General features: G+C 34.0%; 1 protein-coding gene across 10 annotated transcripts; it reads right to left on the bottom strand.

Moving 5' to 3' along the window:
• Nucleotides 1–4,338: 4,338 nt before the first annotated feature.
• On the bottom strand, nt 4,339–75,508 carry LOC143255259 (uncharacterized). 10 transcript variants are annotated; one of them, XM_076510654.1, is made up of 5 exons: nt 75,005–75,487; nt 42,020–42,060; nt 35,759–36,046; nt 20,419–20,534; nt 11,043–13,088 (listed from the first exon to the last, which is right to left on the bottom strand). In XM_076510654.1, the coding sequence occupies exons 1-4, from the start codon at nt 75,323–75,325 to the stop codon at nt 20,498–20,500; spliced, it is 687 nt and encodes a 228-aa protein (XP_076366769.1). In that variant the 5' UTR covers nt 75,326–75,487; the 3' UTR covers nt 11,043–13,088; nt 20,419–20,497. The 10 variants fall into 10 exon arrangements, with proteins under 10 accessions (XP_076366775.1, XP_076366776.1, XP_076366773.1 ...); XM_076510660.1 differs by lacking the exons at nt 11,043–13,088; nt 20,419–20,534 and adding an exon at nt 4,339–5,653 and having other exon boundaries at nt 75,259–75,508; XM_076510661.1 differs by lacking the exons at nt 11,043–13,088; nt 20,419–20,534 and adding an exon at nt 4,339–5,653 and having other exon boundaries at nt 35,759–36,043; nt 75,259–75,506.
• Between the last annotated feature and the right edge of the window lie 27,844 nt (nt 75,509–103,352).

The following is a 103,352-nucleotide window of genomic DNA, read 5'->3' as shown; positions in this document are numbered from 1 at the left end:
CGCGACCCTCGGATTACGAGTCGCCCGCCTTACGCGCTAGGCCATGCCGGGCCCGGTCCTTTAGAAATCACACTTAATTCGGTATAAGTTTGGTTTGTTTTGAATTTCGCGCAAAGCTACTCGAGGGCTATCTGCGCAAGCCGTCCTTAATTTAGCAGTATAAGACTAGAGATAGGCAAATGGTCATCACCACCTACCGCCAACTCTTGGGCTACTCTTTTATCAACGAATATTGGGATTGACCGTGACATTATAACGCCCACATGGCTGAAAGGGCGAGCATGTTTGGTGTGACAGGGATTCGAACCCACGGCCCTCAGATTAGGAGTCGAGTGCCTTAACCACCTGGCCATGCAGGGCCTACACTAGAGGAAGGCAGCTAATCAATACCATTCACCACCAACTCTTGGGTTGCTCGTCTTCCAACAAATAGCGGGATTATCGTAATATCATAACATTTCCACGGCTTAAGGGGGCGAGCATGTTTGGTGATGGGAATTTGAACCCGCGACTCCCAGTGTGAAAGTCAAGTGCTATAACTATAAGGTTTTTGCAGTCTTTTTGTAAATAGTTTAGTTTGAAACAAATAATTTATGTTTAATATATCATAATCAAAGATACGATTTGAAGAATTAGAAAAGTCAGATAGTGTTGAATATTTCATTCCGAATATAAGTGTTTTTTATAATAAGTGTTTAGTAATGTCGTTTTGTTTAAACACAAAATAGGAATCAATTAGCTAAATTGTTGTCATTTCATTCAATAAGATTCCGATTTTTTACTGAGATCCCTTGTTTTATTCTAAACGAATTAACGTTTTTACACTGAAGTTTCGAAGCTAAGCTTACTACGATTGTCAATATAATCAAAGTTTTGACAGTCATTTTTCCCTCTCGGTGGACACAGCAGATAGCTTTATGTGGCTTTGCTTATAAAAATAATAATAAAAAAAAACACGATCATTTTCCTTAATTGAAGAAAACGAATTTTTGTAATGACTCGCCTTTGTCAGGCGAGAGACAATTTGAATAAACATTTTCACCACAGTAAATCAATTATATAACAAAATTATTTAATTCGTATAAGGGTTGTCCGAAAAATCTTTATTTTGTGTGTAACAATACGTAACATAATTTAAAGAACTTGCTTTGTGTGTTGTGGATTCTTGAAGAAAAGAAGTGAGAAAATCGAATTTCATGCCGTGATAAAATATTTTGTTAGAAAGAATATGACATTACAAAAAATATTCACCAAGTCATAGAAGCAACATTAGTAGACGGTACTCTGGCATATCAACAGTGAGAAATGAAAGTGTTGTGCTGGGTATAAGGAATCATGTGAAGATATTTGTAGATCAGGTTGGCCTCCGAAACACCTCCCAGAATAGAAATTGCAGATAAAGTTCATGTTTTGGTTATATATGATAAAAGAATTATCATAAACAAGTTAGCAGAGGAAGTGGGAATAGTTAAAAGTACTGCAACAAGCATTTTAGTGATAGGTTGTGTATGAATAAGGTTAGTGGTAAATTGGTTCCAAAAATTTTGTCATCCGAGTAGAAACAAATCCGAGTTGTCGAAAGCCAACCCCTATTCTAATGGTTTCAATAGATTCGAAATTATGAACAAAGCGCGAGTTCCTCTTTTCAACCAAGAGATAAAAATCCAAAGTTACAAATGGAAACACCAAGGTCCCCCACCAAAGAAATCCAAATCCCTGGGAAGTTCATGGCATCATTTTTTTTTGGATGCTAAGAACGTTTTACTAGTTGATTATTTAAACAAAAGTCCGATTGTTACAACAGATTACTATTGATCATAAATCAACAAGTTGCGTAAGTAATCATAGACAGGAGAAAATAACTGTTCAAAAACGTATGCTTGTCTATCAGAACAATGCTCTGTCTTACAAATCAAGTGTTGCTTTTAACGCTATTCCTAATGCTGGCTTTGAATTATTCAGTTACCTCTTTACTTAATGAAGTTAGCTACAAGTGATATTTTTCTCCTCCCTAACCATTAAATCTTTGACTAGTCGAAAATTTCAGAGTAATGATAAATTCAGATATACCATCCACTCATGGACTGAGGCCGAAAAAAAAAATTCAGAAAGGTATAAGGACCTTAAACCACCACTGACACAAGTGTTTAAACTCAGGAAGAGATTATGCACGTTTGTAGTTAAGCACAAAGCTACACAATGAGTTACCTCTGTTCTGCTCACCACAGGTATCTAAACCCGGTTTATAGCGTTGTAAGTCCACAAATATACTGCTGTGCCACTGATGGGCTGTTATATTGAATACAAAATAATTGTTGAACCAGTGTTTCTCTTATTCATAAGTCGGGCCACGAACTTTTCGAACATTCCTACTGTCGTTCGTATTTGTGCTAATAACACAATTTGTAATATTAAGAACGAATGTAACAAATTATTAGTTGAAATAAAAAGTTTTAATCTGCTGATAGACAAACACGCAGGTTCAAGGAGTATTGTATAAAGAGTTTTATACTATCAGTTGGAGAATTGAAATCCATTCTTTTGACTTTTTGTCGAAGCCTTAAAAGACGAAAAATGTAGCTCCTAGAACCAACAGAACATTAGTGACAAGTCTCATTATAATTTATGAAACCGCTAACCTATACAAAAATTTCAAGGAAATCCAATTGGCATGAGAAGTTCTCTGGTTAATTTTCTTGAAATGCAACATTTTCTACTCTCTATGCAGCTAAAACTTCAACAATTAGGAAGCTTATATCCCCCAGCTGCTTCAGTTCGAATGTTAACTTACTTTAATAACTTTATGTCCTCCAGCTGCTACAGTTCTGATTCCAGTCCAGTCTAAAAAACTAATGCCCTCTATCTTCTATAGTTCTAATGTTAACTCAGTCTAATAAGTTTGTGTCCATTAGGTTCTGAATATATACACTGCTCAGTAAGAAAAATAACACACGCACACACAGAAGACACAACTATTACTAGTATTAAAGAAGAGGCAGCAGATACATCATATTTTATATCTGTTGCTTGATATTATAAATACTCTGACCCATCTAAACTTTCCATTCCAAAATAAAATTAACCAAATTTTTATCCGACAGAGAACATTTTGAGATTGTTCAGCTTACTGCCTTCTGGAATCCAAATCTGGCTTAAATATCTCATAAAAACAAAACTAATAACCATGGATTCCCTGGTTAAATCTCACCTTCATCAAAACAAAATGATTCGTGTTAGTGCTGACATTATTCATGATGTTATTATGACACTGAAGATGCGTGTGTGTTTTCTTATAGCAAAGCCACATCAGGATATCTGCTCTGTCCACCAAAGGGAATCGAACCTCCAATTCTAGTGTTGTAAATCCATAGACTTACTGCTGTTCCAGCACTTTTCCACTTGCTCAGATATAACACCAGACCACAGCCTTCAAGACCAACTTTCTTTTGTTATCGGATAAGTCGATGAAAATAGAGAAGTAAATGTATCTTTATAATTGTGTTGCGATAATAAGGCAAATTAAATGTTCAGTCAGCTAAGAACTGCTTGAAAAACGTGATATTTCGTTTAACAATCTTTGTTGCCAACGGAATGATAACTCTTCCACTATGTCTTCCAACGACACCAGATTATAATTATAGGCAAGAGTGAAAGATTTGGTTCCAAAGATGTATTATATACACTGCTTAAATTTATTGGTTGTGGCATAAAATAACAAAACATATTTAACGTAATACAGAACATTTTCAATTAATGAAAGAAACACAAAAATACATGGTCTCTACACGGGCATTTAATAGTAATTGAACACCTCCTTTCACTCCATTCTATTCTATATTCTCAATCTTTATTCTTACGACGTAGTTTAGGTGACATTATATTGAAAACAGAAAGCTTAACATTTTTTTTCCTTCTCGTGATTATCCTGAACCTATCTTTAATAAAGTTTTTAGTAAACTCCATGTTTACGCACTTCAAAATTCTCCGAAAAATTGGTTTTTAGTTTAAATTTAGCGCAAAGTTACACGCAATCACACATCTTTTTTCTGATTTTATTAGGCCTGGCATGGCCTAGCGCGTTAAGACGTGCACTTCGCAATCTGAGGGTCGCGGGTTCGCGCCCGAGTCGCGCCAAAACATGCTCGCCCTCCCAGCCGTGGGGGCGTTATAATGTGACGGTCAATCCCACTTTTCGTTGGTAAAAGAGTAGCCCAAGAGTTGGCGGTGGGTGGTGATGACTAGCTGCCTTCCCTCTAGTCTTACACTGCTAAATTAGGGACGGCTAGCACAGATAGCCCTCGAGTAGCTTTGTGCGAAATTCCAAAACAAACAAACAAACTGATTTTATTATTCTATAAATAAATACGGTATCCTTGCCGAATTCAATTTAAACGTTTTCATAATATCAAATCATGTTTAATAATACCACTGAAACTCACATAACCAACTTTCAAACGTTATGTTCAGCGATGTGTTTCACGAAGTAGATTTACCCAAGAAAGTCTTGATTCACTGTGACATTTAAATTTGAGAAACTGATGTTTTACTACGAAATTATGCCTGAGAGTGGTTATTCATTCATGAATCATGATGCTTACATAACTTAAAGCACGCCCGTGACAAATGACGATTAACACTGAATACTATTGATACAAAACAAAAACAAAACTGTTTTAAAGAAAAATAATATTACTCTATCCTTAATTTCTTTTAAACGCTGTTAAGAAATTTGTTGAGGCTTCATTCCTCAAACTTTAAAATAAGTGCATATATAATAAACTAATTGTATTGACTTTTGTATTTAGGTCCAGCATGGCCAGGTGGCTAAAGCACTCTATCTGTAATCTGAGGATCGCAGGTTCGAATCCCCGTCACATCAAACATGCTCGCCCTTTCAGTCGTGGGGACGATATAATGTTATGGTCAATCCCACTACTCGTTGGCGGTGATGACTTATTGCTTTATCTCAAGTCTTACACTGCTAAATTAGGGACGACTAGTGCAGATAGCCCTCGTCTAGCATTACGTGAAATGAAAAAAACAACAAAACCAAACTTTTATATTCACTTTCAACTTTAAGGTTATTTATTATTTAAATCTGTATTATCGTGCTGCAAAAACTGTTATATTTTTTTTTCATGACGATAAAAATAATAATCTTTATTAATATATATTCAAAAATGTCAAAATTATTTGTACACTTAACATCTTTGTGAAATGGATGTTAACAGTTGTAAACTTGCATCAACCCTTTCCTTAAACTTAGGTTTATAACACAGTAATTCTTCCACAAAATTTATACTTGCTTGTATATTCTTTTAAGTCACTGCTCCTTTGTGATGTGGGCTATATATAGGTGAAGTGGAGGTACGGTAGTTTATACGACTTAGTGGAAGTGGTGAATTATCGCCGACATAGGTAATCTAGGATGGTAGAATAGACTGTTTGATTTTTAATTTTGCGCAAAGCAACACAAGGGCTATCTGCACTAGCCATCCCTAATTTAGCAGCGTAAGACTAGTCACTAGAGGGAAAGCAGCTAGTCATCACCACCCAGAAGACGAAAGGCGGAAGACTTTTGAAACGTCGTCTCCACAACAGGCAGTTGTCGTCCATTCTACAAAGTTTCATCATGAATACTCTGCCTAAAAATCTATAAAAGATTAAGATTAGTTATTTATAACAGTAAAAACAGACAAATAAAAAAGACATTAACAGAGGAGATGGAATCAGTGAAGTAATAGTGGCACCAAGTTCTAGAACATATTCTCCCATAGGTAGTGATGAAGTAGTTGGTTCAGTAAATAGTGGTAATTATTCAGGAATACTGGAAGAATTGACCGAACATGATAATTTCTTGCTGAACATTCAAAAACATGGAAAAACTTGTTTCATATTTCTCTGTCGTTGTGAAGAATTCATAGAAGGCCTACACAAATTAAGTTCTCACTGTTATTATCCAGGTAATCGAAACATCCAAATGTTACTGAGTGTCTGTTGATTCTACTTTAGACATATAAAAGAGAGACCAATTAACAAATAATCTTAAGATATGTTTCTAGAGTATATTCCTCAAAAAGAGATTTTTCACATCCTTACTGAAAAGTATTCACACGAGTAGAACTAGTTAGAAGTGATTTGTTGGCAATAAATTTGAGTAATAAACGAACAGCACACAATCCACTTTTTTAAAAATAATATATTATAAACATGTTAGATGCATGTACAGCAATTCTTCACAATATAAGAAATTACAGTTTTATCTAAAATTCTAAATAATTATATTTTCTTATTAAAGTCCACTCAGGTTGATTCAATTATTTTCAAATCCAAGTGGCAAGATGAATTATTTTTTCTACTCCTATCCATGAATAATTCACTTATGTTACCCCATAGGTTACCACAGCTGTAACTTGAACTTTAAATAATTGTTTCCTTTTTATCAAAGTCCACACACATGGGCTCAATTACTTAAAAAAAACAACTTGCAAGACAAATTATTTTCCTTATCTCTGTTAAACTGTGAAACTCAATGTAAAATACTGTCCATTATAGTAAACTTACAGTTATGCAGTCTAATTTTACTTTAACTAACTTAAAGTTTTCTGACTTAATTTCACTCATTGGTTACCACAGTTGTATCCAGAGCTTTAGGTAATTATTTTTGATGTTTTTTTTTTTTGTCAAGAGTCCACACAGGCTTGTTCAGTTGTTTCAGAACACAACTGACAAAGATGAATTATTATTTTTTATCTCTTTTGTTACAATACAGCTGTGAAACACACTGCAGAAATCATTTCTTATGGCTAATCACTTACACAACAGCTAACTTCATGTTTTCTTCTACTTACAATAATTTTTTTTCCTGACTGAACTTTTCTTTTACTTTTTCTCTGCTTCACTTGTGCTTGTGAGTAATCTGTTTTGTTCACTGATACTTTGAACTTTCTATAAACTATTGAGTGGCAATATAACAACAAAACTCAGTTGAGGAAGTGAGGAAAATACCAAAGATTCAAGTAATGTGACACCAACAATATTAATAATGCCTAGACAGCAATATAATTACAAACACAATAAGTGACTCACACAGTTACATGACAAAAAGTTGTCACAACTGACACTTTTGAATTTTCAATACTCCTGTAATGAAATTAAATGCTCATTAGATATTAAGTCACAAAATAAACTGAATAATAAAAATTACACAGCCTTCTATGTTCAACACAGGTGCAAATTAGGGTTTTTATAATACAGAGAGCCCATATCTACAGAACGTATGTGCAATGCAATAAAAAAGCTGATTAGTACATATTTTATAGAGTTGGAAAAACTGTTCACTTTGCCACCCTCTGCAAGGCAGGGTTCATTGTAAAACCATCAGTATTCAAGGAACAAAGTTTGCTGAGAATGATATGCAACTAATCTCTTAAATCAATTACCCCAAAACATCCCAGTTATCTTAAGGATGTACCTATGTGTTATGTCAAGCAGCTGCTCAGAAAAGAGATCATGCTATATTATAAAGAACAGCCTTAGATCAACAACATGCCAAGACAGGATACATGCACTAGCACTTTTGTACATGGAAAATCACTTGATACCAAGCAGATCATATACATCTTTGTTACAAAAAAAAAAAAAAAAAAGAGAGAGAGAGCCAGGATAACAATAGTTTAACAAAGTGAAGATGATATGATTAGTGTGATCTACACATTTGTGTGCTTGAGCATGTTTGTGTATGTGCATATGAATGTGAGAGTTACTGAGTTTGTGTGTATGTGGTATCTTTTTATCTGTGTTTTTTTATTTAAATGCAAATTTTATGTGTGTTAACACATCACTTTTTATATTCAAGAAATATCTAATATTGTTCATTACTTTGCAGGTGAGTCTTGCAAATCTGTAGGTATTCTTTTACAGTTGTCCCTAAAAGTAAAACATATTGTGAGATTTTTTTTTACCTTAGTTTACAGTCATGATCATAACTAGCCTGAAAAAAAAAATAGCCCCAGCCCTGTCTGACTCTTAATCCATTCCTGCGCACAATCACATATTCAATATGCGGATATGGAGAAAGGTCTTTTGGAGTACTGCAATGATTGTTATTCTGAACTAAAAAGAGTTGAATTTATTTTTGTACAAATTTTTTTAGGAGAAGTAATTTTTTAACTGCATTATATAAATTTTTGGTTCTTTACCTTGTGTTATTGTAGTTCTATTGCAAGTTATTACATCTGTATAATATTTCAGTGGCTGTTTCAAAGGAATACATTAAAGCCTAACAAGATACACAAGGAAAAAAAACTTCTTATGGTTCAGAATGTTCTTCAAAGAATGCAACTTAACAAACACTAAAGCAAATAAATATAGTAGCTTTCATATGGGTACTTTCTGCCTTCTTCAGGTGCTTTTGCACTAGAAATTGCTACTTTTTATTCATGCATGCCTGTATCTATTGATGCATCATAAATTCCACTATTTTCCATTTGCACACAGACTGATAACCTTTGGCATAGAACTGAGTAAAATTTGTCTATTTGGGAACAAAATTTTTCTTGCACTTTTCTGAAGTGTTTCCAGCTTTCCAACCTTCTAACAAAGGGTTCTGGGTTGTGATAGTTTTTCTCTGAGGCCTAGTTACTTTAACCCCTTAAGTCTGATTCAAAATAGTTATTGTTTGCCAGATTTTTTATTTAGTTAGTTAGTGTGTGTTTTCTTATAGCAAAGCTACATTGGACTATTTAGTTAGTAATGGTCACAAAGTACTAGTGGATTTACTTCTGTAAAAACTTACAAACTCCTTGGTTCATGCACTGTGAAACATTTAGTTTTGATAAAGCAATACCATCTTCTTCTTGAGATTATCTTTAATAAAGTGTATGTTAATTTATGCAGTGTCATAGTATTCATAAGCAATTTCCAATTTTTTTAGTGAGTGATCTATTTTTTTATATTACATGTCTTAATATTAAGTAGTGAAATATGATGCATCTTTCTTTAGATTTAAGCTGAAAGTATCTGATAGGTTAGATAATGCAGAACTTTCTGTTCATAGAAAGCAGTGAAGTATAACATGTGCTTCCCAACAGATAAAAATTTGCTGAAGCATGAATTATTAATAATAATGTAGATAAATCTAATCTTATGAGTGATGGTATAACATAAACAACTTATAGACTTCCACTCAATAAAAAATTGGTTAATTTCTTGAGAACTTACCAAATAATTAAACTTATGCAAACGCTTAACTTGAAATTTGTTTTGTAGCCAGGTGAATGCAATTTCTAAACATAGCACCTTAGCATTTTAATTACAGTTAGATAATCCAACCTCAACCTTTCTTGATATGTAAGAAATTTGTCTTTTAGACTTGATGGCATACATTATATTCATGGCAATATTTTGCACAGACTTATTTACCAACTCTTTTCTGTCTTCAGATGTAAGTGTGTAAATCAATCCTGTAAATTATTCAGTTTTTCCACAGGATTGGAAGATTTGAAAAAATCTATATAACTGTGCTCTAATCAGTCTTTTAATTGCTCTAAGTATTAAGAAATGGAAAATCAAAACTCAGCATTAGGCCATTATGTCAGCTGCTACTGATTTCTTAGCATTTATTTGCCTAAGATACTTTAGCTTACTAACCAGTGATGGAAATTGGTACTGTTGTTTAATTGACCATTCCAAAGTCCAACAAAAATTACAGTATTTAGTCTAAGGATGTCTTCATCATGAGTGTATCTTCTCCTAAACTTAAGGTAAGAATGGTAGGTTTCTACAGTTCTGGAAAGCACTGGTTTACATTATTCTCTTCTGTGTACATTATGAATAGTCACATCATGCACTTCTTCAAAGTTTGAAAGTAAAGAAACATAAAGAACTTTGGTAATAGAATGTAACTTCAATTTATTTTTGCTACAGTTCATCTTTTATAATTCTTTTTCAAATTTCTCAGCCGGAACTGTAGAAGTGTGTGTATATGACATATCTAGTAATCACCTGTGAATATTTAAGTGTATCTCTGGGCAAGGGTCAGTGTGTAAAATCTTTCAAGTGAAGCTGGACAAAGACTTTTAAAATTGTTGTATGACACAGATGAAGAACACAAGGATCATAAAAATGTCAATATAAGGGTATTCCACTTTGAACAGCCCTAGCTAGCTGTTCTTAGATCATGGAATTGCTTGTTTCCAGAATCTCTGGTCGCCTATGACTGTCATGCCAATTAATTTTCATACTGATTAGTTTTTGTTTTATCCACTATGCTATTGTACTTCATACAGTAAATCAAACTTATCATAAAAAGCAGTTACTTTTCATCCTAGAATGTATCTTATTTCTCACAAGATTCATTTTTGGAGTTTCATCGACTAAATAACTTGTGTTTTTATCTTTAAGCATTTACATTATTACCTACTATATTTTTAGTATGTGTACTGTAACTCTGATATTACATGTGCTTAAACTCCTTGGTAGTTTATAATTTAAATATTCAAGGGTAACAAAATGTTTCTAACCATGTTATTTATTAAAAGTTGGTTAAATTTATTAATCTCTTTTGTAATTTTGTTATGCTCTAAATATACTAATTTCTCTAATAAGAGTTCATAACTGCTACAAATGAGCTGTTAAGATCAACAACAATAAAAAAAAACAAAAAACATATGGCATATAAACATTGGTAGCCAACACCATTCAAACTAAAACATTATCAAAATAATTTTTAAATATATTTTGAGTAATTACATAATGAAAAATTTTAAATTATATGTCAACATCTGCAGTAAAAGAATATTATAAAATGTACATATTTTCTAAACATAACAATAATTCAATATTTTAAAAATAGTGTTAAGTTAGAATATGTATGTATGTTAAAAGATAACTACGTTCAAATTAACTAATACCTTAATGTTTATAGCTACCAAAATGTAACCATTATCACCATACAACTACTTAAAAGCATGAATTAATTGAAACATTAAGTGTGTATTAAAAAAAATAGCTAACTATCAAAAGTCAACAATAAATAGGTAATTTTATCCCTCTGTTTATTAGATATAAAAGGAAATTACAGCCATTTTTATGCATATTGTGGAACTTAACGTCAACATTACAATGCTTTCATACTTATAAGTGCATAACGCGTTCAATATGTGTACTGTGGCACACTTGGTCATGTCCACTCTTCTGATCACTCGCAACAAAACTGTGGTTTTTTTAAAATGACTGTGGAAATACTTCTGAAGTTGTAACAATAACATTTTTCTTTTCATTATTCAAAGTCTTACTGTAGCTTGAATTAACAAAATAGCCTCTCAGCATTGTTGATTACAATTATAAATCATTATTAAATAAATTTAAATTTATTTAAATATATTATTATTGAATAATAAATTATAAATTACTATGAATTTTTAATGTCGTCTTTTGGATATTAAATAATACTTCTATAAAATAATTTGAAAGCAGATTTACTACTACATTTTCAATAGGCATTCATTCTTGAATGAAATTAAGAGTATAAACAATTATTGATGTCATTCAGTACAATAAAGTTATCTTCTTTGACAAATATTTATTAACACAAATTACAGTAGTTAAAATGCCCAATTAAAACAAAAACCTTTACAAACATGTGCTTTTATTACTTTGTAAAATTACGTACAAGATTTACATTTGTTTTATTGGATGGGCCTCACAAAAATAGCAATTCTTTTTATGGCAATAAGTACATTACAGTAAGTGTGTTGAGATTTGTCAATTCCTATATATATTTTTATGAATACTTATAGAAGTGGGTCACAAAGGAAGCAATGCCAATTCCTTGTTAAATTTTCTTGTGGTCTCTCCAAACCGTTTTATGACATTTTACAAAAATTACCATCTCTCACCAAATCATGGCTTACATTAAGAAATATTTTGCAAATTATGCTTAGTCCTTTACACTCAGTTATCTTTAAAAAATGATAATTTTCTCCTCCTAATAATTCTCACTTCAATTATAACTCCAATTTCTAGCTTGTGTTATAGAACTTGATTCTTTGATACTTTCAAAGGTATATGTAATGTAATAATGACAGAAATATTGCCATAATACAGTAAATTATGTAATGGTTAGGAAATCAGAACAAAATCTTCAAAATAACAAGTCAATAAAATGCCAGTATAAATGAAAATATATAATATTAACTGCAACACTACATATTGCTCTACAAAAGCAGGGTTAGTAAAAGATTTCATAAATATTTAGAAAATTATTTTAAAAGGCCCTTGTGACAAAACAGTATTAGCAAAGTATAGAAGAAAGTTACACTCCAACACTTTTTCAGTTGCATTAACATTACTATATAAACATATTTTACTTCAATGATTACTCAACATAAAACAAATAAAACATGCAATACTTCTGAATCCTTAAGAACAGTAGTATTTTTGTGTTTTTTCCTATACATTTTCTAGTAAACATAAAAATAATAAGTGATAAAGCTTATCAACATGTAATAAGAAAGACACTGATGCAAAACAGGTGAAAAAATACATTCTCTTTCATTAGTCTGTTTAATTTGTGGCATTTTAAAGTTTTACTGTTTATCAACAGTGTGAAAGCTGTTTGACAAAACTGTCGACATTTCTTTTCTCTTAGTGTATTTTAATAGTATCTCTCTATTCACAAATTTTATTAGATTGCAGTTCAAGTTCTTTATCATGAATGAGTTGCAAATCCTTCATTGAAAAACAGCAAAGAAAACCAATACATGAAAGGTTGGGGTAAAATACAAAATTCATTAGAAGCCCAGGTAAAATCTTTTACACAAACAGTTAGTTAAGAAACTGTGTACAGGGAAATCCTACAGATGCTAAGTAGGATAACTTAGATGTCTTAACTAAATAACTGGGAATCCAAAAATGGAAATGAAGAATGGTTGCAAGTAAACAATGAGAAAGAAGCATGCGAGTCAAGGTGCAGAATTTTTCAAAAGATGAGTCTACAAGGACCTTCATATAAGGCAGAGGAATGAAAACAAAGTCATCTTGAGTATGAGCTTCATGTCATAAAGAATGAGAGGAATTGAAATACACTGGAGACAGAGAAATAGATTAATATACCTGTGAAACAATGTCAATAAAGACACAAGAAGGATAATAATTTTCTTACACAGATAAAACAGAATCTACAATAAACTCTAGTGCGTGCATGGGTGTGTGTGTGTGAGGTAATCATCATCAATTTGGTCATGTTCAAACTGAGAAGGAATGTCTACCAAATAAAAATGACAAGGCCCCGTATGTAGGAGGGAATCCACAACTCAGTAAACTATGGCTATCACATCCTCAAAAGAGAACCAGACTCCAATAGCCATAGGTCTCATATTAGTACCATTACCATAATCACAAGAGAAAGTAAACATTAGTCGCTTATGGGTTCAGAATGTGGATGGATAAAAAATACCTTTTTTCTTTAGTAATAACATAAAGTAATTAAATTTGAATTCAATTCAAGTTTTGTAAACTATCACAAGTATCACATTATTGATTACTAGTTTTAAACATACAATGAGACACTGATGAAAAAAAAAGTGAAGTTACCTCTGGTGCAAGTGCTTAGGGGAAGTTACTGTACAATGAGAAGGTTGTGTTGCGCCATACTGGTGAAGGGCATCATTGCATTATGATGTCAGCATGCACTAGTGCAGTTCATGTTGAACATGTCTTTTAAGTGTTATTTAGCTCAAGAGCCATGCAAATATCACAGGCAGATGTGTAATAGATCAAGCTATCCTATATGTAGAAGTGAGGTATCATCAGAAACATACTTGCTCCTAAAATTGTGTTAGTGCATAAAAATTTAAATACAAGCACCGAATAATATGTAGAGACAATGAGGAAACTAGTGGTTTATTTAGGTTGCTCCATCCAATAAATCAAACCATAAGAAAAACAGAAATTCAGCCCTTACCATTCAATCATTCACATATTTACCAATCTTTCTCTTAAGTTCCTTTAAATATACTGCTTCCACTGCATCTAAAGGCAGGCCATTAAAAAGGCAAACTACCCTATTAGAAAAGTAAAGCTGTCTTAGCCAAATGTTTTTTATACCCTGTTAAAAGTTAACATTTTCCAATACTGCAAATGTATTTCTGATAGATACTTACCTACACTCACATATTAGCTTTCTCTGATTTTGTGATTGTTCTCTGTACATGCAATATGTATTTCTTCCACATAGTGAGTACTATATATTAGAATCTTTTTCTTGTTAATTTCATAGAAAAATTGAAGCAGATGAGTCTGGACAAGATAAAGATGTCAAATTGAAAGCTCCAGTTTCCAGATGGGTGTATACATCATTTTCTTCAAAAGGCAAACTACTCCAAGTGAGTTGCAGCTGGAGCACCTATTTACCTCACCACTATCTTGGAATGCATGACAGCTGAAGTTTTGGAGTCAGCAGGTAATGTTGCCCATGATAACAAAAAGACTGGGATCATTTCACATCATTTGCAACTTGCCATTAACGACAAAGAACTCAACAAGTTGATACAGCTATTGACTTACTTATTCTCAGCCTTCTTGGGCAGTAAGACAGCCTGATTGTTTGGTAGAATGTTTTCCTCCATGACAGTAATACTCTGTATCAACTTCTTGAGTTCTTCACCACTCAAGTTATGAGTAATGATCATAATCTTCAGGTGCTTCAACTCTTATTTTCTCAGTTTAGTATACATCTTATGCATATGTCTGACTGGAAAGTGGAGTCTAGTTCTGCTCAAACAGGACTTAACCTTGACCTTCACTTTGCCACCTTTGCTACGACCAAGCATATTTGCTTCATTTTTTCTCTGAAACCAATAAGTAAAAAAGAAGAGGGAAGATAATGGGAATATGAGACAATGGAGAAGAAAAGGAAAAAAATAATGGTAAGGTTCATTGACAGAACTCCCAACAACTGGCCACAAACAGGTTGAAAAACTGAATTAAATTAATTCTACTCTCCCTGAGCTTATAAGACAGACAGCACTGAAGCCAACAAGCAGCAGGAAAACAGATGAGAATAAAAGAATAGAAAGTGGGAAAAGGTGGGAAAATAGCACATAGAAAGAGTTAATGAAAAAGCACAAAAGAGATGAGAAACTAGCAAGGAAAAGGAAGAACACCAGTGTGAACTCCCAACATATGAATCTGGGAAAACCACACTTGCAGATGAAAGGAGCCAGACAAAGGTATACAAGATAAAAGGGAGGCAAAAGAACTTGAATAACAAGGACATTCAACAAAAACAAAAACTCTAGTGACAGATCAACCAAATGTGAAGTGTTAAGGCTTAGGAAAATAAATATGCCATGCAAGAAAATATAAGTGAGTGAGCATTCATCAAAACACTTCAAGGAAGTGGGTTACCACAGAAAAAATATAAATGGAGGAAAAATAATATAAAAAGGTAGAGTACATGAAGAAAGTGGAAAAATTAAGCCTAAGAAAGACAAAGGATCTGTTTCAAATTCTGAAGAAAATCTTGAGTTTAGGAGTCAAAGAAAGGTGATACAGCATGATGTTAGTTCTTGTCATAGGAGGTAAAAGAGGAAGGAGGATGAGGCATACATGCACTAAAGTTGTGTTAAAAGCAACTGAATATGGACTTGCATATCTAGAGAGAAATTGAAAAACATGAAAGTAAGAAATCCTCTTCTGAAAATACAAAAAAGGCTTAAGTAGAATCAAGACAGTATAAGATTAAGCAAAGTTAGGTCTGAGAAAAACTGGCAAAATACATTTTGTCCCAAATGAGAGATGTTGTCAGAAGTATTTCAGGTGAAAAAGAAAATCCAGGTCCCATGAAAGACTTCACCATTCACTGCAAAACTCCATCACTTCCCTCACAGACTAGGCCAAACCTAATGCCAGTTCCGTTACGAGATTCATGTGAACAATGCCTTATTGTCTTAAACTAGGCAAAGTCGAAGCTACTAACACTTAGAAAATAACAAAATGTAAATAAAAGAATGCAAATTCTACAAGTTCAGGAAATGTTGGAAAAATAAAATCCAACAATAAAAACTAAATAAATAATAAATATTTGCACAACAGATAATGTCCTTGTAGATACTTCCACAAAAAATGTGGAAACACTCATGAATAAAAGAAAGAAATGTTCTTAACAAATGCTATATCAAGAAGTTATAACAGAATAATCAGTACAGAAAAAGTAAGCTGCACAAAGTGGGTTTGCGTGCAACAGTGGAAACATGAGTTTACATGGGATCCTCAAGGCTAATGTTAAGTGAAAAATTGTGCATGTAGAGGGCAGTACAAACTCAGGAAAAGCTAATATGTTAGAGAGGTGAGGTATCATATCAGAAAGTGTATTTGTGTCCTTTAGTTCTACCATTCTCATGATTAAGTAAGAAACAAGAGATGATGCACTAACACTGTTGATTCTCTTGATAACCTTGAACAATTCAACCAGATCTCCTGTAATCTTTTAATTTTATTTCATCGATACTGCCTATAATTACTATGCATGAAGAACTGCATTTTGCATGAAAATTTTAAATACAGTGATTATATATCGATGTATTTCTGCATAAAGGCTTAGGAAATTAATTATACTGCCTTTATATAACACTGAATGCAAATAGGTATTTTTACAACCCTGAAATTACTTATAAATTGATTTATCACATCCTACTTTTAAGTTTTTGTTTAAACTGCTTTTGTCAGTTACTCTTATGGCATCAAAATGAATAAATAGAGAGCATAAAATATGTACAACAATAATAGCTTTTCAACTGTAGATATGGGTTATAAGAACATTATGGTTTAATAATAATAATCATGAATAACCTATGAACTATGTGTTGACAGTTAAAATAATTTATGTGCTTCATTATTCAAAATTTAATTTAATAATTCATTGTAACATTTACTACTGTAAATAAATATTACTTTAAAGATGATATGTAAATATATATAGGGTTAGAAATGTGGCATGTAGAATGTAAAAAAATCATTATTAGGTTTTAATTTGAAGCTGCATTAAATAATACATTAAACATTTTCTAAAGTACTTCCTAAGAGCTTATAAGTTAAAACAAATATTTTTAATGATTTCTATCTGTTTGAACACCACACTTTCAGAATAGAAAATACATAAACAGAAATGAAAAGAAAAACTGTTTGACCTTATGACTAACCAGACATACTTCTTAGATATCAAAATTATATCCAAGAAGTGTAAAATATTTTTTCCATATTCAAACCCTTCCAAGCAATCACTGTTCCCCCTGAAGACATCTTTATCAGGTTATGCCACTATTCTTCCAATGTTCCAGTATGGTATCAACAGAAGTTGTCTAGGTAAACTGTCTAAATAGGCACAATGAGAAGGGTAAAGGTAAAATGCAAGAAGTGACTACTTTTTTTTTTTTAATGTTATTCAGATAACAAAAAAAAAACTTACCTACCCTACCCTTATTTTTTTTTTTGGCACATCACTAGAAGCACACATTTTTTGTTATGGCATCAGAGGGTAATAGGCATAATAGCCACTTGAATACAACAGAAAACAATATAAATTTACCAGTTCAGAACTCAAGTAAGTACAAACTGTAGAAACCAAAGCTTTAAAGGAGCCAACATGCTAAAAGTTATAATTTCTAATTCTTTTTTAAGCATTCATAACAAAAATTACATAACAAAATGGAAATTTGAGTTGTTACAAAGTGTCTTATGACCATGCATTAGCTGGATAAATTTAAAACAAAAAAAATGTTGAAAACTTATACCCCAGAAAAATGGATAATGTTAAATAGATTGTTAATGCTCATAACATTTCGGGATGTGATGCCCTTCCTTTAGTGGTTTTAAAATTTATTGGATTAATATCAACCAAAATGGATTTACCCCTAAAGTATATTATATCAAGTAGAGCATCTGATGGGCTAACTATACTGAATCTCAACTGAAATTTAGTTCATTCCAATCTTCTGCTATCAACAGTAAATAAAGAAGTTCTACTTAATTCTTAAACCAGCAATATCTCAATTTTGTGTTACAAATGCTTATGACACTACACTACAACAACATAGAATGTCTCAGAAAGAGCACATACTATATCATTTAGAAAATATTTTATCAAAAGAATAAGAAAACTGTCAGGGTTTTATGCACACAAACAGCGAAAATGTAACAAGTACAAGTAACTTAATGTGGTCGAGATGATAAATTCACAATAGTGTTACAATTTTCTTTAACACGCAGAATAAAAATATTTTTACACATGTCAGAAATTAAGAGTGTAACTAGAAAAATAAACAATTATCTAAACATACAGGAAGGGTAGTCTACTAATTCAAATAAGAAGGTTTAACTTTCTGATAAAGTGCAAAGTTGGTTCTTCTCCACTCACTTCTCTCAAGTAAGGTTAAAATAAAAGTAACTGATCATAACTACATACACTGACAAGCAATATGTGTTCAAAATGTGTACTTTTGAGAAAGAAAATGTAAGAAAAATTGTGAAAAATGAAGAACAAAATGCAAAAATTTAACATACTTTTGATTTGTTTTTTTGTATACTAAAAATTAAATTGATTACAAAAGAACAAAATAAGAAAAGCAAACTTTTCTCTCCTAAGAAATATCGTCAATACAAATAATGAGAATCATGTGAGGAGTAATGCTTTAAAATTTCATTAAAAGTACATGAAGGTAGACTATTTCAAATTAACTTATTTCAAACAACCCTAGAATGGCAAACAAGAATATTCTAATACTAAAGTAACTAATTGCAACATAATTGCAAACTTATTTACCAGCTAGAAGTAGGTTGGATCCTAGACATACTGTATTACAGTAAATTGGATTACGCTATAAATAGTTTTTTTAATGAGGCCTTATCCGTTTTGTGTAAAATTGAGCTGAAGATAACAAATGATGCTCTTGAGACAAAAAAAAAATATTTTAGTAAAATAAAATTGCCTTAACTGCTTGAAACTATTCCAGTTAATGAATGAAAAAGACAATCATGGTTGTAAAGCATTTGAATTCAAAAGTCATTCTGTCCTTGCTAGTCTAAGGCTTATGGTACTAACAACTTCAGCATCTCAGTTAGTTCAAGCAACTTTTCAATGGGATAAACAACAGATTTCAAATAGATAAGACAGTATTAACTTTACAAGATAGTGTAAAAGGAAAAGGAAATCTTTCCGGAACAAAAGTGGGAATAACAGTATCAAAACAAACTGGAATACCAATAAATACCAGAAAATAATGACTACACAACTTCAACTTTGCATAACATTAATTACAACTTAAACAGGGTAAAAATCAAAATACAATCTGTATTAGAATCTCTTCCATGAAGTACTCATATTCCAGGACCAAATTTCACAATGCTGGAGGGTGTAGTGTGACTGAACCTAACTCTGGAAACTCAGTCATCCTCTAGATGTCAAAGGAATAGTGATTAAGTGCAGTTTACCACAGAATTACTCTTTATACAGCTACAATATGATTTATCTACATCATTTCACTTGTTAAACAAACTAACAGGTTTTGATGTAATTATACACTACAAACAAAGAACACAGATTAGAACTGGTTAAAAAAAAAAGACTTTTCATAGTAGCCAGTTTTGTACAATACTTTTAAGATACATTCAATTTTTATGAAAGAATTGAAATTGTCCTTGAAAATATAGCCTGATATAATATAGTTGCCTTAATAAGGCTGTAAAATAAAAAGTGATCTACAACAGGAGTTAATAAACATATTGTAGCTTTTAAAGTTCCACATCACAGTATTAATACCTCAAACAAATAAGCACTTTTATTCATTTTAGAAAAAAAGTGATTGCTTTTCATATTCCATACTTCTAAATATTATATACATTAGACTTTTTACCACACAAATGAACAAATTGTGTATCTTATAATAATAGGATATGTTATAGGTTAACCAACTGGTGTTAATAACAGATATTTAAAAAAAACAAAAAACATTTAATATTAAACAAATGTAGTTAACACCTTGTGGTCTTTAGTGAATTTGACTACAACACACTCCTTGTTTTTCCTTTTTCAACAATCACCATGTGCAATTTCATACACAGTTTTTTTATATTATATTGTATATAAGTTGAGATTCAAATCTAGCTTATCCCACAAATCCATGTTTGTATAAATATTCCGCTATCCCTGACACAAAGAAATGTTAGACATATGTAAAGTGAACACCATTACAGAAGCTGGATATACTAGGAAATCCTTCATCTTGAGTTTTAAAAAATGTACATCTATACATTTAAGAAGAAAAACTTATTGAAACTAAAAATGTTTCAATTTGACCTTATTTTACATTTTTTTAGATTGTAGAACTAGTTTATGGGGTATAAAAAACAATAAAATACCTTTGCATAAAAAATTAAAAAGACATTACTAATTATACAACTGTGCTTCCAAAACAGAATTCAGAAGAAACAGATATTCTCAAGATGTTTTCTGGCTCTGCAGGGTGTTACATTCACTGAAATAATGAAAACACTTGAAATTTTCAAAACAACACTAATTAACTAATGCATTAACTAATTATGCAAACATCTGATATTACTATAGTTCATAATAAAAATTACAATAAAGTAAATACATTACATACTAGCATTCATGCAAGTTAAATTACATTCATCTAGTTCTTATCAATTATAAAAAAAAATGTTATTTACCTGTCTAGTATGTAGTTTATTTAATTTACACTCTTAGTTTCAGATTTATCCCCTCATTCATTAATATTTGCTAGATTGGTTGGTTGGTTGATTTAGTGTTTTATGGCACAAAGCAGCTAGGCTATCTGCACCAAACATCCAGTAAAAAGTTAAAAGTAAATTTAGTAAAATTCATATGAGAAAATTAAGGTAAAACAAAATGAACTTAAAAAAACAACATAAATAGCATAAAACTAATGTTTACATCTAGTCTACAATGCTAAGAGAAAAACTACAGTGATTCAAGTTGTAAAGGACTTTCTGTAGCATAACTGTAATTATCATAACCCACCAGGAAGACAAGCAGGTAAGTACAAAAACCACCATCAGTCACCTGAAGTTAGCCTTTCCAGTCCTTGTTTTGAGTTATTTAATGTTACGGCTAGTTTCTAATTTCAAATTGAACTAGATGAACTGTGATTTTTAAAAGAAAGCCACATTAAAAAGGTGTAATGTATAAATTAAAAAACATAAATGGCATTAAAAAGATCAATGGCCTTTAAAAACTAAAAACATTACCAAGGTGGACAGTGTCACCATCACCAATAACACTGTCTAATGTTATGGACAAACCTTGGGATAAAACATGTTTAAAATGGTGCCGTCGTTGAAAGTCATAATGACGACAAGAAAGTAAAATGTGCTTATTGTGATCTGAGTGTTACACAAACTACACACTGGTGCATCAGTTCCAGATAAAAGAAAATGATGAGTTAAAAAACTGTGACCAATGCATAGTCAAGTTAGAACAACTTCCTCTTTCTGATCCTTATGGAAGCAAGATGACCAAAGTCCAATATAGGGTTTTATTTGGAAAAGCTTGTTTTCACGTTGCTCACTCCAAGTCAACTGCCAGCTGGCATGGAGCTGATCTTTGAATACAGGACCATAGTCCAAATATGGAACAGTCATAGCGGTGATAGTGCCAGAGCAGATAGACTTTGTTGAGGTGTCGGCGAGCTCGTTACTGCAAATACCAACATGGCCCAGTATCCAGAAAAACTGGATAGAAGTAGATGTTAAAGAGAGATGGGCCAGTCAGGTTTGGATATTAGCAAGAACAGGGTGTAAACCAATTTGAAGCAATTCCAGGGCTAGTAGAGAACTAAGCGAGTCGGTATAAATAGTGTAGTTTGAGTACTGCTTAGCATCTATGTGATCCAGGGTAAAAAAAAATGGCGTACAGTTCAGCAGTGAACATAGAAGCTGTAGAGGTGATTCTGCACGCAACCACCAAACCACAACAAACCATGGCAGAGCCCACACAGTCACCTGATTTTGAACCATCTGTATAAATAGGAATAGAAGGATGGTTCAAAAGATGTTTGGCAAATAGCAGACAATATTTTCAATCAGGAGTGTCTACTTTTCTCATATGACTTAAAGACAGGTCACAATTGGGGACTGTAAGAAGCCATGGTGGGATGGGCTAACCAGTGGATACAACAATGTTATACAAGGACAGACCCAGTTCATCCAACTGCACCTGGATTTGAAAGCCAAAAGAAACAATGGCAGACTGTCTGTTCTGAAAAAACATGGTCCACCAAGGAAGAAAAACACAACCCCAGGTGGGATACTTTGGTAAGGAATGGAGTTTCGAAGCCTATAGTAAAAACAGTTGCAAACAGCACAGGTGCAAAGAAGGTTCATGAGACTCTATGTATAAGCTCAGAACTGGAGAAATGCAGAAAGCCCCAGTGCAGAGCCAAATTCCTTGATGATGAATAGGGTCTAGCATCTTTTAGGCTGATGGTCTGACAGAGCCATAGACCAGTGATCTATAATCGAGTTTCAATCAAATATGAGCACGATATATCTTTAGCACAGAGGAAGTTCAGTGCTCTTGTACATTTGACCCGTAGCTGCTTGATGTGTTATATAAAGGTCAGCTTACGGTCAAAGATAAGCTCCAAAAACTTTGTCTCAGGGACCACAGGAAGCACAACTTCACCAATATGGAGTTCAGGATCAGGGTGAATACCCCATTGGTGGCAAAAGTGCATGCAAATGGTTTTAGAGAGAGAGAAGTTAAAGCCATTTGCTGTGGCCCACTTCAGTAAACAATTGAGGGCAGTCTGTAGCTGCTGCTCAATATACCTCATGTTCGACGACTGACATGAGATGTGAAAGTCGTTGACACAGAGCCTGTTTCCAACAGTAAGAGGGAGTTGTTCAGTGATGGCATTAATCCTTATACTGAAAAGTGTGACACTCAAAACACAGCCCTGAAGGACTCCAAGTTCCTGAAGAAAAGAACAGGAAAGTGTTGAACCCACATAGACTTGGAATTGCCTCTCCATTAAAAAAGTTTTAATAAAAATGGGCAAATGGCCATGTAACCCACATATATATATGGAGGTCTTCCAAAATGTCATATCTCCATGTTGTATCATAAGCCTTCTCAATGTTACAGAATATTGATACAGAAAGGCTTCTCTGATTGACGTTTCAAGTCAAATCAGATGGTCCATGGTGGAGTGCTGTTGTTAGAACTCACACTGGGTGGGCAAGAGGAGGTTGTTTGATTCAAGAAACCAAACAAGACGAGCATTAACCATCCTCTCTAAAGTCTTACAGAGACAGCTCGTGAAAGCAATTGGACAGTAGTTGGAAGAAATCTTGGGATCTTTCCCAGGCTTAGAGAAAGGTAGGACAATAGCCTGGTGCAAGGCATCAGGAGAAACATTCTCCTGCCAGTTTGGGTTAAAAACAATCAGAAGAACAGCAGGAGAGCAGGAGATGGATGATGCAGCATGTAATAGTGTATATCATCAGGTACAACCGATGTACTGCCAGACCGATGAAAAGTCAGTTTGAGTTTCACCAGTGTAAAGGGAAGATTATAGTCATTGAGACAGTCAGCTTGAAAGGAAAGAGGTGATTGCTCTGCCTGAGTCTTGATGGCTTAGAAAATGGAAGAAGAAGCAGAATTGTTAGATACCTGGCAAAAGCTTTCACCTAGAGTATCGGCAATGCTCTGGGTACCAGCTACTTCCTCGCCTTCAGAGAGCAAGATCAAGAGAGGGACAGAGTTATATTGCCCACTGACCTTACGAACCTTGTCCGACATGACTTTGGAACTGGTGGTAGAAGATATGATGGTTGTAAACTTAATCCAAGATTCCTTGAAGCAGTGAAAGAAGGCCAGTTTGCCTGACCCAGCTTCCACCAGGACACATGGGTGTGTGGAGTGGCAAAGACAGGATGGGCACATGCTGATCAACTATCATGCAAACCCCCTCTAGAGGGGTTTATCAACCTCTATTGATCCTGCCCTGGGTCGATTGGGCAGGCCTTTGTTGTTGGAAGGGAATTCCAGAGACTGAGGACATGAATGAATAATTGTTTTGCATCTTGGGAAGAAGAAGACATATCCGAGGAAATGCCTGTACCTGGAACCAAAGGATGTGGACCTTGGAGTTTGGTGGAATGTATATGAGGGACAGAGATAGGTGTTGAAGTTGATTCATCAACTTTTTTAACCATGGAGGTCGAGAAACTTTTCATTGGTTTGGAGAAGGATTCTTTTGGAGGCACAGAGAGATGTGTCTGCACTCCCACTGTAGTTGTGGAACGAAGTGCAGCAGCATACATCCAAGATGTATTTTTGAGCCTCAGGATAAGTAATGTTATGAATTGTTTTTAAATGCTGCACCTCTTTTTCTTCCATCCATTTAGGGCAAGAACAAAAGTAGGATGGGTGAGAGTCATTGCAATTGATGCAATGAGTGTCTGTTTCACACTTGTAGGCATCATGATCCTTGCCACTGCAACAAGCACACGTCAAGGAACCATGACATGATGTCTTTGAGTGACCGAACTGCTGACACTGGAATCATCAAAGAGGGTTTGGAACGTATGACCATATTCTGCAATTAAGATAACCTGCCTTGATGGTGGCAGACGAACGTGGTGATGTAAATGTAAGAATGGGGATATTGGTCGGCACCATAATTCCATCTTTGCAAGTGGATATACGCCTCACTGCAGAAACTTTTTGGGTGGAGAAACCAATGAGAATCTCCGACTCTGGTATGTTCTTCAAATCCTTCTGAACAATAACTCCTTATGATAAATTTAAAGTAGCATGAGGTGTAACCTCAATAGGTATATCCCCAATGGCCTTTGAATGCAAGAGGAGTTCACTGTGTTGAGATGTCACCAATATGTCACCAGATTGAAGCTTCTTTACTGACTTTGGAGAGCCAGCAAGTCCCTCTAGTCCCTTCTGAATGAAAAAGGGAGACATTTTCCCTAAAGGTTTGCCTCAAAGTGAATGCAATATAAGAAAATGTGGTACAACAGATGATACAGATAGTGATGTTTGTTGCTCGGGATCTTCAAGACATGGTCATTTACCTATAGACTGTTTTTTCACTAGGGGATGCACTACAATGTCAAATGAGGACACTGCAGCAATGCCAGGGTTTCATGAGCACTATTCTCAATCACCAACATCAGGTAAAATGTCCATAACACCTGTTGAGAACATCCAACACTGGTACTTGGTTGACCCTAGCCTGAGTGGACCAGTCGATTGACCCAAGGGGGCCACCACAAGGCCGCCCGTCTACAGACACTCAAGGCCAAAGTGGTGTGTTAGGGTTGGACCCCTCAACCACCAGGATCCTCTCCTCCCCTTCACAGGTTGTTATGCACAGCAAATATGTGGGGATGTTTAGATCCCAGAGGAGGTAAACTGAAAGAATAGAACCTTCCCTTGGAGGTCCCCTCACCATATACAGGAATCCACACCGGGGAATATTTGCTAGAAAGTACTTCAGTAAGTTATTATTCTTTTATGTAATTTAGATCTTTAAGTTATTTTGTAAAAACAATTAAGTAAATATTCGGACTGAAAATTTCAGAAATTCCATGAGATTTTTAAGCATATGTGAGTGGTTACTAAATCTTTCAGTCTTTCCTTGTTGCAAACGTTTTCACAATTGTAATTTCATTGAAAGTGTTTATTATGTGTTGTGTGCATACTGATTATACTTTTGTATTTAACTTTTGCAATACCTACTTTTGTAACTAATTTAAAAGTAACTGGAAAGTTTTAATGAGGCTGACATCATTCCTATACACCTAGTAGAAGACTTCAATGCCAGAATCCAAGTTGGGATGCAGATAAAAATGTTAATGATAAATGTTTACATTCTGGTAAGCTCATGTGAAATTGAAGATATACACTAAATATACCTAATTTTACTAACTTCAATAGTTAGATGAAGATACAATATGGTATAAAATGATCTAAACACCCATAGAAGGATATTAAACTATACCAATAAGAACATCTCTACCATTAAGCAAAATCAGAATAATAAGCTTTAAAAAAGCAAAAACTTTGTGTACTACTTGAACAGTCATGAAGCTGTGTTCAGGCTTAGTTCATGTGATTTCTGTCATTTTTGATTATATTGGTACCCCAGTCCATTCAAATGAAGATCAAGGTCTTCCTGTACAAAAGAATCAACTAAAATAACCATAGTGGCATGCAAAAAAGTACCAAGTTATAGCAGTTCCTCTCTCAGCTACAAATATGTGAAAGTAATCTTTAGCTTGGATGAGATGTATAGGGCCATAAATACAAAACAAAGATCAAAGTAATGTGAAACTATCCACCATTTAGAAGTTTCCAGAAGCCACGCTGTTGAAACTGTGTCAGAGTATCAACACAGCTTAGTTACAGGTAGCATCTATAAAATATGGACTGATGGCTTTATCAGGTCATTATCCAAACCCATAAAGAACCATTCTTATCTAAAATGTCACTGAATTATTGTCTTACACAACATCATTTAGTGCTCAACTCAATTTTAACAAGTTTTTACTTTCTGTTCAAACAATATGTGAATTATAAAGAGAATAAAAAGTCCAAGAATGACATTATTATGAATTGCTCTCATAGCTGAAGATACTGCTTTAAAGAAAACCCAGTTCATTTCTTGACTTTGTTTTTAAATAAAATTAATTAATGTTTGCATTATAAGAATATTTTAGTGGTGGTAACTCTATCAACACAAGTTCAGTCAAAATCATCAGCTTTCCAACCATCATGTAACCAACAATAATTACATACATATATCCAGACAATTTAAGGACAAAGGGGGCCTAATTATACCATGTTAACACTGGCAAAACATTGTTTTATTTGATATTTTTTCATTCCCACTTTAATTTTTTTCTGAAATTTTATGAGGGATCTGTTGGTCCATCTTGGCTGTCATATCTACTATACTAAGCTCTACACTAAAAGTAAAAGACTGAAAACCATACCTCATCATTCAAACATTTGTGAAGACTTCCCTTAAATTTAATGTATCTACCACAACTGAAGGCAACCCATTTCAAAATCCCAACCAGCCTATAAAATAAAGCTGTCTTAGCTGAAGATCACTCCGACTCTGTCAAAATTTATACTTGTGCCTTCTAGTCTTACCAATCTTACGACTGAGTATCAACACTATCAATTCCATTTACAATCTTAAACACTTTAGTCAGATCCCTTCTAATTGATTTTTCAAGAGAAAACTATTTCAGAATCTTAACCTAACCTTGCATGATATATTTTCTATTTCCATCCTAGTAGTTCTCCTCTGACCCTTTTCCAATAATTAAATGTCCTTTCTAAGATAAGTAGTTCAAGGCTGAATACAGTTCTCCAAATATGGCTTAACAAATGAAGTATACATTGATATTATAACAACTTCAGATTTGTATTCACTATTTATATAAATACAATTTAAACTCCTATTTGCCCTGCCACTGGCAAAAACATATTGCATGGAAGGCCTAACATACTGATCAATCAGAAAATCAAATTCTTCACCTTTCCATAACACTGTTAAGGTTATTCCCATCAAAACCACATTCATAATTCAGAGTGGGATATCCCACATGCATTACTTTGCATTTATTATAATTAAAAGCCATCTGCTTTTTTTTTCATTCAACTCACCAAATAATTGAAATCCTTTTATATAACAAGCTTCTTCCAAAACTTTAATGCTATCAGCAGATTCCTCTAGCCTATTGATCATTACTTCATCTGTATCATTCATGTAAATTAAAAGGAACAAAGGTCCCAGTAATTAGCCCAAATGTATCTTACTTGTAACATAAAGCTATCTTGACTGATCCCCCACTTATAACAACCTTCTGTTTTCTTACATCCCAATCTATCTTCCACACTTACAGAAATAACTTTTTAACAGGTCTTTTATGTAACACCTTACAAAATGCATTATTTTATCAGACTTCTAGAAACTTTACTTACCACTGTTGCTAAACTAATAGGCCTACAAAATTAACTAATAAGAATTTTTTTGTTTATCCCCTTTCTTGCAATAAGAAATAATATTAGCCAACTTTCACTCTTCTGGCATTTTCCCACTACTCAAGGGCTCAGAAGAATTAGTAGCAAGTACCTCAAGCATCCAGTCTTTAACTTTCTTCAAAATGCTTGATTAAATATTATCTAGCCCATGAGCTTTGTTATTCTTTAAAAATTCTAATTTTTGTTTAATAAGTCCAGATATAATGGTGAACATTTTATTTAGTCTTGTTTTCATCTACAAACTATTCAGGGTAAACAAATGTGATTGAATTTTCTTTTATAAAATGGAAGACAATGTAAAAGTTAACAATCTAACCATCTAATAATCACCAACTATGAGGCTTTTTATGATCTCTCAAGGGCCTTACTCCTATCCTAATATATTGCTTACCCTAAATATATTCAAAGACTTTTGTCTGATTGTTGTTAAGCAAAAAGCTAACAAAATAGTCTGTCTGTGCTGCATCAACAATGGGTATTGAAATCCAATACCACTGAGCCATATGCTGAAGGGGTAAAGAAATCCTTCCTATTAATTTCCACATTTTCATCCATCCTTTCTTCATACATCTTTTTGTTCTGTCTGACTAACTACTGATGTTCTACAATCCTCTAAATATTCTGTCATAGCAGTCAATTTAAAGTTCTTAAATTGATTATGATTTTCTTTAATTTTATCTCTTATATCCCTGCATCAGCCAACACTTTTTTTTGTTTTACTTTGAGCCAATCTTCATTTTCTATAAGGAATGTATTACATGAATATTTAAAATGTATTATTAAAAATTTCCCACATTTGATCTGTTTCTTATATTGATTTAGCTGCCCAATTACACAAGATTATTTTTGTTGCATCTCTTTAAAATTTGCTTTTTTGAAATTTGGATTCAAAACCTCATTATTCCTTATCTCCATATGCAGCAAGACATTAAATCTACAATAAAAATAAAATAGCATTTTTGTGGTAGGTTCCCAGAGTTTCTGACCAATTTGTGAATAAACCAATTCCAAAGAATTTATAAAAACCTGTCTCCCTCATGGTCTGACCCTTACATTTCTAATTTTTTACACCTGAAATCAAACTTTTCATGATTGTGACCTCACTGACAACTAAATTTTTTATCTCACAGTAGAAATTCTCATTAATTTAATCATATTTATCTGGTGGCCTGTAACACATTCCAACTGAAAGCCTTTTCCTTTTATAATTGCTAACAGGAACACAAATATATTCAATTATCTTGCCAGTAGCTTTGATATCCTCAACTTAAACAAGATTCAATTTATATTTTAAATCCTAAAGTCACTTCCCCTCATTTGAGTACTTTATCCCCATTAAAAACCTATAACCCTGTATTTAAAACAAATTTATTTCAACAAAATTGTTCACAGGTAACCATGTTTCAGTTGTTCCCATTACAATTCTCTGTTCCTACTGGTGCTCTAAAAACTTCTATTTTATTTCTCATATTTTAGCCTTATAACAGTTTAGACAACCTTAAAACAACTTTTGTACTTTATTCCTACACTATACCTTTCTCTACATAGTATATTTTTTCATTTAGTTCATTTTGACTCATAATACTTTCTAGTCCTTATTTAAAATGCCCTTACAATTAAGCTTATAAATAACTCTTAGAAACAAGACATCTCCCATCCTATTTAGATGCAAATTATCTGTTCCATAAGTTCACATCTTCCTGTGCAAAAAACGTATTTATAATAATACTTACCTTCTCTCACACTTTAGCTTTATCCCAACAAAAGTTTCTCATTTCTACCCAGCTATGCATTGAATCCTACTTTGCTTCCTCCAGTCTTTATACCCCAATATATTGCCAATAGCAATATAAATCTTGTGATTCTCTCCACTTGCCTCAGTGCACTTCACCCTATACCAGATCCGTATTTAATATCCCATTTATTACCTCCTATTACTTTTTGAGATGGTCCAAATTAGTAGATCTGAAACCAGTCATACTGTAGGGAGGAAGAACAGGAAAGGATAAGAAGAAGTAAGTACAATTGGAAATACATTTTTGGTAAAGAAAAATGGTTACTTCCAAAACACTTATATTAACAAGATTGAGATCCACACAGAAAACATCCGCATAGAGAAGAGGTGTGCAAGAATGAAATGTAGTAATAGCACACCAGTTGGCTTCACACTGTCTTTGGAATAGGTATTCTCTTTGTCTGGAAAATGTGAAATCTAATTCCTGGACTTTAAAGACTTATTAGTAACAGATGCAAAATCTGAGCCTCATTGTTAGAACAGGAATTTGTCCAGTCACCATCCACACGTGTCAGAAATTGAGAAACATGTGGCATAGTGGGGATGAGAAGGATAAAACCATGTATGACAATACACTGACTATAAGTAAACAATTTCCATTGAAAAAAATCCAATAAAGAATGCATAAGGAATTATGTAAATGAAATAACACCCAAGTGGTCAATTCCTGAAAATAATAAAGGAGTGGAAAGCAAGAATTACCTGGCCAATATAAAGCCACCAGAAGAATGAGACAGGATAAGAAACAAATCAGTGCAATAACCTTGGATAACAGACAAACCAGAGGGTGTGCATAAAAATGAAAACCTGTCTAATCCTGGCTGAGAGGATCTATGCCCAAAGCCCGAGAGTGAGGGGCAGAAGAGCATAAGGATTGGAGCTGGGCATTCCAGCATGTGGCCAAAGCACTAATCTTAGGCATTAAAAATAAGAACAAATCCAATGAAAAACTTGTGGGTGAAGCATAAGTGTGAAGAACTCTGCTGGGACTAGATAAATTATCAGCCACTAAATTTTGAACACCTGGACCATGACAAGCACAAGGAGAACAATCTGATGACTGTGTTCCCAAAGGAGAAAGTACAATGTCTGAAGATAGAGAGACCTAGAGTGAGTGTCCACTTGCTTGAAGATGTAGAAGACTACAATGGAACTATCTAACTGAAGCATTACTGCCTTTCCTTGCAACAATTTGAGAGTCCAAGATATAGCTCAGTGAAATGCTAGAAGCTCTAAAAGACTGATGTGGAGAGAAATTCCTCTTCTGTCCAGAGGCCCTTGAATTCCATATCCTATACACAAAGTTTCCATCCCTAGAAAGAAACATCCATGGAAAGATGTTCCTCTGGAGGTAGTTGTGGGAGAGAGACACCTACTGTCTCATTGACTCTGTTTAACCACAAGCTGATCAAGCTGGCTGGAAGCCAACAGGGTCAGCAGAAAATTCAGTGCATCTGTGTAAATGATCAACTGTTTTCATAATGCCCATTGAGAGAAATGAATATGGGCACAACCCAAAGGAATGAGTAAGTCTAACAATGCCTACAACCCCCTCCAAAAATAGAACTGTATGTGCCAGTGGAGATGTGAATTGAAAACTACATGTAAATGGACAAAGTACTATGTAGTAGTAAAAATAGATTTGTCCTTTTTGATGAGAAACACAGCACTTGCAGCTTTAAATAGAGGATAGAAGAGCTTAAGCATGAAGATTTGTCAAGTGGTAGGAAGGAGTGAGAAGTCTGTCATCCATATAATGGTAAGTCATTTGTCATCCATAGACAAGATGCAGAATGCTACTGGAAGGAAATAAATTACTCTATGATACTACAAACAAATGTGAATAAAAAACCCTCAAGAGAGGAGTCAGCACACTCTACAACCTCTTAGTTTAGAAGATCCTGAATGGCATGTGCTTGAAAACTGAGTATAAGACGATCCTTTGATAACAGAGAAAGAGATGTAAAATGAAGGGCCAATCTACTCAAAAGAACTTGAATGATACTCTGATTGGTAATGAAGATCTTCTATACAGACATGAATCATCTGGGATGAGAATCTATAGGACTGGACCCCATAGGGTGGTTACTAATGTTGTTGTTGGTACTGCACTAAAACAGAGGATGTCTGCTGGTAAGGATGGTATCTCCTTTGTGATATGATTTAATGTGAAGCCAAAGTACGAGTTCTGGAAACCCAAACAGAATATGTAGAAAATTGTCCAGTAGAAGATCAGAAAAAGTAAGAGGCCAGTGTTAAAGATAAGAATGGATTAACTGCAAAAATCAAATGTCTAAGAAAAGGAGTTCTTCTGAGATCTCTAATGGCTAAAGGAGGAAGATGAACATCTTCAAGCAAGACACCGCTCCCTAAAAGATCCCCAGCAAAAAAATAAAAGGTTAAGGAGAGAGTAGAAGCTGACAATCATACCAAAGTAGAAGTCAATAAATGACTAAGATCCTCTGAAAATTGAGGAGGAGACATGTGATAGGAGACAACAGTTATAAAAAGATGAATCCAGGAAAACTGTGTGAGTTTAGGACAAACAGTGGCATCATGCCTGGACCTCAAACATGGAGAAAAGGAGATAACCTCTAACAATCTAAATGTATGTCTTCCAAGCAATTGAAATCTAAGGCATGTTGATTTAGCAAACAAATGGGAAGGACAAGGATGGTAGGACTCTCTCTCAGTTGGTCAGCTAATCTCTGAGCATGCATAGCAATGTGTGGTGAAAGACGAAAGTTTAGGTAATAAGCCAGATGACTTCCCACAACAAAGGAGAAGAGTCATAAACTACAGAAAAATATGCTCAAGACATTATAAACCTGATGTGCTAGGTACAAAAATGGTGAAGGAGGCAGATTTTTAAGGCTCATGATTAGCTTTCAGAGGAAAGAAAGTAGCTAGAATAATTGAGTCCATATTCTTTCTAGTCTTTCTCTGGTTCCCTACAACTCAGCTTCAGAGCCAACAGAAGTAACATCAGACCTTATTTAAGACTCTACCCCTATGTGCATGAGTGATAGGATATCCTCTATTGAAAGGGGCTTTTCCCTGATGCCCAGACAATGCTAGATACCAGAAGTAGCAGATTAAGAATACTAAGAGACTCTGTGTCAGAAACATGAATGTGAAAATTCATAACCAAAACATTTCAGAATTTTGTTTAAAATAAATAATAAATTCAATATCCAATAAAATGGATTTAAAAAATCCAAACCATAGGTATAACTATAGTTGTATCACACGTAAGAGGATTCTACAGTAAGAACACAAAACCATTTGCCATAATGTTCTGACATTAAGATAAGAGAAGAGAAAATATCAAAGATGAGCTTATATGCAAACCTGATAAATAGGTGAACTGAAATAGGTGGAGAGAATCACTAGATTTAAACTGTTATGGACAAAGACTGGAGCAAGGAAGATAAGATTCATATGAATGCCTAGATGGAAAGAGAAGAGAAACCTCCTGGATACAGCTAAAGTGTGAAAGGAAGGACGTGTGTTTTTCAAAGCTCACTTTTGGTATTGGCCTAATCCCACAAGTTCATCCAATCAGTATCCTCATCCATACCTTTTTACTTAATCTAAATATATGTTAGTTCTAGTGACGTATTTATCATTTTCTCCTTACTGTTAAGTCTTGACATTACCAGTGACAGAATAGAACTGTGGCTCTTTTCCTTATATGCCTTTATTAATCCCTTCTATATGTCATTAGCAGATATTTGTGCAACAAAGACTGCATCCTTGCTAGCACCCTTTACTCTTGCACTTGTCGTGTCAGTTATATTCTCTATCCCTGTCCTTAGATAGCATAAACTAAATCTTTTCTCCCAATACACCCTACAGATTATCCTATCAAAGAATCTCCTACCACTACAACCTCAAGTTTTGCAGTTCCTTCCTTCTTTGTCCCTTTTGTTCTCCCTCCTTCCTATACAGATCTTCATTTACACAAGTCTGAGAAATATTAAAAATTATTGAAGAAAAATATTCTTATTATGAGATTGTTAATAAGATAACAAAGAAGGAATTGTTGTCCAAGAAGGCTTACAAGTTTCTAGTTATATTAAATTAATGACAGTACAAAACATTAAACTGGAATTAAAGGGTAAAGGGACGAGGCAACCTTCTTGTTGAAGTAACTACGTAAGCACATTTAAACCACAAAAAAATTTCACGGAAACTCCAAAAAATGCCTACCACATAAATCTTACCATCCTATTATTTAGTGGGACAAAACTGTTACTTAAGACTCAGTTGAATGACAGAACAACTAGAAATATTAGAGCATATATAATAATTATTATAGTATTTTGAATATGAATGAGGGTCGACAGGTTAGAAAGTCTACAGATAACAACTTTCTTTATATTCTGTTGTATATAATGATGTAGTAATAGGTTACATATCTAATTCTAAAGGTGTAAACTGTTTGTAACTGTGTCTTGTATTCTGCAATTGTAAGAATGATGTTGATAAAACAAAACATATCTTTTCTGAGATCATTCAAACTGTGTTTTAATCTAAGAAACAATGTTTTTCAGCTGACTCATAAAAACAACAGGAAACAAATTACTCTACTGAAAAGAATTCCTGGTAAAAATTAATGAGAACATCACATAGGAGAAGAGGAAAAAAATAATAAAAATGCCCAATATACTGGTTACAACTTCATAGACTGATATGAAAAACAGTTGGCAGAAACCTATCAATGTCTGAATTCACCCTCTAATTTTACAATACCAGAGGGAAGAAAAGATAATTTAATGATGTTAAGTTGGAAAATGAAGGAACTGTTTGTGCATGAAAGATGAATTTGGGTTGACAAACTGTATATATATATATATATATATACACACACACACATAAAAGACCACTGCAATGAGAAGAAAGGGTTTTTGCCTTAATAAAACATGCCTTGAACAAAATTGAATATCCTCACAAATGCAATCAATGGGTTGAAATACAGATGACTAAGAATTAGATCTGCATTATTAATTCCACTAAGAAACACAAACACTTAGCTAGCTATGAGCATCAATTACATTGACCAGTGTCACATAAAATAAATTATTAATCAAATCTATTACAATACAGATAAATTTTATGAAATCAGTTAACCATCTTAAATAAGTGTTAAATAAGTTTTTGATCATTCCAACAATCCAAATAATTAAAACACTGCCATTGTGATTTTTCATTAGTATTTTAATTAATTCAAGGTTGATCAGCTTGATTAGTTAGTGTCACAATTCATGAAAATAATCAAATAACTCAAATTAGTTTCTAATTATTCAAAATATCCAATGTCTCAAATGAGGATAATTGATTAGTTTAATGTAACTGATTAACAAACCTTATGATTAATTAATTATCAAATCCCACAAATTACCCATCTATATTTGGAACCATCATAACTCAAAACACAGGGTAATTTATAATAAAAGAAATAACAGATTAACTCTCTGGAGATGTTTTAAGCATGAACAAGAAAGTCTGCTTTAAAAGCAACTTAATAAACAGCAGAAATGGATCCACCCAAAACACCATCTGCATGGTGTGCTTTGGAAGAATAAGTCCAACAAGTAGATTTTCAAGAAGTGCTAAAATAATTTGCACAAGCACAAATATCTGGAGAAGGAAGTGAATGGAATACTGTTAATGTAATTATTATGGTTTTATATTCTGAACAGCCTTTCAAGATATATTGTTTGTGCATTGTATTGTGGATTTAATTTCCTAATTTGGTAGGAAAAAAATCCAAAACATTCAATGTTTAAGTCAGTTTTACATTAATTAAAATCCAAAATAAATTAGACTAAAGATGGATGACCTACTTCATTTCTTGTTCTGATAAAGAACTGCCTGTGTTTTGAGAATTGGAAATATTCTCCTGCTCTTCTATGGCAATGAAAGATCTGCTTAGTGGTACAACAGTGCCAGACTCTGGCTGTCCCCCAATAAGTAAAACTGCTTCTTCATAATTTGGTGGAGGCTCTTCTTCAGGGTGATTATCTTGTGATGCATTGGGCTGTAAGTTCAAGAGATGAGATGCATCTCTGTTGTTTCCCATTGTAGAAACAGATTCATATGGAGGTGGAAGTGTAGTAACACTGGCACTTCTACTAGATTAAAAAAGTATTTCAAAGTTAACATTTTCCTACACTGAAGATGTATTTTCAAGAGATACCTACCTAGACTCACGTAATACTTTTTCTCAACTTGGACTGCCCTATATTTTGACAATGTTGTTCACCACTATCTTTGGTGCTCCTACCTACACTCACATGATTTCTCACAGCTGCACTGTTGTATGCAAATAATCAGGAAGCAGCCCTCTACCAATGGGGTTTGATACACCCTCCCATTACAGATGATTCCTTGTGTACTGTAGATTACTCTCATAAATTTGAGATTAGGCAAGAAAAGATGCACCACAAGTGTGTGTAAGGAGGTAAGTATTTACCAAAAATACATTTTCAGTGTAGGAAAACGATAACTTCTGTCATAATACCTAACCATTTTTCACACATACAGCTAGGATACAACATTATAATAGTGGAGGAACTAATGCAAAAGTTACTCAGATGACCACACTTTGGAAGGCACCTGCAGAGAAACCATGTAGTGTGAAACTCTAATGTGTAGGGCCACACATGTGGAAGATTACATGCTATCTGTGCCAGGTACACACAGGCAGAAAAGATGCATGTCTAACCTGTAATTGGATATGCCAGATGGTATAGAGTGGCTAGGGTGCATCAGACTGTATTCAGTGGGCCAAATCCATTACAAAAGTGGGTGTGACTGGCTATTTGTCTTTTGGTCCACAGTAAGAGGAAGGTCCCAAACATCTTCACCTCAAAACCAGGAAGCAGAATGGATAAACAACTGCCATTCTGCCAAACCAGTTATAGCATGTATGCATATCCTGTACATAACTAATGTTAAGCCACCCAGGAACCTAACATCCACGCAAGTGTGGGAAGGGGGAATGCAAACATGGTGGGTCAGCTCCAGTTCAAAACCAGGCAGTGTCTGGAATTTTTTGTCATTTTGTAGTAGGAGGGTCCCTACTAATCACACATGTAAGGAGTCATATTGGCTGGTCCTACAATGATCCAACATCAGACCACCTGGGATTTGACATCCAGGCAGAGGTAAGATAAGGAAAATCCAGCCATATAGGTGAACTGTATGTGGTGGAGTTATCCAGCTAAAAAACAGAGAGCTTCAAGTATTTTATTTTCAGAATGAGTGTACTCACCATCTACATCAACACAACATCCTTACCCTACTCTTGACTGAATGGAGTTGGTCACAATCAGAGATATTCATGGTCCACCACAATAGTGGAAAGGACTGCAATACTCCAATGGGAGAAGAAGTAATATTGTGGTGGGAAGTCCATATGACAGTACAATGACTGACCACAAAACCATATTTTGAAAATCAAGCTAAACCCACCTTATTCAACTAGAACTTAAAGGATGGGTGGTTACCCTTGCACTGTTTTGCTCATGACAGTCAAGGAGTTGGTATGATGATGTGTAGACATTATTTGTGAAAGCCTCCAATGATTTTGGAGAACACCCATCTCTTCAGTGACAATTTAAACACATACAGCTATATGGTGAAGATTTACATTTACGTACACCTGGACAGCATCACTCACCACAGAGTGCAATTCAGGAAAGGAGAAGGCAACACTGTAAAGGGAAGAAATAAAAAAAGTAAGAACTTAGCCTTACAGAGTCTAAATGTGGTATAGAGAATAGTGATGTGTAGCAAGAGATAGTCAGATGAGGAGGAAATAGCTCAATGATGCAAGCAGTGGTCAATAAATATGAAAAGCACAGTCCATATGCCAGTCTGAAAAATCTCATTTAATGAACGAAGGTGGGCAGCCAGGGCAACAACGATGAGAATCCTTGGATATTATTGCATATGCAAGAAAAATAAGCTTGTGAATTTATCTGGTAAAAGTAACAGGAGAAAGATTACTAGCAGAAGAGGAATTCCATGATATAAGAGAGGAATGAGAGCCATGAAAGGGAACTGTGCAGGCAATATAACAATGCAAAGCCTGTACTGAACAAAGAAGACAATCTGGATTATACATGGAATACAAATAAGAGATGAAGGGTGGAAAAATAGGAGAGAAGGTGACATTCCTTTCATATACTGCTAACATCTTGGGGAAAAAAACTATGATCATTATAAAGGAGAACACAGATATGATAATAAAGAATATGGGAGATGACTATAGCGAAGATATCAGACCTATAGTATCCACACTCAAAGAGTAGTAAGAAATATGTCTTGAGAGAGAGACTGCATAAAAAAGAAAGGGACTAAGGGACAGAGATTCAAAGTGAGGAAGTATAAAGACATAAAGAACAACACTGAAATTCTAATTGAATAGGGGAATTGAGTAGAGTGAACAAATTCAATGAATGGAGCAAAAGAAGGTATTAAATAATGTGACGGAAGTGGAAACAATAAAAGATATTGGACAAATTTGAAATGATAGAAACAGATAAGCCACTGTTCAAAAGCCAAGTAAAAAAAATTGGAGAGGTAGGGAACACTTGCTTGGGAAGGCAAAAAGGCATGGCATAAAGCCCAACAATGGAAAATGCACTATTTATGCTGGTAAACCAAAGACAAATTGTGGACTGAGTGAGAAGGAAGGAAGGTTACTCATGTAGAAAGTCTGGATCATCACACAAGAGACCAAACAAAATCCACTTCTAAAGATGAAGTATAGCTAGGGTATAATTAAAGACAGAGGACTCAGGTTGCTGAAGAAGGGACTGGGAAAGTGGAAGATTTATTTGAGGTTGAAGAAAGAAAACCATGGCTGTGCAGGTCAGAATGGAGTGATAAGAAGTACTTGACAGAGAGAGAACACAGGGAAGAAGATTGACAGGAGAATAATCATACAGATAAAGAAAGATCCAATCCTGACTGAAGATATTCACTGCAAAAGTTGAAGATGTGGAACCAGAGACCTAAAGAGAGGAAGCTTTATATTGAGCTGAGTGGCAATTGTAATCACAAGGGGAAGGTACCAAGTAGGAGCATAACCACTGAAAATCTTAAGAAACAAGAGACCACTCCATTGACAGGATGTTATCAGGATGCAATAGCTGATCCACCACAAGATTCACATCACTGGGATGTAACAACCAAGAAGATGGACCTGCTAAGATTGGATTCAAAAAGAGAAGATTTAGCATTCAAAAACCAAGTGATTGAGATCGGATACCCACTTGACAGTTTATGTAAGGAATAACAGTTGAATTGTTGGAATGGATTATGACTAGATGGCTATATATAACCAGCAAAAAATGATCCAAAGCTCAATGTACAGCCAGGAGTTAGAAAAGGTTGATATTTAGGGCAGATTTGATCATGGACCAATGATGGGATACCTTTTTAGAATCCAAATACACTCCCTATTCCATACAAAAAGTAGTTGTAAAAAGATGCAAATCAGAATGAAGAGGATATAAAGAAATGCTCGTCAAGTTACCACACAAAGTTAGCTTATAGGAAAGGAGGAAGGAAAATGATTAGAGTCCAAGGGATCCTGAACAAGATTCCTTTGATTGCACAGTGCTAACTGAAGGCAACACATGTGGGTATGACCCCAAGGAGCAAGGGTAAGCCCAGATTCCCAAAATGAAAAGAATCTCATGTACAGGAAGGGAAGGAGAAGACTTGGATTTGGAAATCAAGAGCTTCGTTACCCTCAAATGAAGAGGAGACAGCTGAATTCTGCTGATGTAGATGTTGTGAAACACCTTTATTTGAGTAACATTTTGTGTGAGGCTGAGATAAGACATCTCCAGTTTGACAAGCTGTCTCCTGCAGGAGGAAATGATAGAATTGTAAAAGGTTTGTTCGGAAGGAGTTAAAAGGAGCCAGTGATCCATATGATAATGAAACTGAAACTTTTTCTTGTGAATATAGTTGGCACTAATGCCAGATTGTATGGTAGATTGTGGAACTAAAACATTCCACCCCCATGAATAAACCAAAGGTAACATCTTGATGTTGTAGAAATCAGAATATGAAGATAAGCACTTGAGATGTCAACCATGCTCATCCATAGACATGAAGTGAATAACCACAAGAAGTTGAAGTGATTGAGGTCAGAGAAATTGAGAACAGGATGCTAGTTCCTGATCTTATTAAGAACAATGAATAGTTGAGAATTAAAACCCAGAGACAGGTGAAACACTTCTTCTATAGTATACTTGTTCAAGGGATTTTAAACCATCCTAGAAGGATGCTGGCAAGTAGATGAATCCTGAGAAGGGGGAAAGAAACAGAACCTGTGGATAATGGGGGAGGAGCAGAAAATGAAGGAACAATTCTTCTGTTAGAACCTAAAGAACCCTGGTGTTTGAGGTGAAAAGGCACCACAGATGAACAAGTCTAGCCATCCGTGGCTCAACAATGTAAGAACTCATGGGATAGTCATTGATAAAATTGGCATCACAAAATGCAATGATGGGTGATTTGGAGACTTGCCACAGAAAATCAGGAAGGCAGTATCAGTAGAAGTGAAAATGCAGAGGGACTAGACACAGGAACAGAAGAGGGGGCTGGAAAAGATAAGAAACAAGGGAGGAATGTTTATTTTCAGCCTCAACTCAAGATACTAAGGATAAGGGAGATTCCCAAAATCGAGTAGTGCAAGAAAGAAGTCATATGGAGATAATATTAACAGGAAGCAGGCAGATGCACATGCATAAACAGGGCATCCCTGCTAAGGAGATCTCAGCAACATAGGAGCCATGTAAAAAGTGGAAAGATTGAAAAAGATAAGAATACCAACATAGAAAAGAAAAGAGTATTGTTATCTATTAAAACATCTTAGGGAAGTAGATAGCCTTGTAAAAATGTTGAAGGGATGAGAGATAATGGTAGAGATTAGTGAGGGTGACATACATATGAAAGAATTGGGCCAAAGGAAGTCATAGTTTAGTGGAAAGATTTGATCCCCATGCCTGAATAAAAAACTCTAAGATCTGAAAACCCAAAAACCAAAATTTTCAACCTATTATATGCCACAACATGGGAATTAGTCAAATGTTGGGACAAAGATGTGCTGGCAACCAAATATAATTGGATTAGAAACCATTCAACGTGGACTAGAATATTGGGTGAAAGAGGAAACCTAAATAATCTGATGTCATGGCAAAACAAAGAAGGAAAATATAAGGCAAAGGGGAAAGACCCAAGAGGTAACATGCTTGGAAATTCATGTGAAAAATGTAGATGAAAGACAAGGTGGATTGACACAGGTAAAACAGGAAGGCAAAAGATGGAAAAGGGCTGTTCAAACCTTTCTCTTTGGGAATATATTCTTCAAGAGAAGGGAAATCCAATCAAGGTTCTGGAGACATAGCTAGCCATATGATATTCTATTACTCCCAATGCATCAAAATCAATACCTCCCCAACTGAAAGTGTGGAATCTGAAGCCAAGAATGTTGTAAATAATATTAGATCAGTAGCAGCAGGATTCATACCAGAAAGAAGCCATTGTATCAATATTAAATTACAAGTTCATTATGTGGAAAATAAAAGAAACTTTCCACAAAAAATGTTAAAAAAAAAGAGAAATGACAACAAATTTAATTTGTTAATACAGTAGTATTTGGTAGACTTATGTACAAAAACATGAAACAAGCAGCAAAAATTGAGAACAAATTCACACTTGAATGTTAAATTGAGAAGTGATGAAAGTGTTATACACTATAAAGGGATTCAGCAATGCAAGGAAGATGTGTTGTACTCCTATTGGTGGATGGTCATTTGCTATACTATGTGAATGTAGATGGGAACATTAACGCTAGTGGCAAGTGAAACTGTGTACACAGAGGGCAGCACAAGCTAAAAAAAGCTATTGTGAGTGAATATGAATATTACAGTTTTTGCACACAATGCTTTTTTTTTTCCTAAATAATAAGAACCTAACAAATATAGGTCAAACACATTAAGCTGCTAAAACAAGAATATTATTTAAGTCACTTTACAAATTAGATATACAGGTTCAAATGAATTACAGGAAACTAAACTTACCTCGGTAATCCATCAATTTCTAAGGATGGGTACTGCCAATCCTGTTGGAAGAATATTAGAAACAACAATAATAAAAATCTGTTTTTTATTATATAACATGTTCACAGAAATATCAGTAAGGCAAGACATATGCAATTTTTATAAGTTATACATAAGAAGACTTTTTCAGAAAAACCTACTTATGTCATAACTCTATCATCATACATAATTATCCTATCATAAAAAGCTTTTATTAAATACACAAGTAATTACCTACCAAATGATCTAAAACTCTTTTTTTGCTTTTCAATATAAACTTTCATATTAAAATTACTATGTGCAAGCTTAATTAATCTGTAAACTTTCTCATACCCAAGATTTGCAATTTGGTGTTAGTTGGTTAATCCAATTTTGCTTCCTAACTACTTCATTATGTTGTAATCAAATTTTATCTCACAATTTTGAACATACAGATTGATATATTAATGCATAAAAATCAGAAAATAGTTCATAAAACATACTTTTAGAAAGGAAACTTAATTTGAAACTACAAATATCTATTGAGTTTACTGTTACTTTCATAGTACACATATACAAATATCAGCCTGTTAAATTCAAAATTTTAAGCAAGTCTGTCATACATGTGAATATATCTCACAAAAACAACTTGGCATATATATATACAGGGTGAGCCAAAAGTAGGTGGACAGTAAAAAAACATTTATTTAAAGATCACGTATACATACAACTATATGTAATAAGACAATTATATTAATGAAAATAAAATGTTATTTATTAACGCAAATGCTCAAATTGTTTTCCTTCTTGATTTACACAGCTTTGAAGTCTACCTCTTACGCTTCGACAACCATTTTTGCACAAGTCACTCTGGGCATTAATTTCTTGAAATGCATCTCTTATGTAATTTTTTAAATCACTGACACTTCTTGGTTTTTGACTATAAACTTTTTCCTTGAGTACTCCCCAAAAGAAAAAAATCCATAGGGGTCAAGTCCGGTGAACGTGTGGCCAATCGATTGGACCTCTTGACCAATCCATTTCAATGGAAATGTTTCATCAAGATACTCACAAACTCCTTTGGAATAATGTGGAGGGGCCCCATCTTGTTGAAAATAAAAGTCATGTAAATTAGGTTGTTGCTGTAACTGGGGAACAACTTGATTCCTTAGAATTTCGAGATACTTATCTCCTGTAATTGTTCCATCCAAAAAAAATGGTCCATAAACACCAGAACTTGAAATACCACCCCAAACATTGACACCAGGCTGATTTAGCTGTTGTTCTAATGTTAAATGCATGTTCTCACTATACCAGTAAACACAATTATGTCTATTGACATGACCGGATAATTTAAAAGAAGCTTCATCACTCCACACAATGTTATCTAAAATTCCTGGGTTTTCTTCAATCTTGTTCAGCATAATTTCACTAAATTGCAGTCGCCTGTCTGGATCATCCTCCAATAAGCCATGAATTAGTTGTGGTCGATAGGGTTTCAACCCAATTTGCGTTATAATTCGCCTAATAGAGGTTTGTGGTATGTTCAATTCCATAGAAGCTCTTCTGGTGGATTTGTTTGGACTTTGAACAAATGCATCAGCAACACGTTTCTTATTATTCTCTGTACAGACTGTTTTGGGTCGACCAGTTTTAGCAGCATTAAGGATTGAGCCAGTGGCGTCAAATTTGTCACGGATACGGTAAATGGTTTGTCTTTTTGGAGCTGGAGTATCAAATGTTTCAACCCACTTTCTCATTACAGTTTCAGTATTTTGAGATTTCCAATACTCTTTTAACACCCATATTCTTTTATCTGTATTTAAAGTATTTGACATTATGGGTTCTATTAACAATCTAAAAAAAAAAGAAAACAGATTAAATTAAAACAAATGTAATTATAAAATTGTAATTATATAACACAAATAATATAGTTGCAATATAGTTATAATATACAATTGCATTAATATAACCAATACATAAACCTATTCCAAATGCTGTCCACCTACTTTTGGCTCACCCTGTATATATATGCTTTTTACAAAATGTACTTCAACCTTTATGCATTTCATGGGAGTAAAATAATCATTCTTTCTATTCAATCTTCTTCAAAAGTATTTTCAAATTGGTAGCAAATAGAGATAATTTCATTAACTGTAACAATAATGCTGTTATTTATTTCAAAATTGTATATATATATTACACATTTTCTCAGTCTTAAACCCCTTATACAGATTTTACACAGAGATGTGCAGTCTCAAACTTTCTCAAAACTCAGTTACAATAATGAGAATGCAGTTTAACTTCCAATATATTTTCTATTCAAACCTCTTGTTATTTGAGATTTCTCCCAAATTATTTGAGAAAACAGTTTATCTGTAAGTACCTCAGAGTAAGACAGACGAGAGATATTTTGGTGCCAAGATCATAAGGTTTTTTATTGTAGATTGTTTTATTAACAAGTGCATTTTGCTATGTTTGTTTTCAATCCAATTTTTAAATGTATTTTAAGTTCAAGTATCTTCATGAAAAGAAAATGACCTGTTCCAAAAGTAGGAGTACTTAAGAACCAAAAAGGAAGTTTGTCATTGAAGCTAGACATTATTTATAAAAAGTGGTTAGCTAGAGGAATGTACATAGATCAAGGATCAGTTAGTTGTTAGCAAAGCTGCATTATTTATCAGGCAGATCAAAAATACCACCTCCATCATATTCTTCTTGATTTGATGACTTCACTCAAAAAGCTATCAAAACTGTCAAGCACACATAGCTGCCTAACACATGTAAAGGGGCATGTTCCCCTCTTTGTGTGTATACATTATTATTCTAATATTTAGTTTTGTCTTTAATCATACGTATATGGGCTTGGTCACTCAACAACTTCAACCATCATATTACCATGAAATTATACATACTGGAATATTTAATGTTATAAATGTATCTCAAAAAATATGGAAAGCTTTTAGTAAACATTCCAAGTCTTTTGTACACAAAACATAAGATATTTTATTTTAATATTTTTACTGAAGATTTGTCTGCAAATTTATGAAGTCAGAGTCTGACCCACTCTTAGTGACCTGTCTGCAAGGTGTTTTTCATATTAAAATAAAAAATATATTTTCATCTTAGTTTACAAATTTATGTAACTGCTAGAAGTTGCTACATTAATATTAATTTTTTTCTTTAGTAAACCTATGTATTTTATCTGTTATTTTCTCTAACCTAACACTATAAGGACTCAGTCCATTTGACTGACCTTGTAACAACCACAAAAATACAAAATAAATATAAATTACCTTTTTTTGATAGAATGGCTGCAGATCATGAGAGCAAATTATAACTAATTATACTAAAAATCCTCAGACTCATAACAGTTGTTGGTCTAACAGATTTTTGGTGCTTACACCATGGTGACAAAAGAACTTTCTCCCAGTTTCTTTTAGTGGAATAAAAGAAGTACCCTTGCTTCCTCAGTCCCAAACCACTAGAGAGGTCACTATGGATGTTCCCCTTTAGATTAGTATAATGTCATTGGTACAAGAATGAATGGACATACCTTTCAATCAGAAGTATGGCTAGGACATTACCTGGAAATGTAGTATAAGCCACTACATTACACTATGAACCCAGTCATTTCTAGTGGTTATGCCAAAGGGATGTCTTTTGCATTCTTTTCAGGATGCAGATCTGAGGTAATTCCTCTGTCCATCTGCTAATTATGATAAGTATTTCTTCAGTACTCTATAGTTTGACTTACACCATAGCAACAATACAATCCCTGTCTATTACCTGAGGTATAATGGCAGTGTCTTTTGCTTTACCACAGAACACTAGGTACATTACCATTAGTAAGTGATACAAGTTTTCCCTTTCTTATTCTCAATTTTTAATTCAAGAAAACTGGTTTCCTTGTTCTGTATTTAACCACAAAATAAGTACTTACTTTTAGCACAGAACAGACAAACCAAACCTGTTAAATGTCATCTATGTCTTGAGCATTCTAAGGTATATGTATATGATCTGCTACATGAAGACTAGCAGATAAAAAGCATATATATATATATATATATATATATATACACACACACTGATATATGTAGAAGCATCAAACATTCTGAAACATGTGCTAGTTTGTATTGACAATCCTGTAACCACTCGGCAGTTTCAAATTATTGGCGCTGCTGAAAAGAATTATTTATTATGAATTAAAGAAACACTAACTATTAGAAGCCTAAACCTAAAACCAAACAGACAGTTTAATACTGATGAACTTTTATTGAGTGTAATTAAACTCCTACTAAGTATGGAATAAGTTATTCTATGGGTATTGTTTATTCTTATAAAAGTAACTAAATTGTAAAATTAGAAATTTATTAGGACAGGTAAGAAAGCATAAAAATGTAATTATACAAAAACAGTTATCAGTGATGTATCCATGCAAGTTACTCTTTATATTGTGTAATTCACTGCTATGTTTAATGTTACTTCAGCTATGCATTTGTTAGGTTATTTATAGCTTTGTTATACAGGCTTTCTAGTTTAACACTATTCAAAGAGCAATAAAACAATTCAGTAAAAAATGGTGTAAAGTATTAGAAGCTTGAATGTGTTTAGGATAAATAATTATAAAATTATTTTAAAATTTAAAGTAATTCTATAAGAAGAATATGATAATTTAGATTTTGTATTTTTCTGTTAAAGGTCAATCAAATGGATCAAGTCTCTATAGTGTTAGGGTAAAAAAAATAACAGATAAATTACAGAGCTTTACAAAAAAAACTGCTGATATTCATTTAGGACATTTTAGTGGTTGTGTACATAAAATATTAAAACTGAAAGATGAAAAAATAGTTCTATTCTTAACATTAAAATCACCTTGCACTCAGTCTAGCCAGATATAAACTGACATGTAAAAAAATAGTAGACAAACCATTTCAAAAAAATAATTAGAAAAATCTGTTTCTCTATTTATTTTTGTGTATATGTATGTACAAAAGACTTGTAACATTTGCTAAAAGCATGCCAAACTTCATGATTGCCAAAATGTTTTTCAAAATGACCAATCCGATGTAGAAAGAGCTAAGAAAGACACACAAGTGATTGATATATTGAGTATTAGTAAACACTATATTAAAGAGCCAAACCAACTGCTGTGAATAATATTACTCCACATGACAAAGGGAAATCTTGACTGTCAATGCCATATTTTATTCAGCAAGTAGATGCCAAACATCTACAGAGCAGTGGAACAGTAGATGTAAGGAATGTAACTTCTAAGCAGAAGCCTAATGGATGACAATGAAACCAGCTGGGGTCATACCCAACATGAATGAAAGAGATGTGAATATAATACCTAAATATTGTGAAATGTTGACAAACCAAAGGAACTAAAAGGGGGTGGATAAACTGGGGAGTGAAGAAAGAATCTGGGACATCAACCAAAATCATCTTCCTAGAAAGGTACCCATCTCAGAGTGAGAAAACTGTCCATTTTGAACTAGAGAGTGACCAAAGCTGGTTGAAGTAGAACAGATCTATGACTGGTTAACAATCTCCCATCTTTATAGGAACAATAAAAGGATGGGAAAAGAACCCTGGAGTATGACTAAAGAATTGTTTCATGGCATTTTAATCAGATGAAGTGAAGAGTGGAAAAACAGGGAAAGAAAATATTCATGTGGCATAGTAATTTGTAACAAAAGGAGTTCACAGGTAGACAAAACTGGACTAAAACCAAAGGGCAGCTCTAGGAATAAGTCAACACCAAGACCCAACCTCTAGACAGGAGGGATAGACAGTATCAATAGGACTAGGAATAGGAGAAGGAGAGAACTCCAATGTTGTACAGGACAATGTTTAGTGGGAACTCCCGGTCCAGTAAAAGCAAGGAATCAAAGTGATCAGAGGTGATTACTGATAAGCTGAATCAACTTGAGATTGCAAAGTATAATGAGCCCCAAAATTCTTATCAGAAACAGAGAGAGTGTTACATGGAGATCCTGAAAAAAGATTGATGGAGACAGGCAAAGGTCATAAAATGAAGAACCCAATGAAGTACATCCCTGTAACAAAGAAACTAAAGTGCCTCATGTAATTGCAGAAGAAAGCTGAAGCTAAAATGGAAAATAGGTATGTGGAAGTTTTTCTATTAAAGAAGCAGGTTAATGATGTAAAGCTTCTGACAAAAAAACCTTATCACAGACACTGAAATGTTCCCCAACACTGCAAGTTTGATTAAAATACGAAATGTAATTTAAGATAAATTTGAAACAAATGTTAAAGGAAATATTTAAAAATCACCTTCCTTCTTTCTCATTATAAAAAATAGGTGGAAAAATAATATGCTATAAATAATAATGAAAATTTAAGCCTTTAAACACTGACCTGAATGCATCACAATGTTTTAATGTTTCACAATTACATTCAGAATTTAACCAAACAATTTTATTATTATATCAATAAAACTAGCATAATACTGTAGTTTACAATTCAAGTACATACATATAAACTTTAATTTCTTATTTTCAAAACAAATTATTCAACAAAATTCTCAATCTTTGCTTTATGTCATGTGACAGTGACTGCTTTCTAAATTATCTTTTACTCCTATAATAATGCATCTGCACAGAGTAATTTAGACACAATCTACAAATAATTCCAAAGTTTAATACACAGTTAAATGTCCTAACTTGTATGTTTAGTGAGAAATCAATAACTTTTTCCAACTCACAACAGAAGCCACATTCATCTGTTTAAATTTAACTTTCAAACCAGTTTCAAAACTATGTCATCTTATTTTGCATATATGCTTGAAAAGAATTTATTTTCAGTTTCAAGCTTGCAGTAGTATTTTAGAAATTCATGCCAACAGACATCAAATTAAAGATCTTGATTGTGTGATGTGCTGGTAAGTAAAAAAAGTTGAAGCTCATAACACTTTGTAATCTTTTTTAACTTATTTATAGCTTAATTAAAAAAAAACAGTTCAATTATAGTTGGTTATGAATATTCAGTTTTAGTGAATTATGTATTATTTATGTGTTAAAAGTTCATTTTTTTCATGAAAAAATTAGAATAAGTTTAAACAAGGTCTTAATTCATTAGGCTACAAATGCAGAACTTCACAATCTCAGCAACTGGATATATCAAAGTCTGCTAATGTCTGTCCACTGCAAGGTATTCATTTGAAGAGAAAAATAAGCTGTACCTTGTAGAAGCCAGGAAATAAAAGTATAAATTTATGAAAAAGTTTTATGTGAAAAGATAAATATTCAAAATTTTGAATAACATTAACAAATAGTGTGTCAAAAAAATTATGTACTAAATGAAAAAGGAGACATGTTTATTTTACTTTGTAATTGTAAAAATGTCATCAATAATTCAGTTACAGTTAGAGTTAGCATTGAGATTGGTTCAATAAAAAAAATTCTGGAAAATCACAGATAATATTTTTACAATAAATACTTTATTCAAACTTCAAATATTTTGTGTACAAGAGACTTGTACTTTAACTAAAACCTTTCTCAAGTTTGTGAAGAACACACTCAGTACATTTAGAGTTTTAGTAAGTAAAGTGTTATGATTTTGAAGATAATATAAAATACAAACCCACAGAGAGTGTTAAAATAATGATTGCAAAATTCCATATTTTTAAGAGAAGAAACATTTGATAAAAACATTGTGAAGTAAAAGAATGAAACTTTGTTGAAACACTAGTGCTAATGGGCTTTACTGTACAGGGTGAATGTGGTGCGCTACTTCTGGTGAAGGCTTATACTCAAAAGAGGATTATATCACCAACTGGTTCAGTCTACATTAATACACATAAGAGTGGAAGTTTTATTCAAGGTTTGCAAAATGCCCAAAAATCTCAGCAGCAATGTGATGTAATAGCTCTTAATTCCATAGAGAGGTGAATAGTATTTCCAAAACCACTTGTCAGAAACATATAGGTAAAGCAGGATAAAGGAGTCATGATTATTGATAAGGAGATGGATATTTGTAAGTTCAAAAGGCAATAGGGGGGAGAGAGTATATTCTTACTCAGTTATCGGCCAATGAAGTTATCAAAAATCCAAACAAAAGGCTTGTTTTGTTTTAGGCCAAAGCCATATTGGGCAACATGCTGTGTCCACCACAGGGAAGCAGACCCAAGATTTTAGCATAAGTTCATAAATTTATCATTGTACCATCAGGGGATGCTAACATGTGGCACCTGCCACAGGAATAAACCAAACATTTCTACAGTGTTTTGAAGGCCTCTTCCTTTTGGAACTTTTTACAATTTAAACCAACAGTAGGACAATACAAATATTCAGAATAATATTAATCCTTATGCTATTATTACTATTACTACTGCATGAAAAAGATCATTCGGCTTCGTAATGTATGTCAGAGCAGGTTGAAAATTACAATTTAAGGTAGTATTATGACTTTCTTTCTTTCACTTGAGGTAATAATACCTTGCCTTAAAACAACATAACAAATGAACAGAATAGTTACTTAAGAAGCAGAAACATGCTTACCTTCTGATTTTAAAATTTTGTTTCACAAACTCCAAAATTAAAAAGACGTGATGCTATAAAGTTCATTGTTTTTGAACTTAAAGTAAGAAATTATGATCCTGTATATTTCAAAGTGTCAAATGTGTTGAACATAATTTGTGCTACCTTTTGAACTGAAAACTTAGTATACGTAATACAGTTTGATATTGGGAAAAACTGTGAATGACGACAAAAAAAATCATTAACAGCTAATGATTTTTTTCGTCAGATGCTAGTTTTTTAGTGACATTACTGCTGACTGTATTAAAAATATAAACTCAAGTTATTAAAAATAAGAGTTAAAAAGAGTTATTTAAAATGAAAAAAGGTTCAGGTACTCTATTTCAGTCTCACATCTAATTGTACTGTAAATAAGCAGACTTAACTATGTAAAGTGTGGATGATCATTCCACAATTATTGAAGTTTTATTTTACTTTAGTGATACAAATTAAATGTTCATAAAACACTTGTTATTTGCTGATAGTGATGCTCAGATTTCTTTTAAAAATATAATTTGGAAATTAACATTTTGAAGTCACATTCATGTAGTACAAAACACATTTAAGGCATATAATGTCCCTGAAATGATATGACAGATGTTGAATGATCATAAGGTTTGAGATAATTTACCAATTAGGCACTAACGATTAAGTCTGATACTGAAATTTCTTTTGGATAATTTGTATAATCCAATCATATATTGTACATATTAAAAAAATTAATTACATTTTTGCACAATAAGTTATAATGCAGTACCCTGTCTTATACAATGGTGACAGCCTTGTTTATAAAAAAATTAAAAGTAGACTATATTATATAAACCTAAGTATTCACTGTAATAATACTTATTGAACTTGTGTCAGTCATCACTATAGAAAAGCTTTACATACAGACAAAGATAGTACCACTGCTCAAAATTTGAATTATAGTAGTAGAGTCATTCACTAGAACTGTTCTTACCCAACTCTCAATCTCGCTAACTTTTAAAGTTTTACTTGTTGTTTTCTAAGTCTGAGAAAACAGTCCCAATTGAATCATATGCTTCTTTTATATACACACACACTAAGAAGCAAGTGAATTGTTAGACCTGGAAATTATAAAATGACTTTGGCAGCAAAAACAAACACACTTAAAATATTCAAAACCAAACAGGCAGGTAACTATTTCATTTCCTAATAGTGTAACTAACTTTTGAATTAGATAAAAAAAAATCAATCTTTGATAAAAAATTTCCAACTGGAAGGTCACAACAACTAATCTGAGCAATGAGTAGAGTTCATAAATAAATTAATCTAGTTTATTATCATTCACAGGATGAAAATGATACATGGTATGCCACAAAGTGCAGACATGTCTCAGTGTTTCCAGAAATATATGAAGCATCATAAGTCAGAATTACTTGATGCACAAAAATCTACAATTCAGTGCACAAGTACAGTGGTCATGCATCAGAAAAGAGGTTATGCAAATATAATAAAGGAATGCAGTTTAGAAGAGGAGATAAGCTTAGTGTACAGTTGTTTAGCATGACAACATATTAGTTATTACTAGACATGTTCTTATGCTTTAACACCTCAGTCCTTTGAACTACAAGCTTCACCAGTTTACAAAAAGTGCAGAAGTAAATAAGTAAGTGGTCCTGAATAAAATTGACAAGTCAATCAGGAGTTAAAAAATTAATGGTTTAGATAATTATAAGAACTCTGTTTCTGATTATCTCAAACTGGTTGATGAAGAAATTGGTAATTAGGAAATTATTTTATGCAAGAACAAGAAAAACACTCACACATGCCAAAGTCTACCCATGGATTAATATGGAATGGATTAAAAACAAAGCATTTTTTAGTATAGGTAATATTTGCAAAATCAATGGAGCTTTAATGATCTCAAGTACAAGTGTATTCTGAGCAGTTAGAAAAAATAAATACTACATGCAATGCAGAGAAAATGCTGGCCTCCTTGAAGTTATGAAATGGACTGTCCAGAGCCAAGATAACATCATCATCAAAGTAACAGGCAACTGCTACTACCTATACAAACAGGAAATCAATGTCATTCCAATCAATCTGGATGAACTTTGAAAGGTGCTGGAGACTACCTGAAAGTACTTGCTAAATTACCTAATTGAGAAATATTGCTGAAATGTAGAAGATAAAAATTGATGTTTTCTCTGTGTCAATAGTGAACATAACTGTAACTGATACATATGTATATATACATTGTGATTTATTGTACTAAATCAAAACACATTAAACAGTTCTTTAGTTTAATGCTTATTTGTGTACATTACAATCCCTTTAAAATTTTGTGCACATTTTCAAACACTTACAGTTCTAATTATTACAGTAAATTCTGTTAGAAAATTTGTTTAATTTTGAACAAAATGTATGTAGAATAGGAAATTATACAATGTAGTTTCTATTAAAAAAGTAGCCATATTTAAGCATGAACAGATGTTGAGATATGTTAATATACAACTAAAATAATTCTCCTGTAAAAATTCACATAACAGACACATACAATACAATATACTTTATTTTGCCATGAATGTTACAACATCAATTCATAGAAACAATAAAGTAATTCAGGATTCAGGTCCAATTGCTTGTCAAGAAGAACAGACTGTAGTTATTACATACCAGTTACTTGAATTTTTCTGAGAGAAATTTCAGCATCTTCCACAGATAATCAATTTATACCAATTGAAACTTTTTTCAGTATCTGCAATGTTGACAACAGCATTTTAGTAATTTGCTATCAGTCTGTAAAAATTTGGTTATTTTGGTTTGCCCAGATATAGAAAAATAAATAAATATTTGCCAGCCTTGCAATTTTCTTGAGAGAAATCATGCACTAATTTCTCAGTGTAGAGCCTAAATACTTCTACCAGAACACCATCACATTCAAAATTGATACAGTAAGAGCTATGCTTGTGATACAAGAAAATTACTTTAGCTGAATATCTGAGCTTAGTTCCAGATATAAAAACTAAGCTGTCCATCTTCTTTTAAAAGTTAATGACTTCATTAGATTCTTCCTTTTGAAAGTAGTTTAATAGCTAGTAATAAAGCTTCCTGGCTTTTTGGAGGAATGTCATACATATCTACAATATGCAGCAAAGAACAAAGGGCCTTAAGATTCATCACTTTGCTTGTGGTTTAATCATTTGGAAACCTTTAAAAGCAAACAACAGAATGGAAACTTATTTCCATACATTTTTCTGGTTCATTAATATTCAGTGTTAGTTAAACTTATAAAACAATGCATGAACTGTCATCCTTTAACAAGTCACAAAGATTTATAAAACTATGAAGGTATTGTACAAAATTCCATTTCAACATTAACAGGTGTTGAGCAGTTTACTCTTAATATGCTGAACCAAGAGTTTCATCACACGGGCAAGAAAAATGTATTATAACTGGTGTCTGGCCCTTTCTTAATAAATACACAAGCTATCTAGAATTCTGTGTTCTATTCATGTAAAATATGAAAATATGAAAAATTTTATATATGTTGATGTAAATAAATGGACCTCAAAATATTCAAACTATGCAACATACACCACATGAACATATTCACAACAATCCCAGTCTTTGTGTGACTTCTTCATATAGTTAGCATTATCAGCATCATATACAATTTTGTATTAAATTCAATGCCATAATTTTGTTGCATATAATGGTGACAGTCTGCTGTAACAAACACAGCAACTAGAATACCAGATAAGACATACTGTCATCCCTTTTGTGGAGCTATACTGATTTTCAGTGGAAAGCTACCTTTTACAACAGTAATCTCATCAGTAATCATGACTAATGGTCTCTCATGCAAGAACTTTGGTAGTGTTTTCTCAACACTGTATGCAACTAGCAAGTAAGTTGACTGAACCTAGCTTCCTATATTTAGAAATATTCTGACAGCAGTGGAGGTTTTCATACAGTCATGGGCCACCTGAAAAAATGAAGTTATATTACAGGTTAATTTATTACAATAAGTGTTAGAGACATAAAACCAAACATTTGGCTATCAATATTGTGAGAAAATCTGCCATTAATAACACATTCAGAATTTACTTATAAAAGTATATATATAATAACCATAACTTTAAAATAAAATAAACTCATAAACCATGATATAGCTATACAAGAACAATTTTTAATTCTCTAAAATATAATGTATTCATAAAATGCAAATTATAGATTTAATATTGGCAGTAAGCACACAATTCCTCCAATATGTATATTTATTAATTGAATTATTAGTCATAGTTCCATTAGTTTATGTCAATATGCTCACTTTCTGCTATAATTTTAATATGCACTTTAGTAGCTTTTGAGGGTGTTCAATTTTCTTTGTTCAAGTTTTCCCTTGTACATTTTTTTGCACTAATTTAACTAAGTCTTTCATGGTGAGCAGTTTTTGATATCATTATGAATATGTTTAGCAAAATGAAAACACCACCAGTATCCTTTAGCAAGGAAATGTTTTTCTTGATCTTTGGAAGGCTTATTTCTTACAGAATCCTACAACAGGTAAGACATAATCAGAAAATATATATATATTCTTGCAAGTGTATAAAACATATGAACCTGTAGCCAGAGATATACTGAGCTCTTATACTTTATTTAAAATGAACTTGAAACAGGTACTTACATTTGAAATACTGAAATGCCTTTCCTCATTGAGTTACTTTAATATTGTCAATAATCACATGATTAAAGTTCTGAATGTCCTTGACATCATGCATAACATGTGACAACTGAGTTGAAAGTATCTGTGAGAAGAAAAGGAGATCAACCTGTTATATCTCTCAGTTCAATGAAAACAGAAGCAGGAGGATGATGAAAAACAATGAGCAAGGTGCCAAAAATTCTGAATTCAAACATCACCATAATAAAGACCTTATAATAATGAACCAAGTCAATAAGAGAGTGACACGTTTTCTGTGCACTTGAAATTAACTTTATTCTTAGATGAGGCAAGAATAATCTGCACCATTACTGGGCAGGTTTACTGAGAGATAATTATCAGAAATACATTATCAGGTAGGTAAAATGTTAACTTTCAAAATAAGAGGCTTACTTCTATGTACACAGAAGTTAGAATTTCATACTGATGTGATGGAGGAGTCACTAAAATTGCAAATGCCTAGACAAACTTCCTTGTAAAAAAAAGCACCTGATGAGGAAAGCCTACTGACTACAACACCTTATAGTGAGTACTTACTAGAGGAGTAACACCCTTAGAGGCTTCATCCATTTTATGCATGGTACACTCTTCACCCAGATGGAAGTATGATAAGAAGAAAGAATGTGAGCACAGGTGTTGCAAGGATGGACAGAAAGACAGGAGAAACTGAACATGGGATTTAATGTGGTTAAAACAATGATCACATCGAATGATTTGGTATGGGTTCTGTTTAACAGTTGATTCACCTCAAAAACATAAATAGAAATTAAGTTCACTTTGCTCCATCTGATTGGCCTACAGTACACTTATATGGACACTCCTACCCTACTTATTACCAGATTGTGCTGCCCACTTTGACTTTCTTCAGAGGGATCACTAATGACTGTGAGATTTCCCAAGTTGACATGCCTCAGCAGCTAAGAACTGGTAATGGTAAGAGATTACAATGCTCCAACTAGTGACCAGGAAAGAATTCATATTGTGGAGATAGATGCCCAGTCCCAACCAAATCTAGCCACATCACAAAGACCTTTTACTGGAGAAGGTGCAATGTGTTACAGTGAAACCTGATGAAGTGGGCATACAGCTCCCCAGTGTTAGCTTCTTCCATGATACTCCAGGAACGTATGGTCTAGAATTGACAATGAAATATATATATACTTTCCATTACCTCACATGATGCAGGTTTAGAGAAGTAAAAATACATTGTGAAGCAACAACAGTCACCACATGGGACCTAAGAAAAGAATAAGAATATATAATAAAGAGATACAGAAATAAAAAGAGGCATTTACCCATTAAAGAAGGTGGATAGAATGAAGAAGGATAACTAAAGGAAAGCAATATCTTGAAAGAGACAAAATCAACAGATGATGGAGATAATGACAGATCATGTGTTGAGCATAAACCACATTTCAGACCAAAGGATCTTGTGCAAGGGTTGCCAAAAGTGTGACACCAGAGAGTGGATAAATTGATGAATTTAATTTTATGAGATATGACAATACTGGTGAGAATCTTCATTCATAGAGGAGGAAGACATGAATTGAATGAAGCAACAAATCAACCCTGGAAAAGGAAAGTTCCTTGATATGAATAAACTATTGTGTGAATCCCAAAATGGAGCTGAATATGCCAAGTAACAACCTGCCTGAAATGAACACAAAAAATAGTCAGCACCTGTACAACCCCAGAGATTCAAGATCAATCAAAGAGATATAGCATCAATGGTACAAATTCTTTTCCTAGCCACCCAAGAAGAATACATGAGAAGGCATGAATTAAGATCAAGGATAATCCCTGAAATAAGTACAGAAGGCACCTAATGCATAAAGATCAGATCTGTGATGTCCATTAGCATGAAGGTGAAAAAAATAGGTTTTAAGAAAAAGATGGTTTAAAAAGCAAGTAAACAAAGGCTCAAGTGGGGCCTAGGTAAGAGCTTGTAGAGCCACCACATCAAGGTCCTAACCTAGCAAAGGAATCAAACAAAAGGGATGTCAAATTAGGAAGAACCAGAATAAATTGATATAAACAACAACAAAAAACAAGGAAAAAAAGAAATGGTCCCATTGCAAAAAGACAAAAGACAACTGACAAGGTTACCAGATAGCTTGTAAGTGATAACAGAAACCAACAATGTTTGGTCAAATAACCAAGTAAACAAGGCCAAAAGATAGACAACAGTAGCCTCATGCTAGAGAGTGGCATATGCACCAATGGCAAAACTCATGCCAATTTTGATAACAGATAGATAATAGAAGAGCTAAAGAGTCAGATAAACTTGGTTGCCAGCAATATACCAGCCAAATTCTACACTTGAAGATAAACAGACAACACTCCTGGGTGACGGACAGAAATTTAAACCTGGAGTAAATGAGACCACAATAGAGGAAAAGGAAAAGTTCCCTAAATACTAGTTGGTAAAGAAGGGGAAGCTTTGACTAAATTAGCCAAAAAGGTGCTACCAGCAAAACTTGAGAAATGTCTTCCAGATCTGTGGGAGAAAAGAAATAGGTGGTAACATATAAAAAAAGAGATAAAACCATTCCTGGCTGAGGGCATCCACAGAAATGCTGGATGAGATACTGAAGATCAGAGAAGGGAAAGTTTAGTGTTAACTGTTTTACTACAGGTTCAGTCCCAGGGTTCAACCTCATAATCATTTTGTGCTTGTTATAATTTTCATGCTATAACATTTAAATTATTAAGCATAAATTTTTCCTTATTATCAGTAACCATAACAAGGCTTTCATATCAAAAATATCAGTTTTTTTATTATGATTTTTAAGCAATGTTTTTCATGCCTTTTTTTTTTTTTTTCTGAGTGTTGACTATCCAAAATGCAAAGTAATTTTAATCTTGAAATTAAAAATACTTTGATGTTTCAGAAAATATACAAAATCTTTATAACCTCAAATAATTCTGAAATGTTTTTTTAAAGAAAAACATCACATTCTACCTGTTATTTTCACAACTGTATCACTGTACAGGTTTGATAAGTTTGACTAACCTCATAATCACCATAAATAATTAGAAAGTAAATATAAATTATATGTTTTTCACTCTAGAATAACACAAATATTCAGTCTAAATTGCTTAACTCTCATAACATTATACACCTACATATTGTTTTTTTTTTTATTATACTGACATATTAGCTGTGTCTGGATAACATTACAAATGTTGTAATGATGGACCATGCGTGCACTCATATTACCGTATTCAAGAATATCAAACTGGCCTTTTCAAAGTTACTGACTTGGTTGTCATCTAGTGGATTAGTACTTTGTAAAATACAGTCACATTTCAGTTATAATACATTATTACTACTTACAAAGATGTTCTTAACTTTATTTTTCTTAAACATAAAGTTATCTCTTCTAGCTACAAACTTTACACTTGTTTACTGCTTGGCATAAGTTGCTAAAGCTTTATCAAATTTCACATGTGGAGGATGTGAAATGGAATAATATTTTTATATATATATATATAAACTACAAAATAATCAAAGATCATAAATTACTATATCAATACAACAGAATTACACTATAAGTTTCAAGTTTAATAACTAAGCTGTATTTGGGTCTAAAAAATTTGAAAGTTGAATATAGCATGAAAAGAAAAAGTTTGCCAAAGGAAGTATTTTCAAAAATTGAAGAAGTGGACAGAACAACTTTGATTAAATAAATATATTTATTTATCAAAAGAGAAAATATAGTTTTTATTTGGTAATCTAGCTTGTCAATATCAGTAATTTGAGTATTTAATTCATAAAAACTACAGACTTTGTATTTGGACATCCCAAAACATCTAGTTTGATTCAATGTTGCATTCAACATACCATGTGACACATAAAATTTATATTTAGGATTTCATTTTTAATATTTACTTTTAAATTAAGAATTAACTAATATACATCTTTAAAATTTGAATTACACTCTACAATTTGATACCAAACTTATATACAAACATTTATAAAACAGAAGTTCAATAAAATGTTGAATGGTAGGGTTAAGAGGAGCAGCAGAACCATCAATAATTGATATGCCCAAATGGGAACAAATTATTACAAGTATTTATTACAAATAATGGTTTGTGTATAAGAGTTTTACAAACTTACTTACACTACTGAGTCTTCTATCTGGTCTGGAACTGATTATTTTATGGTTCACAGAAAGTGAATAAATTTTATGTTGATTCACAGGTACACTTTTCTTGACAGGAGAGCTAGCAAGCTCTATTTTTGGGTAGTCTCATGCAGTTTACAAGCTCACTTTTTCACCGAGGAAAATATCTAATGTCCTCATAAAAATACTAACATTTGAAGTTAATTCTCTGAAAATGAAGTGGTTATAATGTTTGAAATCTATAAACCTTCCTAATCACATATCCATAGTTTTCCAATTGATAAGAATTTATCACATTTATAGCTTCTAAGGTTTATAGTATACTGATTTTAGCAGACCAACAATATTATATTGTCTCCCCATGTGTTGCATTGATTACTTTTTAGAAGCTTGAGAGAGGGTTATTCAGAAATTTCAGCAAAGGCAACAGTACTAATATTTTACATATATACATCATATATTGTTCATTCTTACACTCAAGAATCTTCTACAAATTTATAAAACAGGCAGGATTTTTAAAATACACATTTAACAATATAAGATACATGCACTTCTAAATACATATTAAACTGAAACAAAGATAGATATTAAAATAAATATATACTATGACATCCATTACAAAATATATCAAAATACCTAGGGTGGAGTGACAACTCCATATGAAAATCCTGTCTGGTCAAGTTCAAATCTCCCAAAACATGGCAGGCTATCAGATTAACCTAATAACCCTGGAGAAATTCCTTATGCCATAATTGATATTCGAAATAACTGTAGAATTTTTTATGTGGATCATAACAAAGTACTCCATAAAACACTGATGTAGAAGGTACATTCCACAAAAAATTAAACTCCCAAGTTTGGGGGTCATCCAGAGACATGTCCAACAGTAAGAGATGTGTGAAGGAAGAGATGGAAATACAAACAGGGAGATGAGGAATGACCATATCATTGGTATGATGCAGCTATCAAGACAAGTCTCTCAGAAGAGAAGGGAAAAGCATCACAATAGAGCATCATTGTAGGGTCAACAGATATTTTCTAATGGTAGCTCAAAATCCATTGAAGAAGCCTCATGTGAACTCAGCCTAAAAAGACATGATGTTCCAGAAATGCAAGAATCTCCATGAAAGATAGAAACTCTCTTGCATAAACCATGGCAAAGAAATTCTGAAGTTGTGGGGTTTAAAGCATTTGAAATTGAGAAAGAAACTGATCCAGGAACATGTCAATGTGGACTTACATATCTGTAAAAAGAGAAAAAACAAATAATCCTCAGTGTGAGTTCTGTAATAACAAATGGGAAAAAAATCAAAAGACTCAGAAGAAAGGAAAAGTAAAGAACAAACCTAAGTAATCAGATTCTTAGAGAGTTCTTCAGCATGTAAAGAGGAAAGAAAGGCAACAAACCCATGATATGATAAACTATGAAAGTAACATCTGCCACAACAAATGTGCCTCCAATGGCCACAGACAAAGTAGTGGCAGTATCAGCAATATTACCTGAACATTTCAAGAAACTGAGAATTTTTGACAAAAGTCATAAACTGCTCAACAAATGTGCAGCTAACACTTCTGTATTAAATTATGTAAAGCACTACCTACTTTAAAAACATACTACAAGAGGAATATTTATTATCATTATTATACTTCATTACCTTACCATATCTAACTCAAGTTACAATTTTTACATGTTTGATACTACTGTAATAATAAATAAAGAGCAACATGACAAACAAAACACACACTACTTAACAAGGTCTCTCTTTTTTTATGTCAATAAAACTTATGCCTACTTTTTATATCAATAGTACAACTACAATAAATATTTATTCAATTAAATAATACATCTTCCAATATGGCATATTAACATGCACAAAACTCAGAAAATGTTATGGAATTATCAATTTGAGACAATTTTACTGCCATCTATTGATCTTTTTGATCCCAGGTTTTCAGCAAGTTATTTGTTACCAAGTGTGTTTGAATAGCAATAAGAATACTGCTTCACTCAGATATTTGTACTTGATAAATTGGGATAAGATGAGTCATATGATGGTGAAACATCTTTTAGCAAACTATATTTTCAGTGAGACAAAACTAACTGCACTCCAAAAGTAACCTAACCAGTGACATGTACAATGAAATTACAACCTCTTTAGACATTTATTCACTATTTACGTAAATACAACCTAAAAATCCTATTTGCCCTACCACTAGCAACAGCATACTGCTTGGATGGCTAAAGAGACTGATCAATCATTACACCAAGATCCCTTTCTTTCATGATACTATAAAGGTTACTCTCCTTCAAATTATAATTCAAATCATGATTTGCATTATCTTGCATTTATTATACCTAGAACCCATCTGCTATTTATCTGCTAAACTCAATAAATGATCTAAATCCTTTTGTAAAGCAGAAGCATCCTCTTCACTGTTATAAATACCCAAGACCTTAATATCATCTGCAAATTTAAGTAACTTTTTGACCATTCCTTTATTTATGTCATTATGAAACAAAAAGAGAAAGGTCTAAGTTCTGAGGTATCCCACTTGTAACATTAATCCAATTTAACTGAACTCCATTTGTAACAACCCTCTTCTTTCTTCAATATAGCCACTCTTCTATTTAATTTGCTAATTTATCCTCCATACTTATACAGATATTGTTTCTTATAATCCTTTTATGTGGCACCTTGTCAAATGCTTTCTGAAATTTCAGATATACCAAACCTACACTTTTACCTCATCTAAACAGGCAGTAACTTTCACAAAGAATGTCAAAAGATTTGTAGGGCAAGATTTTCCCTATGTGAAACCATGTCAACTGTCTAATAAAATTCTAAACTTTGTTAACTTCCAATCCTCTGGTACCTGTCCACTCTGTGATAATATGAATTGCATTATTAAGGATTAGATAAAAAAAAACAGGTGTGAAAATAGAGGATGGGAAAGGTTAAATGAAATGCCTGTGATCAAGGTTGATGAAAAAAGAATGGAATAAAAGGAATAGTTAATGGTAGCGTAGATTGGAGCTGGAGTAGTTGTGAAAACCATACTTATGCCAGCCAGTAAATAAACAATCAGAAGGGCTTGGAGATAAAAACAGAGGTAAGCTGGTATTAAAGGATGTGATAAATACATCCAGATGAAGAGTACCTCTAAGAAGACATAGCCACTGAGAAAGGTGAGGATCAAGAGGCTGCTCCATTACATAAAGTTTTAAAGACAATCCATGATAAGGTTGAATACACCATGAACATGACACACAAGGGGATTATTACTGATTATGTGGGCCCAAAATATGAAATCCAATGTTTAACCCCAAAGAGAACAAGAATGTCTTGGTGATGTATAAGCTACCACTATAGGTTATCACAATGGATCATAATCAGATGATTCCTGGCATTTTTGAGAATAGGATTCAAAGTACAATATACTGCCAGAAGTTCCATGATGTTGACATAGTGAGAGACCACTGACCTAAAGCTTCCTGCTGATTGACTTGTGCCCACCTCTGCCCAGCCATGGACGAATGGATCCATGAAGATATGAAACTCCAGACAAGTGGGAAAAAAAAGAACACCCACTGATATGTGGGTGTTGTCCAACCACCAATGCAGACTGTTGACAGAGGAAGGATAAAAGTAGCATCTAATGGATCCTAGATGCAATTTCACTGATCTCATATGTGCTCAACCCAAGGGTATAAGGGCTTCTATATATTTACCACATCCCCAAAAGCAATAGGACATTGCAAGCAGCAACAGAGAAAGCAATAATGACTTGAAGAATTGAAAGCTTCATTTGTGTAGGTATAAAAAATGACTTCTCCAACTGTATTAATCAACCAACCCACATGTGGTACTATCAAATGAAGTAGATGAATATGGTGGATGGACTCTTGTTTGTAGTGAATTAACAGAAGCTAGTCATCCATATGATAGTGTAAGCACAACCCCTGAGTATGTGTATCGTAAAAAACCTTGAGTAACTGACATAGGACATACAGGGCTGAAGCAAGCCTGAAGGATAGGGCTAGAAACTGATATGGTACCCTGTGATGAATGAATCAAAGATAGCACCTTATCTGACAAGATACAGATGTATGCAGATAAGCAAATGAGGCATTATATATCTTGGCTATCTATAAACCTGGAGTAAAAACCCACCTGAGGGAGAGGAAAAACTCCACGGTGAAGCAAAGCAAAACTAAAAATTAATGAGACAGTAGAGATTTATCAGATGGTCCCAATCCCTGATTTTATTGGGTATAAAAACAGCCTGGAATAAAAATCTGAAGGTCAGTAGCTTTATGGGAGAGAAGAGGCTGTACTATCTTGGATTGATGATGACTACTGGTAGGATCCTGAGGCAGCAGGAAGGATATGGGTACCTTAAGATAATGGAGGAGGGAAAGAAAGTCGATGACAAGTCCCTCAGATAACACCAAGGTCTATGGTGAAAACATGCCATAGGTGAACAAAATTAGTAAAGAGCCCCCACTGGACTAGAACCCACAGGATAGTCACTGGTGATGTTCACAATGTGTCCATCTTCTTTGAATAATATGATGATTGGAGGAACCTATAGAGGTAGAAACTTGTAAAGGCTAGGAAGAAGCAGGACAGAAAACAGTAGCAGGGGGTTGTCTTGCCTCAGGATGAAATACCTGATATATCAAAAGAGGAAGAGTCAATCACTGTCTCAAAGATTCCACACAGGATTCTTAAGTCTCAGGAACGTCCCCGAAAAGACTTTTAAAAAAGAGAGGCAATATGTATGTCCCAAAGATAAATACGTATGAAATGAACTTGGAAAGTCTCTTTCCTTAGAAGATCTTAAAAAAGAGAAACCATATGTGTAGGGAAAAGGCTGAAGAAGACAAACATGTCATCATGTAGGTATTCAGGTAGAGGGTATCTCTCAAAAAATCCTCAGGATATTGATGGAACACCTTGAAAAAGATGTGGATGGTAGACAAGTACTATAGGAGATCAACAGGGTAAGATGAAGGTAGAAAAAGAGAAGTGGGTATCATATGTAACAAGGATTGAGAAGTATTATAAGAAATCGAGGAAAGTGATAAAACAGAACACTTCTGAGAAATCATATCCACAAAAGCCATATTTGGCCTAGAAAGACAGGGCAAAATCAGGTGGAGGAAAAAGGCTCTCAAATTTCTCCTTGTTCTGAACAACCAAACAAGCTTGGAATGTTCAAGAAAAAAATGGGCTAAATCAGGAGGAGGAGTTCAACACATATAACAATTAATCTCTTGTTGAATAACAGCAGGTAATTCCATAGTCAAGTCTCCCCACTTGTTACCTGAATAAGTGTGCTGGTAAATTGTATTACCTCTGAATGCGATAAAATTGACTTTAGAATTGATTGTTAAAGATGAATAACAAAACACACATGTGTTTGAATAAATAAATGAAAAACTGGAAAAAAAGTAAATTACTTTTGTGTTTGTGAAAATTTGAAAAAGGAGAATAACAATTCCACTTTGGAATGAATTACAAAACAGTTCAATCAATGTGGAAAAATTCACTACAATTAAAAAACATAACTGAAGAGCACAATAAAAAACATCTTGGCATAAGTACTGCCAAATGAAAAGTGAAAGATATGCATCAGAAGGGTGTGTCACATGATGATTTACATGTACGAAAACCATGTTGATCACAGGGTATGTGGGAACTCAAGGCTTGTAGCATGCAAAAAAATATTTTCACAACTGTAGAGGAAGTAATGTACTGCATCAGAAAAGAAAATTTTAAATCTAGTCTTAAGATGGAAGCATCTAGAGCTAACTAATTAGTAGTCGCATCATAACCAACTAATCAGAAACCACATAAGTCAATTACATTAATTTATTGGTTAATATGCTGTTCATTAATCCATGACATTTACAAGAAATGTCAAAAAAAAGTTGTTAGTAAATGTAGCTGTCTCTTTTCTGTCCTAATAGTCAAAATTCACAAAATAAAAATGAAAAATGTGGCATGTGCTACCAGATAATTCACTATCTGATGATGAGTAGTTGCTTGAAACATCACAAAAATAAGCTGTGTTTTCATTTAGATGTGTAAATTTATACTTCATCCTCACTTACCCAAAACAACCTTAACTGCTTTGCCCTCAAATCATAGAGCCCAACCCCTGAATCACCAAAAAAGTTGAACAAATGTAAAAGAAAAAGCTTATAAGGGTATACTTAGGCAGATCACAGATAACCGATTACAGATATTTATATAAAGCAACAAATATTTTTTTTGGTTTAGATATGCATGTCTTTACTTACACTAATAATCTAAATTACACTGACAACTAAAACACACAAATATGATAGCAATAAAACAATTACTTGAAAAGCTGAAAGAATAAAAGATAAAAATAACTGGAATCCATAAAGTTAATTCATTGTCAATTTCATAACTATTGATTTCATTGTAATTTTGATTATTTAATTACTGGAAATACTGATTTTAATTGGTTGATTATATTTGTGCCAATCATTGTAATTTGAAACACAGGTCATTTAAATAGTTCTGTTGTTAAAATAATCTAAACATTAACAATCAGAAACACTAATTATGATTAACAGGTTTAATTGTTATTTTCATTCATTAATTGATATAATTACTGCTCATAGATAATTACATCAGTTAAATTACCAAGCTCTAATTACATCTCTTTGAAGGTTAGTTTTATGGTTTTTCAAAGTTGAATACGGGTAAAACATCACATTTTCACTTTTCAAAAATCACAGCACCAAAAGAGCACAAGCACTAGATTCAAGTACCCAAATTAATACTATTATCCAAATTCTGTTATTGGTATAATTATTTAAATATACAATGTGTTGCATATAGTGTTTAACATCAAAAGAAATGTTTTGAGTATTCAAAGTGCATTTTGACACAAACATCAATCCATGTTACAGAAAGATGAAACTTTTTCAGGCCATTTGGTTCTTCCATTTTAGATTAATTTTATTTATTTTAACATAAACATTTCTGTGTGTATGTTACAAGTCTTTAGGAATTATAAATACATAATTACTTATATGTATATATATATGTGTTTGTTTGTGTGTTTCCTTATTGCCAAGCCACATAAGGCTATTTGCTGTGTCCACCAAATGGAATCAAATCTCTGATTTTAGTGTTGTAAATCTACAGACCTACCGCTGTCCCAGCGGGGAACATATACATATTTATACATACATAAATGCACAAATAATTTACAAACAAAAACCTATTGGCTTATTTAGGTCATTCCATCTATAATGTCAAAATATAAAATTAAAACACTCAAATCCAATCTTTATCATTCAAATACTTATCAAATCCACCCTACAACTCTCTTAAATTAAATGTATATGTATACACCACATCTGAGAGCAAATCATTCCAAAGGTTAAGTAATATTTGCTAATCAGTTAATCAACAGGTTAATTAACTGATTACATTTATTTAATTAATCTACTGGTACACCACACTCCCTACACCAAATACAATCAATAAGAGAACTCATGCTTACCATCTTAACTTTTACAACCATCACATTTTTGTAATGTGGTATTAACTTTCCCATTTTATTTTATGCTGTTTTGCTTTTTAAACTAATTTTCTTATTATTCTTGAGTTCATGTGATTGATCATTTTAGAGGTAAAACAGCTATATATTTGTGAAAAATATATTTTCATCTTAAAAAGAATTTCCAAAATGTTTTATAAGCATATCCTGTTTGTCAAATGAATTACTAATATATATTAAATACCCTATGAGATCACCATTGTTTGTTTTTTAAATATACAGGAACCTCACATTTATCTATTAATCAAATACATTTATAAATAATGAAAACATGTTTTGCTCTCACAAAGGTAATAATGTTTTAATTTAAAATATATCATGATTACAACTACAGATAATTAAGTAACTAATTGGGCAGTCTAATTTATTGATGTGTGTTGTTTTAATAGGATAAATAAAAATGATATTCAATAAATATTTAAAACATCACAATATTTTACAAATGCTTACCCTTGTCACCAAAGTGTAAACATATCTGATTTGATGATTTTATTTGGTGAACAAAATTTAAGAAAATTGTTCACAAGCTTACAACTCAATAAAACCACAATATGTCTATTAAAAAAACTCCAGTCACATTACTTCAGATATTTAATGGTAGGACTAGGAGACATGCATTTAAGATTAAGCAGAGTAAAAACCATTTGAAATGTGCACAATTTTATTTTTAACTTATTAATTAAAAAGGCTTCCTTTTTCTTAATGTCCATTTGTCTATTCCAGAGTCTACTGTTTTGAAGTGTTAAATTTTAGGTTTTTGCTGCAGTCTTTTCATAGATGGTTGTAAATTTAATTTTTCAAACAAGGTCAGTTTTAGTAATAGGTTGCTTTAAAAAATGGACAATGCAACAAGATTGGAGAAATTCCAGAGATGGCTTGATAAGTGTAGTACTTAGAGAGTCATGTTTCATCCTAGCAGTTATCCTCTGAAATTGTTTCAATAGATAATATTAAGTATAAAATGATAACAGCTTCTGAGCTTTATGAATACATGCTAAGAATAATGAGTGTAGTTTATATTTGAAAACATCTAAAAAAAATAAATGCTCAACTATAATTTACTTTCTATTCACTTATTATTTGTTATATTAATCTTGAAAACTGATCTAAAAATGTTTTGAGTAGTATGTATCAGGAGGATACATTCAATTATCTTTATCATCACAGTTTATAAGACAGCATTTAAAATATGAATATTAAATATGTTAAGTCAAACAATTTTAAAGTAGATAAGAATTTTACATATCTTTGGTCTTGAAAACCAATTTCATTTTAAATGGTAATTTGTCTGTTTATTGTGAATTTTTTTCCCATTTAACTGGAACATGAAATTTGATGTATTTTTTAACCATTTGTGCTTTTTATTACTTTTAATGAGGATCTCCTAAGATTGTTTTAAATTTAGAGAATTTTGTGAGTTGAAATAAAACAATTAAATAATAAAGACTTTTATAACTCACTGGAATAGATTTAGAAGAAGGCAACAAGTATGGTTGTTTCCTGAATGTGTGTTAAGCAAAGAACATTTCTGTTGTTACTTGATAGCTTTCACATTTTTAAGTCTAACATTGGAATAAACAAAAGATTGAAAAACATGATGGAACTTGTGCAAAATATAGAGCAAACTGTGATCTCTTCTTAAATGAAACAAACAGCTGCATTTTAAACAATGAGGAATCTACAGAGTCCAACTGGCTATACTGAAATAAATAAAACACTCAAAGCCAGTCCCTAACATTGAAATATTTATAAATCATTTCCTTAAACTCCTTTAAATCAATTGCAAATACCTCACTATACTTAGTTGAAGATGATGCCTATCTATGAAAAATTTGTCTCCTATTTTTATCACTTTCACCATTAAGTACAAAAAAGAAAGAGGGGAGAAAAGATGATGTATCAACACCATTAAGATTATTCACATCCAAATTATATTCATAATTGAAATTTTGATATTCCACATACAATACTTTGCATTTAATATACTTAAAAGTAATCTGTCATTTATTTGCTCATCTCACCAAGTAATCCAAATCCTTTTATAAAGCAGTCACATCCTCCTCACAACCAGCAAGACCTAAAATTTCCATGTCATCAACAAATTTGAAAAATATATTGAACATTCATTCATCCACTTGCTATGAGGTGCTATGAGTGCAAATAATAAAAATTACAATGGACCTAACACTGAACCTTGAGGCATCCCATTTGTAGCATAATACAGTTTGACTGAATTCCATTTATAACAATCTTCTACTTTCTTCTATCTAGCCAGTTTTTTATTTTATGAGACAACCTGTCCTTCATACCTGCAGAGCTTTTAACACACCTTTTACATGGTATCTTATTAAATACTTTCTGAAAAGTTAGAAATACCAAATTCATACCTGTACACTCATCTACTCTTTACAAAATATCAAAAGATTAATGAGAATAAATTTCCCTTAAAGAAACTATGCTGATAATGATTATCCAACAAAATTTTAAATTTTTGTTAAATGACTCTAAAATGTCTAAGCAAACTTTCAAAAACCCTTCCAACCCATCATTGATGTATAAACTTACAGGCCTATAATTATTAAAACAACTATTATCATTTCTTGAAAAAAGGACTGACATTAGTAAACATTAGCACCTGCCCACTATTCACAAACTCATAAAAATAGTAGTAGTTGGCTCATACACCCAATCCTTAATCACTTTCAAAGACATTGGTTAGATGTTATATGGTCCAGGAGTTTTATAATATTTAAACTTTATACAGGTTTTTTTTCTCACCAAGGTAAGAATTAATGTGGTAATTTTGTTCACATTTATAGCAACTGTTCTGGAAGGAAAATATTTCATAATATTCTGTCAGTAAAAACTGAGCAAAAAAGTAGAATTTCATAATCCATTCATCTGATAATGATCAGATATTTGGCTTCCTTTATCACCTGTCACAAACCCCAATTCCATCCAAATATCATGCTTATCTTTAATGTATTTGAAATACTCTTTACAATTAATTTTTAAATTTTAAGTCAATCCTTTTTCATACATTTTTTATTTCCTAATTTTCCATTTTGCCAGCTCTCTTTGTCTTCTATCATCCTCCCATCTCAGAATCAATTTATATTTTTTATATTTCTGATGTTTTTGTTTAATATTATTCTTTATACCCTTTATCAGCCAACCTGGATTTTTTTTGTTGAAGCCATCTTTTTTTGTCTACAAAGAACATTCCTACCTTGAATATTTTTAGTTTTTAAAATTTTATATATTTGATCAAAATTTCCAGTTCAGTTACCCAATTCTCAAAGACAATTACTGTATTAAATCTTTGAAATTTACTTTTTTGAAATCTGGAACTAAAATCTCATAACTCCATATGTAGTAAAATGTCAGTTCTGATTTAGCAATAATCACTTGAACCCAAATGTTACCAATCTCTACTCTATTAACTACTTTTTTATTATAAGTTAATAACATAATTAAAATAGTGTTGTTCTTAACAATATCCCTAACCAATTGTTGAAGAAAAACATCCTGGACAGTTTTTAAACCTGTCTCCCTCATGATTTGGCTCCAACATTTGCATAAAATTAAAATTTTGCATAATTATAACCTCATTAAATGTTGAATTATTTGTCTCACTTCAGTGTTTCTCATTACTTTTCATCAGTTTCATCTAATGATCCATAAAAAAAAACTCCAACTAAAAGTTTTCTCCTGTAACTACCACTTACAGAAACCCAAACAGATTTAACATTAGCTTTGATATCAAGTTGAACAGGCTGTGACTCACATTTATGTATAAAGCCACTTTTCTCCATTTTATCAGAACTCTTATTCCCATTAAATATCATATAATCTTTCATTTCAGAAATTCCTGTCATCACAACTGCCTACATTTAGCCAGATTTTAGTTATTACCAATTTAGTGACATAATTTAGACTACTATTGTAACTTATTCCCAGACTATACACCTCTCTACATCTTAATTTTTCTTCATTATTCTGGCCATCTCCACTGTATAATCTAAGTTGCTCTTACAGTTGAGTTAATAGCCCTTACAAACAAGCCAATATTTACCCTATTCAAGTATAAACCATCTATTCCAAATAGTTCCTTTTTCCCATTGAACTGAACATTCAAATCCAACCAGTCAACCTGTTTGTCTACTATTGAACCCTACTGATAAATTATAATTTCATCCATTTCCACAGTTATGTCTTTATAGTATCTCTGACAGAATTGAGCTATTATGGCCCTTTTCTTTGAATGCCTTTATTATTGTCTGGTACTTGAAAATAAGCTCCTCTGACCTAACCTCCCTTAATTACTAGTGCCTGCAAGCACTACAAAGTGTGCATCACTGCTAGCACTATTTACTATATCACTTGCTCTGCTACATATACCCTTTACCCCTGTCATTGATAGAATAATGTCATTCTTTTCCCCCTATTATCCTCCCTACAGACAACCATATCCACAAGACATGCTAAATAATCCCCTATAATAATAATCACACATTTTCATTCCTATCCCTATCAGCCCCTTTTGTTATTCATCCTTCCTGAAGTTCAACATCTGCAGAAACTAAAGGCTGAAATCTGTTACTTGACAGAACATGCTCATTATAGCTTAATTTTCTCTTTCAGTTCTGTTGCCATTTCCTCTTCTATTTATTTATAGTCTCTTTAGAGCAGCCTCTAGTTTCTCCTCTAACCTACAAACTCTACTTACAAGTTGTACAACTTTACTTTTCTTAAATATACATCAGCCCTACATTCCCAAATTAAACCCACTACTTGTAACTTGTGAGTGCTTAACACTTACACTACTCTTAACCAATAACTAAGTCAATCTAAAGCACTAATCAAGACTAAAAAGAAAGAGGTTTGAATGCAAGCACTGCCAATTATGAAGTGGTAGTTTAGTAGAGGCACACAGAGGGAGTCACGTGTCACATAAGAGTACAATGTTCCTATTGGTGAAGAAGTTATGCATGATAATTTGTATGATAGACACACATTGGAAGTATTTGACTTCTATAGGAGGTTGCAGAAGTCTTGTGACGTGTAAAATAAAGTCCATATATAGAGGGCAATAGCAAATGGGAATAGCTAATCTTTGAGCAGAGAGAAATACAATATCAGAATAACAATTTAAGTCAGATTGCACTTACTAAGTCAAACTGTAAATTAACTAGTATTAAACTGTATATAAACTTAACACCAAATCCTGTATTAACCCCTAAAGTGCAGATTTTTTTGTTTATTGAAAATGACAGTGCAGAAATCAATTGGGTGCATTCTGCAGGCTATTGCTTGACAGATATTTAAAGCACACCATATGACATGCTCTGCAATTGCTTGTCAGTTTCCAATTACACCATGTGGCACATTCCACAACTGCTTGTCAGTTTCCAATTACACCATATGGCATGTTCCTCAGCTAAGAAGCCAATCAATGTTTAAGCCACTAATTATCAATGAAATACCATAGCTAACACTAGTGAAAACTACTTATCTCAATCTATTACTTAATATCTTTATTACCCTACAAAACCAATACTAGTAGCAGTAACCTAAATATAAAGAAACAAAATTACCTAATGATCTAGTACTAATATTAATGTCATAACTTTAAACTTAGATGTACATGTAGCAATAAACTCCAATCCCAACTAAACTGCCTAAAATACACCAAAACAAGAACTCCAGGGTTTAAAACTGTTGAAATAATACTTACATTTTCCAAAAGAATATTACAACCTACAACTACATTTACATCTTTGTTTCCAGGTTCAGACCTTCTGTCTGCTATTTTTTAGAGCTTCCTCTACAGTAAGGAACATTTCTATAAAATATGAAGTACCTTAGCTATTAGAATGATTCTGTGGATGAAAGGATTATCTTATAAAGATAAGTTACAATCAGAATTCACCTCTGTGCATTACTGTTTTACTATATACTATCCTAATTAATGTATGTAAAATTAAAGACTTGCAGAATTACTGCACCAGTATTCCGATTAGTATTTCCCAATGTCACAATACCTCTTTGACCTGAGTTGTATAATCATGAAGTGTATAACAAATGACAATGAAAAACTCCTTCTCTGAAACCCCCGATTGTAATTCATATAGATGTAACCTCTTTACTATTATTCTTAACTTCTTCAACCCCAAAGACTGAAGTTTATTTTTTATATAGACTCAATCCACTGTCTCTTAAAAAGTCTGTCATTATTAAGTACTTTATAACTTGAAATTTCAACATAAACTATTAAAAATATTCTCCAAATCTAACTATGTTCAATAGTTCCTACTATTTCATACTCTTCCATTTCAACTAAAGCACTGAAATCATGCATTTGGTTCCTTTTAACACTAAAGTAGTAACAAATGAGCTTATTTTTTATCATACTCTGTTTATATTTAAACCTGACAAGATAAAAGGTTTACAAGAAACAGCTGGATGATAATGATAAATTATTATTTTTAGTATGTTAAGGCACTATGTTAAAATAGAGATTGGAATCCTAAGAGAGTAACCATCAAGAAATTTACACAGTTGGGGGTTCTCTCATCAAGTATATGTTATTGGTAATGTTAGGTAGCTAAATGCCTGAGAATTAGATAATTGCTAATATTACTCCAATTTTTAAATTGGGTTATGAGAAATGCCCAAGAAATTATAAGCAAATTAAACTTCAGTTCCGAGAAAAAAAAATTTAAGTCTACTTTGCAAAATAAAGCTTTGTAAAACCATTTAATGGAATATGGTATTATAACACAAAATAAACATGGTTTTGCCAAAGGAAAACTTTACTTTAGTACTTCATTACTAGTTAGATGGATGACGGAAAGAATGTGTACTCTTGTATTTGAGATTTTCTTAAAGGTTTTGATAAAGTTCTATGCTTTACTATGCTGTTATGCTATCTGTTGGATGGATGATGACAAGGGTGTTTACTTTTGTACTTAATATTATATTTAAACTAAAAAGGTTTGATAAAGTCCCAGGAAAAAGATTAACTAAGAAAAGAACAATGACTGGAGTTGGAAATAGAACAGCTAACTGGTTAAGAGGATGTAAATCGTTGTTATTAACTATGTACGCAAGAGTGTGTGTTGGGTAAAGTCAAAATGTGCATGCTCTGAAATTTTACAAAGTGCCATTGAATATAGTATTATAAATCTGATGTTAGAGTAAACTTTTCATGATGCATTAATATTGCTACTTTCACAACAGTTCAAATTAAACTAGCAAAACATCAAACACAATACACAGGAATAATAATAAAAACACTTCAAGACATATATTTATGAGATTACTGAGGTTATGCACATACAATTTTTAAACTATACAACTGACAAAATATTTTTCTTCTCCAAATGAACATCACCCTGATCTCTGATTTGGTACAGTCTATGACAGATTTGACAATGACATTTCACAAATATTTGAAATAACAGTAAACATTATTTCAACAATACAGGGTTGGTCACTTTCATTTAATACTAACATTAAAAAAAGGCTCAAACTTTGCCTCAGGGGTCAGTATTTGGACCTTTATTTTTCTCACGTACATTAATGATAAGCTATAAAAGTGTGCTGATGATAATAAGCTCTTGCACATTTCTCAGTTGATGAGACATTACAGAATAACTTGAATCAACTAGTAATCTAGCAAAATATTTGGGAAATGACCCTTAACTATAATCATTGCAAGGTAATACATGAAGTGTATCAAAGTTGCAAGGAAAAGTTAATACAGAAGAGAACAAAGGCACATCTGAAGAAAGTATCTTGGCACTGTGATGGTTAAGCTACAAACCATTAAACAGTTAAGTCAAACAGCTACAACTTTCTGTTGCATATTCCATAAGAAATCTTTTAAAACTAAAACGAATTAATATATACTAAGAGAAAAGATTTAACTTTAGATTTTGATCATCTTACTGTTAGTCCTCAAGTTCCACAAGTATTAATAACATTGTTATGTGACATTGTAGTGACAGTCACTTACCCGAAGGAATGAACGCTGCCTTGCTAAAAATGTAAGCATGGTTTCCCTACGAAGATAGATAATTGTTTTCACGGCAACCATTAATCCTGAGCTAATAAAAATAGGGCCAACAAGCCACATGTGTCCTAAACTCGAAAACATATTATCACTATCATCTAGGGCCAGTATTGTAATAACGGAACCCACCGTAAACAAAACGATGGCCAAGGTAAAGTAGCAATATGAAGTACAATTACAAATCATAGTATTCGCACCGTTAGGATCCATATTTTCATTTCTTCTTCTGTTTGTTGCACGCCTATTCTGATCTCGATCGTCCATTTCTCTATTTTTGATTTTGACTCACATAAAATTATAACGAGTTGTCCATCTATCTCGTAAACATTAGTAGCAACGTTACACTATTATTATCAACACAGTAAACATGTCAAACAAGTAGCTATCAATGCGCATGTCACATTCTTTACGTCATTGCCCATCCTTACCTGACATTTTTCTGTCATGTGGAAAACCAAGTTTGCTCGTTTCAGAGCAATGTCAAATTGGCAGAGATGTCGTTAGGTGCTAAAAATATTTGGTGTCCGGGAAAATATACGCAGGAATTTTCGGCGTTTCTTGTTTGTTTGTTTGTTTTGAATTTCGCACAAAGCTACTCGAGGGCAATCTGTGCTCGCCGTCCCTAATTTAGCAGTGTAAGACTAGAGGGAAGGCAGCTAGTCATCACCACCCACCGCCAACTCTTGGGCTACTCTTTTACCAACGAATAGTGGGATTGACCGTCACATTATAACGCCCCCACGACTGAAAGAGCGAGCATGTTTGGCGCTACGGGGATGCGAACCCGCTACCCTCAGATTACGAGTCACACGCCTTAACACGCTTGGCCATGCTTTCGGAGTTTCAATGTGATAACGATCATAGTTTTCTCTTCTAATTTTTTGGCCAGATGGTCAGTGTACTTGACTCGTAATCTGAGAGTCGCGGGTTCGATTCCCCGTCACACAAAACATGCTCGTCCTTTCAGCCGTGAGAACGTTATAATGTTAAGGTCAATCCCACTATTCATTGGTAAAAGAGTAGACAACGAGTTGGCGGTGATGACTAGCTGCCTTCTCTCTAGTCTTGCAATGCTAAATTAGGGACGGCTAACGCAAATAGGCCTCGTGTAGTTTTACGCGAAATTCAAAAACAAACAAACTAACTAATCTAATTTTTCAAAACACCAACTAGGGTTTGGGGGCATGTGTCCATATGTACCAGCGCCTAATGACGCTTCTGCATATCGGACTATCTGCTATGTTTACTATAGGGAATCGAACTCGAGATTTTTGCGTTATAACTTCATAGACTTACCACTCTTCCACCAAAGGACTCGGCCTGGCATGGCCTACCGCGTAAGTCGTGCGACTCGTAATGCGAGGGTCGCGAGTTCGCGCCCGCGTCGTGCCAAAACATGCTCGCCCTCCCAGCCGTGGGGGCGTTATAATGTGACGGTCAATCCCACTATTCGTTGGTACAAGAGTAGCCCAAGAGTTGGCGGTGGGTGGTGATGACTAGCTGCCTTCCCTCTAGTCTTACACTGCTAAATTAGGGACGGCTAGCACAGATAGCCCTCGAGTGGCTTTGTGCGAAATTCCAAAAACCAAAGGACTTAGAAATAAGTGAACAAATGGAAGAGAAAATTTCGACTGTGGAAATGGAGTTTGTGGTCAGATCTTATACTTAAACAGTGTATAAATATTTTATTTATTTTGAAAAAGGCAAATCGTTTCAGTACATCAAGATCTGCATTAGTTTGAAATATAAATAAGACTGTATGATAAAATTATCCATTAAATGTAAAACACAAGCTATCTATCACTGGCCTCGGGCGCTCGAATCGTAATCTGAGGATTGCAGGTTCGAATCCCCGTAACACCAAGCATTCTTGCCCTTCATCCGTGGGGAACGTTATAATTTTACGGTCAATCCCATTATTCATTGGGAAAAGAGTAGCCCTTGAGTTGACAGTAGGTTAACTAGCCGCCTTCCATTCAGTCTTACAGTGTAAAATTAGGGACGGGTAGCTCGCGTGTAGCTTTGCGCCAAATTCAAAACAAATATCTCTTCCAGAATACATGTGCTACCAACGTCAGTTTTGATCATTCTATATGAAAAATTGAGAGGATATTTATTTTTAGAAAATGGTAAATTGCTTTATACGATTGACCTCGCTGTATGATTATGGTCTTTATAGCAATGTTAATGTCACAAAATATATAAAAATAGGCCACATCTACAACGACAATATCTTCTGTTGAAGAACTTGGTGATACTACTATCAAAACAGAACGACTCTTAACAATGTCTACCTAGACCAACAATAATTTATCCCCATTTGTGAAATAGTCTCTCACTATTATTGGTATGAATCATACTAAATCTCTTCTAGTCCTCTTTTTTCAGGTCAACGAGGCTCTCTCTAAATTTAAACTTTAAAAATCCAATAACATTAAAATGAAAACTGCACAGTGACGAAGAGTTGATACACATTTTTATTAAGCCTGCGAAATATTTACACAAAATTCATTGGTGTAACTAGGTGCTGAGTATTTTTACGTCAAGGATGTATTTGACTGTTTTTGAGTGAAATTATCACATGTTGTGCTGAACAATAGAGTAGAAAAAAATTATATCATTAATTATCTTTTTAACCTGTGTGGACTTTTGACAAAAAAAAGACAATTACTTAAAGCTTTGGATAACATTGTTGAGATTAATTGTCGAATGACCACTTGAGTATACCTTTGAATTGTTTTAATATATTACTTTGAAACAAGTGGACTGTGTGGTCTTTGTTGAGATTTATTGCCAACAAGTTACAAACATCCACTGTAAAATGTGTTTGTATGGTTTTTTTTCTTAAAACAAAGCCACATCGGGCAATCTGCTGAGCTAACCGATGGAAATCGAACCCCTGATTTTAGCATCGTAAATCCGTAGACTTACCGAATACTAGCGGGGGACCCACTGTAAAGAATCCTATCCATCCATATATATATATATGTATAAACTTAACATTGGTGAGCCAGCCAGGATTATACAATGGTAAATGGTGATAGAAAAAGACGTGAGCGCAGCTGTAATGATGGCGAAAATATTGTAGGGGTAACAACCATGTTATATATCACAATATCGCCCGAATTTGATAAGGGATAATGAAGGGTAAGCAACCTGGGCTCAAAAGATAGCAGTGTGTGAAAGTTTGTTAAATAACAGCAAGGCCTAGAAAAACAAGAAAGTTAATAGAGTAAATCAGAAGAGAAAATATTAATATAAATTGAGAAAGAAGAAAAGAGAGAATAAGAGTACGAATTGAGATTTCGAACTCAATCAACAGAAAGATGAATGAGTCAAAAATGACAGTGGAGTAGTGACAGTTGGCCCAAACTGCCAAAACTTAATGAGCAGAAAGACAATAATGATACTTTTCTAGAAAGAAATGAAAGATTTTCCTAAAGTCAGAACTTGGACAAAGACAACTAGATAGTCCATCCCAGCCCTTCAATTACATGTGGTATGTTATCAGAAGATGTTAAGGACTACGACAAGTTAAAATTAGCTGAAATTATTTGAACTTACAGGAGAAGATTTTGATAGAAGTTAAGTAAAATTAAACCTGATGCTGGAGAAACTGTGTTTTAGTTTATGACACATCTATAGTAATGCTTCACAAAATTAACTGGCATGGCTAAGTGTAAAGATAGTTTTGTAGGACTGGCAGGTCTATTAACAGTTCTTTATCATGAGCTTCACTGTTCTTAAAAGAGAGAGCAGAAAATTTGGACAAAAATGACCAAGCAGGCAGAATAATATATGTAAGACTGTGAGGTGAGTAGAACTGGCAAGTCCAAGAATAATCGGATAAAGAAAACCACGAGTGACTGAGAAGATGCATGATGCCACCGAAGGTGATAAGAAATTAATGGTCAAAATAGAGAAGAGATGTTATGCTTTTTGTAAACAATGGGCAAATTGTGAGTGTCACCAACAAGTAACTACAGAAATCTCAATATAAAGCAGCTACAGGTACCTATAAAGATGGTACTGGCAAGAAATAAGAAAAAAACTGTCACCATGGGTACCACTAGCAGAAGAAACATAATAGAGACAGCTCATCAATTTTATCACAAGAAGTGTCATCTACATGAATAAATAGTGCACCATTGGTGGTCAGCTCAAGTTAGCAAATGGCCCAACAGTGCCAATGAGTGGTGGTCAAAGTATGTGATAGACATTGGGAGGTGTCAGCAAACCACAACATGCCAGTAGCTGAAGAATATGTTTAGGAGCAATAAAGTGAAAGTCCTACAAGACACCTGGTGCAGCAGTGCAGCAATGAGAACCATTTTAATATCTGATGGCTAGATAACACACAAGGAACATCTGTGTGTGCTAATTAATAGGACAGTGAAAAAAATATCTCACAGCAGGAAGAAAAGTGGAAACCACTATGTGTGAGAACTTGAGATCATGTGTTGAAAGATATTGTAGTTGTTTGTTATTAATCACAAAGGTACGCAAAAGGCTATCTGTGCTGTGCTCCCCACGAGTATTGAAACCCGATTTTTAGCAGTGTCAGTCTGAAGACATACCACTGTGCAATAAGGGGTATGTTTAAAGCACCTGCCTATGACTTGGTGATTGACAATATACTAGACAGAAGAAGTGTGGATGAACTATACAGAAATAAGATTAATGAGATACATGAAGTTACCACAAGAGCTCAAAAGAAGAAGAGCACGCAAAACAGCAAGCCTCTGCATGTCTCAAATGGCAATATCCTCAATATAGGTCTATAGGAACTGAAAGAAGCCCAAGACCAAGAACTTACAAAACAGAGGACTAGAAGGGGTGCTGAACTAGATCTATCAAAGAAATTCTACTCCGAATGTAAACAGATCATAATACAAACAGAATACTGGATTAAAGGGATAAAGTTGGTACAGAAGTTGAATGTTTGGAAACACCTAGAATTAAAGAAGACAGTAGACAGAATCACTAACAACTTCTACTGGTCAAGAGTAATTGGAGATGTAACCAAATTCTGAAAGTCACGTGATATCTGCCAAAGGATAAAACCTAGAGGGAAGGTAGTTAAGATGCTACTGAGCAAAATATTTTTCATAGAAGAACAATTCAGCAGCGTAACTGAATATTTGATCAGACCACAAATGTCTGTGTTTGACGAAAGCAATCAGTATGTGCTGACAGTAGTCGACTAGGTGTCACGTTACCCAGAAGCTATAGTATTGCAAAAGATATAGATTGATAGAGCAACAGAAGCTTTTCTAAATGTGCAGAGTAGCCTTTCCAAAAGGAGTCTCGAGTGAAAATTTACCTCATAAGCATTAGTCAGCTCATTATCATCCCACACAATCCCAGATGTAATGGACTTAGTTAGGGAGTCAATAGAGTCTCAAAGACCATACTAAAGAAGGTTTACCAAGAGACACCACGTAACTAGAACAGGTATCTGAAGGCAGTACTATTTGTTTACTGAGAAGTCCCACAAGAAAGTACAAGTTTTTTACCCTTTGAGTTACCGTATGGAAGAACAGTATGAGGTCCAATGCAGATATTGAAAAGCTGTGTAAAGAGAAGAAGAATCAGAAGTGAGAAAAATATACTAGTACATGTTAGATTTCAGAAAATGACTGGAGGAGACCCGTCAACTTTCTTGAGAGAGTTTGTATACTTCTCAAGAAAATCAGAAGCACTTTTATAACAAGGCCAGGGATTGACATTTTAAGGTCGGACAGGAGGTCTTGGTTCTGCTCTCCCAAACAACAATAAATTTGCCCTGAAATGAAAGTGACCTTTTGAAGTGTGGGACGCTGTTAACATAATAGATTATAAGATATACCGAGCCAAAATGTTGAAAAAATTACTTTGAAAGGAAAGAAGACAGCTCCTGCCTGCTTTAGAATAGGACAGTGTTTCTGTCTCTATAATAGAGCCTTTTTCGAGTAAAATAAGATGACTTTAACATAGAGATCGAAACGTCGCCATCACACTATAAACGTATAAAAGCAATTTATTAAAGCCAAATCCCTACTAAGTCTATATAGCTTTAAAATTTATTTATTTACAAGGTTTATTTATTTACAAATGAACATTGCAGATGTGGTTGTCTTAGAAGCAGGACTAGAAGACATTGGCTTGGCAATGGAAGATGAAGACCTACGAAGCCTAAACCCCCTTGGTTAAGATGAGATGTACAAATCTTCAACGTCAGTGAACTGACTGGCAAGCAGAGGAAAAAAAGCTACAAGATCTACTATTCCAGTATGCAGGGAATTTTACAGATAAACCAAGCAAGACGGACCTAGTGCAATACAAGGTTGAGACGAGGACCAGGGATCCAGTCAAGGTGAAGTCTTACCAGATGCCCTAAGTGATGATAGACATGGTCAAGCACGAGTCGAAGAAATGCTAAAAGCTGAAGTAATTGAGTCTTCGAATTCAGCTTACTGTTCAATTGTAATCGTGAAGAACAGGAATGGCTTAAATTGCATCTGCATAAACATAAAAACGTTGAGACTCGTGGCTGAATTCAACTCTAAAACTATGAAAAATTCAAGAACTATCTCTACAGGAAGAAGTTCGTCATCCAGATGGACCATCAGCCATTTGCATACACATGGAGATGCAAAATCGACAATGCGAAAATCATGGGGTAGATGTTGTATCTCCAAAACTATCGGCTCTACATTGAAGCCATGAAAGGGGCTGCAAATATTGGTGTAGACTATATGTATAGATTTTATAATGAATTGAAAAGAGCCCTGGTATTTAGTATAAAAATATTGTAAATACTTTTTGAAGAGGTTCTTATTGTTTGATATACATTTCTGTTTAAGTGCAACATGAGTGTTAAATTTAGTTACATTTAGAAGCAATAGTTTATCACAGGTTTATTTATGTAACTATATACAAATCATACATTGCGTTGCTCAGTTGTTGTGAATTCGCGCTTGTTGTATTTTTGCACTATGCGACTAGAATCGTTTAAGTTTTTTCGTTGTTTGAATATGACTGCATCGTATTATAATGAAGAGTGTAAAATGTTCAAAGCCTGTATCAGCGTATACTCATGGAAAATGCAATTCAAAAAAGATAGACAATTAATCATTTAGCTAGATTGTATTTCTGTAAGTTTTATCCATTAAGAGCTTATGATGGCCCTTTTCTCATAATAGATTATCGTAAACTGTATTGTAACAACAGAAAAGATAAGAATAAATTGTCAAACAAACCTGTATGGATTTTTAATGGAAATAGACAATTATTTAAAGCTGTGGCTACTACTGTGGTGACTAACTGTGTAATGGACATTTGTTTATATGCTCGCCTTTTTTTAACATATTATTTTAAAACAAATGGGCTATATGATGTTGATATATTGTTGAAATTTATCGAAAACAAGCAACAGACATCTATTGCAAAATAATTCTGCCCATTATTATATAAAACGTGACATGTTATGAGATTTAATTATCGACTGTCTGTTTAGATAACAGTATTTCTGCATCCATTTCTAAGTTGTGTATCAGCTACATCCACCATGTTACAGGGTTTTACCTTATGAGCTCAATGTCTGCAGTATTTAGATAAAGGGACACATTTATACTCTTTATTACCTTAAAGGTAATTTTAACTACTCTGGAGCAGCATGAAGTTTCATTTTGAACAGCACAAAGTAATTAGACAAGCCAATTTTACTGACCAGCTACATTTAATGTAGAACGAGATAGCTACAAGAGTTAAGAATTTGATCAATAGAGCTAACGTTAGTATTTAAAATGCTGAGTTAACGTATAATGAGTCAAAAGTTTAGCTAGAAGTGTAGGTGAAATGTTGCATTGCTATAATAATAATTACAATAATTTCGTTCTAGTCAAATGCTTTTTATATAGGCATATAATAATAATTACAATAATTTCATTCTAGTCAAATGCTTTTTATATAGGCATATAAATATGCCAGAAAAAATATTTTCCAAGTACCTCTGAATGTTGCATTTAAACAGACTTATTATGAGACATACATCTGACAATTACATTGATATACTTCCAAGTGCGGAGGGTTAGTTAGTAACAGTCCCTGTATACTTATATAATTACTACACATGTGCAGTGCACCCTTTGCTGTTGTCACATCTTTCCACTTGAGACACCTGCAACAACCTTATCCAGAAAGATATCCTTCTTATCTTTACTATCAGCCCATTAGTTAGGTCGATTCTAACAGGTCAAAATGTTGCCTCAACTTAACTATGACTGTGTCCAAGTAACTGCAAGTGTTTAATCAAGTTGGGTGCCAGGTTGTTGAGACTCATCATCTATTTTTGAATGGATAGAACAAGCGATATAGTAAAGAGTGTTAGCAGCAGTGATGCAGTGTCTAGAGTGCATATAGGAGCTAATGATGTATGCAAGGGTGGGTCAGAGGAGCCAGTTGCTAAGTGTGGGGTGTTGATAAAGGCATTTCAAGAAAAGGGAGATAATATCTTAATTTTGTCATTAATACCACCAAGACTTATGTTTAGGGAGAAAATATAACTAGGGCAGAACGTATGATTTACATTCAAATAAGGTTGAGGCTGGCAAGTTTACAAGAGCTGTTAAACCCAACTGTAAGTATTACTTACTTAAATTAAGACTACACGAGGTGAGGTCCAGAATAATATAAAAAAGGTACAAAAAAGTATAGTGAAAGAACGAAGTAGAAAAATGGTTTTGTTTACTGATGTATGGAAGATAAGAGTATATTGTAAGTTTGGGTAGCAGAAGACTTCCTCTGTTTCTGTCTTCAGCAATGCTATGACTTCTGGATAAGGTGTTGCATCATCAACTACTGTCACTACATATCAGTTGCCCTTATCACATACAAGTGCTCGTGGTCCAAAAAAGACCACAGATATTTTACCAAGTGATTCTTCTATAAGAAGCATTTCACCTAGTGACATCTTAGCTACCTTCTCTCTAGGTACTGTTTTTGGCACATGTCAAGTGACCTGCAGAATCTGACCACACCTCTGATCACTAGTGACCAACAGAAATTTATGATGATTTTTTCTGCAAACACGTGGTCTTTGCTTTTACCTGTCCTCTCATAACAGACTCGTGAGCCAGTTTCATCACTTGAGTCCAGTATTCTGTTGGTACTATGATCTGTTTAACTTTCCCAGTAGAACTGCCATGATAGATCCAGTACAACACACCCACTGGTCCTCTATTTTGTAAGTCTCTTTCCCGTTGGTCTTGTGCTCTATTTTGTTCCAGGCTCTGTCCCAATGTAATCTGTATTTCCTTCAGTTCCAGTAGACCGACATTCGGGATGTTACGTTTTGAGACTTGTAAGAGTTTCGTGTATTGTTTGTTAGCCTTCTTTTGAGCTTTTGTGGTAACTGTAGATGCTACATGAGTCTTATTTCTGTATGTTTCCTCTACATTCCTACCCTCTGGTACTAGATTGTTTCTCGCTACTGTATTCCTACACCCAGTAACTCATAGGACTTTAATTTTTTTGTCTTCTACATAATTAACCTTCCCCTACTGGCATATTGTGGTTCAATGGCACTTCTCAATGTGTGCCACATGCTCCAGTTGCTACTGGTACTATTGACCCATTTGCATACTTGAGCTGACCATCAATCATGCACAGTTTAATAATGGTGACAGCATTTTCTCCTCTTGGTGAATATGATGAGTTTTCTCTATTCTTTTTTTTTCCCTTCTGGTAGCAGCATTCATGGTATTAGTCACTCTTTTTTTGTTCCTTGTCGACATCATCTTTGTAGATAGTTCCAGCTGCTTTTTCCTGATATTTTTGCTGTTACTTCTTAATGACGGACTTGCACGCCCTTGCAATGTGCCCTATTTTGTAACAAATATAGCATATTTTCTCCCTTTTTTTCTGTCAGCTTATTGTCACCTTTGTTTGAATCCTATTTCTAGTTAGTCGCTCACATTTTCAACTTTAACTCGTTATCCTTAGACCGTCAGTTATACTTCCTCCATGAGCTTCCATATGCTGTTCTGTGAGCTTGATCATCTCGTCTACTTCTTTTGGTGCTCTCTTTTTTAGGAACAGTGACATGTCAGTAGAGCATGTGATCATGAACTATTCAAGTATTAGCAAATCTAGCAGTCCCTCAAAAGTATCACCATAAACGTGCCACAAACTGAAATACAGCTTATCTGGTATCAGGTTTGACTTCCCTGAGGCTCTGTTAACTTATTTAACTTATCAAAATTATAACAAACGATATTTTATGCAGTTTATGAATTTAACACATTCTTGCATAGTGGAATTCAAAAATAAAGTCATTTTTTTCACCGCTAACACCTCTCTATGAATGCTATAATGCATCTATTCACAATTTGGTGCTACTGCTCAGATCCTCTGGAAAACTCCTGTATGGGAACCTGCCATTGAGCGAGCACATCGGTACTCAATTCGACACATTTTTCTTCCATTGAATATCATTCTGAATTGTAAAATTATTGATTAAATTAAAAATTTCGCCAGCCGTTGTTCTTGTTGGTAGTGGTTTACAAAATAATAAATGTTTATCAATTGTGTCCTTATAATCGTATCTTACAAAGCACATTAAATTGACATTATCTGTCATGTCTGTGCTTTCATCCAATTATAATGAAAAAACTGACTACAGTGAATTAAGTATATAAGTTTTATCTATATTTTTTGCCATATTCACAATTCTATGCTTTACTCTATTATTAGACAGGGACAGTAACTTCAACTTTTTTTTTTTTTTTATAAACACGAGACATAATTAGTTTTACTGTAGGAAGTCTTAACATTTCACCAATAGTATGTGGAAAACTTGTCTGAGCTCTTAGTTTTGAAATTTCATATGAGTCCATAACCTAATCTTCATTGGAAGATCTCGTGGAAAAAGTGTGTGAAAGTATTTGTTTGGAAAAAAATCATTTTTCTTATTTATGAAAAATATCTATTAGCTTACTCGAGTATTCTAGATGTCTGATATCAAAGTGACGTATCAGTTTCGATGGTTTCATGCTCTAATTTGATAATGCTAAACAACAAAGAACACATAGCGGTAAGTTATTATTGTTACCACCACTTATAAAACCATACTTCAAGTATTCATCACAATACTGGTGAGTCCTAGAGGTCTTTGTTTTATTTTCTTTAATTCCAAGATGTACATCACTTAGACATTGATAATTAGGCCTATTATTTTCACTAAAACTAGGCTGCATTTGCACATCACTTGAGGTTTTCTTATGTGGTGCATGTTTCTTCATCCATCTCTCCATATTAGAAATTGGTTTTCTTTAAAATGAACAAGTTAAATCACAAATAATTCTGCCTCTAAGAACAAACTGACGCTTCTAGCATTGGCCACCAGCAATTTGTCTGCTGCCTTCTGACGCTACCAGACGTAAGACTCAGGTCTCCCATGCCTGTCAATTTCCATTAACAGAGTAAGTAAAATTAATACATTTGGATTAAAATTCCAAAAACTTTGGTATCGATGAACCGGTTAACTTGATTGAACAAATGGTCCTTTTATGTGAGACAAATTTCCTTCTTTGATTTTACCTGTACACAGGGAAATATCGGCTTGGACTTAGCAGGGGGCGTGGTTAGCTAACAAGCGGTTTAAGTTTACGGCATTTCATAAGAATCTCAAGGTTGTCAACACCGTAAAATTTAATATTTTAATCTTTAAATTGCAATGAGATCACCTTAATTCCTGAGGGAGTGAAGGTATAAAAGCAACTGTCAACTTGTGAATTCTATAGTTTCTTAGCCTTTTCCTTCCTACTATACTAACTTCGTTAAAATTCTGAGAAATTCAAGTTAGATGAAATGAAAATATATATTATAATGTATTTGAAAATATTAATTTTATCAGAATATATTTACATTAAGTGGTTTAATTACATTTTTCTTTAATATACAACAAGAGATTGGAGATTGTTAAAAATGGATGTTGTTAGTGAAAAGATTAAAAGTATATTAATTTAATTTTTTTTTTTTAGTTTTCTGTGGGCCAACATTTTTTTCCACGAACCCGGTGTCGGGTCATGGACCACACTTTAGGAAACGCTGCTCCATACTTTACAGCACTACAACTTTAAGTACAGTTAAAAGTGTGCATTATGACCGTTGCACATTATTCCCAAATAAGAGAGTAAGCCTTAGAAGTAAAATTATTACAGGTTTTTGTAACTGTAAAAACGCACACAGTAAATTGATTGAGCATCAAATATATGAAACTACATATCAGCTGTGCACAAATTTATCAAAGCTTTTTACTAATTTTGGCCACATTGTCACTGAAATAAGAAAATGAATGGATAGCGAACAAAAGATATTTGGTGTTAATTTTCCAAACGAATGGTAACTATTGTAATATTGTTCTCGGTTAAGATTTAAAGGCCACGACGAAAGATTAAACTCAAACAGAAAAAGTAAAGTATTTAAGCTGACTTGGGTATTTGAATAAAATTGATATTTGTTATTTGTCACATCAAATGTGTGATTGTTTGTTTGTTTTTTTAATTTCGCGCAAAGCTACTCGAAGTCTATCTGCGCTAGCCGTCCCTAATTTAGCAGTGCAAGACAAGAGGGAAGGCAGTTAGTCATCAACACCCACCGCCAACTCTTGAGCTACTCTTTTACCAACGAATAGTGGGATTGACCGTGACATTATAACACCCCCACGGCTGAAATGGCGAGCATGTTTGGTGCGACCGGGATTCGAACCCGCGATCCTAGGATTATGCAAATATGTGATGAGTTCATAAAATTAATGGCAAATTAGCCCCAGCTTAAATTCACAAACGAAGTTAAAAGTGTAAAATATTTTCCCATAATTACTGATTCAACACCGAACGTAAGTTATACTGATCAATCATTTTTTTTGTAATAAGATATACTGGGAAAGGACGAGCAAATAAAAGAAATATCGTTTGGATATATAGTTATAAAATTCCACATTGTCGAAACCATAGAAGAAGTTGTTTCAAATTTCTTGCAATTATTAAATCTAGACATCAGAAACCGTGGAAGACAAACTTGCGATGATGATTCAAAAATGGATTGATAATATTCGATAATTCAAGTAAGGATTAAATAGCAAGCAGCATCAGCCTCATTTACACTAGCCATGCGTTAAATCTAGTTGGTAATTATACACCAGAATCATGTTTTGAAGCGGCTTTATACCGTAATTTTGAGCAAAACATTTGTTTTTCTCTGCTTTTACATAAATGTAGAACAGTCTTTCGGATTGTCGAGAGAATAATACAACATTAACACGTATGTGAAACCAAATGTTTTGCAAAAGGAAACGTTGTTTATGCTCTTAAAAACAATTTTTTGCAATATCAAGGAAGTTCTTTCGAAAATTAGTAAAACTACTACACAAAAACTACTAGAACAGAAGCCACATCTTTATTTAAACAGTTTGTTGATTATGAAGCAGCACGGATGAGTTCACGTTGGTACAAAATATTACGAATAAGTATGACAAATCTATCATTACAAGATCCAAAGCTGAATATTCTGATGGGAAAACAACTATTAAAATAATTGAAAGAATGCACATTTAAATTAAGAAATGATTTTGAAACAGTTAAAAATGAAACAAGTAATTTATTCCCCATCAGTGACAAAATATTTTATGAAGAAAAAAGCAACAAAAACAAACAACAAAAATACGGGGGAAGTATCGTTTTGATGCAAATACTAATAATGAAGTATTGTTAAGAAAATAGATAGTTTCATGTATAATATTTTCTTTGCAATTTTTGATCGACTAGTTACCAAAACTGACAAATGAACTGAGAGGTACAGTGATGTTTTTAAACGGTTTAAAATAGTATTCGATTTTACGATAACAAAGAAAAATATGAATACAGGAAAGATTTACACATGAGAAATATAAACACTGACTGATAAGAAACAGCATATTTTAAAAATTATGCTAAAAAGAGCACGTAGGTCTTTTAGGGATGATACATTTTATGATAGGATGTAGATGTATTGTAAAAATGTAATTTGATTACAATACATTCTACAAAATAGCAGTTAATATTGACAATAAACCAGTAATGACAGAGGGGGGTAAGAGGGGAACAAATGAGTGTGTGTGTGTTAGTTTGTTTTCAGCCCCACTTTTGTCGAAAACAAAATAAAGCTTTTGCTCTATTGATCTGTGCAGTATTTTTCAGCGTCTATAGACAATTCTTCAGAGTTAGCTTCTATTACAGTTTTCAATGTAGAAATTCGAAACTTTGAGCAAGGATTACGCTACTGAGTTTTAGATTTTTGAAATTTTAACAAAACTGTTTGAGATTACTGTTTTCGAAGTCCATCACCTATAGTTTTAAATGTAGAATTCTAAAAATAGCAGAGTAATTCTATAGACATAATCCTATACACACAAACACAATGCTTTTGGAATATGTCATTTTTTTGTATTTTAATTGTTTAGGTTTGTTTGTTTTTGAATTTCGCGCCAAGCTACACGAGGGCTACGAGGTCTGTCAAAAAATACGCGGACTGACGTCATAAAACAAAATGTACTTTATTTAGAAGTTACAGGTCTGGGACCCCTTCAAAGTACTCTCCTCCCCAACGCACACACTTATCCCAACGGTGTTTCCACTTGTTGAAACAGTCCTGGTACGCTTCTTTTGTAATGTCCTCCAGCTCCTTCGTCGCATTTGCCTTAATCTCGGGAATCGTCTCAAATCTTCTTCCTTTCAAGGGTCTTTTGAGTTTGGGGAACAAGACAAAATCGCAAGGAGCAAGGTCAGGTGAGTAGGGGGGGGGAAGAACAGTGATCGAGTGTTTGGCCAAAAACGCACGAGTTCTGAGGCACAAATTTCGCAGCAACGCGGTGCATCTTCAATTTTTCAAAATCTCGTAACAAGATCCAACTGATATCCCACACTCTTCAGCAAGCTCCCTGACAGTCAGACATCAATTTGCCCGCACCAGGGTGTTGATCTTGTCGACGTGTGGGTCGTCAGTTGACGTGGAAGGACGTCAAGGACGCTCATCATCTTCAATGGACTGTCGACCATCCTTAAAACGTTCATGCCACTTGAAACATGCCGTACGCTTCATAGCAACATCACCGTAAGCCACGTTAAGCATAGCAAAAGTTTCAGTCGCAGATTTTCCAAGTTTAACACAAAATTTCACAGCAAGTCGTTGCTCCTTCAGGTCATTCATTCTGAAATCCGCTAAACGAAAAAATCGCACTTCACTTAAAACCGCGTAGCTAATACACAAATGAAGATATCTGCAATCGGAAAATGGCGTCGTAATCAGCTGATCTGTGCAAACCTAGAGACACCAAGCGAATTCCCCTGGAACCAACTGGAGCCGCGCAATTCAAACAGTCCGCGTATTTTTTGAACAGACCTCGTAGTACTACACATTACCGCGGACGCATCAGATATAGATGCATACTGTCATATCATCTCTGAGTGTCTAAAACAAAAAGCCAACAGTTCTATACCGAAACAAAAACACTTCACAACAACTCATTCATGGCAACCACATAAAGACATAATACACTTAATTAAAGTCAGACGTATACTCCGCAGACAGTACATTCAAAATCGCAACCCCACACTTAAAACACAGATAAACACAATAAGGAACAAAATACGAAACTTAATCAGACAACAAAAACAAGAAAACTGGGACACCTTCTGTTCCGATTTAAATCACAAAACTGATCCTAAACAATTCTGGACAGACTTGAAAAGATTTACAAATACAGGAACAACAAACACAGTATATCCACCACTGGAACTGGATGGAGAAACAGCATACACTAACACATAAAAAGCCGAGATATTTAAAAAACACCTAGAAAACACGTTCAAGACACATCATGAACCAGACATGAACAGATACTTCTATGATACAGTTAACAACTTTATTGATCACAACAGAAGCATTTTTACACCTAAATTTCCAGTCAACACTATTATACACCAAGAAAAAACAAAAGAATGGAGCACTCATCAACTGATAAAACATATCACTGTAACAGAAGTCGTAACTGCTATTAACAACACAAAAAACAAAGCCCCTGGAGAAGATGGTATTCAAGCTATCCTCCTAAAACAAGGCACTCAGAGATTATATGAACACCTAACAGCGTTATTTAATCTATCACTATCAGCAGGATATATCCCCGTTTCTTGGAAGGAAGCAATAATATTAATGTTCCAGAAAGAAGGAAAGCCAGCGAATAAACCAAACAACTACAGCCCGATTAGCTTAACCAGCTGTATTGGCAAAATATTAGAGAGGATAATTAGTAATCGTCTGTCAGTATACTTAGAAGAAAATTCAAAATTACCAGAAATTCAAAACGGATTTCGAAAAAAAACTGCCAAACTACAGACCACCTGATTCGACTTACAGAATCAATTACCGACAGCTTCAACAAAAACGAATGCACTGTACCTTGCTTTCTCGACATTGAGAAAGCTTTTGACACAGTGTGGCATAATGGTTTACGTCATAGATTACTTGAAATGGCATTACCCCAGGAAACTATTCGCTGGCTGTCCAACTTCCTGGAAAACAGAATGTGCAAAGTAAATGTGAATGGTGCCCAATCAGGGTCCTTTTCACCCGAAACAGGAGTTCCGCAGGGAGGGGTTGTTAGCCCTATATTATTTATCATGTACGTGAGTAATATGCCTCTGTCGGACCTAAATTTAGGTTATGCATCACAGTTCGCTGACGATGTAGCAGTCTGGAAAAGTGCCCCCACTCCGTCAATAGCAGCAACGAACCTACAACCAGTCCTAAATAACATCGAAGAATACTGCCAGAAATACAGAATCAAAATTAATATTCCGAAAACCCAAGTCATATTATTCAGCAGACTGAATAAGCTGAAAAAAAGATCCACCAAAGCTCCATATGAATGGATCACTTTTACTGACTGCTACTTCTGCTAAATTTCTAGGACTAACCTATGATTCAAAATTAACGTGGTTACCACATATTAAAAATATACTGATACGAATCTGGAAAAGAGCAAACTATGCAAGAAGTCTTTCAGGTAAAATCCAAGGAACATCACCAGACAACATACTTAAAATCTACAAAACGTACATTAGACCAACAATAGAATATGCATCACCTGCCTGGATTAACATAGCACCCACACATGTACAGAAACTTCAACGTATACAAAATTCAGTTCTAACCTCGGCATATAAAGTACCATGTAGCACCTCAACCACATTCATGCACAAGTATGCAAACATAGACACAATATCTGAAAGACTCTTGCATAATTCTCTAAAATATTTCAATAAGAATTGGCATAAGAATGACTTAATGTGTGATCTCGACAGATATCACGTACATGATGTAAATAGTCCTAAATACCTCTCCCCTTTTAACATGTATTTAAGAAATGTAACACAAGCTGGCCACTATGCACTAGACACTTAATCCCTGTTTCCTTTTTATTATTATTATTTTTCTTTTTAATCATTATTTTTTTCTCTTTAATTTATTGAATTATTATTAAATTATAATAATATAATTCAATTATATTAAAAAATTATAAGAATTATTATTCAATTATTATTGAATAATAATTATTATAATTTTTTTTACTACAAGTAGTAGTAGCATTCTTTCTATGAAGAAAAAGGAGAAAAATACAAAAAATATAAATATATATGAAAATACAAAAAATAAAAAAAACAAAAAGAAGAAAAAAATACAAGAGAAATAATAAAAGACAAAAAAAACTTCTTGTTCGTCCATGCATGGACTGAGCCCTGAAATGGGCCTGAGTACGATGTTATATTTTTACTCTGGCCCAAAGCTATAAAAAAAAAATCCCTAAAGACAGACGCAATAATCGTTCGGGAGGGAGGAAGAGGTCTAATATACCTGACCCTCCTGGGTATTCAACATCAATACCCAAATACCGACACAGTGAAACTTGGAACAGACCTCGTATTTGCGCTAGCCGTCCTTACTTTAGCAGTGTAAGGCTAAAGGGAAGGCAGTTAGTCATCACCACCAACCGCCAACTCTTGGGTCACTCTTTTACCAACGAATACTGGATTGAGCGTAAAGTTGTAACGCCCTCACGGTTGAAAGGACAAGCATGTTTAGTGTGACGGGGATTCGAACTCGGATTACGAGTCGAGCGCCTTAACCACCTGGCCATGCCAGACCTAATTGTTTAGAAGTTTTTACAATGTTTACTGAATTTTTATGAAATGGCTATCTTCAAAATTTATCTTCGTTTCTAATTTGGAGGACCTATTCCTAAAAACACTATTTTTTATTTTTGTGCCCTACCCTTATAAGTAGTTATACGTAGTGAATATTAAAATATATTCCATATGTGAGTACGTCTCTCCGTTTATCTTGTTTGCAGTAAGTCTTTAATTGAAGATTGTCCTAGTTGCTTCCAAGCTCAACACTTCTACGGTCTGTCTGACCATGCTTGCGTCTTTCACCACTTTGTTGGTGGACTTCACAGAGCGCAGAAAGTTGTTTAACTATCGATGTTAGAATATTTTACGAATTTAGAAACAAACAAAAAAAGAAACAGAATAAAGTGGTTTACTCCAAAATAAAAAAATCACCAGAAAAACTTACGTTTTCAATTTATATTTATGTAACTTTGCTCAATGATTTTATAAGTACACCCCACTACAATTTTAGAAATTTGAAACATTTTAATATTTTGCAATTTTTAACCTTTATAATATGATTAATAGGGCTGTATATTTAAATATTCTGTTATTCCAATTTTTAATGCAAACATTTTTAAATGTTGCAACTTTCAAGGCAGATTTTTGAAATTTCATACAATGATTTTATGGGCATAATATTATAAAATAATGTATTCAGAGCCTGTAAAATGTCGATGTTTTACTCTTGAACACTGTTTTGAAACGAAGAAGAAGGCAAATTACATGTATGTACAAAAACTAATCCTACCTACCACTTTCAAATCATGTTTTCCAAGTTTTACATAATTATTTCAGAAACACAGACCTACAGAATAGTGTTTTTACAATTTTGATTCCATAATATTTTATCAATTTAAAATTTTAAATACAAAAGACACGAAGGTATGTTTAAAACTGATTCCTTTTACATATTTCGATGCATGTTTTTTATAGTATTTTGGTTTGTTTTGAATTTCGCGCAAAGCTACATGAGGGTTATCTGCCGTCCCAAATTTAGCAGTGTAAGACCAACTCTTGGACTATTTTACCAACGAATAGTGGAATTAACCGTCACATTATAACGCCCCCACTGCTGAAAGGACAAGCATGTTTGGTGTGACGGAGAATCGAACCCGCGACCCTTGGATTACGAGTCGAGTTCCTTAACCACCTGGCCATGCCGGGGCATTTAAGTTCTAAACGTAAGCAAAATACACGACGTAAATACAACAATAAACAGCGGAACTATGTTGTAAAAGTACCATAACATTTGAATAAACTTACTGTTTGTTTGTTTCTGAATTTCACGCAAAGGTACTCGAGGACCAACTGCGCTAGCCGTCCCTAATATAGCAGTGTAAGACTAGAGGGAAGGCAGCTAGTCACCACCATCCACCGCCAACTCTTGGGCTACTCTTTTACCAACGAAGAGTGGGATTGACCGTCACATTATAACGTCCCCACGTCTAAAAAGGGCGAGCATATTTGGCGCGATGAGTGTACGAACCCGCGACCCTCGGGTAAGAGTCGCACGCCTTAACCCACCTGGCCATGCCGGGCCTCTGAACTTACTGAAATGATTACTACAGGGCCAATTAAGCACTTCAAAACTATAATCAACGACATACTAAACTTTTACTCTAATTTTACATAATGGATGAGTGAGGGCTCAACAAGAGACGCAAAGATTATAAGAGAAAATGGATGTGTGTGTATAAATATCTTTCAGGATCAGGTGGTATAATTTCTAAAACAGGGTAGGTTGGAAACGAATAATTCTAGAATTGATTGTGGTAACCAATGTATGATGTTGCACCAACATTGCCACAACGTTAAGTTACTAACTGGGTAATAGTCGATAATTTTGATGTGGGTGAGTTAATCAATTTAAATTTTTTCATCAGTTTTTAATAATGTAAATTTAAGCAATATTCCTTAAAATTTGCTAGATGAAAACAATATTATTATATTAATTATCAGTTTGTTAAGAAAAAAATGAAAAAAATCGCTTTGAGAGTGGATAAAGACTGGATATGTGAGCCACTTGCTACTATTTTTCTTTTAAGTGTTTGAATATTTAGTAGATGCCAAAAGATCAGAAGTTAGCCAGTGCCACTTCTCTTTTTAAAGGAGGTGACAGAATTTGTTCTAGTACAAGTAGGCCTGTTAGTTGTATATTGGTGGTGGGAAAGAACTACAGAAAGTGAAATGTGGATTAAACAGAAGTTATTGACCTGACTGAGTTGAAGAAACAAGAAAAAGTACTACATCAAATAAAGTAAAATAAAAAAATATTTGTTCACAATAAAAACTTAAAACTGACAATTATGCAAAACACTGGACGGCGGATTAAGACTGTACAACGTGAATCACTTATATGAGAAATTGTATAAAAGCTCCAAAAGTTTGTATATGAAGGGACTGGTGAAAATTTAGAAGTAGGAAGATACTTCTGGGGAAGAGAAAAATCATTACTGAAGCCATTTCGAGAGAACCTAGATCCACGCTCTTTTGGAAAATTATTTGCAATTTTCATTGTATTTTCAGTTTTAATCTCCCGATAAAAATCTCCAACGTGTTTAACTATTTCCCATGACACTAAGAGTAATTTTCACTATAAACTGAACCTTGTACTCTCTGCTGTAACCTCTTTCCTTTGCAGCATCGTTACAGCCTCTCGCAATTCGTGGATTTTTTAACTCGATAACTCCTCATTATTTTCTGTTTCCGTATCAAACATAAGATACCGTTATGTTTTTAAAACTTTGCTTAAATAGTTAACGTGCTTAGTCACATTTGTTCTTTGAGTTTGGTCCTAATCTATAAACTGTTGTTCACTCTATGTTCTGACACACAGTGTGTGTTTTCTTATAGCAAAGCCACATTGCGCTATTTGTTGAGTCCATTGAGGGGAATCGAATCCCTGATTTTAGTGTTGTAAATTCGTAGATTTACCGTTACACCAGCGGAGGACTGACACACACTAAACATTAAGCTTCATTGGTTTTAAGCAATACAGTGCCAGTTATTTATTTGTATACGACAAGTTTATATATTTTTGTTAATTTAATGAGTCGCAAAAAGTTAAGACTGTCTTTTTCTCTCTCTCGGTGTGGGTATTTGGGTATTGATGTTTATCTACCCAGGAGGGTCAGGTTTCGTTAGTCTCTTCCTCCTTCCTTCAAATTTTGGTTTCACAACTGTCAAGTGTATTTATATATGGTGCACGAGGGCCAGGGTAGCCTGCATTTACTCAGGCCCCTTTCAGGGCAATATCCATGTACAACCTATACATACACTTGGTGCAAATAAAACATTTATTTCATAGTTCCGTAGATTATTTGCACTTTCATCAGTTAGGTACTAACTATAAAACGTTAACATAAAAAACCCTTTCAATGCTTTGCAATTAATCCCTAATCTAATGTGGAGTCTAGTTTATAGGTGGCCTTTTGTTTATTTTATTTGTTTATTTAGAAAATATATATTCACTGGGGAAAGGTGCTTAGGTCTATCATCTCTTACGCCTTTGTTGTTGTTTTTTTAATTTCGCGGCAAAGCTACACGAGGGTTATCAGCGCTAACCATCCATAATTCAGCAGTGTAAGACTAGAGGGAAGCAAGCTAGTCATCATTACTCACCGCCAACTCTTGAAATACTCTTTTACCATTGAATAGTGAAACTGACCGTCACACTTAACGCCTCTATGGTTGAAAGGGCGAGCATGTTTGGTATGACGGGGATTCGAACCGCCATCTTCGGATTACAAGTCGAGTGCCCTAACCACCTCGCACCTTTCTTGCAGAACAGCTTTTATTTAATTACAATGACTGACACTTGGTTACTCTTTGTCCTTTGTACACTTCATTCATACTTTTATCTCTTCATTTCTCAATAATTTCAATAGCATAATAACGGATCACAAAGGTGCGTCTTTAACCTCGTACTTTTCTACTTCTTTAAAAAGTTGTTTGATGTTAGCCCTAAATAAATTTAAAATATGCCTATTCCAAAAATGTTGCCTACCAGTTTTAATTTAAACTAGTGCACTCAGATGAGCGTACCTCGTCAGTTGGTTATTAATTTTCATTACAAATGAAGTGATTAACTAGCAATCACAACCATAATATCGTAGTTTTAGTTCAACAGCTTTAATCACTATTAAGTAAATATTTTCGTCATTTTTATATTTCATTAATTTATCAAATTTCCATTTTTCTAATTTAATAGCCTTTAAGAATGCAACAGAACAATGTGCTTACTAAAAGCACCAATAAAGTGTTATTTGTATTGTGATTGCTAGCTTATGGATATCAGAAGGGGCATGCAAAAGACAAACAAAGCTGACTGTCGACGTCCACAGGTTGAAATAAGGAATTACGTAGTACGGGAAAGATATGTGTATGTTTTGTTACAGCAAAGCCATATTGGGCTCACTTCTGTATACACAAAGGGGGATCGTACCCGATTTTAAAAAGTTGTAAATCCAAAGATTTGCCGCTCTCCCAACACAGGACAGGGAAACTTGCCACATTAAATGTTAGGAGGTGCCACAAATGGAGGTAAAGTAAGGAAATGAACGCATAAGCATGGGAAAAGAAAAGGAATTAGAAACCCTACAGCATCGGAAAAATGAAATGTAGGGGATAAAGACCACTTGATATACAGAAACTGAAAAAAATAAAAACACATGGCCAAAGAGACAGGTGAGAATTTCTGCCACAGGAGCCATGGTAGCCTTTTCAGCGGGAAACCTCCTGGGAGTATATCAACAGTGAATGACCTACCACTTCCATCATCTACACCACCCCATAAAATGGAGTGATAGGACTAGCTCTCGAGGAAGTAACTCGACGTGTGAAATCAGGTTGTGTTGGTAAAAACCTGACAAATGGTAGGTATAAAGACAGAAAATGTGAAGATTGGGATGTAGAATATGTGATCGAGGTTAGCAAAGAAGGGAGGGAGAAGCAGACGAGTGGCAGGGAGGAGCAGTTAATGCAACACTGAAAATAAAGGTAGATCTGTTCCACAGAGAACATTCAAGAGGACTCGACAAGGAGTGGAATGGATACTAAATTACCTGATGAAGTAATTGGATGAATGAGAAATATAAAATTACTAGTGTGACCATTCCATATTGAAAGCATCATCTGTCAGAGCCCGTGGATAAGGTACCAAAAGAAAGGAAATTGGGTGTATTGGCCCGTAGCAAAGACACCCACGTGTGGAGACTACCACTAATTGCAAAGAACCTCGAAAACGAGGGAATCTAACGTCTACTCAGTAGGGTATATCTATTCAGAGTGTAATAGGTGATCCATGAAAAGAAGAAAGCACCCTGCACATGACATTTAGTAATGTGAATGTGATGTGCAAAGCCACAATAGAAGAGATCCAATGAGCAAAACATAGATCTCTTGGATCCGTTTCCTCCATGCTGGGTGATATGTTCCACCACTATAGAATTGGCCAAACAAGGTCGGGAGAGAAGTAGGAAATGAGAAATGTAAGACAAAAGTTCAAGAATAGCTATATACAAAATAGCAGAGTCTGTAGACCAATGTTCTGAAACATTGTTGTGATGCACCCATACTTGAAGGGAAGCATCCATGAAAAGATGTCGATCTGGACACGGAGAAGGAAGCGATATACCCGCCAATATATGAGAGTTTTGAAGTCACCAAGGCAAACAGTATTATAGGAAAGGAGGAAGGAAAATAGGGGTGGAGAGAGAATCCCAATCAAAGTTCTATTCTTTGTGAAATTCCCTTTGAAGGGATCATAAATTGGGATGTTCGAGGGGGACCAGTGATGTCATGTAAAACCAAATCTCTAAAAGCAGTAGAACCTCGTGAGCAGTAAGTGATTGACATTTGAGTTGAAATAGGCTCCGAACTGGATAAGGTAGTGAAAGGGCTAGAGAAAAGACTTCTACATATTGCTCAACTAGCCCGTACAAGCTGCCACAGAAAGCAGCTACTATGTAAGAGTGGCCAATTCCAGTTCATAAAAAGCCAGCTGACCATATAATAATGAAATTACAATCCCCGAGTTTGTAGATAACGTATAAAAGCCCAGATAATTCGACCAAATATGCAAATTGTCAAAGCAAGTTTGAAAAGAAGCATATTGAAGAGAAGAATGAGAAAGAGATGATACTGTAATTTAATGTAAGGACAGGAGACATCAATAAAAAGATAACCACAACCCAGAAGAAAACATCTATCTCAAGAAGAAAAATGACTCAAAGGTGAACGATTGATTACCAGCTGCCACTCCACAGTTGCCTTATGGGCAACAAAAAGGTGAGAATAGAACCCCAGAAAATAGAGGGTTGATTGTCCAAAGCTAAAGCAATTAATGAACTGCCTCTGACAAATGCTGGTCGGTCATGGGAATTCAAAGAGAAGAGAAGGAAATGTGGAAATAAAAAATCAGAGACAAAAGGTTACAATATTTGTAAGGGTGGAAGATTTTTTTTTATTTTTTGAGTTTCGCACAAAGCTACTCAAGGGCTATCTGTGCTAGCCGTCCTTAATTTAGCAGTGTAAGACTAGAGGGAAGGCAACTAGTCATCACCACCACCACCAACTCTGGCTACTCCTTTACCAACGAACAGTGGGATTGACTGTTACATTATAATGCTCTCACGGCTGAAATAATGAGCATGTTTGGTGTGACGGGGATTTGAACCCGCGACCCTCAGATTACGAGTCGAACACCTTAACCCACCTGGCCATGGTGGAAAAAGGTGGGATGACAATACCTGAGGCCCAATCATTTCAGATACTGTATCAAAGACAAAAATACTTAGAGGGCCTTATAAATCACAGGTAAACATACCTGAGCCAATATAGCATCACGTTCATTAGTGTTCCAACAATAAATAAACCACATCTGAGAAACTAATAGGGACACATAACTTTAGTCATCCTAAAGGGTAACAAGAAACCTAAAAACTATTGATATAAAATTGATAGACAGTTGTATGGAAGGATAGGGCGAAATAAGCAAAATACCTCAGAGGTGTGGCATACTACCTCTCGTAACAATGAGGCTAAATAATCAGCATGAATCTGAATATTAGGAGAGGGCAAAAACTAAAGGTACTGAGTAATAATTAGGAAATTAATAATTATGTGGCATAGAGAAAACATTACAAACCTGAAACATAATCCTGCAAAGATCGAATTAGGTCTAGGAAACACTAGAAGACAAGAACAGTAATGATCAACAAATTATGAGAAAAAAAAGCGACTAATAAATTCCTTGTCTAATGAGTGTTAATGAGTCATGGAGAGGGTTGTAGATAAAGAATGGACTATGTAAGTTTGATCTTCCAATGCATAAATCAAATAAATCCATCATCAAATCACCCAAAACTGAGGACTGTAACTCTCCCAAATGGTAACGTGAACTTCGGTATTCATAGCACAAAAAACTGTTTACACCAAGTGGAAAAGTGATCCTAATCAGAGACATATATAGCAACCCAATCCCACAACAGGAAAGTGGGCAAATGAGGATGTTTCCATGATGTAGAGTGGCTAGTGTGCAGCAAACTATACTCAGCAAGTCAACTACTTCCAAAATCTCCTTGCAAGGTACTGACATCCATGCGAGGGTGGGATAAGAATCATACTGAAGTTACTTCAAACCCAAGAACCAGGAAATTTAGCACTACTTCGATTCCAGTATATTTCATTGGAATAGATCTGAGTTAACAATTCAGAAATGTGTCATCCAGTATTGAAAGGAAGCTTATTGCGTACAATCAACTCCTGTGTCTGTGAAACAGACAGGGATCATCCACGTAATTAGGTAAAATGAGGGAAAACCAAAAACAGAACTGGAATAGTCTCATGTACAAAGTACACTGTGAAGTGGACAAGGGAAAATAAGCCAACTGGACAAATGACGACCCAAACTTGTGAAGGTAAAAACGGAGATTCCTGGATGAAAAGTGTTGCCAAGGAATAGAGAGATAAGAACATCAACTACAGAGGGAAGCCACATGGACAATGTAACAACAAAGGGCATGCACAGGACAAAGAATATCTGGATTGGATTGGGTTAGAGATGAGAAATATAGGATAAGAAAACTGGCAAAAAGGAGAAAGTTACCCTAACAATGTTCGAGGTTTTAGTTAGGAAGTAATGATCACCAAAAGGTTTTTTTTTTTTTAATTTCGCACAAAGCTCCTCGAGGGCTATCTGTGCTAGGCGTCCCTAATTTAGCAGTGTAAGACTAGAGGGCAGGCAGCTGGGCACCATCACCCACTGCCAACTCTTGGGATACTATTTAACCAACAAATAGTGGGATTAATCGTACCATTATAACGCCCCTACGTTTGGTGTGACCAGGATTCGAACCTGCGACCCTCAGATTATGAGTCGAACGCTTTAACTCACCTGGCCATGTCAGGCCTCACCAAAACAGAAGATAAATATAATAGTAAAGTATGCATATAATGTTGATAGCGAACAAGTCAGACCATTTACACCCACAGGCCAGAAGGAGAAGAAAACACACCTTAAAACATAGCTGGGACAAAGAGCACGAGGATATAGGTTCAATTATTGGTAAAGTAAGAAAATGGATGATAATATTAATATTCTGATCTGAGAGGGCAGACTGAGGTAAAGTAAGAAAATGGATGATAATATTAATATTCTGATCTGAGAGGGCAGACTGCCAAGGATGTTGTTTAATCTGGAAGAAATGGATTAACATGGCGAGGGTGAGTAGGAGAAATACCCTGTGGTAATTGGAAAGATATTGAATAAAGCTTCTCAATAACCTGACATCAAGGAGACTGAAGATCCGTGATCAAAACGTCACATAAGAAACTTGGGTACAAGGAACAATAGAGTATGCAGCAGTAAATACACGAGTCTGGACTCATGTGCAAAAGACTTTCCACTTTCACTGATACAACTATATGGAAGAAGGGCGGATAAACTGAGCCAAAGGAGTAGCTACACAAAGGGAAAACCAAATCTTCTTACCAAGGACCAGACAAAAGCCAGACATGATGTGCAGAATGTTAAAGTGGTGACTGGGATTGCTAACGAGGATCGGATACTGAGGCAAGTGGTACTGCAGGGAATAATTGTGTGTCGTAAATGAGAAAACTATGGTTGAGCTGGCCAGTAGGGAAGTGATATGAAGGACAAGGCATGGATCAGGGAACTAAATGACGAAGGAATCAGATAGGAGGATAAACATACACGAATTTGTTTTGCTGGTCCTGGCTTAAGACATTTTCAGCTATAGCCTGAGGTACCAGAGATCAAAAGAAGGGTAACTGGTGATTGAGGGCAGTGGAAAATGCACCAATGTTAGGAAAACCCCACAGATTACAAACCCATAGGAAAATGAGAAAATGAAAGAACCATTACATCAATAAAACTTTGTTGAGGTGGGAAAGATAATCTGTCATGAGGATGAAAGCACTCAGGATATGACATGTAATTAAATAATGTGTTGCATATGGGCCCAATACAGAAGTTTCAATGTATGAAAACAGAGAGATTTCAACTGGGCGCTGCTTTGGTGGCTGATATAAGCCACTATTGTGGAATTGTTGGAATGGCTTCTTAATAGACAATGCCTGGCAAAGGGAAGAAAAAGAAAATGACCCAAAGTCCAATGAATGTCTAGAAGCTCTAGGACACTGATATGTAAAGACTGTAAACAGGTGTAAGCCCAGACAAAAAGTGGGACAGATAGGCAATGGAGACATCCATTCTGGTCATATATAGACCTGGAGAAAACCCCTTCAAAGATTGAGGTAGGCCTCCATGGTGAAACATGGAAGGTAAACAAAATAATTGAGGGAGAAAATATTGATGACAGGCTTCCACTCCCTGATCTTTCTGGAAACAACAAACAGAGAGGAGTAAAATCCTGGTGAAAATGAGGAACAGGATCAATAGTGTTGGTTAAGGAAATCATGTACTGCCTCTGATAGATAGTAGCAAGTTATAGGATCCTGAGGAGAAAGTAATTAAACAGATATCTGTGAGAATTTTAAATTCATCTGATGAAGCCCAA

Source organism: Tachypleus tridentatus, chromosome 7 (assembly GCF_004210375.1).
Source record: "Tachypleus tridentatus isolate NWPU-2018 chromosome 7, ASM421037v1, whole genome shotgun sequence".
NCBI lineage: Eukaryota > Metazoa > Arthropoda > Merostomata > Xiphosura > Limulidae > Tachypleus > Tachypleus tridentatus.
This window is presented reverse-complemented; position numbering and strand designations above follow the sequence as displayed.

Excerpts from the sequence above, each read along its gene's own strand:
- LOC143255259 (XM_076510652.1), bottom strand. The coding sequence starts at position 75,325 with ATGGACGATCGAGATCAGAATAGGCGTGCAACAAACAGAAGAAGAAAT. Across the intron at positions 36,047-42,019 it reads GAAATTGATGGATTACCGAG|TAGAAGTGCCAGTGTTACTA; the intron begins GTAAGTTTAGTT and ends TTTTTAATCTAG. Across the intron at positions 5,654-35,758 it reads TTATCAGAACAAGAAATGAA|ATTTTTAGGCAGAGTATTCA; the intron begins GTAGGTCATCCA and ends AATCTTTTATAG.